Raw genomic sequence first — 144,179 nt, forward strand, 5'->3', positions numbered from 1 at the left:
GCCCTCATCACCACAGTCATCACCACAACTCACGTCATGGCGTCACCCGGCAATGTGAGAGCGAAGGGAGACGTTGCGGGAAAAATTTGGTGTTTACGACAAATTTGTGTGATGTGCATGTTGGCAAAGTGGTTATGTGTACTACGGTGTGTGTGTGTGTGTGTATGTGTGTGTGTGTGTGTGTGTGTGTGTGTGTGTGTGTGTGTGTGTGTGTGTGTGTGTCAGCACTTCACACCCAGCACGCTTCCTCATACTCCATCTCCCACAGTACCTCTGATAAAAATGCCGGTGTGAATGTTTGATACAGGCAGACATGTTGGAAATGAACCCAGGTCTTGTTCATGCTGGACTGTAGCAGGTGACGGGACGACTGTTGTAATATGGTTATATCTCACGTGTTGTATATCATATGTCCACCTCCTTGCATAGGTCTGACAGTCCATTCCCTGAGGTCTAGCAGTATTTATCTAGAATTCTACGTGCTTCATGCCTTCACATATCACCACCTCAGCACTGATACCCATCGTCCATATTTAGTTCATGCTGGGTCGTCTGGCTTAGCACCAGTGCTGAATGAGACAATACAGTAAAGATTAATTGCAGTATTTATGTTGTATTTCAGCGGCTGTAGCTAAAATATTGCACACACATACACACACACACACACACACACACACACACACACACACACACACACACACACACACACACACACACACACACACACACACACACACACACACACACACACAGGGTTCCAGTAAGACGGTCACGATTTGTACTTTATCCCACCTTTTTATTTTCCGATAAAAGAGGCCAGGTGAGAGAAGGGGTACCTGGCCCTGCTGCTGTCCCTGTCTGTTCCTGGCTCTGTCTTCCTCTGTCCCTGCCCCTGTACGTCTGTCCTTGATTCTGTTTGTCCCTGTCCTTGTCGCTGCCTGTCCCCGTCCCCGAGTTTTTTTTTTTTTTCCATTGCTGTTTTTTTTTTTTTTTTTTCCCTGGTTTTGCTTTTTTCCTTCTTCTTGTCGCCTCTATCTTTGCTTGTTCCTTTGAATATTCCTCTCCCTGTCTGTGTCTGTCCCTTCCACTTTCTTTGTCTGTTCCAGTTGCTCTCCTTGTCTGTGTTTGTTCCTCTTTATTTTCTTATCCATATATGTGCTTTTTCTTCTCCCTGTCAGCTTCCGTTCCAGTCCCCGCCCGTGTCTGCGTTTTGGGTTCTCCCTGTCTATTTGCACCTGTCCTTTCTCTGTTTACTTATGTTCTTGTTTGTTATGCCTGTTTCTCTCACTGTGTTCTTGTTTGTTATGCCTGTTTCTCTCACTGTCTGTCCCTGTCTCTACCCATGTTCCTGTTGCTATGATTATTTTCTTTTCATTTCAGATGCACGCTTCTTCCGGTAATCCTCAGAAGAGCCGGTTAAGTCTGTCACCCTAACAAGTTATATGGTAAAGGAAGAAAACGGCTCAGACGCCCAGGTGACTACAAGGTGGGTAAGTACTGATTTTTATGTTTCACTTCATCAGCTTGAAGGGTCTGTCCTAAGCTGTATGATCATTTGGAGTTGATTAAAATATGATATAAAAGGAATTTCCACGTGCTGAAGGGGTTAAAGTATAGTGTTTATCAGTGCTTTAGTTCGGTGCGTGATTAATATATTGCAGCGATGTTTGCCAACTAGTAGTCTACCATTTTTATCTTTCACTCTCCTACAAGGTTCATTGCCACCCTGTCTGACTCTTTCTACCTCTTTCCAGAACATTTTCTTACATTCCCTCCACTTGACACTCAAATTCCTTCCAAATTCCTCATCCACTCTTTCTTTCTCTCACTAATATTTTCACCTCTCTCTTCCTTTCTACATATAACTCTCTGTTCCGTCTCTCAGCTTCTTCCACGCTCCTATTTCACATCCATTCATTATATGCTTTTTTTTTTTTTCTTTTGTACCACGGCCTGTCTCACCTCATCACTCCACCATGCTGTTCCTTGCACCCCTTTCTGTCTTCTCTTCACCCCACACACCACCTCACATGCTGCACATATTTCTTCTGTGAATATCTTGCAAACATCTTCCACGTCCCCCATCTGCTCCAGTTCATATTTACCCAATCGTTCCTCCACTTCTCTCTTATATTCTGCCTTTTTCTCATCCTCTTGTAACCTTACCACTCTCCTCGCATATACTCCTTCCTCCTGTCCGTCCCTTCTTCTATTTCTCCATTTTACTTGGACCTTGATTCTGACCACCACCAAGTAGTGGTCAGAAAGTCCACTCCTCCAACCTCTGTATGCTCTTGCATCCATTACACATCTTCGCATCCTTTCATCCACACACATAATCAATCATTGCCTTCCTTTCATTCAGTTCACCAACTACCCTTCTTATCACTCGCCATGTATACCTGTGGATCATTTTGTGCCTGAAGAGGGTACTGGCAGTCACCAGCCCCCTCCCGGCACAAATGTCCACTAAAGCAGTGCCATTCTCATCTGTCTCAGCAGGCACACCCCACTCACCAACTACTCCATCCACCTTCACATTCCCTACTTTAAGGTAGTACGGTATTATATTTGTTTCAGTTGGTTAAAGTGTTTAATTCTTGTCAGTTATTTTCATGACAAGAGGTCCCCACCCTACCCACCCCATCCAATAAAAAAAAAAAATCGTTAGCAAGACTAAAAGAAGGCGTGATAGTGGAAGGGTATATCCATCCATCCATTGTGAAATACGACAGTAAAGTGATTGATGTGAAAATTTGCGGATATTAACAATGGTAAATGTTGGTGGCACACTGGAGATGGTGTGAAGAAGGATAAAGAAAAAGATAAAAATAGTAATAAAAAGATGACAACAGGGGAGAACGAAAATATTGGACATTGGAAAGGAAATGATGAAAGTAAAGAAATAGCCATGAAAAACGATAAAAATGCTAAAATATGGAATACTGTGGAGGCAGCAAGCTATTTGCTGTTATTATGTCCCCGCAGTTTGTGTATACAGCGGAAAATTTACTGTGGTGGTGTGGTGGGGAGGGAGGGAGAGGAGAAGGAAGAGAGGAGATAAAAAGGAGGAGGAAGGAGGTGAGGAAGAGGGGAGGCGGGAAGTGTTAGGATGGAGAAAGAGAGAGAGAGAGAATTTGAAAGCGAGAGAAGAGAGAAATAGAAGGAAGAGAAATGTAAGGAGGGAAGGAAAAGGAGGAGGAGGAGCTTGGAGGAGAGAAGAGAGAGCGAGAGGAGTGGGGAGGAGGAGGGGGGAGGTTGGGGGAAATTTGTTTACGAGATGAAGATGTAGAGGTAAAGATGATGTGAGGCAGGGACTAGGAGGGGGGGGGAAGGAGGGAAAGTGAAAGAGATTGGAGGGGGAAGGAGAGGGAAAGGGGATGGAGAGGGAAGGAAAGGGAAAGGGGTTGGGAAGGGAAGGAAAGGGAAAGGGGATGGAAGGGGTAAGTAGGGGGGAAAGAAAAGGGAATCGAGGTTGAGAAGGGAAAGGGAAAGTGAGGTGGGATGGATGGGAAAGGAGAGGGGAGGGAAAGGAAAGGGGACGGAGAGGGGAGGGATTGCAAAAAGGGATGGAGCAGGAAGGAAAGAAAGAAGGTATAGGGAATTAACCCGTTCAGTGCGATGACATGCTGTGTATTTCATTGTTGATGGAAAAAAGATGGAAAAGGAAAAATGGAGGTAGGAAGAAGGAAGAGGGCGATGCGGCGACAGTGAGTGAGACGAGAGGGGAGGGGGAGAAGAAAGGGAAAGGACTGGGAAGAATTGGAGGGGAGGGGGAGGGAGAGAAAGAATAAAAGGTGCTGTGAAGCGGAATAATGAAACTGAGTGGGAGGTGAAGAGGATGTGGACCGATCACCCAGGGGAGGGGAGGGGAGGGGAGGCAAAGCAAGGGATGGAAAAAAGGAGAGAGAGAGGGGGGGGGGAAGTTGGGATCATAGGAGAAGCACAGGGAAGAGAGGATGTAAAAAGAGATGTGGTGGATGGAAGGAGAAGAGGGGAATGATAGAGAGAGGAAGATTTTTGAATGGAGGGGAGGGAGATGAGGGGAGAGGAGTAGTAGAGAAACATATGTTGAATGGGTAAAAATGGAGAAGGGAAGGGAAGGGTAAGATACTGGGGTGTTGGGGGAGGGATAGTAAGGGTAGAGAAGGAATGGAGGGTAAAGAAAGTGATAAACATGGAAGGGGAGGGAAAATGAGTGCGACGATATAAAGGAATTAGGAGGGAAAGGGAAGGAAGGGGAAAAAGAATATAAGAGAAGGAAAAGTAGAGGGGACAAGAATGAAGGGGGGGGGTAAATAGAGTAGTGGTGGTGGTGATGATGATGATGATGATGATGATGATGATGAAGGGAAGGATCTGGTATTGAATGGGTTAACTAAGGCTAAATCTAACACTTCACAAACTGTTGCCTAAATTGAGGCAAATGGTGTGAAGACAGCAGGAATAAGCTATAAAACACGGGGTCGTATTGAAGGTGTTGGGGGACGTGTGGTGGTGTCAGGCCAGCATTTTGTCTGCCTTGGTTTTACCTGACATGAAGAAAAGCCTTTGCTGTTAACGCCCTAAAAACCAAAGCTGGTACTGCACAGGGAAAGGGTGTATATGACTTGTTTTTAACTCTCTCTCTCTCTCTCTCTCTCTCTCTCTCTCTCTCTCTCTCTCTCTCTCTCTCTCTCTCTCTCTCACACACACACACACACACACACACACACACACACACACACACACACCAGTATTGTTCTTGTGATCGTTTTCTCCACCCAACGTTCCCATATCCTTTCTCACCTCTCACGCCTTTTTCCCATCTGTGTCTCTTTCATCCTCGTTTTACATATCATCTCTTTCTCCACATTCTTTCGTATTTTTCCCTTCACACACACACACACACACACACACACACACACACACACACACACACACACACACACACACACACACACACACACACACACACACACACACACACACACACACACACACACACCTAGTACAAACGTCTGGCACCTGTGGGGTTAACTCTTTATACAGGAAGGTTTGCCTCATCTGAATAAAAGTGTTTGGTGACCATAATATCAATACATAAGTGACATATCTCGTTTAGGTAAAGGATAAAGCAAATAGTGTATAACCCTTTCCAGTGCAGGGATTTCTCTCGGCTGAATAACATTATCATCTAGTGGAAGCCAAATATCACTTATTTAAATGGGGCATTGCTCAGTAAAGGATTAAAACGCAGCCCAGTTTATCGGCCACTAGTAAACACACAGATATCACCTAGCGTAGTGTTATAAGGTGGCCTTGTACTTGTTTGTGTCCTACCACTCACCCATATATTAACAGTTAATCCCTATACCCCAATGACAGTGTTAGCTTTACTCTTGCTGTCCTGTGTCTGTTTCATCGTGCATAGGGCAGGTGTTTCACACTAGAGGGGTTGGATATAGCCTTTACCCTTTACTCTTGCTGTCCTGTGTCTGTTTCATCGTGCATAGGGCAGGTGTTTCACACTAGAGGGGTTGGATATAGCCTTTACCCTTTACTCTTGCTGTCCTGTGTCTGTTTCATCGTGCATAGGGCAGGTGTTTCACACTAGAGGGTATGGATATAGACTTTACCCTTTACTCTTGCTGTCCTGTGTCTGTTTCATCGTGCATAGGGCAGGTGTTTCACACTAGAGGGGTTGGATATAGCCTTTACCCTTTACTCTTGCTGTCCTGTGTCTGTTTCATCGTGCATAGGGCAGGTGTTTCACACTAGAGGGGTTGGATATAGCCTTTACCCTTTACTCTTGCTGTCCTGTGTCTGTTTCATCGTGCATAGGGCAGGTGTTTCACACTTGATGGTTTGATATAGCCTTTACCCTTTACTCTTGCTGTCCTGTGTCTGTTTCATCGTGCATAGGGCAGGTGTTTCACACTAGAGGGGTTGGATATAGCCTTTACCCTTTACTCTTGCTGTCCTGTGTCTGTTTCATCGTGCATAGGGCAGGTGTTTCACACTAGAGGGGTTGGATATAGCCTTTACCCTTTACTCTTGCTGTCCTGTGTCTGTTTCATCGTGCATAGGGCAGGTGTATCACACTAGAGGGGTTGGATATAGCCTTCACCACCTCTCCTGTACAAGATGGCTCTCCTAGACTGAATAAAACCATCTGGCATCATCACCAGTATTGTACAAAAATACGTCACCGGTCTGAAAGGGTTCAAGAAATATTCCCTGACACAGTTATTAAACCTTATGCAATTAAGGTGACGCTTTGTGTGACTGCCATTTTTATTCCGCTGTAAAAATATCGCTTTGTGAGTGATATAACCACCAACTTGTACCATTGTAATGTGCAACAGACTTTTAATACATATTGCTTTTGAAAGTGAAATATAAAACAGCCTGTCAGTGTACGTGGAACACCTCTCCTTCAAAATACTGCTTCGTAATAGATGTAAAGCACGAGGTGACCCACAAATAAAGGTAAATAGGTAAAAACAACATTATCTGTGTCACAGCTCTTCAAACGAACAGCTGTGGCTCAGTGGTGTGACAGCTGTGGTTTTATTGGGATGCATCACAGGACATACAGTATTGCGCCTAGCTTGACATGTTGATTTGCATGTTATTTATTTTTAATATAAAACACACACACACACACACACACACACACACACACACACACACACACACACACACACACACACACACACACACACACACACCTCTCTCTCTCTCTCTCTCTCGGTTCCGTTGATTTTCATAACAAGGACATTAATATTTCCAGAGTTTAATTTTTCCTTTCATAGCAGCGACAATATTTTTTCCTATGTTCCAGTCCACCAGTCCTGTAGTAAGACAGAGTCACTTGATAGAGTTATTAAGCTCTTTGTGTGTCATGGGAGAGTATAAATTTGGTGCCCTGGAGGATGGGTTTTAAGACTGGAGGAAATGGAGAGAGAGAGAGAGAGAGAGAGAGAGACCAGTAGTGTGCTTTCAAGTATATATATGAGTTAAATTCATGTATAATCAGATAATGCAGTGAAATATAACATTGTTTTCCATTGTCACAGGTCAGTAATAGTGCAGTACCAGGTCAGCGATATTTAAGTACCAAATTCCTTCATTCTAGTAATTAATTTTTTTGCCCACGTAGGGTTGTTTACGAAGTTGTTGAATTTCCTCATGAGGGTGATCCTACGAATGTTTGTATTAGAACCATTCTTAATTTCAACACCACGCACACCGCCAGGGATGTGTGTGTTAGGCCCTGTTTGTGTATCATTCTGTTTGTCTGTCATCAAGGTTAAGATGAAGCTGTTTGGTGGACCTGAGGCAGTGCGATAAAACAAATGGCAGTCTGAGAGGGAACCCAAGCCAAGAAAAATAGGTAGTTATATAAGTGTAATTCCCTGCCCACTAAAAGACAACAGTGAAGCACAGCAGTTGGCCTCGTAGTGTGTGTGTGTGTGTGTGTGTGTGTGTGTGTGTGTGTGTGTGTGTGTGTGTGTGTGTGTGTGTGTTATGGGGGTAATAATTTAGGGACTCTTGGGAAATGTAAATTGTCACGTACTGTTCACTTTATAGCACATTACAGCGTTGTGTATCACGTTGATATAAAAACTGTCCAACCCCCTTTCCTATGCATGTGAATACGGTGTTGCTTCTGCCGTACGAGTTTAATCAGTTTGGGAGACGTTTGGCGAGAGAGAGAGAGAGAGAGAGAGAGAGAGAGAGAGAGGTTAAAGTGGTTTTGAGACAGACTGACAAATAGACAAAATTAGTAAAATATAAACATATTAAACCTAGTAGATGTAAAGCAAGAAGAATATGAAAAATAAACCAGGAAGAGGAGAAAAGAATGAGAGAAACAAGAAAACGCAGAGGGAAGATAATGACAGAACCAGAGGCCTGTCCGAGACATTATGGGATGTGTTAACTTCACAAAAAGGACGTGTTTTAGCTTTATATTTGCCACTCACAGACGATTTTATTTACATTCGGGTAAACATCTTGTAGTAAATGGGTTAATGTACACTATACCGTACCGAATCTCTCTAGTGTTAGATATTTTCTAAGTCGTATGGAGGTGGTAGGAATAAAACAGATGTCATCGTAGTGAAGGCATCAAAAACAAAATTTATTAAACCCTTTTTTTTGTCACGGTAATTCCCCTATACTCTGAACAAAGTTATTAGTAGAGCAGTAGTAAATTGATGGCAAGGTGAAGGAATTATTTTTACACAAAGTGTGGTGGTGTACCCAGCTTAGTTCCCGAAGGAGGTGATCTGGGTGATAGGCGTCCATTACTGTGGCTTTAATTACCTGAGAGAGAGAGAGAGAGAGAGAGAGAGAGAGAGAGAGAGAGAGATGACAGTGTGGTTCTGTCTGTGAAGCCACATGAGGTTTTTGGTAACTTTACTGGGTCGTTTTGTTGCTATTTTCATGATGGGTCGTTAGTACACACACACACACACACACACACACACACACACACACACACACACTTTCTCTCTCTCTCTCATTCATTTCTTTCCTTCTCTCTTCCCACTTTCTTAAACTCTTTTTGTGTCCTCTTCCTTTCTCTCCTCTTACATTTCTCGTGCTTTCCTTTCCTCCTTTTTTTCCCGCATTCCTCTTTTCTTCCCGTCCTGCTTTCCCCCTTCCCTTTCTTTCCTTTGTCCCTTCCTTCTTTCTTCTCTCCTCTTTCTCCCTTATTCTTCCTTCTTTTTCTCTTCCCTTCTCCCTTCCTCCTCCTCCTCCTCTCTTCCTCTCTCTTCTCATTTCTCATGTCCCACTTCTCCCCTCCCCCACACTCTAAGTTGCCACATACTGTCTCTTTCATTACCTGGATGACCTCTCGACCTGAACTGACCTCTTCATCTCACCTCTATCTGCCTTCCTCATCTTTATATCCTCCCAGTTTTATTCTTACCCCTTCTATACTATTCTGTGCTCTTCTCTCCCCTCTCCTCTCCTTCTCTTCCTCTCCTCTCCTTTTCCACGTCTCATCACCTCCCTGACCTGACCTAACCTCTTCTGATAATCAGTGCGAGGTCACGACCACTCTCTCTTTGACCTGACATGTACTGTAAGTGATTGTCGGGTGTGCTGTAGAATTTTTTATTTTATTTTGTTCCATTTTTAATTAGTGTGTACCATTGTTGTGTTTGGAAATTTGAAGCAGAATTTTAGGTGTGTGTGTGTGTGTGTGTGTGTGTGTGTCCAATCCAGGCTTTCCTGCTCAGAGCGTGACACGAATTTAATTTTTCATCTCCATCTGTATTCACGCCGTTATATCTTTTTGTGCAGAACTTTTTTGTACTCAGCGTTTCCTCTCTGTCTGTCTGTCTGTCTCTCTCTCTCTCATTACTCCCCCTTCACGCATTCAATCTTTTCCCCTCATTTGCATGCCACCCTTCATTAACCCTATCCGTAACAGCACCTTAGTTTTATTTCATTCTACCTACGAGCAGACCTTTTTATTTGATGTAATGCAAACTTTCGAGTTTGTGTGTCCCTGGGTATTTTGTCGCCGAGTTTTTATCATATTTATTAATTTTATTATCCAGACATATTTTAATTTGTATTTCATTTTACCGTGTCCTTTTCTTGCTCCACATCCCTTCCCATGGACATTTGCAACCGTTTTCTTTTTTCTCTCTTACTTTTCCATTTTTTTCTTTTCCTTTCTTTTCCTTAGTTCCTTACGTAATGTTTTTTTCTGTCTTTTCATCCATCTTTTCATCATTTCCCAAATACTTTTGCAGCTCGTAAATATTGTATTATATTTTCTTGCTTTTATTATTGTTCTGGTTATATTTCTTTCATTATTACCATTTAAAAAGGTTTCCTTTAAACTTCCTTCACGATTTTCTCTTGTATTTCTCATCATTCGTGTTTTCTTCCCGCTTCCCTTTGTCACGGGGTTTTTATAATAACACAGCAATTTTTAAATAAATGGTTAAATATTATTTAAATTGATAATAATATTCAATAATATTGAAGAGCAGAGACAATGATTGTCTTGCTACATCAAGCAACGATTACTTTACGCTGGCTTAGCACGATTCTCTGAGAACGAGAATTTATAAACTTTCTCAACAGTACACAGCAGAGACTAATTACTCACAATTGCTGAATTACTGTACTGTTAGCCTCTGGAGAAAGTTACATCACCCCTGACAATAAATAACTAATACTAACATCAGGTTCTTGCCGATGCTTAACTCCCAGATGGCACAACGGATATTAAGTTAATACAAGACTGGTCTAAGTACCAGTTATGAAAGCAAACGTTTATGCAAGCTAGGAGCTATATGGAAAATAAGCTTAATTTGGATTAAATGAAACAAGATTTTACTTTACATTGAAGCTCAAGAAATAGAACTGTTAAATTTATTAATCCCAAAAAAATAAATTTAACGTTACATTTCAAATCAATGAGACGCACTCACTCACTCTCACACGAGCTAAATACTTGTCTAAAAAAAAAAACACCTTAATTAAACTCTTATAACTAGAAAATACACAAAAGAAATACTATAGTCGATGAATGCTGCGTATCACCAGATGGGTGGGAAGACTGGACTAACTGTGAAGTGGAGTTTGGGTACTAGCTGACCTCTCACACTGCGGCACAGGACCTTCCTCCGTCACAACAAACACAAGACTGCCTAAGTCGTGGGAATGCGGAGCACTCGGCCGCATTTTTTTAACGGTCAGAGGCAAGCAGAGGCGAACAATAAAAAACAATAGTATCGCTCAGTACAGCACTTAGTGACGTGCATTAAAATCGGTCACTCTTTGAAAACGGTGACGAATGATTTGAAAAGTATACTCCGATAATGGAGGGAGAAACGGTTAGCTGAGCGATACACAGTGAGTTTTCCACTAATAGTTCGTGGTTTCTCACAAAAAGGAAATGTCGCGAATTGATTCGTGACATTACGCCCCTTGAAAATTAAATCTTTCTTCCTTCAGAAGAAAGATTTCAATATACATACATATACATCCTAACTCAGTCACACAAGATTCACACTGTGGTGTGTGTGCTATCCTGCTACAGGAGTATGTCGCAGTCGCCAGTGAGCGAAAAAACCTCGTATTTACGTTAATAGAAACAAGCTTGAGGGAAAAACTCCGTGACGACTGTGAAAATCCTGTACTCAGGTCAAACTGAGCGAAAGTTCGCTACATTTACATTAACAACTAATTGTTATGTAGTGTAGTGTATGTAATACACGGTGTAGGTGTGACAGTTGTAGTGTAACTGTACCTACGTGTAAAATGACACAGTAATACAAATTTATAGTAAAATAATGATGACGAGGCAGAAGAGAAGGCGGCAGCATGCAACAGGAACGGCCAGCTGATCTGCACGGCAATGCTGCACCCACCAGCTACACCTGCGAAAAGAATTAAGGTGGAGCATCAAAACTGTTATTTCTGTCTCTCTCTCTCTCTCTCTCTCTGCCTAGCAATCAGTACTTGTCATTATTAACCAGGAAACGTAATTCTTGAATTCACAAATTGCTTAGAACCCTTATAGCTTACTGGTTAACGCTTTCATTATTAACCAGGAAACGTGCCAGTTCTTGAATTCACAAATTGCTTAGAACGGGCAGTTTACTGGTTAACCTAACATTATTAACCAGGAAACGTGCCAGTTCTTGAATTCACAAATTGCTTAGAACGGGCAGTTTACTGGTTAACCTAACTCTACACTTACGAGTAATACAGGAAGCTGAAAATCGCTACGCAATCTCGGGCAGGTCACGTTTTAACACCCACCGTGGGTGTGAACACTCATGCGGGTAATGTGCATTCTCCGGGAATCCTCAGAGAGGCCCACAGCTCGAGACATTCCACAAGGTAATTCATACACAGCCTCGGACTGTCTCTGCAAGGTTCTCAAACTTCCCCCTTAACTTATGGTATACATGGGTACAAGCCCTGGATATACTGTGTCCTGTAGGGCCAACGAGTGAGACATCTGGTCTACACTTTTAACTGGGAACCAGGCTGGTCCTTGGATTACTCAAATCGCTTAGGATGCCTATTACGGAACCCAACATACAACAGTTGCTAGTTAGTAAGCAGCTAGTAGGTGCGACATCAGGTCTACACCTACATTACCACTATCCTGTCTCTCAACTGACTCAGAGATTACAGGTGTGGTTAGAAACGGCACAGGAAGGGCATGTCCCTGATTAGTGGTGTTACTTTGACACACACTGCAGGAACGGACAAAACTATCTATGTCCCGTCCCATTCCTGGCCAGAAAAAGTCAGCTCGGATACGGCCCTGGGTCTTCCTTTTGCCCATGTGACCTCCTGAGGCTGAACAATGACCCCATTGTAACACTGCTAGGCGGTACTTGGCGGGAACGACAAACTGCAGTCGAACCTCGCCCTCGGGTGTTCGTGACTCACGGTAGAGCCGTCCTTGTTTACGAAGGAACTTGGCTCGACCTCCCCGTGAATACTTTATCACTCGACCCTTTTGTTTGTTCCGCACGGTAGCAAGTGTCGGGTCAGAATGTTGTTCTTGCACAACAAGTTGACTACACATCAGATCTTGCGGCGATTCAATGATCACTGGGGTGACACAGTCTGGAGCCTCAGTCATGGCTCGTGTTACCGCAGTAGCCGAAGTCTGAGTAGCGTCATCGGAGCAACTATCCTTGACTCCATTAATATTGCCTACTATAAAGTCAAATAGAGGCTCTGGCATGACAACTGCAAGTGTCGTACCAGTATAAAATGGAGATGCCACCTGGATACGTGCCTCAGGGAACAATCTCACTGATCCATCAATAAGTCTAACTTGGATCTGTCGACCTGTATACTGCTCAGGCCGAACTAAACTCTGCTTAACAGAGCAACCTGAGGAACCATTGTCTCTCAGGACCTTCACAGGAATGTCTCCCACAAACCCTGGCTGTACAAGGAAGGTACTGTCACCTGTGGGAGGGCCTGTGGAGGAAGCAGCTAGCCACTCATGAGGCTGCTGAATTGATGTGGCAAACATTGTGCCTTGAGGGTTATATGATGGAACATTGGCCATCTGTGGAGGGGGGTTCACTGTCACTGTGGGACTAGTGAACTGTGGGGAAGTACCCACACTGGTAGGGACGTGACCACCAAGCTGCTGCTGAGGAATGAAGGCTGCATTCGCTTCCTGCCTCTTTTGAGCTGGTGGTGGAAAAGTTTGTCCCGAAGGTCGATTGCGTGGCTGATACTGCTGCTGGTTAGGGTACTTGTTGTACCTCTTCCACTCAGGTTTCTGAGTGTTTTGCCCCTGGTCCTTCCACTGCGGTTTTGGACCTTGGCCATTACTCTGAGAACGGCCTTGGTGCTGGGATTCAGTCTGAGACGGCTTCCCAGACTTGGCAGTATCTTTCCTGCTCCAGGTGTTTTGCTTACGAGCTTGATACCCGTATGCAGTAAAGAATGCGTCAGCCTTCTCTACCATTTGGCTGGCATCTTTCACCTGGCAGATCTTAAGCTGTGCTATGAGCTCAGCAGGCCACGACCTCTCTAGCTGTGTACGCAGCATAAGGTCAATTATCCCCTCACGCGTGGAAGGAGTTTCATCTTTCTCCATCCACTCACCTAGGTAAGCAGTAAGACGGTCGAGGAACTGAACAGCTGTCTCCTTGTCTTGGAGACGAGCTCGCATGAACTGAGCTTTGGCGTCGTCTACTGTGAGACCATACGCCTTAATGAGTGCAGCTTTCATCACTTCATACGTGAGATTGTCTCCACGAATTCTGTGGAGAATATCGAGGGCAGGGCCCTCAAACAGGCTAAGAAACTGAAGCCGCTTAGCTGCATCATCGAGCTGGTAAAGCTGAGCCATGTCTTCAAATCGAGCTATGTATGGCTCGATTCGCTCGCCATCTTTGTATGGGGGAAGCTTGATGTGTGGGGTCGCCAATACATGTGCAGGGAGAGCGCTCGTGGAGCTTGAACCAACTGCACCAGATGTGTCTGAAGCCAAGGAATCTCGCTTGAGCTTCAGCACTTCAAGTTCATGTTTCTCGCGTGCTTCACGTTCGGCACGTTCATATTCACGTTGTTCCCGCACGTGTTCTAAGTCGAGTTCGCGCTGTTTTTGCTCGTGTTCACGCTGTTCTCGCTCGTGTTCCAAGTCGAGTTCGCGCTGTTTTTGCTCGTGTTCACGCTGTTCTCGCTCGTATTCGCGCTGTTTTTGCTCGTGTTCACGCTGTTCTCGCTCGTATTCGCGCTGAATTCTACGCTCTTCACGAGCATCTTTCTCACGTTCTTGCTCGTAATTGAACCGTGAGAGTATGTATTCTTTGATTTCAGTTGGGTCCGTAAGGCCCATATCTTTGGCTTCCTGTAAAAATACGGTGGTAGCCATGTCGCTAACTCAATCTAAATAACTAGCGACTCAGTACTGATTGCTGCTTCGCAAACGAATGCTAATAACCACAAGTAAAGAGTACAGATACAAGCTAGTGGTGACCAGTCTTATCCAGTTAACTGGCAAAGAATAAATCAAAAGTGTAAATGACTGGGAAGACTATAAACACAATGGGTACGGCGACTTCCCAGAAGCGAATAAAATCGTCTGGCGTTACCAAAATAAACTAGAGTTAAGTACTCTATGGATTGATAAAGCAAAATTCACTTGCTAAATTAACGGTAAACACCAGTAAGCTTGTGCCTATAAACTTTAATGATAAATACCTAAATATGAATGAGTGAGCACTATCTCGTGAATAGCTTTAGAGCTAGGAGTTAATATCCTGGAATGAGGTCGCCAATTGTCACGGGGTTTTTATAATAACACAGCAATTTTTAAATAAATGGTTAAATATTATTTAAATTGATAATAATATTCAATAATATTGAAGAGCAGAGACAATGATTGTCTTGCTACATCAAGCAACGATTACTTTACGCTGGCTTAGCACGATTCTCTGAGAACGAGAATTTATAAACTTTCTTAACAGTACACAGCAGAGACTAATTACTCACAATTGCTGAATTACTGTACTGTTAGCCTCTGGAGAAAGTTACATCACCCCTGACAATAAATAACTAATACTAACATCAGGTTCTTGCCGATGCTTAACTCCCAGATGGCACAACGGATATTAAGTTAATACAAGACTGGTCTAAGTACCAGTTATGAAAGCAAACGTTTATGCAAGCTAGGAGCTATATGGAAAATAAGCTTAATTTGGATTAAATGAAACAAGATTTTACTTTACATTGAAGCTCAAGAAATAGAACTGTTAAATTTATTAATCCCAAAAAATAAATTTAACGTTACATTTCAAATCAATGAGACGCACTCACTCACTCTCACACGAGCTAAATACTTACGTCTAAAAAAAAAAAAACACCTTAATTAAACTCTTATAACTAGAAAATACACAAAAGAAATACTATAGTCGATGAATGCTGCGTATCACCAGATGGGTGGGAAGACTGGACTAACTGTGAAGTGGAGTTTGGGTACTAGCTGACCTCTCACACTGCGGCACAGGACCTTCCTCCGTCACAACAAACACAAGACTGCCTAAGTCGTGGGAATGCGGAGCACTCGGCCGCATTTTTTTAACGGTCAGAGGCAAGCAGAGGCGAACAATAAAAAACAATAGTATCGCTCAGTACAGCACTTAGTGACGTGCATTAAAATCGGTCACTCTTTGAAAACGGTGACGAATGATTTGAAAAGTATACTCCGATAATGGAGGGAGAAACGGTTAGCTGAGCGATACACAGTGAGTTTTCCACTAATAGTTCGTGGTTTCTCACAAAAAGGAAATGTCGCGAATTGATTCGTGACACCCTTCCTTTTACTTATTTTAATCACTTATCATAAACTTCCTTAATCCTCTTTTAGTACTTCATATGTTTTGTTTTCTGATATTACTGCCCATCTTTTCCCCTCTCCCCTGCTACTTTTTCCATTTAATTTTTCATTTCTAGGCGTTTCTGTCGACATTTTCTTCCATGTATCACTGTTTCGTTGCCTTAATGATGACTTGATGTTTTCCCATTTGCCTCCCTCCACCATTTTGTATTTCCCTTTGATCATTATGTTCCCGTCTCCTTTTCTCTGTTACCACTTCTCTGCAACAGCTTATAATTTTGTGTGTATATTTTCCATTTTCGTAATTTTCTCTTTTACTGCATCTTAGTCGGCCCGCATTTCTCCGTTTGCCAGTACTAATTACCCTTTCTTTACGTCTCCCTCTCCCATTTTTTCTTTTTATTTCTTCTTTCTGCCCGTATGTCTTTGTTTGCGATTACTCATTATTTTTTTCATTGCCTTTTCCACCCCTGCATCACTCTTTCTCCCCACATTCACTCTCCCCTTTCATCATAATTGTCTCACTTAGATGTCTTACGTTTTCTCGTTTCCCGTTCATCACCTATTATGTGTCTCGCTCACTCTCTCACTTTTTTTTTTTTCCCTCCTGTCCTCTGCCATGTCGTCATCCTTCCTTTTATTCCTCTCTGTCCCCATCTTTTATCTTTTTTTCTTATTCTCGTCTATTCTCTGTTCTTCTGTAATATTCTCTCTCCATCGCATCTCATCTTATCCTTTCCGTTCACTTCCTTTCTCTTCCCTTCCCTACCCTTCTTGTATCGTCCCTCCTCTCTGTCTTCTTTGTTCTCCTTTGTTTTTGCCGTTTTCTCTTCTGATCTCATCCCTTTTCTTCCCTTTCCTCTTCTAATCTCTTTTTCTTTTTTTCTCCTTTCTTTTTTCTCTTCTTTCTCCTTTTTTCTCTTCTCTTCATTTCTCCTTTTTTTCTCTTCTTTTCTCTTCTCTCCTTTTTTTCTCTTCTTTTCTCTTCTCTCCTTTCTTCTTTTTCCTCTTCCCTCTCTCCTTTCGTCTTTTCCTCCTGATCTCGTGTCGTCTCCTTTTATTTCCTCTTTCCCTCTCTCTTCTTTCATCATTATGTCAAATACATGCCTTACGTTGCGTCGTTTCCTATTCATCACCAGCTCCCTCACTCTCCCTCTGTTATGTGTCCCACACTCACCATCGTTATGCACCACTTTCTCACTCACTCACTTTCGGACATTCACTTTTTTTATCATAATCCTGTCCATTTCTCTCACCTTCCCTCGTCTTCTGTGTACTTTTGCTCCGTGTCTGTACTTCTCTTGTTTTATCTCACCTCCGTTTTTTTTTTTTTTGCACTCATATCTCCTCATCTTCTCCCCCATGCTCCCACTATTACGGTAGGCCCTATGTGTTCTCCATGCACCTTGTCTGTGGAACATTTTCTCAATTTCTCTCACTCGTTCGCGCTATCTTCTCTCGCACCAACTTTATTTTCGTCTGTCCTCCCATTCTCTTCTGTTACTAACCATACCCTTCCCTTTCCTTCCCTTTCTCTCATTCTCATCTCTTCTCTTCTCTTCTTTCCATTCTCTGTCTGTCTGTCTGTCTGTCTGTCTCTCTCTCTCTCTCTCTCTCTCTCTCTCTCTCTCTCTCTCTCTCTCTCTCTCTCTCTCTCTCTCTCTCTCTCTCTCTCTCTCTCAGGTATTCATGAGATACAAGAGGGACAGATCTGATCACATTACATAAAGATGAAGGTAAGGACGGCCCCAGTGCACCATAGAATACTTATGCCTGAGAGAGAGAGAGAGAGAGAGAGAGAGAGAGAGAGAGAGAGAGAGAGAGACAGACAGACAGACAGAGACAGAGACAATGAGAGTTGCCAGTAATACTTACTATTATTTCTTTGTGTGTGTGTGTGTGTGTGTGTGTGTGTGTGTGTGTGTGTGAGAATGGACAGCCTTTTGCTAGGGCACCTCATAGGATGCTTGCAATACAGAGATAGATAGATAGATAGATGGACAGAAGAACGACAGCCAGATGAATGTACAGTCGTAGATAGACAGACAGACAGACAAATACACCGATACAGAGGCCCAGATAGATAACCAGTATTTTTTTTTTTTTTTTTTTGGGGGGGGGGTTCATCCATACGAAAAATGAACTTAGATTCCCCAGTTAGAAGGACGCCAACCCCTGTCGTCGTGAATAAATTAGGCCTCGTAAAAATAAATTGGTTGTCCCTTCTAATCTGATAACACCCGTAGAAGAAAACGTTCATCAGTTTGTTTTTTTATGGAGTCATTAATCCCATACAGTCGTTAAGGCTGGGAAAAAATAGAGGGGAGCTGAGACATGGTGACGAGAGAGAGAGAGAGAGAGAGAGCAAACATAATCAACTCTGTCAACTCTCATTCCATAATTTCGGCTGCTTTTTAATTACTTCACCACGATGACTTTTTCTAATGTTATTCTTTATACCTCCACACGATTTGAGTCAGTGTAGGGAAGCTGTTTGTACTGGAGGGATTATGTGTACATATCCAAGAAGTAACCTATATTGAATAAAATCGTGAGTTGGCAGCAAGAATAAAATGTAAAAGTACGGGATCGAATTGGAAGGGGTTTGCTTTTAACTTTTGGGACTTCTCTCGTGTATAAAATTGTTAGTCTGAATTAAATTTTTAGGTTTACAAATAGCAGAGATGGGGTTTACTGTCTTCGGTCGGGTCATGTCATATTGACTTTATTCTTGGTATTGCAGACGATTTTATTCAGCGTAGCAGATGCTTCTCGAGCAGTAGTAGTCAGGTACGGCCTTCATTAACTCTGGAGCTGAATGAAATCGCTTGGAGGCATCAAGAGTACTAATGAATCAATATGGGAGAAGGGTTACATCCAGTGACTGGATTGGTCTTGGTGTAAACACAGTGTTACGGTGCTGGCCTGACTAAAATGCCCCAGGCCACCAACCGCTGGGAAAGGCCGTGTTTTAGCACAGTACAATCATTTTTTACTTAATCCTTCAATCCGGTGACTTATTTTGTACACTGTTCTTGTTATCTCCTGACGATTTTACTCACCTCGAGGATGGGAGTGTACAAATGGGCAGGTTCGATAAAGCTCATTAAACTCTCTCTACTGTAGTGTTCCCCCTAAGCTAAATGTAATGGTCTGGGAGATTGCATGTATAAAACAAGAAGCGGTGCCAAGGCACAGCAAACCCGTTCCCGGCAATCATTTTAGTGCTGACGTATAAACACAAGATATCAAGTCAAAGATGTCACATATTAAAATTGGAGTAAATCGATTGAAAACTGATGATTTTATGCCCATTTGAAATTGTAGGCCCGACCCACCTGACATTGACCCCCTACCGCTAAGTGGGGGGTGACCCCCCTGATGTAATTGGGCATGTTATAGGATGCAGATTTGAAAGAAGCACCTATAGGTTTTGGTTTCATGTCAGTATGACGAATTTGAAAGGCTTTATGGTGAAAAAACGTTTTTTAAAACAGTTTTTGGGCCTACAGCCTGGGCCTTGGCCCAGTTTGGCCCAGAATTTAATTAGGTGATGAGAAGATTATAGCCCATCATCCCTGTAATTGTAGTCAAAATTGCACATGTAGTTTTCGCGTAAAGTTAACAGACACAGACAAACAAGCAAACAAACAAATAAGCAAACAAACAAACTGAATGAAAACAATACCCGTCCCCGAGCTCCTGCGGGGCGGGGACGGGTGGTCAAAACATAGGTCACCTGATTGAAGGGTTAATTCTTGCTGCCTTCTAACACTGTCTCTCAGCTGGGAGAAGACGTCTTGGAGTCAGTGGGATAATGAAGGTAACAATTAACTCATCCAGTGAGAAGCCTGTATCCTAAGATGTGCAGAATTGTTAGAAGATAACAGTAAAATGATATTTACAATATGAAGAGGTTAATGTTTTCAGCAGGATGACGTAATTTTTTTTTTTTTTTTTTTTTTCTGCCAGCAAACGATTTTGTTCAACTTAAGGGAGACATTTCGAGTTCCATAAGGAGTTCCTTAACGCCTTCACTACTACGAGAGAGGCAACATTCGCGAGCATGTGCATGTCATTTTTCATAGTTTGCCTTTTTAGTGTGATTACATATATTTGATTGTAACTCTTATGGAAAAAAAAAAAAAAAAAAAAAAAAAAAAAGGCTAGGAGACACGTTCGAGTCAAACTCATTCCATACCGTATAGTAACCCCATCCAGAGCCAAAAAGAAAACATGTCTTTGTTGTCATGGTTGTTTGACATCCATAAAAAGGTATAAATAAATAAATTGTTATTTTGAGAGAGGTGTCTGGAGATACCAAACCTGGGTACATGCATGGCAGTTTTCAGGCCATTCGCCCCTGAACTAAAGGCGTGAGTCCGTGGCAACGAGCGTTGGTAAGCAGAACGAGAACAACAGCAGCAAGTGACAGAAAAAAAAAAAAAAAGGCATTTTCCCTTCGGGAAATGTAAAATGGTCACCATAATAAAGTGTTGCTACCATCAGACAATTTCAGCAGCCACCTTCCTACCTGTCCCAGGTAAAAGCAAAACCCTCCTAAATTCCTTTATAATGTGTGGCCTGATGAACACTTTATCGTGCAGTGACCCCGGGTAATTAATGTAATAAACCAGCGCGTCTCTTGTGGGCCAAAAACTGGGGCACAATATTTTAAAATATTATACTGTCGATTACTTATGTTGGCTGCGTTGGAGTGAGGGTGAGTGTGGTGGTGGTGGTGGTGGTGGTGATGGTAGAGTTAAAAGATCGTGGTGGTCGTGGTAGTGGTGATGATGGAGATGGCGGACGTGTGAATGGTGGCGGTGGTGGTGGTGATGAAGGGGTGGGTGGTGGTGTAGGTGGTGGTAATACTGAAGAAGGGGTGGGTGGTGGTGGTGGTGGCAATAATACTGAAGAAGGGGTGGGTGGTGGTGGTGGTGGCAATATTGATGAATGGGTGGTGGTGATGGTGGTAATATTGATGATGGGGTGGGTGGTGGTGGTGGTGGTGGTGGTAATATTGGTGAAGGGGTGGGTGGTGGATGGTGGCGGTGGTAATATTGGTGAAGGGGTGGGTGGTGGTGGTGGTGATTGTAGTGCTGGAGATAAAGGTGGTTTGGTGGTTGTACTTGTGACGGTGACAGAGATGGTGGACTGTGGTTGCAGGGATGAGTTGTGGGCTGGATCTGTGGACTGTGGATGATAGGTTGTGGTTTATCTATCTATCTGTCTATTGCCAGACGCCATAATCCCTTAAGGGGTGGCCATTTGACTTTGAGTTATTTGTTTTACGGGGAGGGGCACTAACCCTCCACCAACCCACTTGCTGACACGTAGAGAGCACGTATGGTTTGGTTTTATGGTTACCACCCAGCGTTGTCAATGGTTTCTTGGCTTACAGGAAACCATTTGGCTTGTCACGTAATGTAAAGCCACCTGTAAAAGAAAGAAAAGCAATAAGAAGTGACAGGAAAGATAGGAGAAATAGGAAGAGAGGAGGGCAGGCCCAGAAAAAGAATGATACAGGCTAAGGAAGAAGTAGGCAGCACTACATCAATTGAGTGGATGATGGTCGACACCACCTATAGGTTGTGGTGATGAATGTAATGATTAAGGTGGTAAATTTATGGGCTTGTGATAGGATTTTGTTTTTAATGGTGTTGATGATGATGATGTTTGTGTTGGCTGATGGTGATGATGATGATGGGTTGTGGTGGTTGATGGTGGTGGTGATGACATGAAAAGAGTGGATTTTTGTAGTAGTTGTTGTGGTCATGATGGTGGAGATTTGTGGTGGAGATGAATAGAGTGAGATGTACTGGTTCAGGTAATAGACATTGTGGTGGTGGTGGTGGTGATAGGCTGCACCACCGGCTCCCCCTGAGTATGGTGCTTATTCTCAGTTGTGGAGTCCCCGAGTTGCCTGAGGGGAATCTCTTGTTGAGTCAGCTGTGTGCAGATTACATAAGTTTACCCTGAGAGAGAGAGAGAGAGAGAGAGAGAGAGAGAGAGAGAGAGAGAGGAGGGGGTGATGTGATGGTCGTGGTAGTGATACTGGTACGTTAGTTATGGTGGTGTGGTAGTGATACTGGTACGTTAATGGTGGTGTGGTAGTGATACTGGTAGGTTAGTTATGGTGGTGTGGTAGTGATACTGGTACGTTAATGGTGGTGTGGTAGTGATACTGGTACGTTAGTTATGGTGGTGTGGTAGTGATAGTTGCCAAGTTGTGCTGTTGTGGTTACTGTGGTAATTTTGGTGGTATAGTGATGATAAAACTGCACTAAGTTCTAAGAGAACGCTGGAAGATGTATATAACACATGTCTTAATTGTTTTAGTCCTGCAATCACCGGACCATTTAATTCAGTTTTGGTCTGGCCTTTTGTCTCGAGTATTTTAGGGTCTTTCTGGCTTTCTTGTAGGGGGGTCTCTTTCGATATGGTCTTCACCTTGTGCTGGAGACCATACCCTATTTGCTAAGAGTCTTTCATCTTTCTACTTTGTTTATTTCTTCCGATATATTTCATTGGTGCGATGCTTTTATTTCTGGCAATACACCTCCAGCTTGGTACAATGGTCCCTTGTGCAAATACCCCCGGACGCCTTTCTCATATTTTGCACGAAGGCCTTACAAGGGTTTTATGGGGCAAAGGTGAACCATCCATTGCCAGGAGGGTTAGGCACAACCTCCTTTTTGATTGCTAGTGGTTTTTTTTTTTCCTTGTTTATGTAGATCATCGTGCATTCCCTTTTTTTGTGTTTTGTGGAGACCATCCTGCTTTCTCTTGCCAATGTTGGCCTTCATTAACGTCATTCACTAAGCATAATAAACTCATCCGATAACAGGACGACTAAACTGAATATTACATCTTTGAGCTGAAAGGGTTAAAGTTTATCTAGGGAAGGTGGAACATCGGTAAAGTGAGATGGATAATTTTTCCTCAGTTGTGTCGAATTGGTTATTGAATAATATATCGGTTTGTTTATCATCATCGTCATTATTTTAATCATCATTATCTTCTTCATTAAAATAATCATCATAATTTTCATTGTCATCATCGTTCCACCATCCTTCCCTTTCCACCGTCTCTTCCCTTTTCCCTTCACTTCTTCCCCAGTCCCTGTCACTCTCCTTTCCTTCCCCCACACCTCTTTACTTCTTCCTTCACCCTCACCCTCATCATTTTGATCAGTTCACCTCTCTCCCTCCCCTCCTCTCCATTCCTTTGCACTCTTTTCATTCCTCCTGCTCCTCCTCCCCTTCTGCCTTCCCTTCCTCCTCTTCTACCCGTGCCTTCCCCTCTCTTTTCTCCTGTATTTCTCCTTTTCCTCTCTCTATCATTATCTCTCACTCCCATTTCCCTTGTATATGATCTTCTTTCCTCCTTTCGTAATTTCTGTCTTTCTTTTCATCTTCATTGTTTCGCTCCCTTCTTCTTACTTCCTTGTTCTCCCCTCCTTCCCCCTCTCTCAACCCCCTCCCACACCCCCACGGCCACTAAACTATCCACCATGTCGCTTTCACATATTTGATCCCCTCTGTTCCCCTTTATAGCCTCTCTTTTACCTCACTGCCCTCTCCCTCCTCCATTCTCTCCTGTCCCCCTCCCTCCTCCATTCTATCCTGTCCCTATCCCTTTTTCTTCATTCCTCGCCCTTCCCTCCATACGTCTCGATCCTTCTTATTTTTTTTTTCTTTCTCTCCCCTCTCCATATTTCTCCCTGCTCTCTCCTCTCCCGTGATTTTCCCTTCCTCCCACACCTTCTTTACCTCCCTTTCCTTTCTCCCCTCTCCTATTTGTCCCTCCCCCTCCCCTTATTTTTCCATGTTTTTCCCTTCCTTCCCCCTCTCTCTCTCTCTCCCCTCTCTCTTCTTCCCATCTTTCGCTTCCTCGCCTTCCCTTCTTCCTTTCCTCCCACCCTCCCCCATACCCCACCTCCCCACGGTCACTGAACTAACCACTATGTCGCGTTAGCCTAGTTTTGAAGCTTCTCTTTCCCCCTTCCCTGATCCTTTTGTCTCCACATACACTTTTCTCCCACTGTCTCCTCCTTCTTAAGTTGCCTCTTCCAGCCTCTCTCCGTGCCTTCCCTCCTTGTCTCTTCCCTCCCTCCTTTCTCCTCCCCCCTGTCTTACCTGCTTCCTCTCTTCTCCTTGTACGCTTCTTTCTTCCGTTCTTCTTTCCTTCATTTCCCTCTCCATTCCTTGCCATCCATCTCCTTTCTCTTCCTTCGACCTCCCTTCTTGCCAAACACCCTTGTGACCCCTCCCCCCTCCCCCATCCTTTCCCTTCACCCCTCTCCTCTTCTTCCCCTCATGCTCAAGCCTTTTCTTTACTCTCTTCTCTCTCCTCTCTGCCAACTTTTCCCCTCGTCCCGCCACCATTGTCCCTCCTAACCCCCTCAAGACAGTCGTACCGGAGCAGCCCTTCCCTTCCTTGCTCTTAGTCACTTTCCCATTTCTTCTTTTCTCTCCCTTTCTCCCTATCCTCCTGTTTTCTTCCTTTTCTTTACTGTTCTGTTGCTCCCCCCCCCTTTTTTTTTTTACCCCCTGTCTTCTTGTCTGCGTACCCAGTCCCACGCTTCTCCCTCCTCCTCTTCTCCCTCTCTCCTTCTTCCCATCTCTGCCTTCCTCTCCTCTCTAACCGTTTCCTCTCCTGTCTTCTCTCTCTGCCTTCTTTCTCCTTTCTTTCAGTATCCTTGCATCACTCACCATCCCCCCTCTTCTTCCTCTCCCTGTAACTGCCTTCGCTTTACATTTTCCTTTCACACTCTCTCTCTTGGAGGTTTCAATGACCTGGGTTCGATCCCACCCGAGAACAGACATTTAAGAGTGTGTCCTTGTACTGCACCAGGTGTGTCCTAGTACTGCACCAGGTGTGTCCTTGTACTGCACCTGGTGTGTCCTTGTACAGCACCTGGTGTGTCCTTGTACAGCACCTGGTGTGTCCTTGTACTGCACCTGGTGTGTCCTTGTACTGCACCTGGTGTGTCCTTGTACTGCACCTGGTATGCTGTTGTACTGCACCTGGTATGTCCTTGTACTGCACCTGGTATGCCATTGTGCTGCACCTGGAATAGCCTTGTACTGCACCTGGTGTGTCCTTGTACTGCACCTGGAATGGCCTTGTGCTGCACCTGGAATGGCCTTGTGCTGCACCTGGAATGGCCTTGTGCTGCACCTGGAATGGCCTTGTGCTGCACCTGGTATGCCCTTGTACTGCACCTGGTGTGTCCTTGTACTGCACCTGGTGTGTCCTTGTACTGCACCTGGTGTGTCCTTGTACTGCACCTGGAATGGCCTTGTACTGCACCTGGTGTGTCCTTGTACTGCACCTGGTGTGTCCTTGTACTGCACCTGGTGTGTCCTTGTACTGCACCTGGTGTGTCCTTGTACTGCACCTGGAGTGGCCTTGTACTGCACCTGGTGTGGCCTTGTACTGCACCTGGTGTGGCCTTGTACTGCACCTGGTATGTCCTTGTACTGCACCAGGTGTGGCCATTCATATGCTCTCAGGTGTTCGTCCCTGTCCATGTTTTCCTCGATGAAAAGAGCACCTGTCTCACGTTAATTACAAAACACAGGTGATGCCACACCAACTTGCCATGTGTATTCTCTCCAAAAGTCTTGTACAGCTGTGCCCGTGCGTGAAGCACTGCTCATAGACGGGTCACTTCTCCATTGACAAATTGGAGTTCCTCAGCCCTACGGATCAGTTACCCTTCAACACCCGTAAAACACGGCTTGACCTTGTTGTACTACCTCTACCGCCAGATGTCAGGCGTGTGCAAGCCCAACGATACAGTAAATTCATAATACATACATACATACATACTGTCTCTGCCCCATACACTAATTTCGCGACACACTCCCTTCCCCAGCAAAATAACACAATGGTGGAGGATATTAACCTACTTCCTTTCATCATTTTCCACCCCCTTCTCTGGTGATTTTTTTAAATTCCTGACCGTCTCCCCCCCCCTCTCTCTCTCTCTCTCTTATCCTTTCTCCTCATCTTCCCCTCTGTCCTTCCTCTGCCCTTTCACTCTCCATTTCCCTCTCCCTCTCGTTTCTTTCATTCCCCTCATCCCTTCGCTTCACCCCATGTTTCCAACTCACCATTATCCTCCTACTTCCTCCCATTTCTTTCTCCATTTTTATCTTCGCATCACCTCAGTTATGTTTACCTCCCCTCCTCCGTCTCATACTTCTTTCCTCCCTCTCATACCTTCTTGCCCTAACATCCCCCCTCCCCTTATCAGTCTCCGTCTTACCCTTCCCTTGACTCTTCACTTCTTCCCGTCCATTTACCCATACACTTTTCCTCCTTCCCATGATCCCCTCTTTCTCCAGTATCGCCTTTCACTTTCTTTAGACCCATCTTCCAAACCCACTTCCTTTACGCCCACTCTTTTCCTTCATCTTACTCTCCTCCTTTTTTTCACTCCCGTTCTTCCCTTCTCCCCCCCCCCCTTCCTTTCGCTTCCCTCCCATCCCCCTTTTCCCCCTTCCGTTCCCTCCATCTCTGCCCCTCCTTTCAACCCCACTCATTTATACACTCCCCATCTCAGCTGCGGCAGAGCTGAGTGGGTTCATTATGATAAACTTGGCTTGGTCAGCGAAACATGATCCCAACTTATCAAAACTTGTTTCCAGCACCCTGAACTACTGATAACGCTAGGGCCAGAGAGAGAGAGAGGGAGAGAGAGAGAGAGATCTAATTAGTACTGTGCTCAGGTGAGAGAACATGTGAGACAGGTAACACAAGACTCATTAGCTGATGCACAGGAGGCTGGGTGCGGCTAGACAAACTGAAAGCTTCACCCTGAAAATTAAAATCGTATTCTTAGTGGCCTTGAAGATTTAATGGCATTTCTTCCTAAAATTTATTATTGATATTACATGTGAATATCCTCTTTTATGTTATACTACTGATACAAAATAGCTTGTGTTTAAAACATATACCTAACACGTAAGAGAGTAAGGTGTATTACGCAAAAGGAATCGCTGACGGAGATGTTACGAAGCCACATATGCTACATACAATTCATTTGCCACACGTACTTTTGAGACGCACATTTGCGCTTCACGACGATTAGGCTACATGGTTTACTTTTGTTTTTATCTGTATACGGTTTTATTTCTCTCTCTCTCTCTCTCTCTCTCTCTCTCTCTCTCTCTCTCTCTCTCTCTCTCTCTCTCTCTCTCTCTCTCTCTCTCTCTCACACACACACACACACACACACACACACACACACACACACGCACGCACGCACACACACACACACACACACACACACACACACACACACACACACACACACACACACACACACACACACACACACACACACACACACACACACACACACACACACACACACACACACACACACACACACACACACACACACAGACCTCTGAATACATTTCCGAGTCAAAGGCAGTCTATACAGATGTACAGTGGCCGACCAGTGTTATTAATATAGTCTTTTTAGTTTAATTTGGCCTCGGCCCAAAACTACCATGTCTCCATTATGAACAATAAACACATTAAAGCTAGACTAATGCTGGTAACGAGGAAGTGCTATGGAAAATATGGTGAGTAGTAGTTTTGTGTTTTCCGGCCACTGAGTTACATCATAAGCCGCAAAAGGATAATAATCTGGTAAATATAAGGTAATTACTTGCACCAGCCATTTACTACTGTCAGATACACAGACTAACGAGTAATAAATAACGGTGTAAGTAATAAGGGTTTCAGTGTTAATGATGCTTCCATCATTAGTCTCGTTACTGGCTAAATGACCCATTATGTAGCATTACTCAGGAGGCGTGGTGTAGGAGAGAGAGAGAGAGAGACCTATAGCGGGAGGTGCTATAACACCAGCATAATATGTGTAGTACTGAATCGTGGTGGTATCAGAGCAGTGTGGAGGTAAAGCAATATCCAGGTGGCTGACACTAACCCGTAATGAGATCTTAATAACCTGGCACCCAATGCAGTGCCAGTAATAATGTCACTGTGGGAATTTACCAGTTAATTTTTGTAAACCATATTTATAGTATGTAACCCTTTCACGGGCAATGTACCCACTGCGTTTTATTCTTGTTATCGGAATATGATCTTAATACCTGTAATCAGATGACGTGCCTTTAAATGTTGTTTTTGTTACAGTCATATCATTTGTTCAACTTAGGACAGACGTGTAGTAATCTAAGGGTTAATGAAGACTACACCTTCACTCCTCCAGTTCGACAAGTGTCTCCTAAACCGATTAAAGTCGTGTGGGTGTAGCAAGATTTAACTAAAAACTATGTCATTATATTGAAGTGGTTAAGAGCATATTACGCATTCCAGGACACTTGTTGCGTTATATTTTTGCTGATGGAATGTGATGTTTATACCTTTACACCAAGTTCACAGCCACCAATATTGTCACTGTCTTGGAATATACAAGTTTACCTTATTGTTATCTTACGCCGAATATTAATACACTTATTGCATTATAGTATTGCCACCAGGATGGGATGTTCATACTCTTGCACCCCGTTCACACCCGCCAGTATTATCACTGTCGTTATATATATGTAACAGTACTTCAGATGTTGTAAACTGAACACTGCACCACACCTGCTGGTTCCTTGTTAGTTTCGTAGGAAGCGATTTTTTTTTATTATGTTGCAAGACGATTTTATTCAACTTAGTGAAGACTTACAGGGGATTATATTTACATCTATCTAGCTATATATCTATATATCCATCTGTCATTATATTTGTCTATATCTAATCTCCATCTGTCAGTGTCTACAGTATGTTTCCATCTATCTATATGAGAGAGAGAGAGAGAGAGAGAGAGAGAGAGAGAGAGAGAGAGATTAGGTAGGGATTGGTTTGAGAAGGTATTGAGAAGTAAGATTTGTGAAGGAGAATTTCTGCCGCAGATTAATTGAAGAGGATTGCGTTGGAGAAGGTAAATTGATTAATATATGAGAGGAGAGAGAGAGAGAGAGATTGGGTTTAGAAGATATTGGGAGGTAAGATTTGTGAAGGGGAATTTCTGCCGCAGATTAATTGAAGAGGAAAGCGGTGGAGAAGGTTAATTGATTAATACCTGAGAGAGAGAGAGAGAGAGACTGGTAAAATGTTATCACATTATTCCAAGGTGGTTTTAGGAGACGGTAGTACGGTATTATATTTGTTTCAGTTGGTTAAAGTGTTTAATTCTTGTCAGTTATTTTCATGACAAGAGGTCCCCACCCTACCCACCCCATCGAATTAAAAAAAAAATAAATCATTAGCAAGAATAAAAGAAGGCAAGGTAGTGAAAGGGTATGAACCTGATAATTCCGTCCTTTCTCAAGTAAAGGCACCAGTATATAGTCAGGGAGGCGACGTACGAGTATTTCAGGGTGGTTTAAGATTTTACGCCCTACAGGATGTTGGAGAGAGAGAGAGAGAGAGAGAGAAAGGGGGGGGGGACGGATCGAGTGGAAAAAGAAAGTGGTGAGTAGTGAGGGGAGAAAGAGATGTGACAGGGAGGAGGAAAGAGGTAGAGGGGAGGAAATGGGGAGGTTTTTGGAAGGACGACAGAGAAAAAGAGAGTGATCTGGAGGGAATGGATAGGGTAAGAAACTTGGAGAGAGGAGGGAGAGGAGGAGAGATATATAGTCCAGAACAGGAGAGGCAAAAGGAAAAAAAAAATGTGGAAATTACTTGCATCCAGTCACATGAACATTGGAACTGCAAAGGCAATCCAAATTTATTATATCCCTAAGCGTATTGAATCCTAGTTTAATAAAAGAACAAGTAAGATAACATACGAGTATAAGCACAAGCAAACAGCTCTTTCTTTATTCACTTGACCCTTCGAGTAAAATGTATAATAAAAATTAGGAGAAAAATATTCTGGACAATTTTGTAAATGAGAGTTGTGTAATAAACTTGTATGTGAAGGTTGATGCAGGCTTGTATTATCTAGATACTTGTTTGTATCTGTTGGTGTAATTTTGTACTTACCTACCTACCTAACGACCTGCCAACCTTCCTATGTCTGTCGTCGTACCTGCCTACCTGCTACCGATCTTTCCACCTACCTACCTACTTACCTGTCAGTCTACTTACCTGTCAGTCTTTTTCTGTCATTAAAATCTTTGATGTATGAGTCAAAATACGTATTTTCACCATTAAACATCATTATCTTGACTAGAGTAATGTAGGATGTAAGAACTATTAACAACATAACTGGCCACAATTATTCATACACACTATTCAACCCACCGAAACCATACCTCCATCTCACAGACCTAACCCTCTCCACTTTTTTTTTTTTCTTTTTTTTTTTTTATACAATCATTTCGGTGATTTTCGTGGTATAGACAGGTGTGCCAAACCTGTATCATGAGCTTCTTCGTATACATTTCATGTAATCTATTCCATTCCCAGCGTTTCCCTAGCCTCATCATCCCTCCATACCCACAGTCATATACACTCATTTACAATATCCATCCACCTTCTTGGTCTACCACACCTGCTCCCGTCCTTATACTCACCGACACAGACCAGTTTCATTCCTTTCCTCATCCATTCTCACCCTATGACACACACTCTTCTCCCCTATTATCAGCACAATTATTTACTCCTTTTTATTTGACAATCACGCTTACTAAAGTCCTTTCAAGCCTATCTAATTCATCATTCAGTTCTATTAGTCTTTCATTGACACACACACACACACACACACACACACACACACACACACACACACACACACACACACACGGTCTCTCTCTCTCTCTCTCTCTCTCTCTCTCTCTCAGTACATTTCCGAGTCAAAGACGGTCTATACAGATGTACAGTGGCCAACCAGTCTCATTAATATAGTCTTTTTACTTTAACACTGCCACGGCCTAAAACGACCATGTCACCATCTTCAACCACAAATACATTATAACTAGAATATAGTACTAGTCACGAAGAAGTGCTATGGAAAAGATGTTGAGCAGTATTTTTGTGTTTTTCAGCCAGAGCTACATTATAAGCCTAGAATATAATACTAGTCGCGAAGAAGTGCTATGGAAAAGATGTTGAGCAGTATTTTTGTTTTCCAGCCACTGAGCTACATTATAAGCTGCAAAAGAAGAAAAACCTGGTAAATATAAGGTACTTATTTGCACCAGCCATCTACTACTGTCAGATACACAGACTAACGGGTAATAACGAGTAATAAATAACGGTGTAAGTAATAAGGGTGTCAGTGTTAATGATGCTTCCATCATTAGCCTCGTTACTGTCTAAATGACCCATTATGTAGCATTACTCAGGAGTTTCGGTATCGGAGAGAGAGAGAGGGTAGATGATACACCCTCATATGTTTGGGCATCATCATTATTGCACCTGAGGGAGTTGGACAGGTAATGAGAACCATTATTGATCTCAATATCATCCATTTGCATAAACACAGACACACACATATACACCAGCAGTATTAACAGGCTAAGCGTGCCTGTCTAATTACATTAAACCCGGGTTGTATTGGGGTTGGGGTCAGGCTGCACTGGACCCAATATTTATCTTGGCGTATATTGCGGGCAGTGAAATACCCAGCCAGCGTGAAGGAGGATATTGGAGAGTTGTATTGTAATAACTATGAATTAAGTCCTACTCCAATACCATTATATACTCCAAATTGCTCCACCTTTGCCTGTCTGTACCTCTGATAGCGTTTACATTTTTCATCTTCCATGCCATTGCGTGTGTTCACAACATTGCTTAAATACTTGAATATCCACACATTCTCCTTCCCATACGCCTACACGCAACACAAGAAAACACAACACCAACAAAGAGAAGGCAACGAAAATTGGAAACTCGTGAAAACAGATGATTAAAAAACAACAATCATCATTTAACTCGGACGGGAAGGAGGGGGGGGGGGTGGACACAGTCTGTTTTACTAATTTCTAAATCAAGACGGTTTGTTGACGGCTTGTAAATCTGCCAGGGTGTGAAGGCTATAGATCACTAGACAATACACGTCCAGAAACACAAAATACCACGCAGTCACAACGCAACACAAAAGCACAAAGACACCGGGAAAGCAAAAGCATTAAATAAACGCAACATAAATTTAAAAGCACTAGACAAACAAGCTGAACCTGAAGCACAAAGACGAGATAAAACACAAACCTAACACGTAAATTGAAAACACTGGAGATAAAATAATAAAAAGACACAGGGAAACACTGTGGCAGAATGAAACACAGTCTCATCACAACACAAACACAGAGATATTACAACTCAAACACTGGAGATAAAATAATAAGAAGACACAGGGAAACACTGTGGCAGAAAGAAACAGTCTCATCACAACACAAACACAGAGATGTTACAACTCAGCACAAGGGAAACAAAATAAAGAAAAACAGCAACGAAGATGATAAAAATACTGAAGCAGAGAGAAGACAAGAGCCAGGCACAAAACGATACAAGAACCCACACAGAAGTACAGGAATTTAGCATGGATACCAAAAGTGTAAAAGGTATAACACAAACAAACCTACGCATAGCTAAAACACACACACACACACACACACACACACACACACACACACACACACACACACACACACACACACACACACACACACACACACACACACTAGGGCGTACCCGGCTATGCCTGGGTCGTTTGGAACTCTTCGTCTTCCTCCCTTTCCTCCTGCTCCTCCATTATACTGTATATTGTCTCCCTTACCTTCTTTTTTCCCTCGCCTGGTTTAGCTTCTCAACTATGCCTTCCTCTCTTCCCCTCCTCTCCCTGTCCCCTCCTCTCCCTGTCCCCTACCCTTACCTCCTGTTCTCTCCCTTTCCTCTTTTTCCTCCTCCATATTCCCTTTTACCGTCTCCTTTCCTTATCCCTTTCCAACTAACTCTTTTCCTTCACATTTCATCCACCCTTATACCATATTTCTACCTTCTCTTACGCATCCTTTCCTTCACCCTCTCCCTCCTCCAGTCCTTCTCCCTCTACTCTCCCTCTCTCGAACCTCTGTTATCTTCCCGGCTTCCTTTTCTTAATCTTTTTCCTCTTTATTTCCTTCTGTCTTCTCTTTCTGTTTCTTCCTACCCTTCTCTTTCTGCTTATCCATCTCGTATTCCTCCTGCTTCATGTCCTCCTCCCTCTCCCGCTCTTATGTCTTTTCCATTTCCAATTTTTTCTCGTCTTTTCCCCAACCTCCTTTCTCTCTTCCATACCTTCTCCTCCGCTTCCTCCCTCCCCTCCTCTCCTCTCTTACCCTGCCTCACCATCTTTCTTGTTATATCCTTCCATTCACCTACGCTGTCATTTTTACGCTCTCTCTCTCTCTCTCTCTCTCTCTCTCTCTCTCTCTCTCTCTCTCTCCGAGTAATTTAATACTAGGTTCTTGTAACCCTGTGTGAAAGAATGGGAGCGTGTCAGTAAGAATGAGAGAGAGAGAGAGAGAGAAACGCAGTGATCAGGGGGATGAGGTCACTGATTAACCCACTGTCACCACCTGAGTTACCTGATTCTCTCTCTCTCTCTCTCTCTCTCTCTCTCTCTCTCTCTCTCTCACACACACACACACACACACACACACACACACACACACACACACACACACACACACACACACACACACACACACACACACACACACACACACACACACACACTTCATTCCTCCCACCTTTTCAAGTATTTTCTCTTCCATATTTCCCTTTTTTCTTTAATATTCAACATTGGTGTTTCCCTTTTCTTTGTTTTGTCCCTCTTTTTTTTAATGGTGTTTTTAAGCCTTAGTCGTTGTACTACAAGGCTATATTCTCTGTTTCATTGTTGCCACCTCGATACGAATATTTTGAACGTTGGGATGATTTGGTAGTAAAGTGGTGTATCAAGTCAGGCTCGTATGGCTCACCCACAGCTGAATATAATGTTATCTTGTTGGCTGGGATACCGTGCTGGAGCTCTCCTGACCTTGAATGGGTTAGGTTATATGTGATTTAAGTAATAAGTAATTATACATTATTGCATTATTTCTCTCTAACTTTTATTTACCTTGCAATCCACATTCAATTTCTCTCTCTCTCTCTCTCTCTCTCTCTCTCTCTCTCTCTCTCTCTCTCTCTCTCTCTCTCTCTCTCTCTCTCTCTCTCTCATCCACACCTTATCACTTGTACATTGTCATTTTCCCTTCCTTTCTTCCTACTCAGTTTCCCTTCCCACCTTTTTTCCTTTTTCATCCATCTGCCCACCTTTCTTTACCTTCTAACACCATGCCTTCTCCTCCCTTTCCTTTCTCCCTCCATATTTTCCAACTCATCGTTTCACTGTTCCCTGCCTCCTCGTTATTTCCTCTCCTCTTCCCGCTCGTTTTTCCTTCGTCCTTTTCCCATCACTCCTTCCTCTCTCCTTCTGCCCCGCACAGCTGAATAAAATCGTGTGGGATCAGCAGTACCAGAGTTTAGTCATTGCAGTGAAAGTATTATATTGATTGGGGTTTTCCTTCATGTGAGTTGGGAATATTTGTCGTGGATACAATTGTTCATGGGTATGCAGAAAACAGCATAATACTTAATTCCAACGTGGTAGGGAAAGGGCTAAGTGCACAGACAGACATAACAGCATAATACTTAATTCCAACGTGGTAGGGAAAGGGCTACGTGCACAGACAGACATAACAGCATAATACTTAATTCCAACGTGGTAGGGAAAGGGCTACGTGCACAGACAGACAATACGTTAGTGAGGAAAGCTTTCACCCTCACAAATCATCTTATCCGTCACCTCCGCTGACGCTGATAACGTACATTCATCAATCCCCCCATCAGGGTGAATAGATTATATATCAATCATCTATGTGATGTGGGTGTATGAAGGTATAATAAAAACCTTCACCCCACAAATTATCCCATCTTTCATCCCTCCTGACGCCAATAACACAGTCATCAATCCCCTGATCGAAATGAATGAAGTTGGTATCAATCATCTCTGTTATTTGGCTACATAATGGTGTATAAAAGATGCCTGGATCATCCGTCTTGTTCCCCAGGCGTTTGTTTAACCATTCTGTTATCACTGTTTTCGTTTTGGTCTGTATTCTTTTGGTCTTGCGGGATTTTCCAAAACTTCCACATCAGAGTTTCACAACACTTTCATGCTCTTGTTGTTAGCAATGGCCGTAAGTTTAAATAGAGATGATTATGAAGAAAGTGGACGGTTATTGTTTTTGTGGTTAGACACAGGACACCTGATACTCCAGTACCGTGGTGATCAGCGGGGCTTGGTTGTGGATGGTTCAGGATTGTGTTGGTGTTGACCACTGCACAAAGGAGTACAGAGGACAGCAAAAGGGAGCAGACCTAATGGTCCTTTCTGGACTGCTTGTATTAGACAAGACTGACTACGATATCTAATTCTGTGAGACAGACCCTGGGACGTTTGTACTAGACAAGATTGACAGTTATACCTACTTCTGTGAGACAGCTGAAAGACTGTGAGTGGATAAGGGTGCTTTGCCCTGTTTTAGGCCTCCAGTCATCTGGATCTGATGTATATAAAAATGTTTTCAAGCAGATTCAGTGGTAAAAAGACACACCATCAATAACATACAAGAAAATGTTAATCCTGAGGACGTCTCGCTTTACATTTTATTTTGTGTAATAGCCATACGATTTTATTCAGCACTGATAAGTCGTCCCCAGGCTGTTGAGGCTGGAAACAAAGAATTCGTTACTTCATTCTCTTTTATAATGTAGTGTCAATTTCCCCCAGCCCAGTGCTATTTACCTGCAGTATGTCCACATGCCTAATTATTAAAGTTTCATCCCAGGCTCATCACGACGCCAGTGACTCTGTAAAGCACTTTGCCAACGGGACAGTGTGGAAAAAATGAGCCTTTACCTGAATATTAACCTTACACGAATACCATGTGGCTTTTATGACACCACATATATTACAGTACTAAGTTGTGATGGCTTGAAACTCGATGAATCTTAATTATGAAGTAGGAATGAATCTCCTTGGTTACTAGTCAAATTAGCCCTCCTGTGTGGCTACACTTGGGGAGACTAACTGAACTGGAGAAGTTAACACAACCTTCATTTACCCCTTCACTGCAAGAGGTCTCACAAAAACAGAGAAATATCGTCTGGAGGCAGCAAGAATATATCAGTATAATACGTATGAAGGCAGTAGGGAAGATCATTGATAATTATTTACGATATTGGTGTGGGAGTGAAAAAAAAATAATGATGATGGTAGTGACGTAGATACGGAAAAAGTAAAGCAAAAGTGAAAATGATAACAGGATAGCGAAGGTGAAAAATGAAGTGATTTAGTGAAGAGGGAAGAATGTGGAAATAAATAATGAAAATGTGGACCAGATAATGAAATTATGAAATGATGATAATAATAATAATAATAATAATAATAATAATAATAGATTAGAATGAAAAATGAAGTAGTGTTGTAAAGAAAGTGTAAACACACACACACACACACACACACACACACACACACACACACACACACACACACCTAGTATAAACGTCTTGCACCTGTAGGGTTAACTCTTTATATAGGAAGGTTTGCCTCATCTGAATAAAAGTGTTTGGTGACCATAATATCAATATATAAGTGACATATCTCGTTTAGGTAAAGGATAAAGCAAATAGTGTATAACCCTTTCCAGTGCAGGGATTTCTCTCGGCTGAATAACATTATCATCTAGTGGAAGCCAAATATCACTTATTTAAATGGGGCATTGCTCAGTAAAGGATTAAAACGCAGGCCAGTTTATCCGCCACTAGTAAACACACAGATATCACCTAGCGAAGTGTTATAAGGTGGCCTTGTACTTGTTTGTGTCCTACCACTCGCCCATATATTAACAGTTAATCCCTATACCCCAATGACAGTGTTAGCTTTACTCTTGCTGTCCTGTGTCTGTTTCATCGTGCATAGGGCAGGTGTTTCACACTAGAGGGGTTGGATATAGCCTTTACCCTTTACTCATGCTGTCCTGTGTCTGTTTCATCGTGCATAGGGCAGGTGTTTCACACTAGAGGGGTTGGATATAGCCTTTACCCTTTACTCTTGCTGTCCTGTGTCTGTTTCATCGTGCATAGGGCAGGTGTTTCACACTAGACGGGTTGGATATAGCCTTTACCCTTTACTCTTGCTGTCCTGTGTCTGTTTCATCGTGCATAGGGCAGGTGTTTCACACTAGAGGGGTTGGATATAGCCTTTACCCTTTACTCTTGCTGTCCTGTGTCTGTTTCATCGTGCATAGGGCAGGTGTTTCACACTAGAGGGGTTGGATATAGCCTTTACTCTTTACTCTTGCTGTCCTGTGTCTGTTTCATCGTGCATAGGGCAGGTGTTTCACACTAGACGGGTTGGATATAGCCTTTACCCTTTACTCTTGCTGTCCTGTGTCTGTTTCATCGTGCATAGGGCAGGTGTTTCACACTAGACGGGTTGGATATAGCCTTCACCACCTCTCCTGTACAAGATGGCTCTCCTAGACTGAACGAAATAATTTGGTATCAACTGTATTGTACAAATAGACGTCACCGGTCTGAAAGGGTTCAAGAAATATTCCCTGGCATAGTTATTAAACCTTATGTAATTGAGGTGACGCTTTGTGTGACTGCCGTTTTTATTCCGCTCTAAAAATATCGCTTTGTGAGTGATATAACCACTAACATGTACCATTGTAATGTGCAACAGACTTTTAATACATATTGCTTTTGAAAGTGAAATATAAAACAGCCTGTCAGTGTACGTGGAACACCTCTCCTTCAAAATACTGCTTCGTAATAGATGTAAAGCACGAGGTGACCCACAAATAAAGGTAAACAGGTAAAAACAACATATTATCTGTGTCACAGCTCTTCAAACGAACAGCTGTGGCTCAGTGGTGTGACAGCTGTGGTTTTATTGGAATGCATCACAGGACATACAGTATTGCGCCTAGCTTGACATGTTGATTTGCATGTGTTATTTATTTTCTATACACACACACACACACACACACACACACACACACACACACACACACACACACACACACAGTCTCTCTCTCTCTCTCTCTCTCTCTCTCTCTCTCTCTCCCCAGGAGCGATTTAGGAAGGGGGTGAAAAAGAGGAAAGACACCACCAGATTGAACACATGACGGTATACAACCCGTGGATGAAGACTGTCATGCGATTACCGAAAGAGAGAGAGAGAGAGAGAGAGAGAGAGAGAGAGAGAGAGAGAGAGAGACAGACAGACAGACAGACAGACAGAGAGGGTGGGGGAGGTCAGGCCTGTCACTGATATTCCAAGCCCCATATCAAGTCTTCTTTATAACCTCTTGTCCTCCCCTGTTACATATTTTACTCTCAAATTCTCTTTCTTTATCACACATGTTCGGTTTTTACTGCATCCTTATTGCTTAATTTTGAGTTTTATCCTTTTTTATGTCTCACGTATTCACTTTCCACTTAATCGCATTCTCTCTCTCTCTCTCTCTCTCTCTCTCTCTCTCTCTCTCCCCTGACTTCCACTGTTTCTCCTTTCTTTAAAACTTTTTTCATATACTTCACATATTTTTGTTTATCTTATTCTTTTCTCGTATCCCATTGTGCTCATCATTTTTCTTTTTTACACTTTCTTCATTCATTTTCCTTTGCTCTTATTTATTTCATTCTTTTTTCAACATATTCTGTTTATTCCTTTATTATATACTTTATTGTTTGTCGCTGTTACTTCTCTCTCTCTCTCTCTCTCTCTCACACACACACACACACACACACACACACACACACACACACACACACACACACCTCTCTCTCTCTCTCTCTCTCTCTCTCTCTCTCTCTCTCTCTCTCTCTCTCTCTCTCGGTTCCGTTCATTTTCATAACAAGGACATTAATATTTCCAGAGTTTAATTTTTCCTTTCATAGCAGCGACATTATTTTTTCCTATGTTCCAGTCCACCAGTCCTGTAGTAAGACAGAGTCACTTGATAGAGTTATTAAGCTCTTTGTGTGTCATGGGAGAGTATAAATTTTGTGCCCTGGAGGATGGGTTTTAAGACAGGAGGAAATGGAGAGAGAGAGAGAGAGAGAGAGAGAGAGACCAGTAGTGTGCTTTCAAGTATATATATGAGTTAAATTCATGTATAATCAGATAATGCAGTGAAATATAACATTGTTGTCCATTGTCACAGGTCAGTAATAGTGCAGTACCAGGTCAGCGTTATGTAAGTACCAAATTCCTTCATTCTGGTAATTAATTTTTTTGTCCACATAGGCTTGTTTACGAAGTTGTTTAATTTCCTCATGAGGGTGATCCTACGAATGTTTGTATTAGAACCATTCTTAATTTCAACACCACGCACACCGCCAGGGATGTGTGTGTTAGGCCCTGTTTGTGTATCATTGTGTTTGTCTGTCATCAAGGTTAAGATGAAGCTGTTTGGTGGACCTGAGGCAGTGCGATAAAACAAATGGCAGTCTGAGAGGGAACCCAAGCCAAGAAAAATAGGTAGTTATATAAGTGTAATTCCCTGCCCACTAAAAGACAACAGTGAAGCACAGCAGTTGGCCTCGTAGTGTGTGTGTGTGTGTGTGTGTGTGTGTGTGTGTGTGTGTGTGTGTGTGTGTGTGTGTGTGTGTTTTATGGTAGTTATATAAGTGTAATTCCCTGCCCACTAAAAGACAACAGTGAAGCACAGCAGTTGGCCTCGTAGTTTTTTTTTTTTTTTTTTTTAATGGGAGTAATAATTTAGGGACTCTTGGGAGATGTAAATTGTCATGTACTGTTCACTGTATAGCACATTACAGCGTTATGTATCACGTTGATATAAAAACTGTCCAACTCTCCTTCCCACAACGCCTGTAAACACCATTTTGCCTCTGCCAGACGAGTTTAATCAGTTTGTGAGACGTTTCGGAGAGAGAGAGAGAGAGAGAGAGAGAGAGAGAGAGAGAGAGAGAGAGAGAGGAATAAGAAAATGTTTTCTCAAGATCAGGGTATGGGAAAAAAGGCGAAAATGTGGTTTTGAGAGAGAGAGAGAGAGAGAGAGAGAGAGAGAGAGAGAGAGGAATAAGAGGATAAAAATGTTTACTGAAGATCGGGGTATGGGAAAAAAGGCGAAAATGTGATTTTGAGAGAGAGAGAGGGATAAAATGGTTTTGAGACAGACATACAAAGTTAGTATAATATAGTACTGTATAAACATAAATTTTTAAATCTGTTTCAAGTCAAACTAGGAAAATATGACAAATTAACCAGGAAAAGGAGCAAAGAATGAAACAAGGTAACGCAGAGGGTGTTAATGACGGAACCGGTGGCCTGTCCAAGAGAATATGGTATTTGTTAACTTCTTCACTACGAGTAAGTGTTCTTACCTTATATTTGCCGCTCACAGGTGATTTTGTTTTATGTAACTTTAGGTAAATACCATGTAATAAATGGGTTAATGTACACAATACCGTAGTGAATCTCTCCAGTGTTGATTTTTTTTTTAGTCATATGTAAGTGGTAAGAATAAAACAGTTAGATGGCATCGTTCCGAAGGCATGAAAAATAGTATTTATTAAACTTTTTTTTTTTTTGCCACGGTACTTCCCCCATCCTTTAAACCAAGTTATCAAGAGAGCAGTATTAAAATGACGGCATTGTGAAGGAATTATTTTATAGAAAGTGTGGTGGTGTAGCCTGATTAGTTCCCGAAGAAGGTGACCTGGGTGATGGTCTGCCATTACCGTGGCTTTAATTACTTGGGAGAGAGAGAGAGAGAGAGAGAGAGAGAGAGAGAGAGAGAGAAAGATTGTGTCTAACCACATGAGGTCTTCGGTAACATTGCTGGGACGTGTTGTGTTGCTGTTTTCATGATGGGTCGTTAGTACACACACACACACACACACACACACACACACACACACACACATAGTACAAACGTCTTCCACCTGTTGGGTTAACTCTTTATATAGGAAGGTTTGCCTCATCTGAATAAAAGTGTTTTGTGACCATAATATCAATACATAAGTGACATATCTCGTTTACGTAAAGGATAAAGCAAATAGTGTATAACCCTTTCCAGTGCAGGGATTTCTCTCGGCTGAATAACATTATCATCTAGTGGAAGCCAAATATCACTTATTTAAATGGGGCATTGCTCAGTAAAGGATTAAAACGCAGCCCAGTTTATCCGCCACTAGTAAACACACAGATATCACCTAGCGTAGTGTTATAAGGTGGCCTTGTACTTGTTTGTGTCCTACCACTCACCCATATATTAACAGTTAATCCCTATACCCCAATGACAGTGTTAGCTTTACTCTTGCTGTCCTGTGTCTGTTTCATCGTGCATAGGGCAGGTGTTTCACACTAGAGGGGTTGGATATAGCCTTTACCCTTTACTCTTGCTGTCCTGTGTCTGTTTCATCGTGCATAGGGCAGGTGTTTCACACTAGAGGGGTTGGATATAGCCTTTACCCTTTACTCTTGCTGTCCTGTGTCTGTTTCATCGTGCATAGGGCAGGTGTTTCACACTAGAGGGGTTGGATATAGCCTTTACCCTTTACTCTTGCTGTCCTGTGTCTGTTTCATCGTGCATAGGGCAGGTGTTTCACACTAGAGGGGTTGGATATAGCCTTTACCCTTTACTCTTGCTGTCCTGTGTCTGTTTCATCGTGCATAGGGCAGGTGTTTCACACTAGAGGGGTTGGATATAGCCTTTACCCTTTACTCTTGCTGTCCTGTGTCTGTTTCATCGTGCATAGGGCAGGTGTTTCACACTAGAGGGGTTGGATATAGCCTTTACCCTTTACTCTTGCTGTCCTGTGTCTGTTTCATCGTGCATAGGGCAGGTGTTTCACACTAGAGGGGTTGGATATAGCCTTTACCCTTTACTCTTGCTGTCCTGTGTCTGTTTCATCGTGCATAGGGCAGGTGTTTCACACTAGAGGGGTTGGATATAGCCTTTACCCTTTACTCTTGCTGTCCTGTGTCTGTTTCATCGTGCATAGGGCAGGTGTTTCACACTAGAAGGGTTGGATATAGCCTTCACCACCTCTCCTGTACAAGATGGCTCTCCTAGACTGAATAAAACCATCTGGCATCATCAACAGTATTGTACAAAAACACATCACTGGTCTGAAGGGGTTCAAGAAATGTTCCCTGGCACAGTTATTAAACCTTATGCAATTGAGATGACGCTCTGTGTGACTGACATTTTTATTCCGCTCAAAAAATATCGCTTTGTGAGTGATATAACCACCAACATGTACCATTGAAATGTGCAACAGACTTTCAGTAAATATTGTTTTGAAGTGAAATATAAAACTGTCAGTGTACGTGGAAAACCTCTCTCAAAAAATACTGTTTCGTAATAGATGTACTGTATAAAGTATATAGATAGACATGGGATAGACAGATCAGTAGATAAAATGACATGTAGAGTACGTGACAAACGCCGGCGATCCTTTTGTCGAGGCCTGGACCGTCACTGGATGCGGCGTCAGGCAGTAGATAGATAGATATAAACAGCACATTCTGATACAACAGCCCAGACTGACAGCTGTGGCTCAGTGGTGTGACAGCTGTGGTTTTATCGGAATGCAACAAAGGAAATACGATATTGTGTCTAGCTTGGGACGTTAAGTGTTTTGCGTGTGTGTGTGTGTGTGTGTGTGTGTGTGTGTGTGTGTGTGTGTGTCATCGAGGGAACCTCAAAAGGGAGGGAAGATGTGAGAACATACGAAAGAACGTACTGTACTGCTGCACATTGAATATCCTCCCTTGGGCAGGATTGAACTCAGATTAACTGACACAAAAGTAGTCCTGGCAGCCCAGAAACCAGTCTCAATCAGTACACACCAGAAATCAGTATGACATAAAGCCCAGTTATATAATCAGAAGAATACAGTGATTGTACTACCAGACGGCGGGCAAGGAGTGGTAGGGCTGTGTTGGCAGTACTGTCGTTGCTGAGTTATTGCGGCCACAGCCAACACAAAATTATTCCTAAATTGAAAAGGACCGAAACCATCCAAGCCTTAAATCACCTGAATATGTATGAGTGGCCCCGCCTTTCCCTCATACCCTTCCTCTTACCCCGATTTCCTTACCCTGTATCCCCTCCCTTCCTCTGTCTCCTTTTTTCCTTCCCCTCCCTCCCTTCAGATTTTCCCTTCTGTTCCTCCTCATCCTGCCCCTCTTCCCCGCTCTTCACTAGTCACATCTCCACTTCCCCCACCCTTTCCATTCGTCTTCCATTTTATCCTCCTCTTTATTCCTCCCTTCCCTTTCTTTCCCCTTTCCCCTTTCCTCCTCCCACCCATCCCCTCCATTCACACCTATCCCTCTTCGTCCCCTCCTCTCTCTCTTCTCCTCCCGACCTCTCTCTCTTCTCACCTCTCTCTCACAAGCCTAATGCACTTATCCTAATTCTTTTTTGCCCCTCCCCTCTCATCCCTCCCGTTGCCATTCTTCACCCCCTTCGTGGCATCTCCTCCCCTTTTATACCCTCTTCCTCTTTCTTCCTTCTCCTCATTTCGTTCTTCTCCCTTTCTTTTCTCACTGTGCCTCCCGCTCCCCTTCTCCCTCCTTCTCTCCTCGTCTGCTTACCCTCTCAGCAACTGTCTCCCTCCCTTTTCCCCTCTGTCCACCCTACCCCTCATTCTCCTCCCAATCAACTCATTTTTAGCAACTCGTCCCGCTTTATTTCGCTTTCTTTTCACTCAAGATTCGTCCTCTAATTTTCTCAGTTTAATTCTTTAGCTACGTAGGGTCTCTCCGTTAAACAGAATCTAAAATATAACTCGTTAGTAATTGTGTGGTAGTTGTTGTAGCCCCAGGCTTATCTCGACGTGAACATAATGCACTGCAGCCTGAAGTGGCCCTTATCATGCACCTCACCATCCTCCTTTTGGGGGATAGGGAAGGAGTTGAAGGACGTTGGTATAACCGAATAGCAGAACGACCGGTTATATCGGTGCCACGGCGTGAAGGCGTCCCTCACCTGCAACTGTTATTTCAGTAAATGGTTTAGCAGAGTTGCCTTTAACACTTTGACTGCTGCAATTTCCCTCTGCTGAACAACACCGTCTGGTGATGCCTTAATGACATGGTTTAATTATAGTGCCAGTTGTAATGACTGGCCTAATGACAGTGTTAAGTGCCAACACTTCCCTCAGCTGAACAAAACCGTCTGGTGGTAGTCAGAGTAAATCAGAAAAATCGTCGACATACTGAAAGAGCATAGTGTTGCACAGAATTCTTTTCTTGCATCTCTTCCTCATCCTTGGATGTACTCACCTTGGATTCACTTATTTAGACATTCATTTGCAGCTTGAATTTACCTACCTTGAATTTACTTACCATGACTTTACAAACCTTGAATTAACTTACCTTGAATTTGCTAACCTTGCATTCACCTACCTTGAATTTACTTATCGTGAATTCATTTACTTTGCTACTTTAATTCACTTATAAGTAACAACATAAAATTAGATATTTACAGCCTGTATTTACCTGCCTTGCTGGTGTAAGTCACTCACCTGTAATGAGAATTATTTGAGTTTGTGCCCACTCACCAACCTGAGTGGAGGGAACACTGAAGGAAAACTGGAGGTATGAAGGAAAGTCTAAAGAAAGAGATTTGAGCACTGGAAGAAACTTGAGAGAAAAGATTGTAGGTTTGGAGGTAAAATAATTGGTATGGAGGAGAGGTTTTAGGAAAAGATCTGTGCACAGGAAGAAATGAAGAAAATATTGTAGGTTTGGTACATTAGAGGTGTTAAGGAAAGACTGGCGGAAGATATTTCAGTATTAGAGGACATTCTGGAGGGAAAGGTGCAGGTTTAGAGGTAAAGTTAGAGGTATGGAGAAACGACTAATGGAAGAGATTTTGGTATTGAAGGAAAGACTGGTGGGAAGATTGGAGGCTTGAGGGAAGGGAAGAAAAAGGGAAGGAGATTTTTGAGGTTTGAAGGGAAGTTGGAGACATGGATGGATGGAGGGAGAAGAATTTAGGAAAAGTTGGAGGAAAAACGTGGGAACGTAGGGGAGGAGAAGGAGCAGGAGTATAAAGTTAGAGAGAGAGAGAGTACAAACAAACACACCCGTTTCCAGACATGCTTCACAACCATCAATTATAGTAACCTACAAGACTTCTAAACGGTTCCATGAAAACAACACACACATTGCCAGCTTGATGTCTTCTCTGTTTGTCCCCCCCCCCTCTCTCTCTGTCTTTGTCTCTCTCTCTCTGTCTCTCTCTGTCTCTCTCTCTGTCTCTCTCTCTCTCTCTCTCTCTCTCTTTCTCTCTCAACAATTGGCACTGTTTTACGAGTCTCATGGTGCAAGACCTGACACTTGAGCTGAGAGTACCAGCGAGTTGGCAGGCCCAGTCCAGTGCCAGATAGATAAATAGATAGATAGGTAAATATATATATAGAGAGAGAGAGAGAGAGAGAGAGAGAGAGAGAGAGAGAGAGAGAGAGAGAGAGAGAACCATGTTGACAGACAAACGGATTACACACATATTGCAATCCGTGGGAGGAGACTTGATCTTACTGGAAACATAAAAACTTTAGTCCTAATCAGATGTTTAGAACAGTGTTGTCAGAGGATTCAGGGAAGAGGAGCGAGGAAGTAGGAAAAGGTAAGGCAAGAGAGCGGTACAGCCAGGAACAAAAATTGGTCCACTATTCCGCTGCATCTGTTTCACACTATGGCATGTCCGTCACTGTTTCCTTGACGCATGTGTCAAAAAAATCATCTATGGCCAGAGAAACATACAAAGCCTCTTACAACTAAGGATTGTTAGCCATCAGAGGAAAGTGACAAGTGGAAGCGATGAAATATTAGGCCAGCTCTTGTATCCTTGGGCACAGTATTGTACTAAGTCTTTCGCACTTTAGGAAGATCGTGGCAAGTATGAGAACTTTTAGGCAACCTTATTTGTACTCAACTGGTAAGAAAGTTGTGTTGTTCCAAAGACCACACAGATATTACGGTCCCAAGGAGGTGGTACTGCCTCAGTATTTTATTCATTTATTTATGTTTATTTATTTATTTTACTTATTATTTTTAGGCTAGTTCTGAAGATAAACTTGACAGTCCGTAACCTGAGGTCTGGCCGTATTCTTTCGTGGCATAAACCTTCACATGTCACCTTTTGGACCAAAACCCGACCGTCTATAGTGAATGCATGCCAGGGCTGTTTCGTTAAGGACTGGTGTGATGGCAGTAGCGGGGGTGTTTGTATGACATATCGGTGGATTGTGTAAGATCAGTACAGTTGGCAGTAATGCCATTCATATAGTTATATCCTTCCATGGTTCATCCTGGAATGGAACTCTTGTAGTCTTGTTCGTTCTGACAGCATACGTCTTCTCCAGCCTCTTGATTGAACAGAGTGAGAGAGAGAGAGAGAGAGAGAGAGAGAGAGAGAGGGGGGGAGGGTTGGCGGGGCATGAGTAATAGTCGTTGTGGTGATAGTGTTATTGATAGTAAGGGAGGTGATAGTCACAGGGTCTCCACCACAATGGTAAACAAACGTAGATGAAAAGCATTCACAAAGCACAGCGACCTCGTGTGCAGACTTTGACCTTTAAATTAGATTGACCTGCACCCAAATGGAATCAGTCCTTGCCATCCCCACACATAATGTATCCGTCAAGTTTGATCCGGATCGCATCAGGCATTCATGAGATATCGCCGCGCCGTGATGTTTGACCCAGACCCTGAAGTTTGACTTGCACCTTTGATGGATCTGTACCAAAAAGGAATCAGTCGTTTACAGACCCACACAAAATAATTGTTTTTAATGTTATTTACATCGTATCAGGCATTATTGATAAATATTGTTAACATAGACGTAGACTCGTTCGCAATAGCTACTTAAACGGCTTCACAAATTAACTTTCTTCCTTAATAGCTGTCTCACTTCAACTCTCGCCATTGAGGAGGTTTGAGGGTTAAATAGACACAAACAAAAGACTGGACCCTCTTCACTCATCCTTCCCTCCTCTGGCCTGCCTTCCTGTGGCCTCAATGGGTGGGGGTAAGAGAGGGGAAATGGCCCGTTTCTACCCTTGATTTATGTGGTGAGGGGAGGGTGATGGATGGTGAAAGAATGGACGTGGAAGACGAGGGGAAAACGAGGTTTGGGAGGATTAAGGAGAGAGAGAGAGGGAGAGAGAGAGTTAGTTAGTATTTCCAAATACCATGTATATTAGGAATATACACACCTATACATACACAGATATTCGTGTATACAAATTACCACCTCAGTATGTATATTCAGAAGTGTACACTGATGTATGAGAAGAGTGATTGCTATGTAAATTTTATGTACGTTTACTATGCATACTGTTAGTGTGTGTGTGTGTGTGTGTGTGTGTGTGTGTGTGTGTGTGTGTGTGTGTGTTTCTCGCTCGTTTGGGCTGATTGGTTGTGACTCTAAAGCATAACCCTTCTGTCTGTCTCTGTCTGAAGACAGTCTCCTCCTCCTCACTCATTACCACCGTACTCTTTCCTCTTCTTACCCCCCCCCCCACCATCATCTCACGAATCTCTCTGTATACCTCTCAATTTTCCCCTCGTCTCTTTGTTGTCTTCCTTGTCTTTTTTTTTTCTAAATTGTCTTCTCATCTTCCACAACACTTAACTTCTCCCCCTTTTCTCGTTCTTCCACCCTACCCTGTCGTTTACTCCACCACCACCAAAATCATAATCACCTTCTTCTTCTCTCTCATTATTCACCATTGTTCTCCTGCATACCCTTCTCTCTTCTCTCTCCTCCCATCGTATTCTGTCTTGTCTCTCCCACTCATTCTTCTCATTGTGTGTCGGTTTTCCTCTCCTCCCGCTCATTCTTCCCTCATTTCGTCTGGATTTTCCCTTCCTCCTCGTCATTGTTCTCTCCTTTCCTCCCGTTTTTCCCTCCCTCCCACTCGTTTTCTCTCCACTCGCCCCTTCACTTCCCCTGTATGCAGCCTTTCTCACCCGTAGTGTCATATTACTCAGTGGCAAAGAAGCCTGTTCTCCCGTTATTTTTTTACTCCTCCAGGGACGTTGTTGTTTTTTGCCGGCATTTTGTTTGTTTGTTTGTCTATTAGCAGGATTACTCAAAAAGTTATGAATATATTTTGATAAAATTTTGTGGAAGGGTGGGCCATGGACCAAGAAAGAATTGATAACATTTGGGGTGGATCTGGATTCGGATACGGATCCTGTATCTACGGATCTGGATGCGGATCCTTTTTAATGGGAATGGCATTGGCGGAGGTATGCGCTCTCTGAGTGCCTTCTAGTCTTGCATATTTTGCATGGTTTTATTTTTCGTACGGTACATTCATATTCTCTCTCGCTCTGGTATAATTTTAGTAGCGCGCGCGCACACACACACACACACACACACACACACACACACACACACACACACACACACACACACACACACACACACATGAATACATGCTAACAGATGACTCCACCTTGCTTAATCTGAGAGAGAGAGAGAGAGAGAGAGAGAGAGAGAGAGAGAGAGAGAGAGAGAGAGATTCGAAAAATTTAGGTAAGAAAATCGAGGTCCTTGAAGAGAAATTCCACACGTCTGCGGACCCGCCTCTGCCTGTCTGCTTGTGTCGACAGTTGTCAGATGTCTTAACTGAGGGAGCCAACCGATCCCATCCTGCCTTATCCTCCCTCACCCTGGCTTATCGCTGACTCAATGTGTCTTATCACTGCCTCAATCTGCCTCATGCCTAATCCTTCCTGCCTCTGCCTGGCTTATCCCTACCTCACCCTGCTTCATCCCTACCTCACCCTGCTTCATCCCTATTTTACCCTGCCTCGCCTCACCTCACCTGTCTCATCTTGCCTGAACATCATAGGTTGCCTTTTTTTTTTCATCTTCCCAGTTTAATCCCTTTAATACTTTTCGCTTTTCCTTTCTCCTCTCTCCTTTTTTCTCGTCAGTCTTCTCCTTTGGTCACCTCTTTTCTTTTCCCAGTTCCTCTTTCCATCTCACCTAACCATCGCCTTTCTCTCTTCTCAGTTCGGGTTTCCTTCTCCTCCCATTTGCTCCCCCCCCCCTCCCACCATTCCCTCTGAATCCTATCCCTCGAAACACTAACAAACCTTATTGACTCGATTATCCTCTCTCCTCCTCTCCTATCCTTTCCTTTCCTTTCCTTTCCTTACCACTCCTTCTCTCTTCTCTTCTTGGTTCTTTAGTTCTCTTCTCTTAAATGTTCTTCTCTTCCCTTTTTCGTCCTTGCCTTCCTTACTTTCCTTTCTGACCCCCTCTGCTCTCTGCCTATTACTCTTCCCCTCTTTCCTCATCCTTCCACTCTCCTTTTCTCTTTTTCCCTCTCCTTTTCTCTCTTCCCTCCCCCTTCCATTTCTTCTGAACTATGTCCCTTCAAGGACTTGACCATTTCTATCGACTGTTGATTTTTCTGTATCATATTATTCCCTTCATTTTCTCTGTTTCTTGCACACACACACACACACACACACACACACACACACACACACACACACACACACACACACACACACACACACACACACACACACAGTCTCTCTCTCTCTCTCTCTCTCTCTCTCAGTATTGCGTTGTCCAAGGAATCCCTTGTAAAAGTAAAGAAGGAAGGAGACGGGAAGGATGGTGTCCCAAGAGGTGCTGAAGAAAAGAGAAGAAATAAATCTATAAATACAAAGAGAATTTGGAAAGGGAATAAAAAATCATAAAAAAGGGAACTGAAAGAAAGGACTAGTAGAAGAGAATGAAAAATAAGAACTAAGGAAAGATTGTAGAAAAACAGAATCATCAGAAAATTCTTAAGAAGCCCGTGTAAGAGAGGAGAAGTAGGACAAAAAATTGGTGGCGCAAGTTCTGATGAAGAGAGAATTTTAAAACACCGATAAAAATGGGGATAGGGAAAAATCGATAAATAGGAAACTGAAGAGAATAAAAACAAAGTGGACGTCAGGAAAACAAATTGGAAGATAGGCATGAGGAGGAGGGACCTGAAAAAGAAAATGAAAAGATAAGAAAGGCAGAACGAAACAGATTCGGAAAAAACTAAGAATTGAAAATGCATTAACAGGAATGGATTATACATAATTGAATCAGTGAAAGGGAGTAAACAAAAAGAATAAATCATGAGGATCGAATAATGAAAACCGAAGAAACGAATACAAAAGAAGAAAAAAAGAAGCGAGAGATTACGAAACAAACTGAAGTGCTTAGGGTCTAGATGTGGGGTGAGATGGTGTGACAGGATGAAAAATGCCAGCGCCAGAAGGTAGAAGTAGACGTAGTATGATGTAAAGGGCAGAGCAGGTGTGTTGAAGTGGTCTGGCCATATGGAGGGAATGGTGATGTCAGATTGATAAAGATGTACAGATTACAAGTAGAGGCAGAGGAAGGGTCAGACCAAGGAGACGGTGGAAGGATGGTGGGAGAGATTTTGTATCATAGGGGTGTGACCATCCAGGAGACTGAGAGGCGTGTATGGAACAAAGGAAATTGGAGTAAAGTGCTATAGTATAAAGGAAGTACAAAGAAAGGCAGAACGACCTATTTGTTATATCAGAACTGTTTATGGGGTGGGATATAACTAAGGTGTCTGTTCTGTCAGTCAAAGATAAGGACAGCAAAGCAGGATGGCTCCCCTCCACCCACCAATCCCTCCAGCTGAAGATGGTTGGAAAAAGTGAGAGGAAACAAGCAAAAAGGACGGGAGGGTCAAATGAACCAATAAACATTAAAAGAAGACAGTGCATAAAGAATAAAAAGCTTGAGGTTAAGACAGTAAATAAATAGGATAAAGCAAGAGAACAAGCAAGAGGAAGGTCCAATGAGGAGAGGGAGGGGGAGGGGGTTGGGATGGCATCTGGTGGACACAACAGATGGTGAATATTGGCCTGCTATTGAAAGAGAAAGCGAGAGAGAGAGAGAGAAGGGGGGGGGGGAGACTGTAGCGGTATGGACCCTTATGTTTCAATGGCAGGCTGTTAGAGTGGCACAGTATGGCACTTCGTTATGACACTCCATTCTGGCAGTATATGGCCCCCTTATATGGCAGTTTATCCCCTTCAACCCGTGGACGTGCTTTGTATTATATTCTCGCCACCCATTGGCTATTTTATTTGTCCCTTGAGTCCTGTGACATATTTCCATATTTGCCAAAAGGCAAATGTTTTACATATTCACTGCTTGGTGTTTGTATAAATAAAACATACTGGTAGGGTGTAGGAAGATGTTATAGAGTGTAGGATGGTGTTCTGGCAGGGTGTAGCAGAATGTGGTGACTGGGTGATGATGGGGCAGGATGTACAGTAGATTGTATGTGTGTAAAATGAACTAGAGGATGTAGGACTCCATATGAAACATACTGACAGGGTGTAGGAAGATATGATAGAGTGCAGTAGGGTGTAAGAGGATGCTGACAGGGTGATGATCGGGCAGGGTGTAGGGTGTGGTGTGTTCCGCTGTATTGTTCACTTCTGATTCTGTTTCAAGGAGGAGGAAACCCACAGGAAGGAGAGGTCCTGTAGACTGGGATGGATGGTCATCAGTGTTTCATTATTTTTTCTTGCCGTTCCTCCTCCTTTCCTCCCTTCATTTATTCATTCCTGCTTTTAATATTTCATTCCTTCCTGTGACCCAACTCCCTTTTTAATCCTCGTCACTCTTTTGGTTATCTTTATCCTTTTCTTTATTCCTTTTTCTTCCTTCGTTCCTTCTCTTTTCACTTCGCTTTCCTCCCATCCTATTTTTCTTTTACCTTTCCTCTTTTTCCTTCGTTCTCTTCTGACTTCATCTTCTCTCCCTTTCCTTCTTTCTTTCCGTCATTCATATTTTTCTTACTTTCTTTTGTCTTACACACACACACACACACACACACACACACACACACACACACACACACACACACACACACACACACACACACACACACACACACACACACACACACACACACACACACACACACACACACGTCATGGTATGCATAACTGTGCATCTGTGAATTAAATGGAAAAAAGTTGATCCATGAAGGTTTGATGGCAGTGTGCGGAACACACACAGGCCTGGGCAGTGGGGTAGTGATATTGGGGAGAGAGAGAGAGAGAGAGGGAGAGAAAGAGATTTTGTGAAGGTGAAACATGTTTACAGATAATTTGGGAGGCTGAAGGATATTTCTGGTGGCTGAAGTAAGTTTTTGAAGATTGTGTATAAAATATGGTGTGGTAACATTTTGTACTCTCGTGTGATGGCAGGCAATAAATCTGGCAAACGGGTATTTTTAGGGATTAATGCTAAATCCGTATGGTGTGGAAAAAATAGTGTGGGAAGTATTGAAAAATTTCGTGAGACAACAGTAGATTCTCTCTCTCTCTCTCTCTCTCTCTCAGATGCAGTAGCGTCGGCAATTGCAGTAACGTCGGCAGTTGTAGTAGAGGGAAGGTAACGATAGGATTTTTGTGTCTGTGTATATCTGTTTGCTTGTCAGTTCGGGCACTAAATTTTGCAAGCTTTCATGTAGAAACTTTACTTTTTGCAGGATGACAGAAATTGACAGTAAGTTAATTCACATCCGTAGGTCATGGGTCACCAATGGGGCGAATACAGTTTGTGAAGTGAGGGGTGTAGGTATATGGCCCTACCCACCTCCCCTCCCTCTATCTGTGTGTGTGTGTGTGTGTGTGCGTGTGTGTGTGCGTGTGTGTGTGTGTGTGTGTGTGTGTGTGTGTAAGGAACACATACAGCGGGGTGTGTAAGCATTAGTAATCATCAAAGTAGCCAGACAAATAACCACAAGTTTAGGGCAGAGACAAAGCGAGGTATAGACTTAGTAACATGGAGTAGAGTCAGCTGGTGTGGAGGGACAGGGCAGTGAAAAAGGCAGCTGGCAATGAGAGAGAGAGAGAGAGAGAGAGAGAGAGAGAGAGAGAGAGGGTGACAGGAGAAATGCTTGTCAGAAATGAAAGAAGGATGACTTCATTAATTTTGTTGCCCCCATTACTTTCCCTTTCCTCCAAGCTCTCTCTCTCTCTCTCTCTCTCTCTCTCTCTCTCTCTCTCTCTCTCTCTCTCTCTCTCTCTCTCTCTCTCTCTCATATTTGTACTCGTACCTTCCTTCTTTCAGCCACCTCCTCTCTCATTTTTAACCACCCTCGTTTCTCCCTCCATCCCTCTTTCCTTCTTTCCTTTATTGTTTTATCTGTTGCAAGTCGCTTATCTCCATTTATCTCCCTCGATTTATCTGTTTATTTTCCTCATATCCAGGAGTTTTGTGTCTTATATTTGTTTCAGTTTTTTCTTCTTCATGCTACTTTGAATCCCCATACCGCCTTTCATACACCATCCTTTCTTCCTTCCTTCTTCTTTCATTCCTTCCTTCCGTCTCGTTATAATTTTCCTTAGTATTCATTTTTCTCCCACTTGACTTCGTACCAGTTTTTCTTTTGTTATTTTTTTCCTTTCTTGTTCACAGTTATCCTGTCTTCCTGCTCCTCCCTGTCAGTCTCCTCCCCACCGTTTTTCAAGCACCCTCCTTCCTTCCTCTGTCGCTTCCTCTTTCACTCATATTTCCTCCATGTCCTTTATCTTATTTTGTTTTTAGTTTTAAGGTTGTTGTGTTGTTAATATTGATTCTGTTTACTTCTTGATCCTCCTATAACATCCTTTCTCTCATCATTTTGCCTCTTGACCAGCTCTCTTCTACAGTTTTTATTTTTTCTTCTTGTTTTCGTCCTCTTTCCCCTTTTCTATATGATTCTCGTCTCGTTTATCCTCCTTCCTCCGTACTATTTCTCTTCTTTTTTTATCCTCCCACCATTTCTCTTCTCTTTTTCAGCAGTATTGTCAGTTTTTCCATTCTTACCCACATTTATCTTCCTCCTGCTCCTCCTTTCAATCTCCTTCCCCTGCCTCCGCCTCCCTCACCCATCATCCCTCTTGCTCCACCCTGCCTTTTCACGGCCTACATATATTTCAAACCAGACTTTAGTATATTTGTATTTATCTTGATATTACGGGTCTGTGAGAGAGGGAGGGAGGAAGAGGGAGGGAGGTGGGGAGCTAACTCAGAAAAGGATACGAAGCGAAACGAGACAGTAAAATAACACTGGAAAAGTAAAAAGCAGAAAAATTAAAGGAAACACACACACACACACACACACACACACACACACACACACACACACACACACACACACACACAGTAGCAGGAGTCTTGCTGCCTGGTGGTCTAGTGGTACAGCTGTTGGGTCGTTCTCTACTCTTAATTGTTCTGTACTACAATATCTGCAGCAAATATCAATGCGTGTATCAACCCACCTATAATGGAATGTTAGAGGTGGTCCATGGGCGTAGGTTGGTGTTCTACTCCTGAATTATCTGTACTACGGTGTTTGTAGTGAATATCCATCCATCTATAGTGCAATGGTATCTATAGTAAATATCAATGCGTGTGTCCATCCATCTATAGTGCAATGGTATCTATAGTAAATATCAATGCGTGTGTCCATCCATCTATAATGCAATGGTATCTATAGTAAATATCAATGCGTGTGTCCATCCATCTATAGTGCAATGGTATCTATAGTAAATATCAATGCGTGTGTCCATCCGTCTATAGTGCAATGGTATCTATAGTAAATATCAATGCGTGTGTCCATCCATCTATAGTGCAATGGTATCTATAGTAAATATCAATGCGTGTGTCCATCCATCTATAGTGCAATGGTATCTATAGTAAATATCAATGCGTGTGTCCATCCATCTATAATGTAATCGTATTCTACCCTCTCAAGATGGTAGAGTCCCGGTGATGGGCTACTCACTCTTAGATATTTAAGGGCAGTGACTAGACTGTTTTTATAATCTATCGTGACCTAAAATTGTCATATCTCCATCTTGAGTACTGAATCATGACAATAGATTAACGCTAGAATATGGTGCTAGTCACGAAGAAGTGTTAAGGAAAGGATGCAGAGCCGTAGCATGACATATGCCCTGATGCTGGTAATTTCCTTCCTTGCTCTACTTTTTCTCAGGCCCAATTCTCTCTCTAGTTAAAGACAGTGAGTGAGTGTGCTGAGAGAGTGAGATATCTTATTGGGTAACGAAAATACTGTAGGTCTCTCTCTCTCTCTCTCTCTCTCTCTCTCTCTCTCTCTCTCTCTCTCTCTCTCTCTCTCTCTCTCTCTCTCTCTCTCTCTCTCTCTCTCAGGCCTAGAGTTGTGTGTGTAATACGTGTGTTTCTGAGTGCCAAACTAATGCAATCTAAGGGTTGTGTGGGAGTGCCAGGATTGTGTGTGTGTGTGTGTGTGTGTGTGTGTGTGTGTGTGTGTGTGTGTGTGTGTGTGTGTGTGTGTGTGTGTGAAAGAAGAGGACCTTTGAGCAAACACAATACTTCACCGATGAAGTGAGGCAGTGAATCGTGGGTAGCCAGTTCCATTGCATTTATTCGCTACCGCTCAATCGAGCACAAAACTTCGTCTACACATACACTGTGTTTGCTTCACAGTTTTGGCATGTCAGTCACTCCATTCCCTGACACATCATTTTGACACGAATACTTGATGGGCAGCGGAGCATACCAGTCCTCTCACAGCTCAGTAATATTAGCCAGCACAAGAGCTTGACAAGCGTAAGAGTGAAATAGTTGGCACACTCCTGACAGTACCGGTACGTATTATTCTGAGTCCATATAGCTACTGTCAGGAAATTATTTTGAGTTCTTATTACACCCGCATTCGTGATGCTTGCCATCAAAATGCCTCTAAACAGCTTTTTCTGCTTCGTTTTCTAAATTGCTAGCTCTAAACTGCCGCTAACTATCATTAGGGTGCCTAGCTTGTCTCTAAACCACCTATATTTCTCTCTCTCACACACACACACACACACACACACACACACACACACACACACACACTCAGTTAGGTGGTATAATCCGAGGCATAAGTTAGGGTGGTATTCACGTAACTTTGTGTCTGATGCAACGGCCTGCATACTGAATACCCACTGTTTGGTTGGAGAGAGAGAGAGAGAGAGAGAGAGAGAGAGTAGGGAAATATCAGGGCACTGAAGTTCGTCTTGACTGTAACTTCTTAGAGATGAGGGGAAGAGGAGAGAGAGATGGAAAGAAAGCGAAGGGAAAGGGAGGGGAGGGGGGAGCTAGGTGAGGGGGTAGATACGAAGGGGAAATGGGAGAGGGACGGAAGAATGGTAAGAAAGTGAGAGTGAACAGAAAGGAAGAGGAGTTGAAAGAAAGTGAACAGAGGAACGGAAAGGATGGGAATGGGAGAGGAAAGGAGAAGATGTATGGAAAAGAAAAGGAATAGGAGTAGTAAGTGGATGGAGAGGAGAGGGGACGTGAAGGGACGAGAGGAGCAGAAAGGAAGGGGAGGGGGAGGATGAGAAACAGGGAGGAGTGATCAGAGAGCAGAAGAGGGAAGGTGGAGAGAAGGGAGAGTGATGAGAGAGAGAGAGAGAGAGAGAGAGAGAGAGAGAGAGAGAGAGAGAGAGAGAGAGGAGGGTGGAGGTGAAAGAAAGTGGGGAAAAAGGAGGAGGCTAAAGAGAGACGGAGGATAGAAGAAAGGAAGAGGAGGAGTATCTGAAGGAAGGGGGAAAGAGGCGGAGGAAAGACGCAGAGGAATTTTCAGTGGTAATGAAAGACTCGGGCCAAGTTTTTGGTAACCTCAATTGCGCTGGCCTGAAACTTACAGCAGTTTGCACGATTGTCCTGACACACCGATATTTAATTCTGTTGACTCTGGCAGTATTTATGCTGCCCTCGCAAGTGTTTATTCTACCCAGGCGTAGCCCCTCGCGGTGAAGGTGGCTGTGTGTGTCTGTCTATCTTCCGATCTTTTTTGCTGCATTAGAAGTATAGAGACCTGGTGCTGAGCTAATTTGCACTAATGTAGGGTGGAAGTGACCAGCCTCACTTTCCCCCTGCCTGAGTGGCATCATGTGGGCAGTAAACCCCAACCAGTCTTCGGATGTTAACCCTTACGGGGCCAATTCGGTTCGAACACCTAGAGCATTAGACCACCAGGCGTCACTTGGTTATTGTATTTGCCTCCCAGTGTAGTGCATGGCTTCCTGAGTTACAGGAAACCATTTCGCCTGTCACTCAGTGTAGAGTTACCTGAAGCCAGCACTACATCGCGTGAGATGATGGTTGCCCCCACAGATGGTTACACTGCCGTAAACAAATTCAGTTTTGAAATGACGGGAAAATTTTTATAACTGTACAAACACAAGTTTATTGCAGGTCTTTTCATGTGACTCAAGTGTTTCATGTAATAATTGGAGTTATTCTAATACCAACGTTTTTGAGTACAGTGTACAGTGTACTTTGTAGAAATGGGAAAAGAACCGAGTCTCCTCCCATCCCAGGTGTTCTCTTGATTTGTACTTTTTACATCCCTTGTTTCTCTTTTTTCACCCATCCATGTTAAGTCATTTTAGAATAACTTTTCTTATTAGAGTATATTATGTTTGTAAAGTTGTACGATGTATATTTTGTATGAATGTGCTGATTGTATGTATGTATGTATGTATGTGTATGTTTATGTATATGTTTGTATGTATGTATGTTGTGCTTACCGTTGCATCTCATATGTTTTTGTCTGTGTTTTCCGATGCGTTGAGTAATTCGTTTATCATCTTGTATTGACGTTCCATGCATAGCCCCCCCCCTCCCTCCCACCCTCTCTCTCTCTCTCTCTCTCTCTCTCTCTCTCTCTCTCACTCTCACTCTCCAGACGCCTCAATTAATAGCCACAGAGACAAAAGCGGCGGCATTCTGATAAAATGAGAGAGAGAGAGAGAGAGAGAGAATATTCCCATCCTCCCCACCTATAAATTATCCATTAAGCCACGGGCCACCTGAATAACTAACCCACTACCAATAGTTACAAAGCGCCAACACTCACATAACACTGCACTCTTTTCTTTCTTGCTTTTTTCCATTCCTTGTTCTTTTACCATACTCTCTTTCTCCTGATTCTGCCTTTCTTGCTCTTTTCTGCCTTGCTGTTTTCTTGCTCATGTCTTGACCTTGCTTTTATTTCATCCTTTGCTCTTTCCTCTTTCTCTACGTAAGACACCAGCCACACTTTTTTCTTCGTTCTTCCCTTCTTTTCTTCTTCTTTTCATTTTCATTCTTCTTTTCACATTTTCCTTCCCGATTTCTCTCTGTGTCCCTGTTCCTGTTGCTTTATTTATTTCACTTTATCACACACACACACACACACACACACACACACACACACACACACACACACACACACATTTATATATATATATATATTATATATTTTTTGTCATGTTTTTTTCCATGGTTGTCTCATAATGTTTTTCATCCTTCTCCGTTCTCACCCTCACCTCCATGCCCACCCCAACTGTGATCCATCCCTCGCTCTCATTTCCCTTCTCTGCACTACACTCCTTCACCTCACAGTTACCTTCCTCATTACACGACCCCTCACTCTCATTTCCCCTCACTTAGTCCCCTTTCACCGCATCTCGTACCTCCATCTCCCCTCACTATTATCAGTTCCCCTTATCTCACCCACCCTTCCAGTGTCTTATTTCCTATCTCATATCTGCCCCCCCCCCTTCCCCTCCCACCTCTAACTTAATATTTTTTCTGCTTTTTTCTGCTATTCTTTCTGACTTCTACTACACGTGTTTTCCCCACAAACCCTCACCACCTACCAACAACCTCACCTTTACCTTATATTCACCTACACTCATTTTCATTCATTACCCATCACTCTCATCTTTACCCTCACCTCTACCCTTCAGTACCATCCTCACCCTCATCCCAGATCTTCACCCTCACTCTCACCCTCACCCTCATCCCAGATCTTCACTCTCACTCTCGTCCCAGACCTTCACCCTTACCCTCATCCTCATCCTCATCCTCATCCTCACCCTCTCCCACTCCCATTCCCTCACCCTCACCCTCCCCTCACCCTCCCCTCACTCTCACCCTCTCCTCACTCTCACCCTCTCCCTCACTCGCACTTTCCCCTCACCCGCACCTGCCCCCTCACCCCCACCCCCACCCCCACCCCCACCCTACCACAACCAAGACACAAGACCATTTATGTCACCCTACCACAACCAAGACACAAGACCTTTTATGTCACCCTACCACAACCAAGACACAAGACCTTTTATGTCACCCTACCACAACCAAGACACAAGACCTTTTATGTCACCCTACCACAACCAAGACACAAGACCTTTTATGTCACCCTACCACAACCAAGACACAAGACCTTTTATGTCACACTACCACAACCAAGACACAAGACCTTTTATGTCACCCTGCCACACCCAAGACACAAGACCTTTTATGTCACCCTGCCACACCCAAGACACAAGACCTTTTATGTCACCCTACCACAACCAAGACACAAGACCTTTTATGTCACCCTACTACAACCAAGACACAAGACCTTTTATGTCACCCTACCACAACCAAGACACAAGACCTTTTATGTCACCCTACCACAACCAAGACACAAGACCTTTTATGTCACCCTACCACAACCAAGACACAAGACCTTTCATGTTGGACCGTCTTTGTAACCCTTTTACCTTCCCCTGGCAAAGAACACAACAACAAAAGAAGGAAGGATCGGAAATAAACAGTGTAGTGTTGTGTGAACCTCTGGTCTCTGTTTTTGTTGGTGTGTTTGTGTGCTGTTTAAGGTGTGTGTGAGGTAGGTTCGTTTATTTTATTGTGTGTGTGTGTGTGTGTGTGTGTGTGTGTTAAGGCTATGTGTTTCTGTATGTATGTGTTATACAGTATCCATGTTTGCCAACATAACTAACCATTTTCTTTTAATGTATTTCAGAGACATGCTGAGCTGTACATTTGGTACATGAACTCAGCATAGTGAAGGTAGTGAAGGAAACGAGAGATTTTTACACCCTGACTTCTGGCTGAGGAAACAGGTAAGGGAAAATTAATTGCGTTGATGGAGTGAGTAAAATGGTTATGGTATTAACAGTGTAGTATTAAGGAGATTTCATTTTCTGTTAAGTTAAAGACGTATGTGAACGCCGGAATGTTAAAACAAAATTAAGTAGGGAAAGGAAGGATGTGTGCGTCAGAATAACACATTAATTTGAGGTGAAGTATAATTAGGTGAAGGAAAGAGTGGACGCACTGTGTATTAAGACTTACAAAAGGTTTCCGTCGTGTGATGGAAGTATTTGTGCACAGCGTACTCATCTCGTGATATGAATCTAGGGTTGGAACCCAGGCCGTGGCGGACATATAAGGTGGGTGTTGGTAGTACAGTATGTCCTTTCATACGAGTGTGTCTGCATGTGTTGGCACTCCTTTGGTTCTACCGTTGACATATTCACACTGGCACACATAAACATAATCCACACACACACACACACACACACACACACACACACATGTATGTATGCGGGGAGAGAGAGAGAGAGAGAGAGAGAGAGAGAGAGAGAGAGAGAGAGAGAGAGAGAGTCTGCTTGGCCTACGGGAGTATGGTTCCTGGTGGTTCTCTGTCCACTACTAAATATTTCAAGACTGTTAAAAGCTGCCCACCTGACCTATACCCCTCTGTTGGTTTAACTTCGTTGCTAGATATACTGTAGATGGACAGATAGATGGATGCATTAGATAGATATATAGTTGGAGGGATGGTTGGATGGGTAAATTGATATGGAGGGAGGTAGGTGGATGGTTGGGTAGGATGGACGTTTTATTGAGTATTTGGTTGATACAACGGAAATGGTAAATGGTAATGGCAAATAAATAAAAAATCGGTAACTGTCAGTGCCGTATACCCCCCATGGAGGTGTAGGGTGGCGAGGCTAGGCCAGCGTACTGCAGTACATGTAAGGGTGGATGACCAGCCTTTGATGGCATTACCAGATATAACCTGCAGTCACGTGTTACGGCTGGACCCTATGGAAGGTGATGCCTGGCACTGGGTCGTTATAACCACTATACCACCAGGCGGCCAGTACTGTACATTGGCCTATTATACCACATGCCTTTTACAACCCAGCCAACACCACCACTAACACCACTGTACCACCAGGCGGCCAGTACTGTACATTGGCCTATTATACCACATGCCTTTTACAACCCAGCCAACGCCACCACTAACACCACTATACCACCAGGCGGCCAGTACTGTACATTGGCATATTATACCACATGCCTTTTACAACCCAGCCAACGCCACCACTAACACCACTATACCACCAGGCGGCCAGTACTGTACATTGGCCTATTATACCACATGCCTTTTACAACCCAGCCAACGCCACCACTAACACCACTATACCACCAGGCGGCCAGTACTGTACATTGGCATATTATACCACATGCCTTTTACAACCCAGCCAACGCCACCACTAACACCACTATACCACCAGGCGGCCAGTACTGTACATTGGCATATTATACCACATGCCTTTTACATCCCAGCCAACGCCACCACTAACACTGCCGTCTTAGCCCTTTAGGCAAGAGTAAAGCCAGCCCTGATGCAAACATTTGTTATATTTCTCAGGCGTTTCGGATCGTCATTTCTCCATCATCAGAATAAGAATTTCCTCTCCTCTTCACATGTCTTCCACCTGCTTTGTACTGACCACCAACTTTGGATCGTGAGTGTGTATTCCCATTGCAAAAATTGAAAGTAAGAAACTTTTCATCACTACGAATGTAGTAGTATATTATAGTAATTTATATTTATAGATACCAGGAGCCTTCTTTTAATGCTCTTAAGCTAAGATTATGTTTAACATTGTTTTGATAAACGTTTGTCGTCACGCACACAGCAACCAGACACTTCGCAATAAAAGTAGGGGGAGTAATAAAGTAACATTAAGAAAAACAAAGCAATTTATGATGATAGTGAACTGTAACAGAGACCAGTTTATCGTCAAATTTGGTTCGGATCATTGAAAACTATGACCCTTGAACATCGCATTTCAGCAATATCTCTTACTTAGACAAGGCTGTGATCACTTTATAATTAGCGGTTAACTGGTGTGTTAATTGATTGTGTGTGTTGGAGGCAACATCATGTCGTCGTCGTCAAAACCAATCATTATCTGGGCAAATAACTCAGCGAATATAAAATTTAATCAGTTACCTGAAGGCTTAATTAAGGAACTAATTGACTTTGTTGACGAGGAAAAAATGTAGAAAATTTAATTTGTTGGAGCGTACTTTGTTGGTTCAGTGGAATTCGAAATCGTATTTATTTTAGCGTATTCACTGACTGCTGCAGAGCTGAGTGGAGGAAAAAAATATTCACATAAAAATCCGATTCATTATAATATGCTTATTAGCAACGATTCTGCTGGTTTAGGAAAAAATCATAGGAAAATATTTAGTGTTTTTTCCCAGTCACAGGCTTGCCTTCGTTGGTGGAGAGAGAGAGAGAGAGAGAGAGAGAGAGAGAGAGAGAGAGAGATTGTGTGACTGTTGTGGAGGGAGAGAATGGAGACAGAGGATAAGATTGAGGGATGCGGTGGAGAAGTACTTAAATTATGAGGATACTGTGAGGTGAAGGCAGGGAAGTCTATTAGTGCAGGACAAGGTGACATGGAGGCAAATTATTTAAACATTATCCACGCCTGGATTATGACATGTAGTTACAGGAAATTGATAGATTATTTTTAGTGGATTGATTACTCCTTCAGTGCTGAATGTAGGGAAAAAAACGATACCTAAATATCTGCACAAGATTTGGTTCAGCATACACACTGACTCCGACTCAGTCATACCAGGACTTCAGATCTGAGTGTCAACGCTGACCTGGAAATTATGAAATTAATACTCAGCATTGCCATGGCCTGTGTATGGTGTGGTGAGTGATGCATGATATGTAATTGTGTCTTTGTGCATTGGTAAAGGTGAATGACGAGAGAGCAAAAACTAACGTGGGATAAGTTTCCTATTATAAAAAGAGTATATTGAAGAACAGTTATAGAGAAGGTATGTCAGTATGTGTGGTGGGTGTAGAAGTGATAGGGATGTGTGGATCACTTATATTTAGTTAGACAGGTAGGGAGAAAGTATGTCAGAAGGATGTGTGTGTGTGTGTGTGTGTGTGTGTGTGTGTGTGTGTGTGTCAAATGCTCTAACACTTGTCTCTCGTTTCCCTCCGGTAACCTTAACCTTATCCTTTCTTTCTCTTTCCTTCACTCTCCTAATTTTCCTCTCTTCTCATTCCTATCTCCACTTAAAATTTTCCTTTCTTCTCATTGCTCTCTCCACTTCTCAGCTCCTTTTCACATATTCTCAACTGTCCTATCATGCCTTTTCTTAACTTTTCTCCTGCTCTTCTCCGTATTCCTTCGCCTCCTTTCATCACATCGTCCGTCTTCTATGCTTAGTAAGTTCCCCTGTTATCTTTTCTCTTGTTTTTTTTTTTTCTCCACTGTTCTATGCCTCCTCTCCTCTCCTCTTCATTATATAATCTCTTGCTTCTTGTCCGCGTTCTTTCACCATATTATGCTCCCTCTCTCTTAGTCTGTTCTCTCATACTGTCAACATCTTTTAGAATATTAACTCCAGTGTTCCCCTCTTTTATAATCTATTCCCCCCCCTCCCAACTTGTTTCTCATATTTCTCCCCTATTAGTCCAGGAGACGGGTGGATTTTGTAGCTGAACCTTGCTTTAGGGTATATACAAGGTTTTTTGGTTGTTTATTGCTCTCCAACATGTCCTGAACAAGAATCCGACGGATGCCACTCTGGCACCCTTGGGCAAAATTTTTATAGGGGCAAATAAGTACCCCCTCCTTTATAAGCGATTTGGTCAGCCGTTGTAATATTCCGACACTGCTCCCAGTTTCATCTTCTTGAAATTAAGTCACTGAAGATGTCAAGGTCTTATATCTTGTCTTTGTATGTCTAAATGTATATTGTAGTGCTTTAGTTTTCTTGCAGTATTCCAATCGCAACTGTCTATAGCTTTTTGAAATTTGCAAGAACAGTTAATATGACAAATTTAGACTGATAAATAACACATTAATAATGGAATGTATTTCTTCTTGCTTCTCTGTCTATGGATACAATGTTCAAGGATGAAGATAGCATCAGTGTGAAAGGGAAGGAGTCAAAGAAAAGGCATAAGGAGGAAGGATCACAAAGGGTTGAGCTCGATGCAATGGACAGACGGAAAATACGGACTGAACTACAGAAATGCTTCCAACCTCTGAAATCCTCAAATGAAAAGCTTGTGAACATTGACAGTGGGTGCACTGCAGACAGCAAGGTCAATGTCCAGAATGCTGTTGCAATTGGGCAAAATATGGCTGCCAGGTTTCTAGGCAAATTAGCTGGAGGTTTCTATGAACCAGTGAAAAAAAGAGGTGGTCACTATGGAGACAGTGAAGAAAGGAGTCAGAGTCGGAGGCAAGACAGTGTATGACACAGAAAGGTTGTATGCAAGAATGCTCGTGACAAGTGCTCACAGGGGCCTTGACTTAAAGGATGTCCTCATTTATGAACTGGCACCCATCCCATTCAGTCTATTCGATTAATATGGTGATATGAGAAAAGGCAACAAATCCTCTCTTGTCAGCCATCTTGCAGTATTGAAGCATTCAACCATTCAGCCCGAGGTTGAAATCATTGATGGTAATGCAATGCTGTACCACGTCTCCTGGCCAAAGAATGCAACAATGGAACAGCTGGCAGTTAACTTCAGCAAATCATTATCTCGAAGTCATGAGGTGTACGTTATCTTTGACCGGTATCAGGAGAGATCCATTAAGTCCCATGAACGTGAGAGACGTGCATCTGGAGCTTTGCCCCTTGACATCAAAATGACAATGACCACTCCTTTGCCAGCTAGGAATGTGCTCATGAAGAATGTCAACAACAAAAAGCAACTCATTGGCCTTCTTAGTTCAGCACATGATGATGATGATGATGATGTGAATGTGAAGATGATTGGTCAGGAGGATGAAGAATTTGGACATGAAGAAGCCGATATCAACATCATCAGCTACACTCTTCTTTTGGCAAGAGAGGAAAGCAGGGAACACATTCAGGTACTGAGTGAGGACACAGATGTGTTTGTGCTGTTGGTGTACTTTTGTTGGAAACACCACCTCTCCCAGAAGGTCACAATGAGGAAATTTGATGGAACAGTTATCGATATAACTGCTACAGCTAGAAAGCTTGGAAATAAAAGCTTGCAGCTTTTGCCCATGCATGTGATTACCGGGTGTGACACAGTCTCATACCCCTTTGGGAAAGGCAAAGTATCTGCCATTAATGTCATGATGAAGCATGACAACCTTGATCTTACTCCTGTGGGTCAACCAAACACTTTTGAAGAAGTCTTGATGGAGACTGATCGTCGTCTGTTTTGTCTCTTGTATGGTGCCAAGATCTGCACAACCATGGCTGAAGTTCGCCACATGCTCTTCACCACAAAGAGAGAAAAATGCTCCATGCTCCGCTCTCTTCCGCCAACAGACGAGGCACTCACTCACCACATGAAGCGAGCTCACCTTCAGGCAATGTTGTGGAAAGCTGCTGATGAGCAGCAACCCCCAGATGTGAATGCAGAAGACTAAGGGTGGCATAACAGAGATGGGGTCCCCTATCCAGTAACAATGTATAGGCCTGCAGCACCTTCAGACATGATGAAAGTTATCGCATGTGGATGCACAAGCAGCACATCATGTAGTCGTAAGTAGTGCAGCTGTAAGAGTGCAAAGATGTCTTGCACCACATTCTGCAGCTGCCAAACAGAGGACAAGTGCAACAATGAACATACAGTTAAGCAGATGTTCGATGATCCTCTTGAATCAGATAGTGAGGATGATCTGGATGAATAGATCTCTGTTTTGAGCTATGGATGTAAATGTTTGAAGCTTACATATTGTGGTGAAGTGTAGAGAGCTTTATTTTAAATATTTTGGTGAAGGGTAGTCTAGAGAACTTACTGACGAATGTTAGTCACTGCTGGCATCATACATTTTGTTGCTGTTATATGCTATTTTTATACCTTTTGGTAGCTTTTTGCCCATGCTATGTCCATGTGTTGTCATGATGAATGTGTATGATGTTAAATAAAGCTCATAGACGTTATTATAATAGCAGTGACAGCTTGTACATAGTATTTAAAGCAGGTATCCTCTTGATCTTCTGCACAGTACCACAGTGATAAATATGGTCCGGCCGCCATTTTGAATTTCTGTTAATAAAAACAAATGCCCAAGGGTGCCAGAGTGGCATCCGTCAGATTCTTCATTAGGACACCCAGAAGGACTAGAAACAGCAAAAAAACTTGTATATACCCTACTGCAAGGTTCACCTCACTGTCTCCTGGACTATATGCACTTCTTTCGTGTTCGTTGTCTTATTCTGCCTTGTCTTTCTTTCCACGCCTCATTTATCATGTTCTTTCCATTTTCTCCTTTATCCTCCCAACTATTTCTCCTTCACCCTCCATCACTTTCTCGTTCGCTTTCTTCCCCTCTCAGTCTCCCTCCTTCCTCTTTCTTATTCTTCTCTCTCTCAACACCTTGGTCCAAGTGTTACGACCCACACATTTTCCTCCTTTCCTTACTTTCTATGCCCTCCGTCGCCCTCTTTTCTTTTCCTATTTTCTTTCTGTATTAAATACTTCACCCTCCCATTACATGTTCTTATTCGTATTGTCTCTCTTCCTTTCTGTCCTTTTCTTCTGTTATTCTTTTACGCCAAATTGCCTGTATATTTCACCCGTGTCTGTTAGTTTCTCTCAGCTGAATAAAATTGTCTGGTGTCAGCCTGAACAAAACACCTTGTCGTGCTGGTGGCAGTGAAAATGTTAAACTTCCTCCTGTATCTTTTACTTGCTAATTTTGTGTTAACAGCTGTTTCGATTAATTGCCCTTCATATACTTTTTCTTTCACATTCTTTTTGTTTGTAAATCTGAAGTTCATCCCCTTTCTATGTCTAATTTTATTCCTCTTTCAGCATCTCCTGATCATTTTTTTGCGTAAAATAAGTTTTCCTGCTTTGTGTGTGTGTGTGTGTGTGTGTGTGTGTGTGTGTGTGTGTGAAGATAATGACAATCTTTAGATAGATAGGTAGCTATAGAAACAGATATATAAAACTTTTCTCGGGACTCCCACCCTTCCAACCATTGTCATCATCACTTAAATTACTAGACGTACTGTATTTGCTGACTCTTACAGCCAGCACCATTCATATGCTGATGAAGGGGGGGGGAAAAGAGGAGGAGGAAGAAGAGAGGGAGAGGAGGAGGAGGAAGAGGAGGAAAAAGAAGAGGAGGAGGAGGAGGGGGAGCGGGGGGAGAGAGGTTGAGAAGGAAAAGGGGGATAAGGTGAAGGGGGATAGGGGAGGGGGATGATAATGAGGAGGAGGAGGAGGTATATATAGGGTCATAAATATTTACTGCTCATAGCATGAGACAAATGAATATAGTGAAAAAAGACAGATACAGACCAACAGGGACAAGAGTATATATACAGACAGGTAAATAAAGCTGGATACAGCACAGTGAGTGATAGATACAACGATAGACATAATCAGGTAACTATAGAGGTAGATAGATATATATATACAGACAGGTAAATACAGATGGATACAGCACAGTGAGTGATAGATACAACGATAGACATAAGCAGGTAACTATAGAGGTAGATAGATATATATATATATATATATATATATATATATATATATATATATATATATATATGTATATATATATACAGGTAAGTAAAGATGGATACAGCACAGTGAGTGATAGATACAACGATGGACATAAGCAGGTAACTGTAGAGATAGATAGATAAAGAGTAGATACAGACAGGCGGATAAAGATACAGGTAGATGAACACAGTGCATTGCTGGCTTTTGACTTGTTGTGATTTATCTGGCAAAGCTCCTGAATAGTGCCTTTTTGCTGAGAGAGAGAGAGAGAGAGAGAGAGAGACTTAGGAAAGGAATTAATTTATTTCCAATGTTTGTGTGTGTGTGTGTGTGCTACGAAGGGTGCTATGACATCAAGGGTACGGGTTAAAATGAATCGCTGAGGAAGAGGTGCTACGAAGGGTGCTATGACATCAAGGGTATGGGTTAAAATGAATCGCTGAGGAAGAGGTGCTACGAAGGGTGCTATGACATCAAGGGTAGGGGTCAACCTCCGTAATAAATGTATCCGATGCAAAGGTAATGTGTGATATTGACTGGATATGACGTGTGTGATGTGATGTAAGGACAGGACCGTAGCATGACCCGGCCCTCATAGCGGTATATTGGTGGACTGCCTGGATTGTGCTGCAGAGAGAGAGAGAGAGAGAGAGAGAGAGTACATTATCCGAATTTCTCACCCAGTCTTCCCCTGTTCTGCTTCGTACCCTCCATGATGTCGATTTCCCTTCCCCATTCATCATTTTCTAGGCAGGGCACAACGATATGTACACACACACACACACACACACACACACACACACACACACACACACACACACACACACACACACACACACACACACACACACACACACACACACACACATTTCCTCAGCTAACTGGCAAGTGAAGAAACCGTAATTGTTTCGTGTGTGTGTGTGTGTGTGTGTGTGTGTGTGTACATATCGTTGTGCCCTGCCTCCCCCATTAACACAGCAATATGTGTATGCAGTAATGGGTGCAAGAAGTAATGGTTTGTTCCTCTCCCCTTGACCATCCATTCTGTGTCCCTCTGTTGGCTGAGACAGCCAGGATGACGGAAGGGGAGGGAAGGGCAGAGACGGGAGGGGAGACAGCGACGATGAAGAAAGGAAGGGAAGGAAGATGAAGGGAAAGAAGGGCAGGGAAGTTCCATGCATACCAACCAGATGACCTCCCTCTCTCCTTCCTTCTTTCTTTCTTACTTTTTCTCCCTTTCTTTTCTCATCCCGGTCTTCAGGTCAGTCAGACGCCGTCAGTTCCCTGGCCATCCCGCTCTTTCCCTTTCCATAACTTCCCTCCTCTTTCCTCCAAAATCTGGCGCACCAAAAACATAATGCCGCGAAGACTGAGAGTGAAAATATTATGACGAAAACCATTATGAAAGACAGTAATCAGTAAGTCAGAACAAAGAAAATTATACTTCAAAATTTGTCTCCTCTCTACAGTATTGTCATTCTCTTTTTCCTGCACTGCTTCCTTTTAATTCTATTTTTATTCTATCTTCACTGTGATTTTGTTCATTCTTCTTATTCATTTTCTTTGCACTGGTTTTCATCATCTGTCCTTCCCCCTCTCTGCATTCCCTTTCATTCCCTTCTCGCTTTACTCACGTCTCTCCCATTCTCGTCCTGTACACGTGTATTTTTTTCATTTCTCTTCCCCTCCCTCACATATTCCTCTTGGTTGTCGTTCCAGTTTCATTATCTGTATGTCCTTTTATTTCTCTCTTCTCTGTACTGTTCTTCTTTCATTCTCCTTTTCTTCTCTCAACATTCCTTAGTCTCATTATAGCGTCCTTATGTCTCTTTTTATTTTATTCCTTTTTCTTTTACTATAATCTCTTGTCTTTCTCATGCCTATTCTTCTTATCACACTACTTTCCTTTTCTATACTCTTTTCTTTTCTTGGGTCTTTCTTTCTTCTCACACTGTTTATTGCGTTTTTCTTTCTCCTACTCCGCTCCCTCCTTCCCTCACATCCTCCATTCATTCTCTCTACTCACCCATCTTTCCTCTTTTCTTTGTTATTTTCTCCCCTCCAATCCTTCCCTTCATTAATTCTTTCTCTGCCCGTCTTACCTACATTCCTCCTTTTCCTCCCTCCCTTCATCTATCCGTACATTCTCTCTCTCTCTCTCTCTCTCTCTCTCTCTCTCTCTCTCTCTCTCTCTCTCTCTCTCTCTCTCTCTCTCTCTCTCTCTCTCACACACACACACACACACACACACACACACACACACACACACACACACACACACACACACACACACACACACACACGTAGGAATATATGTTGATAAAGGTGGGCACATGGCTGCCTTGGAACATTTGTGTTTCCCAGGAAAAACTAGGCATATGTATGCAGGTCACGTCCATCCTGGGAAAGGTGGAAGTTACCTCAGAATTATTCACCCTTTGGATCATGTGGAGAGAGAGAGAGAGAGAGAGAGAGTGCGGGGAGGGGAGGAAGAGCCAGTGTATGTATTCAGCCAACTTACCCATCCCTTCCATCACAAGCTTCTCCTTGCCAACAATTCCCTCCCAGTCCTTACCATCCCTTAGTATGTCGTATCCTTGTATGGCCAACTCTTCCTCGGTGACATATATTGCATATTACAGCCTATTACCGTACTCCCTTGTATGTAACTTACTGTATCGCTATTACCAAGTCGTCCACCAACCTCTATATCACTAATGATATTTTCTTTATTAGCTAAAACCAAATCTAGTATATTATTACTTCTGGTGGGCTCCCTGATATACTGATAAAGGAAATTATCCTGTACTACCGCTAGAAAAGTTATATAGAACTTGAACACTCAGCAACCTACGCAGACTTACATCTTCCCACTTACAACACACACATTCCATAGCGTACACATACCTGCAGTCATGTACGCGTAGAAACTGCACACGTACTGTAGCGTACACACGGTCATCTTTTACATAACAGGGCAGCACAAATTGGTATTACAGTCCGAACTTATGTAATATTAGGATTTACAAGTTTTTACGTCTCTCAGGCTGAATGCGTTAGGCTGTCTGAAAGTTTGGAGTGAGTATGGTGATGTGGTGGTTGAATGTTGTGTGTGTGGTTGTGTGGTGTTTACGGTGTATATGTTGATGGTGTGTGTGTGTGTGTGTGTGTGTGTGTGTGTGTGTGTGTGTGTGTGTGTGTGTGTGGTTTGTACGGTTGTGTGGTAGTGTGGTATGTACGGTGTATGTGTTGATGGTTGTGGTGGTGTGGTTGTTGTGTGTGGTTGTGTGGTGTGTACGGTGTATGTATTGATGGTTGTGGTGGTGTGGTGGTTGTGTGTAGTTGTGTGGTATGTACGGTGTATGTGTTGATGGTTGTGGTGGTATGGTTGTTGTGTGTGGTTGTGTGGTGTGTACGGTGTGTATGTTAATTGTTGAGGTGATGGTGTTGTGTGTGTAGTGAGTGTTGTTGTTGTGTTTGGTGATTGTGGTGGTGGATGGTTGTGGTGGTGGTTATGATGGTGAAAATGGAATGATGTGGAGATGGTTGGTTGTAGGTAATGTGGTACTGTGTGGTGGTGTGTTGTGATGGTTGTGGTAGTAGTGGTGATGGTGAATAGTAATGATGAATGCCAGTAATTATAATGGCCAGAGTGGTGTATTAATAACAAAGCTACCTAGGATCAAGCCTTCCCCTTCCTTTTTGCTGTATTGTTAAATGAAATGTATAACGTATGATAACGTATCTCCTCTATGGTGACATCATTTTTATCGTATCTTCTTGCTGTTTTTACACAATTCTTCGTAGTTGAGTTTGGGCTTAAGGTGAAATAAATAGTACTCTACGTCTTACTGAAGGACTTAGTGTGTTGTAGATGGGACTGGAACACCGTTATGCCTAGATTACCCAGTGAGGTGTGTTTACAATTGAGGTACTTAGTAGAGTAGAAAATTGTGTTCATCGATGTGTGTGTGTGTGTGTGTGTGTGTGTGTGTGTGTGTGTCGTGTTATTAGGAATTAGGCTTAAATGGTTGCGTGATCGTGTGAATGGAAGTGAATGGTATGGTATGGTAAAAATGATTTTTAATGTGGTGATTATGATGATGATGATTTGTCCTATTCATACCATCATTCACTTCCACCCACACATGCACAGCCCCTTCTCCTTCTGCATTTCCCTACGATTTGTCCAGTCCCTCCCCTTCCTCCGTTATATCCCCCTCTCCCCCCCTTCCTGTCCCTTCCTCTCCCCCTCTTACACACACACACACACACACACACACACACACACACACACACACACACACACACACACACACACACACACACACACACACACACACACACACACACACACACACACACACACACACACGTTCTTCCTCATCTGACCCCTCCACACAGTTCCCACCTCGTCCTACCCCCTACCCCATCTCGCGTCTCTCCCCCTCCACCACAACCGTCGTCTTCCCCTGTGTGAGGAAATTCACTTGCTCTTTCTCTTTTCTCTTCCTCCCTTCCTCCCTCCATAACCGCACTTGCATCCTGTCTGTGCCGAAATTACCTGTAAAATATTATCGTTTGTGTGGTGTGTGAGCCAAGCCTGCAGTAAAGGTGTCACCCGATATTGTGCCCTGCCTGCTTTGTGGTCAGTCTCCCTTTACCCCTCTCAGTCCCCTCCACCCTCCTCACTTCACTGCCCCCCACCCCACACAGACTCCACTGCCCCCCACCCCACACAGACTCCACTGCCCCACACCCTTCTCACTTCACTGCCCCCCGCCCCACACAGACTCCACTGCCCCACACCCTCCTCACTTCACTGCCCCCCAGCCACCACAGACTCCACTGCCCCGCACCCTCCTCACTTCACTACCCCCCACCCACCCTAGACTTACTGCCCTACACCCTCCTCACTTCACTGCCCCCCACCCACCACAGACTTCACTGCCCTACACCCTCCTCACTTCACTACACCACACCCACCACAGACTTCACTGCCCTACACCCTCCTCACTTCACTGCCCCCCACCTCTCACACACTTCACTTTAGCTACCCTTCCCCTTCCATGCCATCTCTAATCTCCGTCTCTTCTGTCTTGCACCCTCGTACTTTACTCTTTTCCACTTTTTTCCCCTCAGTACGCTTATCACAGATCTTACTTTCGCACTCTCACTCTATTTCCTTCTTGTCTTCTTCATTTATAACCTGATCTCAATCCTTCCTCTCTATTCATACTCGCCCGATACTTCGCTATCTGTCTTCTTCCTCTCTCCTCTCATCCCTTCCTTCACACCTACACCCCTGTTTCTCACTCGCTTATTCTCCTTCACTCAGCCGTTCACTCTCACTTTCACTTCCCATGTTGTCTCTTTAGCTTTCTTCCACTCTCTTCTCCTCCCTCCTGTTACTGTCGTTACCCTTTTCTAACTATTTTCTTTCCTTTCGTCTCTCTCTCTCTCTCTCTCTCTCTCTCTCTCTCTCTCTCTCTCTCTCTCTCTCTCTCTCTCTCTCACACACACACACACACACACACACACACACACACACACACACACACACACACACACACACACACACACACACACACACACACACACACACACACACACACACACACACACACACACACACACACACACACACACACACACACACACACACACGAGGGACATACCTGATCACATTACATAAAGGTGAAGGTAAGGACGGCCCCAGTGCACCATAGAATGCTTAAGCCTGAGAGAGAGAACGAGCTCCCTTGTTACTTATGATTTTGTGTGTGTGTGTGTGTGTGTGTGTGTGTGTGTAGTCTGGAAATGTCACTGTAATTATTTATTAAGGAAACCATTTTTATTTTAGTGGTAGGGTTGATGCTGTGTGTATTTGTGGTAATTGTGTTGTGCTGATGGTGGTGGTCGTAGGGGTTGTGGTGCTGATGATGTTGTGGTGCTGATGGTGCTGATGATGTTGTGGTGCTGATGGTGGTGGTCGTAGGGGTGGTGGCCGTAGGGGTTGTGGTGCTGATGGTGGTGGTCGTAGGGGTGGTGGCCGTAGGGGTTGTGGTGCTGATGGTGTTGTGGTGCTGATGGTGTTGGTCGTAGGGGTGGTCGTTGTTGTGGTGGAGTCCAGGATGTTTGTGGATTTTGTGGTGGTGTTGTGGTGGGAAGGTTCTTGCTGTCTGGGTGTGTGGTAATTGTGTGGTGATGGTGGCTTTGATGTTTTTGTTAATGTTGGGCTTTGGTTTGTGGAAGTTGGTTGTTGTTGCTGTTGCCGTGGTGGTGGTGGTGGTGGATGACATACCACATGGTCTTATGATAAGAATGATAAATATAGGTGACTACAGGGGCGTACCTAGAGATCTGGGGGCCCGGGGGGCTAGGTTCTTTGCGGGGCCTCCCTCCCGGAGGGGGGCTCCACAAAGAACCCAGCCCCCCTCATTCTCAAAACTTATCTAATATCTCAGCCGGGATTGTCGGGATGATAAATATATATATTTTTAAATATTAATTTTAAAAAAAGCTTGTAAATTTTTAGGCTTTTGGGGGCCCCCCTCAATTGGGGGCCCGGGGGGCAGTTTCAGACAGCCCCCCCCCCCGCCTCCCCTCAGGTACACCACTGGGTGACTATATGTGTAGGATATGCTGGATATACTGTAGAATGGAAGGTAGTTTGGTCAGGATAAGGATTAGCATTGTAATGTGGGTAAGGATAAAAATGGAGGCAAACGATTAGACAGATTACAAAATAGAGGCATTGTAGACAGTTAAATAGTTTGCTTTAATTTTGATCTATTAGGAACAGTGTGGGAGTGATCATAGGTAGGTAATTATAACTACAAAGGTAACAATAGGTCGTTATGGCAGTGTTGATAGCCGAGAGAGAGAGAGAGAGAGAGAGAGATGGGGACAGTATGGTGACAGGTAAGAGACAGTCTAGTGGTGGAAGCAGTTTGTAGATTGTTTAGAGATAGTCGAGGCACCTTGCAGGTAGAGGCAGTGTAGAGTTGGATTCAGTTTAGCAACACTGTGGAGTCAGTTTAGAGACAGAATAAGTGGTTCAGAGGCGATATGATGGCTGGCATCTCGAGTGCCGGTGTAATTAAAACAGTTATAAAGGGTGAAAGACTGACGAAGAGAGTGTATATGAGTGAGGTGGAGGGGGAAAGAGGGAGGGGGAGGCCGAGGATGAGATGGAGGGATGGGGTGGAGAGGTATATGAGAGAGGGGGGTGTGAGTTGGGAGCATGGCAGTGAAATGGCGGGGGACAGGGCGACTTGGAGGCGATTTTGTTTGTTGCCACCCCAAACGGGATTGAGGCGTCTGGCAATAGATAGATAGATAATAATTCTACAACAGTATCCATATGAATAAACAAAAATAAAAGTACATTTATGAGCAAAAGTCTGCCTAATATTTCACCTCTTATTCCATGTTCTGCTCGCTAATATTCTTGAAGTGAGAGAGGACTGGTAGGTTCACTGCCCACAGATTATTCTTTTCAGTATGATGTATCAAGGAATGAAGTGATGGACTAACGCTAATTGTGAAGGAAACAGTGGAAGTGTTGGCGAACTTTTGTCCTCGATTGTACAGTATTGAGTTAACTTTACGGATCTGGCAACCCACGTTTCACTGTCTGCATCTTGACTATCACTCCACGACGTATTATTTCACACTATGCTTGCTACAAACACAAGATTTTATTAGTGTAAGGCAGTATGTTATTAGTAGAGGAGAGGGATTAATGAAGCTGTATCCGGCTTATCCAGTTATCCAATAAAAAAAAGTCTTCCTAAGCCTCAGGATTATTTTCTTACGGAGTTACGAATGTGATGATAAGGAAAGGATGGAGAGAGAGAGAGAGAGAGAGAGAGAGAGAGAGAGAGAGAGAGAGAGAGAGAATGTATTATAGAAAAATGGTCACCAGATTCGTCGAAATCAGTGACAAAAACTGAAGGACTAATTGATCGGGATATGAGGGAAAAGGGATATTGGAGTCTCTCTCTCTCTCTCTCTCTCTCTCTCTCTCTCTCTCTCTCTCTCTCTCTCTCTCACACACACACACACACACACACACACACACACACACACACACACACACACACACGAGCACGTGCGTCCAATAAAGTTTATGATTCCGCTTTGCTTTTGCGAACGAAGGTTTAAAAAGGGAAAAGTTGAACACAGATGAGAGTGAATAACAGGTGATTAAAAGAGATGAGTGGAAGGAAGGTAGGTGAAGAAAAGGATGATAGGTGGATGAAAGTGAGGTAGACGAGTTGGTCTGAGGCCGGCCCGTGATGTCTTGCTGGAGGTCCTACATATAAAACCCGTGCTGGAGTTGTTATTACGGTGGGTGTGTGAAGTGTGCACCAACCAAGTGGTAATTACGTTGGGTGTGTGAAGTGTGCACCAACCAAGTGGTAATTACGGTGGGTGTGTGAAGTGTGCACCAACCAAGTGGTAATTACGGTGTGTGTGTGAAGTGTGCACCAACCAAGTGGTAATTACGGTGGGTGTGTGAAGTGTGCACCAACCAAGTGGTAATTACGGTGGGTGTGTGAAGTGTGCACCAACCAAGTGGTAATTACGGTGGGTGTGTGAAGTGTGCACCAACCAAGTGGTAATTACGGTGGGTGTGTGAAGTGTGCACCAACCAAGTGGTAATTACGGTGGGTGTGTGAAGTGTGCACCAACCAAGTGGTAATTACGGTGGGTGTGTGAAGTGTGCACCAACCAAGTGGTAATTACGGTGGGTGTGTGAAGTGTGCACCAACCAAGTGGTAATTACGGTGTGTGTGTGAAGTGTGCACCAACCAAGTGGTAATTACGGTGGGTGTGTCAAGTGTGCACCAACCAAGTGGCATTGGTTCAGTAGGGCGGCAGACGGCAATGGGTGTGGACACACACCGCGCCGCTCTCCCTGACACCACTGAACCAAATTTATAGCCACTTCCAAGGCTTCATAGCAGCTGTTAGCCTTTAATTTTACGTATTCCACTTAGCATTGAGTCATATGATATATGTTTTTTATGTCGACTTAGTATGATTCAGCAGTAAAGAGAGGACTGAAGTGAGCTGCTAAGTGCTTCATACCGCCCATTTCGTTGCGATGTATTTGCTTATTAAATCCTATTACATCTTAGCAATCTGTGCTATTTGTATCGTTTTAATATTGACATAGTTGTGTAAGTAAAACAAGAGTATATTTCAATGTGCAGAATAATTTGCACAAACAAAAGTGTTGGGAAGCCTTCAAAGCCACTTAGAGCTGTTTATCTGGTCACTTGGGGTATTCGTAACACCTTTTCCTCAGCTGTTTATATTCACATTTTCTTTATCCTCATGTACGTTACTGAAGCAAACTGGCAGTCCTGGAAATATTTAACGTGTAATACGCATAATAAATCGCTAAGAAAAAGTTGCTACCAAGTGTCCTGTGCCCTTACTCCTACCCAACCTCAACCTTCCAGGGGGTTTACACCCCCCCCCAACCCCACCACATGACACACATTCCCTTCCTTCCTTAATGCCTTCCATATTGCCTTCTTTCCATCCTTCTTCCTTCCCTCATTCTTCCTTCTTTCTGTCCTTACTTTCTTCTTTTCCGACCTTCTTTCCTTCATCTCTTGTCCATTTTCCTTTCTGACTTCATTTCCTCCAGTCTTTCCTTCCTTCCTGCCTTCCTTCCTTCGCTCCTTACCTTCCTTCCTGTCTCCTCCTCCTCTCTCCACACCTCCAAACTGTCACCTTCCACTAGTCCTCAGGGGACGAGAGAGAGAGAGAGAGACAGACAGACAGACAGACAGACAGAGAGAATATTTCATTAATGTTCAAGCTGATTTTGAACTGGGAACTTTAATAACTAATTTGTAACTACATTATCCTGTCACTACCACAACTACCACTACCACAATTACTGTTACCATCACTACCACAACTACTGTTACTATCACTGCCACAACTACTGCTACCACAACTATAATTATCACACCATTTTGTATCACCATCACCACAGTTGCTGTGACGTCACTATCACTACTACCAACACCACCACAGCTACCACTACCACCAGTACTGTCCCTACCAAAACTACTACTACTACATCAACTGCCATCAGTTCCAAAAGTACAACTACCATCACCGTTACTACTCCTGCTACCACCATTACGATATCACCACCATTATCATCACTGCCACAACCACCATCACTTCCTCAATCTTCACCACTACCACAGCTACCAACATTACCACAACCACCACCATTACCACCACTACCACCATTACCACAACTACCACCACCACCACCACCACCACCACCATCATCATCATCACCACCACCACAATCATCATCACCACAACGTAAATGCAGTCAGCCCCATCATTACGCATACATCATATAATTTTCATTCCTAGCACCCCCAGACGATGTTGTTCCTCTTAGGACTGACTTTATGAACTTAGGAATAAACGGTCGTAATGTAAGTGATTTTGGGCCTTTCGTAACCCCTCATCTTCAGCGAGATCTTCCTCACATTACACCTTAATATCCTCTTGTATGTTACTGATGCAAGCATTGTCGATATTGAAGCGATATAAACAGTGTACGGGAATGTGTTACGGGGCAGTGGATAAAATAAATCGCTAAGGGATAGGTGTTCTGGTGCCTCCTGTGTCACCTGGAACAGTGAGGTAAAGAATGATGGAGTGTGATATGAATACGTAATAATTACATTAGTATGGATAAATATTGGATACCGCTGCCTCTAATTGAATTGGGGTTGTGTTAATTGAAAGAGAATATTCCATCTCTCTCTCTCTCTCTCTCTCTCTCTCTCTCTCTCTCTCTCTCTCTCTCTCTCTCTCTCTCTCTCTCTCTCTCTCACCTTACACCTAGTATTTTCGCTCCTCCAGTTTATTCAATGACCCATAATTTTCCGCCTGGCTTGGAAATTCTCAACGCTTCTTCTGCTAAAAATACTCAGCCCGGCTTCTTGTATATTTTTATCTGTATATATTTGCTTCCCCTCCTGCTGACATTTTATTTCGCCATATTACACGGTGTCCCGGGAAATGGGTGGGAAATTTTAAGAGGCTGTTCTTGAGGTATTATCGAGTAATAAATGCTATATCAACAGTGGTCAGAATGTCACCCGTTACCGAGCTGCAATTACTGAGCACCTTGTGGGGGAATTAGGAAGCAGACCATTTGCACCCATAAGGCCATCAGTAATTGTAGGTGTGTAACAGGTGAGTGTCGGACCGGGTTGATGTTGCATCCATTACTCAGAAGCAACCCATGAGTATATCTGGTATAGTATCTTGCACATTTCTCAGAATCCCTCGTTTATTTTTTATTTTATTTTTTTATTTTTTTCATCTGTCTGGGATGTATTTGGGAATGTTGTCGGAACCGTGTATGAATTTTACCTGTATGTTTATCCATCTGTTTGTACGCCAGGTGTATGAGTACAGAGACTGATGATGATGTTTTGTGCTGGGGGAAAACTCTGAACTAAACCATGGCCCACGCCTTTATCGGGAAACTTATACCTGACTTAACAGGGTGTATTATATTACAACAAACTGACCTCTTTTCACCCTGTGTTGTGTTTCGGTTATCTCAACACGAGTTCGAAGGTCAGTTTGGTATGATTGAATGCTTTCTCCTGCCAAACTGCAACTATCCACATCACAGTTTATGGACAAACCCAAAAACTCCCGCCACCGAAAGGAAAGATAAAAAGTATTTGTTCCTACAGAGTGAAGCGGATTGGATTTTCCATCCAACATGTCTGCACTCCATCTTAGTCAGTCAGAATCACTGGGTATAATTCATGCAGGATGTTACCTCAGCCAAGTAAAGATCTTGCATACTTGTTCATGCGTCCCTTGAAGGCGTTCCTGGATTAATAGCATGCAGTACCATCACCTCTTAGATGCTTTTTGTTTCTGATTTGATTTAACTTCTTGTAGTCACGGGGTTTGCTACACACACACACACACACACACACACACACACACACACACACACACACACACACACTCTCTCTCTCTCTCTCTACTCGAGAAATTTATGGAAAAACGAATTTGTGGACGTTAATATAATTCGGAGTTCGCTTTCTCTGGGAATAAGCTCGTCTTCACATTTTTCAGATTCTCTCTCTCTCTCTCTCTCTCTCTCTCTCTCTCTCTCTCTCTCTCTCTCCCCTCCCCTTAACTTCCTTGTATATTTTTCCTCCCTTATATCGTCTCTTATGTTCTTCCTCCTCGTCCTCCTCATTTTCATATTTCCTTCTTCGCTTTCCACTTCTTCCTCCTCTCCTCCTCTTGCTCTCCACATTCTTGAAAGTTTCTCCTAAGATCATACAGTTGGCAGCCAGGGAAAGAATGTACACCACATGGGTTTAGGGGGAGGGGTGGATGTGGAGAGAGAGAGAGAGAGAGAGGAACAAATGATTAGAAGGAAAAGAAAAGATGTTTGGGTGGGATGTTGAAGGAGTATTTCGTCAGTGCAAAAACCAATGATATGGAAGCCTCATGGCGTGTAAACATTGTCTCTTGCAGAGGGAGTGGAAGCAGGTCTGGACACACATTGTTTGAAGTATATACTCCAGATCTTAGACGGAATGCAAATCAGTGTGAGGATAATTGTTCCACGAATGTCCTGTTGTATACACAAAAGACTGTGTACTGGGGAAATGTTCCTTTGTGTGTGTGTGTGTGTGTGTGTGTGTGTGTGTGTGTGTGTGTGTGTGTGTGTTGAACACACACAAGATTTACAGTGTGTAACATAATGCCTCAAGTACTAATAATCATTGCTTTCTATTTGGAAGAGATAAATATAATTTTCATCAACACGTCCGCTGACACAAGTGTTTCCTAAGTTGAACAAAAGCGTCTGGCGGCAACAAAAATACAGTAAAAACATGTCATTGTATTAAATAGAGTTAAATGAATTTTCCCATTGAAGAATGGAAGTTTCATTAATAAGAAAGCGTCTGATTGAAGGAGTTAAGACTAAGTTTTATCCATACAGAATGAGAGAAAATTAAGCAGGCGAGCAAAACATTAATAAGTCCGGTAAAAATGATTATAAAGGTGTCAGGGAGTCTGCTAGGCCTACGGGAATATGGTTGCCAATGGCTGGCCGTCCCCTGCTTAATAATTCAGACTGTTAAAAGCTGCCCACCTGACCTGTAGGCCGCTCCTTCCTAAACTTTGTGGATGGTTGGATGGATAGATAAATAGAGAGAGAGAGAGAGAGAATTGTAGATGGATGGGCTTGTTGATGGTTAAACACACACACACACACACACACACACACACACACACACACAGTAAATAAGGAAGTATTGGTCAAAAAGAGTGAAGTAACGTTGCCATTTCCCCTTGTCCCGGCGTCTTATGTGTCGAAGGGTTTTAGTGTTTTCTCATTTTTGTATTTTTCATATGTTTTTTCTTTCTGGTCTTACTTTAGCTCTCCTGTATCCCGATATTAGTGTCTCTCTCTCTCTCTCTCTCTCTCTCTCTCTCTCTCTCTCTCTCTCTCTCTTACACACACACACACACACACACACACACACACACACACACATATTCCAATCACAACCCCATCGTTTTCAATTTCCTGTCTTTTCCTTCCCATTTGACCAGTTGCCTTGTAAACATCGACCGCTTCTTGGGCTATTCTGGAGTCAGTGGTCAAAGGTCAGAGGTCATAGTCAGTGGCTGAGAGAGAGAGAGAGAGAGAGAGAGAGAGAGAGAGAGAGAGAGGCGGGTAGTAAACAAGGAAATAAGCTAACAGTCAGGAGTCAGTAAAGTGTCAGTGGTGGATTAAGGAAATACCCGAGCATGGAGATATAATTCAAGGGTGGAACTGTAGGGTAAGAAGTAGTAAAAATACGATAATAAGAAATACTGCTGAGGTGAAACGTAAGTAGTTACAGTGAGGAGTATGTAGGCTTAATAAGTTAGGAAAAATACTATGTGTAATAATATTTGTTTATTGTCTCGTGCTTGAACCATGTATCACCCTAACACCGATCATGTTCAGGTGAGGGTAAGTGACCGGAAGCGTCAAAGTGTTAATCCCCATATTAAATCTCAGTATTTTGTAGTGAAATACATCTTGCAGTGGACTACACTTGAACTGATACACAATACTAAAACTTTTAGTATTCCTTTATGAATTGGACTCTGGTTACACATCAGGCAGTCCGTATCTGTCCTTCATGTATTTCTCCGTCCAACACCGCCCCTTTTCATTGATACAAGCTCCACAGTTTACTCCTGCTGCCTACACACGACTTAGATTATTCAGTATAGGAGCGGCCTCTAGTCGTTACACGTAACTCAGTGTTAGTACGTTTTTGTATCAGTGTTAGTACGTTTTTGTGTGAGTGTTGATGTATGTGTCAGTGTTAGTACGTTTTTGTGTGAGTGTTGATGTATGTGTCAGTGTTAGTACGTTTTTGTGTGAGTGTTGATGTATGTGTTAGTACGTTTTTGTGTGAGTGTTGATGTATGTGTCAGTGTTAGTACGTTTTTGTGTGAGTGTTGATGTATGTGTCAGTGTTAGTACGTTTTTGTGTGTGTGTTGATGTATGTGTCAGTGTTAGTACGTTTTTGTGTGAGTGTTGATGTATGTGTCAGTGTTAGTACGTTTTTGTGTGAGTGTTGATGTATGTGTCAGTGTTGGTACGTTTTTGTGTGAGTGTTGATGTATGTGTCAGTGTCAGTACGTTTTTGTGTGAGTGTTGATGTATGTGTTAGTACGTTTTTGTGTGAGTGTTGATGTATGTGTCAGTGTTAGTACGTTTTTGTGTGTGTGTTGATGTATGTGTCAGTGTCAGTACGTTTTTGTGTGAGTGTTGATGTATGTGTCAGTGTTGGTACGTTTTTGTGTGAGTGTTGATGTATGTGTCAGTGTTGGTACGTTTTTGTGTGAGTGTTGATGTATGTGTCAGTGTTGGTACGTTTTTGTGTGAGTGTTGATGTATGTGTCAGTGTTGGTACGTTTTTGTGTGTGTGTTGATGTATGTGTTAGTGTTAGTACGTTTTTGTGTGAGTGTTGATGTATGTGTCAGTGTTAGTACGTTTTTGTGTGAGTGTTGATGTATGTGTCAGTGTTGGTACGTTTTTGTGTGTGTGTTGATGTATGTGTCAGTGTTAGTACGTTTTTGTGTGTGTGTTGATGTATGTGTCAGTGTTAGTACGTTTTTGTGTGAGTGTTGATGTATGTGTCAGTGTTAGTACGTTTTTGTGTGAGTGTTGATGTATGTGTCAGTGTTGGTACGTTTTTGTGTGTGTGTTGATGTATGTGTCAGTGTTAGTACGTTTTTGTGTGAGTGTTGATGTATGTGTCAGTGTTAGTACGTTTTTGTGTGAGTGTTGATGTATGTGTCAGTGTCAGTACGTTTTTGTGTGATTGTTGATGTATGTGTCAGTACGTTTTTGTGTGAGTGTTGATGTATGTGTCAGTGTTAGTACGTTTTTGTGTGAGTGTTGATGTATGTGTCAGTGTTGGTACGTTTTTGTGTGAGTGTTGATGTATGTGTCAGTGTCAGTACGTTTTTGTGTGAGTGTTGATGTATGTGTCAGTGTTAGTACGTTTTTGTGTGAGTGTTGATGTATGTGTCAGTGTTTACAAAGTAGCTCATGAAGGCCTGATTCAGTTTGGGTCAGAATTGGTGCATGTGTTGTGTGTTGGTCAGGGAAGAAGTAATGTCATTTTGGTGCAGAGTAATCAGAGGGCAAGGTCGCGGGGTAAGGTTAAGCCGTAGGAGCAGCGTTGCTATGCTGTCTGAACATTGTTTTGTATTTGTGTGTGTGTGTGTGTGCGTGCGTGTGTGCTTGCGTGTGTGCGCGCGCGCTCGTCATTACCAAGTAGACATTTGCAGTAGGACGGTAAATGGAGTGACAGTTAATATACGTAAAAACTTGATTGACAGGTACGATAATACATGTAGATATTCTGCGTATCCAAATCTGAGCATACATAAACCTGACACTCCTTTCCCTAGGACAGTGTTTCTTAAAGTGTGGTCCGCGGACCCCCAGGGGTCTGTGGAATGTTCCAAGGGGTCCGCAGGCTAATATGAGTATCAGATAAAACATAATGAATAATGTTATGACAGTTAGGTGAAGTAAAATTTGAACAGTTATGTTCAAGTTAAGCAATCAGTAATTAATAACATTTTTAGTATATTATAATCTACAAACACCTTTAAACTCAAGAGGTAGGGTAGGAGGGAAATCTGCTCATAAGTAAGGGTCCGCCACATGATTACTTTTAATTAAAGGGGTTCGCTGCACGAGAAAGTTTATGAACCACTGCCCTAGGACCTAGCAGCCTTCATTATGACACACACACACACAATATATATATATATATATATATATATATATATATATATATATATATATATTATCACGTCGGCACTAATACCCACCATGCATCTTGAATGCATGTTTGGGTTGTAAGTTAATCCATTATTTTTGTGTGTCCAACTCAAAGCATGTCTAGAAAATCTGGCTCTTAACAGAAAGTTCTCCACCACGGTTGTCAACATCATCATCATCATAATCATCATCATCATCATCATCGTTATCATCATCATCATCAAGGGGCTGGGTACGTAAATGACACCAAAATGAAGGTTCAGGCCAAATGAGTGTATAAAGCATAATTATAAATCCCATTAATACCCCTGACATTCTCATTACGTCCTGACCCCAATGATAATGACAATGTTTAAGAATTTATCACTGCCATGGTTATGTTAATGTGCTTATACTGGGGCTGGGTCATTGAGGATATGATTCTCTCTCTCTCTCTCTCTCTCTCTCTCACTATCAGGATGCCCCCGTTTTCATCTTTTAACTGGGGCGTCTGCAGTGGAGAGAGAGAGAGAGAGAGAGAGAGAGAGAGACTAAAAAAAAGCTGGTAGAGAAATATCGGTGTTCTGAAGTTCTTGACTGTAACTTCTCTGAGTTGATGGGAAGGAGGGAGAGAGATTGGTGGGAAACGAAGAGAAATGGAAGGGAGGGGAGGAGAGAGAAAAGAGGAGGGAGAAAGACGAAGGGGTATGGTGAAATGGAGGGGAGGATGGGAAGAAGGGAAGGGTGAAAGGAAGGAAGGAGGGAAGGATAGAACGGGGAAATGATAGTAAGGGAAGAGGAGAGGAGAGTTTGCAAATGGGAAATGAAAAGAATAAGAGAAGAGGGAAAAAAGGGGAGGATGTATGGACAAGGCGGACACATCGAGCCATAAATAGAAGGAAAGGAAAGGGAGAAATGAAGAGAAGAGAAGAGAAATAAAAGGGGAGGAAGGGTGGAAAAAAGGTGTGTGTGTTGAGGGTAGGAGAGGAAATCTGGAGAGGAGAGTGATAGGAGATGGAGGGTAGGAGGAGAGTGGGAGAGAGAACGGACAGTGGGAAAATAGAGGGATGGTGAAGAGAAGGAAACAGAGAGAGGAGAAGGGAGGAGGAGGAGGAGAAGTAACTGGAGAAAAGGGAGGGGAACCAGAAGGGGGGAGGAGGCAGAAATGAGGCGGAGGATGAGACACAGGAATTTACTCTGGTAATGAAAGGCTCTGGGCCACATTTTTGGTAACCTCAGTTGCAGTGGCTTGAAACTTTAAAGCAGTTTGCACGATTGTCCAGACACACCGATATTTAATTCTGTTGACTCTGGCAGTATTTATGATCCTGGCCTCACGTGTTTATTATGCTCAGGTGAAGTCCCTGGAGGTGAAGGTGGCTCACTTTTCTGTCTGTCTGCTGATTTTTTTTTTTTCAGCATCAGGAGTGTAGGGACCCGGTGTTAAGCTACTTAGTACTGACGTTTAAGGTGAGTGACCAGCCTCACTAGCCGCAGAGTGGCATCATGTGAGCATAAACTGCAACCAGTCCTCGGATGTAAACCCTTACTGGGTGGATTCGGTTGGAACGCCATAAAGCACTAGACTGTCAGGCGTCATTCGGTTGTGTGGTTACCTCCTGACCTAGTAGATGATTTCCTGAGTTACAGGATTGGCCTGTCCCTCAGTGTAGAGTTGCCTTAAGACTGCACGGCATCGAGTGAATCGATGGAAGACTCTCTCTCTCTCTCTCTCTCTCTCTCTCTCTCTCTCTCTCTCTCTCTCTCTCTCTCTCTCTCTCTCTCTCTCTCTCTCTCATGACTATCAAGCTCACCGTTCATCTCTTTTAACTCCTTTAAAGTGAAAGGCAGAGGGCGACCACAAACAAGTAAAATAAAACACGTGTAGCAGTGCTTCAAATTAGCGAGAAACAAAAGATTAATGGAGTGAGTAAGGAGGTGAGACCAAAAAGGTAAGGATAGAGGGTGGCCACAGAGGGTAGGTGATCCGTCAACGTCACTGGGCACAGAAGGACCCTCACATGGGGGTGGGTGGGGGGCTGGGTGGATGATCTGATGCTGGTGAAGAAGGTGGTGGTGGCCAGGGGGGTGAGAGGATTGAAGGGAGTAGAGGAAGTAGACGAGTGTTTAGGGGAGAATATGGGAACAGGAGATATGGTGGAAAATTAGTGTGTAAAGCCATACAAAAGGTGAATGAGTTTGAAAGTGTGAGGCAACCCACTCACCTCGTGTGGCTGTAGTCATGTGTCTAGACTCTACAGTATATATCGGTCTCTCTATCTACACACACACACACACACGCACACGCACATACGCACGCACATATACACGTTTCTTCTTCCTATCTGTTACCTTTAGCATTAGGGCTGTTTTTCTCGGCTTGTTTTCCCACCGATTATGACCTCCAGTCTTAAACAGTGTGTTCATCCATATCGAAGTGAACGCGTCAAATGTTTTAGTTCTTTGTTCACAATTCGTTTGAAAGGTGAAAGTTTTCCCTCTGATGGATTTGGGGGGAGTGGAGATCTTGAGTACTTTTGGAATTCAAATGAAGCTGTAATATTAGGAGTTGTATAGTTTTGGGGGCAGGGATTTGGTGAGGAGTTACCTGGGCATTTAGAACAATATAAGTAATAGAAATTTGCAAGTGCCTGAGAGAAAGTGGGGGTCCGATAGTTGCATTTTGATTCATAAAATCGTCAGAGTTGGCCACAATACATTACCTGAACTCATCTTTCGTAGTGAAAGGATTGTAGATAGAGATTTAAACCCTGTGGCTGCGTATATGTTGTTTGTGCTGAGTAGAGTCGTTTGTAGTTAGTGGGAGTAAAGAATCCAAGTTCGAACATTGCAATGAAAGTGTTAACCCATTCAGTCCTATGACGTGTATTTTATTTTAATCGTGCCATCTTCAGACGATGTTCCTCAGTTTTAGGTGAGACTCTTGAACTGGATGGGTTAAAAATAGCCTCCATTAACCCCTTAGCAGCGAGGAGGCTCTCCTTACTAAATTAAGTAGTGTGCAGTTAACTTGAATATTATGGCAAAGACGTCCTCGGGCTTGTGATGTATTTTTATATATTATGTGATGTATTTTATATATTTTATATGTGTTTGAATGGATGAGTAAATGGAGAGTGAGTCGTCCTGTCTCGGCTACCTCCCTTTCCTTGGGGGAAGCAGCCTAGGAATATAGATAGATAGATAGATCTCCAAGCGATTTGATTCAGCTTAAGAGAGAGATTCTAACTGGAGAAGTTACATACATCAGTCCCTAATCCCTTCACGAACAGAGGTCTCTCCAAAGTTAATAAAACCGTGTAGAGGCAGCAGTAATAGAATCACCTAAAAAAAAAAAAAAAAAAAAAAGTTGGTAATGATGCGAGGTGACTATATTGGTGTGGTGTGGGGTTGGGGACGGCCGTGGGTTAATGTGCTTTGGTTGGAATCCAAATGACGGGCAATTTCCAGTGATGTAATGGGCCAGGGACGTAGTGTGGCGTCATGTGGCTTAAATGATCACAACTGTGGTAGTCAAGCCTGGGGCCATCCTGAACATGAAAGGCTGGGCTGCTGTACCGTTTTACTGCCGTCACACGATTTTATTCATCCACGGGGTGACCTCACGGTGTGGGTTTAAGTTGTAAACTTTAGAGAAAGATAACTGGTAAAGTGCAGTAGGCAAAGTAAATCTTTAAGAAGGAAGTGTTAGAGAGCATCTTTAGCACACAAGCATACAGGTCAAACGTGTAGTGAAAAGTAAGCCAGGGCGTCAAAAATAAATTTGCCCGATGACTGACAAACAGAAACACAATGCAAAGGAAATAACAAGGGAGTGATAATAGAAAAGAGAGGAAGACAAGAAAAGAGTACCAGTAGGTGGGAAGGAGAGTGTGAAACAAAGCAGAGAGAGGAAGCAGAAAGTGTTGGAGGAAAGAAACTGATAAAGAGACAAAAAATCGTGGAGAGAAGACCACTCTGGAGGAAGTTTTAAGAGGATGAGGTTGAAGGAGGGGGAAGGAAGAAGTGGAGACTGACGAAGAACAAAAAGGAAGAGATGGTGGCAGAAAAAGAAGGGAGAGGAGGAGGAGGAGAAGGAGGAGGAGGAGGAGGAAGATAATCATTCCAACAATGTAAAAATTTACCAAAAGCTGTTGTGAGGAAGATGAATGTGTTGCTTTCATAATGGTGGTGTAAAAAAGCGATTTTTGCACAAGAAATGAGAGCAGAATGAAAATATCTGAGTTGGTTAGGAATATGGTGATAAGAAGAGAATGAAAACGTCTTGAGTTGGTTAGGAATATGATGATTAATACTGAGTTTTTAAGAAGAGGAGGAAGGTGGTAGTGTTTGTGTTACTGAGTTATACACCATTAATAGATATGCTGTATATGCAAAAATAGTTGCTGATGTTTTAGCATACAAGTAATTTGGGAGTAAACAAAAATCGCCCGTTTAATTGTAAGTAGAGCAAATTTAGTGCATTTGTGAAAAGAGATATTGTTACTTCATTATAACTGAGAACAGCATTCAGTGAAAAATGGCCATTTAATTGTATATTTGCAAGAGTGGGAAGTATATCCAGAAATCTTTCAAATTTATTTCTGAGGGAAGCAAATAAAGTCTCGTGTTTTGAAAAAGGTGGAGAGCAACAGGATTACAGGAGAGAAGTGGGAAGAGACAGATGAGGAGGAGGAGGGAAGGAGGAGGAGTGGAAAGAGGAAGAGGAGGAGGAGTAGAAAGAGGAAAAAGAGGAGTAGAAAGAGGAAAAAGAGAAGTGACAAGAGGAAAAGGGAGGAGAGGAAAGAGGAAAAGGAGTGGAAAGAGGAAAAGGAGGAAGAGTGGAAAGAGGAAAACGAGGAGGAGGAGGAGGAGGAGTGGGAGGGGTAGGAGGAAGAGGAAGAGGAGGAAAAAGGAGAGGAGGACGAGTAATAGGAGCTGGGGGGAGAGGGCTTGAGGAGGAGAAAGAGGATAAGGACAGGGGGGTAGAGGAGAGGGATGATGCTGCTGAGGAGGAGGTATGTATAGGGACATAAATACTTACTGAGCGTAGCATGAGACGAATATAGTGAGAAAGACAGATAAAGACCTACAGGGACAAGGGTAAACGTGCAGACAGGTAAATAAAGATGGATACAGTACAGAGACAAGTACAACGATAGACATAAGCAGGAAACCATATATATACATAAGCAAATAACTATATATCGATGTAGATATAGATGCAGGCAGTAACAGATAAAGATACAGGTAGGTAAACAGAGAGCATTGCTGGCTTTTGACGTTCTGTATGGCAAAGGTCCTTAATAGTACTTTGTTGCTGAGAGAGAGAGAGAGAGAGAGAGAGAGAGAGAGAGAGAGAGAGAGAGAGAGAGAGAGAGAGAGAGAGACCTAGGAAAGGAATTAATTTATTTAATGTTTCTGTGTGTGAGAGAGACCTAGGAAAGGAATTAATTTATTTATTGTTCTATGTGTGTGTGTGTGTGTGTGTGTGTGTGTGTGTGTGTGTGTGTGTGTGTGTGTGTTCGTTTCCATATCTGTCAGTGTTTTTTAGTTGTCTGTGTATTTGTGTGTTTGTTTTTGTACCTGAGTGTTGACATTTATCTTTGTTTGTGTCCATGTTTGGCGTTTTAATCATGTTTGTCTGCCTGTTTAAGATTGAATCCTACAAAATTTGGACAAAGGTAATTCCTTTCATGTTTCTTAGGTTACACACACACACACACACACACACACACACACACACACACACACACACACACACACACACACACACACACACACACACACACACACACACAAAGAGAAAGAGTTTGTGTGTTTGTTTGTTCTTGCTCACCAGACATGCAGTAAACAGTGTAAGTGCAGTTTGATGGCAGCAGTTTATCCACATGAGTCACTGTCTAGGGAGGGTGAAGGAGAGGAAGGGGAGGAAAGGAAAGGGAATGGGAGGAACCAGGAAGGAAGAAGCTGAAAGAAATGAGAATAGGTGGGAAGGGGAGGGGATGGAAATGAAGGGGAGGGGAGGGGAAGAAATAGAGGGTAAAAACAGGGGAGGTAAGGAGGGAAAAAAAGTTGAAGTGGGGGAAACATGAAGGGAAGAGGCATGATGGGAAGGGAAGGGAAGGGAAGGAAAGAGAGAGGAAAGGAAGGGAAGGGAAGAAGAATCTGAAGCAGAGAGAAGGGAGAGGAAAATAAAATGAATGAGAAGGGAAAGAGAAGAGGGAGAGGGAGAGCACGGTAGGTGAAGGGAAGGGAAAGATGGAAATGAAAGTAAAGCGAAGAGCGGAATATTTCTGAGGAGAGGAAGGGAAAGAGGGCGGTCAAGGGGAAAAGCCCAAAGGGAAAGGAAGGAACATGAAAGGAATGGGATGTTAAAGTATGTGAAGGGGAGGGAAAGAAGGTTAATATGAGGGGAAGGAGAGGGGAAGGAGGCAAAGGGGTCGGGAAGGGAGGAGAAGAATATGAAGAGGAAGGAGGTGAAGGAGAAACTGGTGCAGGATGGTGGGAAATGAATGTGTTTTGGACGGAGATGAGGGTAAGAGCATCGGCATTACGCTGAAATTTTCTTCCATCAGTGCACCACACAAGGCAACATTCACCTCCATGTGAACCATTCAGGTTTACCATATCATTAGTATGCACTCACGTTAAGAACTAATCCATACCAGCTTTGGCGAAAGCTTTGCCATTGCACCTGACATCTTAAAGGCTTTCGATCAAGTCTGGCTTTCCAAACTGTTTTCCTGCGGTTTCTATCCATCTATCTGTGCCTTTATCTCTAGCTTCCTTTCTGGTCTTTCTATAGCCGCTGTTGTAGACGGCCATCGTTCTTCTCCTAGATGTTTTTTTTTTTTTTTTTTTTTTTTTTTTTTTTTAAATAATGTGTCCGACTCTGGGGATAGGCTTCACAGCCTGCATTCAAGGCCCAGTAGTCCTCCTACATACCAAGCACCTTTACATGTCACCACTTCGGCGCTAACACCCACCGTCCATATTGAATACATGCTAGGGCTGTCTCATACAGGACTGGTGTATTAGTATTAGCGGGGGTATTTTTACGACATGTCGGAGGGTCTTCAGGTAGATCAGGAAAGTCTGCTTTTATGAAATTCAAATCCTTAAACTGTTCCCTGCCCCAGCCGGGATTTGAACCTGGGTCCGGTAGGACTGCAGGCCACCACTCTACCGATTGAGCCACCGTTAACAGTGGTGTTCCTCAGGGCTCTGTCCTATCACCATCTCTTTGTTCATCAGTGACCTTCTGAGCTGTACATCCAATCCTATCCACTCATACACTGATGATTCCACCCTTCACCTTTCCATTCGCTTTCCACAGTGTCCATCTCAGCAGTTACTTCAACAAACAAAGGATGAGGCTGTGGCACACCTAATGTCTGACTTGGCTCATATCTCTGATATGGGTAAAGGTAATCTTGTTTTTAATGCATCAGAAATTCATTTTTTTTTTTTTTTTAATGCAAGGAAGAAGGAACCAAAGGCTAAGCCCGCAAAACAGTTCCTTCCAAGAAAAAAAAAAAAATACAAAAGAGAGCCAAATTCAAGATCCGTTCATTTCGAGCTGCCTGGACACACTGTGTTTGAAAGACTGGAGATATAGGAAGTTTGAAATACAGACAGAGGGAGATAGTTCCAGAGTTGACCTGTTGCATAAATGAAGGACTGGGAGTAATGGTTAACTCTTGCATTAGAGAGTTGGACAGAAAAGGGATGAGAATTTTTTGCTAGACGGGTGGTACGCACCCGTCGTAGAGGTGGAGGGATGCAAGCAGGCAGTTCAGAGTAGCAGTGACCGTTAAAGTAGCGATAGAAAAGGGATAAAGATGCAACAGTGCGGGGAAGAGACAGAGGTTGAAGGGGGCCAGTAAGAGGAGGAGAGTTAATGAGACGAAAAGCCTTTGATTCCATCCTATTGAGAAGTGTTGTATGTGGGGAGCCTCCCCATACATGAGAGTTGTACTCTACACCATACACGGGCGAATAAAACCCCTGTATGAAGTCAACAACTGTGCAGGGGTAAAGAAGGAACGGAGTCGGCTTAACAAAGCTCTCAGAAGCAGATTTTACAAGAGATGCAATATGATCTTTCCAAGATAAGTCCCGACTGAGTGAAATCCCAGGCATGTTCAAGGATGATACAGGATTGAGCTGGATATTATTAAACATTAGTGGGTACTCCTGTGGAAGATTTTGACGAGTTGATAGGTGTAAAAACTGAGTCTTTGATGCATTAAAAACAAGATTATTTTTACCACAGTCAGAGCTATGAGCCAAGTCAGACATTATGTGTGCCATAGCATCATCCGTTGTCTGTTGAAGTAACTGCTGAGATTGACGTTGCGGAAACTGAATGGAAAGGTGAAGGGTGGAATCATCAGCGTATGATTGGATTAGATGTACAGCTTAGAAGATCATCGATGAATAAAAGAGAGTTGGTAATAGGACAGAGCCCCGAGGAACACCACTGTTGATAGATCTAGGAGAAGAACAATGGCCGTCTAAAACAGCAGCCGCCTCTTACAGTTAAACCTCTGAGCAAGAATTACTAGACCTTCGTTAGACGATTTTATTAATATCAGTGGCCTTAAAAGGAATCATTGTACAGAAAAAGAGGGAGACTTGCAAGACGTCTGCTATACTTATGCTCGCTATTAACAGACGATTTTATTCAGCCTTGGGGAGATTTTACAAACTGTTAGGTTGGATATAGCTTTCAACAACCCCTTCACTGCGAGGGTTCCTCCAAAGGTGAATAAAATAGCTTGCCGTCAGCCGAAATGCCCAGTATTGACGGTAGCGTCTGTGTAGTGTGTGTGCCGAGGTAATTCCCTCTGCCTTTCCATATATCACTGACTCTCCCTAGCCCTAGGATTGGAGGGAGAAGGGGTGAGGCAAGGCGACGTTAGGTAGAGAGGAGATAGGAGAGTAGATGAGGAGTGGGAAGGGAGGGAGGTGAATGAAATGGAATGAGAGCGGAAGAGGAAAGAATGAATGACATAGGAAGGGGAATTGGGAAGGGAAGGATATGATGGGAATGGTTTAGGAAGAGGAAATAGACAGAATGGAAAGAGATATGTGTGGCGGGGAGAGTAAGATGAGGGAATGGGAGGGATTAAGATAGAAGGGAAGGGGATGGGAAGGAAGGAGAGGGAATGGAGGGGGAAGAGATAGGTGGGGGGAGGAAAGGTGGGGTGGGAAGGAAGCGGATGGGAGAGAAGAGGGAAGGAAGGAGGGAAGGTAAGGAAGAGGAAGGTAAATGAGAGTAGGAAGTGACAAGGAAGGGAAGGTGGTACACGGCTAGGGTCAGGGGTCAGGATGAGTCAATTAAGACCACCATCCGTTTGGAAATAATTCAGTGGTCACCCTTAACGCCACACCAGTGGATAGGGCAAAGTAATTTAGACCTTACGATTTAGGGATGAAATTGTGTGAGAGAGAGAGAGAGAGAGAGAGAGAGAGAGAGAGAATTATATACGTATTCCTTTTACTACCTTAACACGCACTCTCTCTCTCTCTCTCTCTCTCTCTCTCTCTCAACAGATGCAGGTCGCCCCAGGTCACACTGTTGACGTTAATACGCCATCCCTTGATCTCACAAACTCTGCCTTCAGGTACAGTACCACTAAACAGAAAACGTGATTCGCAGTTCTGTCAGGGTGAACTAATGTAAAGTGAAACCTCGAGGAAATGTGTTTTAGTCTTCGTGGTATTGTAACAGAAGATAGTATTTTAATGAAGAGTGTCCTGATAGTGAAGGGATCAGTGAAGGGGGTATCTAGCCTAGCCTGTTCATAAACTTAATCTTGTGCATAATTATCATCCTGATAGTCTAGGAGTCAGTAAAGGCAGTATTCAGATCTTCCTAGACATAATGTATGGAATCTCTTAGGTATCGCATGAGGGCGTATTTTCGGCATTCGCTGCCTTTAGTTTCCTTGTCTGTTACCCAGGGGTTAGGGTAAATTTTTAGCACCAATTAAAAAAAAAGAGGACGTATCATTCTGAAGTTCTGACTGTAGATAGCAGAAGTCAAGACAGTTCGATTCAGGCCGGTTGGAGCAGATTCTAGCCAGTCCCAGACAGTTAAAATTATTACATTGAAATTAAAGAAATAGACCTGAAAGGCCAACATAACTTGAATTTATCCTGTTTGAGTGAATCAGAGCGAATTCTAACCATGTTAAACACCTGCTTTGTTGATAAATAATGATGACTAAAAAGGCTTTAGATTCAATCATTCATTAAGCTCAGTACTTTGCCAACAGCACCGATTCCCACGTTCTGACCTTCAGGGTGGAAGACTTATTCATGTGTATTTATTCCTTCTGTCATTAGTTGATATTATTCAGGTTAGGAGAACCGCTAACGTTAGTAGTGAAGGTTTAATGAAGACTTTATATCTAACTCCTGTAGTATTGAAGATTTAATGAAGGCTTTATATCTAACTTTTCAGTATTTAAGGTTTAATGAAGACTTTATATCTAACTCCTGTAGTATTGAAGATTTAATGAAGGCTTTATATCTAACTTTCTCTAGTATTGAAGTTTAATGAATACTTCTCGTCTTACTCATCCGGTTCGAAAAATGTACTGAAATGAATAAAGTGGCCTGGACGTTGTGACAGTCATACAGAAACTTGTCATCAAATTTCAGCGGTTCATGAATGTTTTATGCAACGCCAGCAGTTGGCCAAGTATTGTGAGCTGAACGAAATCATGTGAGGAAAACAGGAACATAAGCGGAAAGGAAACAGTGGACAGAAAGCCATGAATGTCATACGCTGGCAGGGTAACGTAAAGTAAAATTGTCAACTTTCACCTCCAGTTTCATAGAACGAAAATAACTTTGTTCTTTTGTGAGCCTGGCAAAGGGAAAAACTTTAATCTGTTGGAAGTTTGGGTAGCTGTCAGAAAGCCAACATGGATATTGAAAGGAAAAGGGGGAACTTTGTTTTGTTAATATTTTTGGAAAGTTATTGAAGTGACTGTGTTGAGACTTTTTTTTTTCCAGCTGTAAATACAGTGACGTCCTTGTTATTTTTCATTCTTATTACCACCCGATTTTATTAATGTATGGAAGGATCTGTAGTAGCGAAGAGGTTAGGGAAGGATATATGTAACCTGTCTAGCTGGAGAACATTCTCAACGTTTATCTGTGGGAAAGTTAGAAGTCTGTCAGCCAGCGTGGATAGTGAAAGGCAAAACAGCCGATTCCTTTTTCTTAACACCTTTTTCTCGGCAACGTCTTGTAGTTCTGTTCTTTTTCTCTAACAGTATAATTCACTTAGGATAGACTTTTCGTTGTTCAGGGGATAGATGTAGCCTTCATAAACCCCTAGTAGCCAGACATCATTCCATAGTTGAATAAATCGTCTGGTGATCAGGGAGCAAAATATCTACGTATTTAGAATGGAGGCAGTATATATCCTTGGAAAGAGGTTACGGGAGAGAGAATTTGCATTTATATGTTTGGCAGTTTTATTTTTAATGTCTACAGTACGGTAACTTTTTTTTTCCTTGTTGCCTCCAAACTATATTGGAATGCTTATAAGAGGTCCTCAGTGATGGAAAATATTCTATGACTGTGCAGTAATTATTATTATTATTATTATTATTATCACACACACACACACACACACACACACACACACACACACACACACACACACACACACACACACACACACACACACACACACACACACACACACACACACACACACACACACACACACACACACACACACACACACACACACAAAGGCAGACTAACTCTGAAGTGGCACGCACACACATGCATACACGTACAATATGGGAGGCTGGGTTACGAGAGGCCTACATCACACCCACGCACATAAGGAAGCATATTTACGAAATACACACATGCACATAAATAAGACTAAATATGCAGCCAAGTATATACGTAAACATGTTTATTGCAAACCAGGTACACACACACACACACACACACACACACACACACACACACAGGAAAGCACACTTGCGCGCGCGAGCACCGCAACGTTGGATCTGTTTGTTGAGAGAGAGAGAGAGAGAGAGAGAGAGAGAGAGAGAATGATGACAAGAGAAATGTTTGTCAGAAATGAACTGAAAGAAGGATGACAATAGGAGTAGGAGGAGGACGAGGAGATTTTGAGCTGTGACATGGAGAAATCGGCGCAGAGGAAGAATTTTACGATTTCTGCAAAGGCACATAAATTCCGATCCAAAGTGTTTATTAGTGTTTGCATAGTTATATGTATTTTAGTTGCCGGCTTGCATACGCCTTCTCTCTGGCTTTTTAAACTAACTCTTGCACATGAGGGTGAGGACGAAAAGTGTGAGAGGTAAAGAGACGGGGAGAGAGATACAAAGGGAGAGAGATGGCACAGAAAATTGAGAAAAAAAGTGAGGGGGGGTTAGAGAAAAATAAAGTTAATCTGATGGACAGAGATAACGGAAAAGAAATGAACACCGAGAAGTGGGAAAAACTGAGCAAGTGAGAGAGAATTATTGAAGTTGAGAGACTGAGGGACAGGCCTAACAAGGGAGAGTACCGACACGGGAAGGTAGGAAGGGTGTGAGGAAAAGTGCGAAAATTAAAGAAGAACAGCATGAGAGAGAGTGTGTGTGTGTGTGTGTGTGTGTGTGTGTGTGTGTGTGTGTTGAAGCCTCCTCTTTTCGTATTATCCTTTTAGAAACAAAGTTAATCTATTTTGGAGTTAGTTCGGCGTGAGGGAATGTTAAAAAGGACTTTAGATCACGACTTTCACCTTTTACCTGAAGATGTAAAATGGACGTTAATAGATGGATCCTTCCTGATCTTGCAACCTTCAGCCAGGTTACGGCACATAATCTGTTATTACTACATACTGTTCTTGCTACCGTATTTAGATCATTTTATATGCCTTGAGAAAGTTTTTTTTCTTTGAAGGTGAAAGGTTAGATTTATATCCTTCATTAGTCTCTTGAGTATGAGGTGTTTGCAATGCTGAATATACAGTAATAGACAGGAGGCAGCAAGACTACGTTATTATAGTAATATACAGTAATAGACAGGAGGCAGCAAGACTACGGTATTACAGTAATATACAGTAATAGACAGGAGGCAGTAAGACTACGGTATTACAGTAATATACAGTAATAGAGAGGAGGCAGTAAGACAACGGTATTACAGTAATATACAGTAATAGACAGGAGGCAGCAAGACTACGGTATTACAGTAATATACAGTAATAGACAGGAGGCAGTAAGACAACGGTATTACAGTAATATACAGTAATAGAGAGGAGGCAGCAAGACTACGGCATTATAATGAAGGAATTAAGTTTTCGGTGCTACACAGGTTGCAAATCTAAATTTAGATATTGTAATAATTTCCCTATAGTTATACCTTGGCAGAATTTTGACTTTGGCCCTTTAGCATCTGGCCAAAATCAAAACAGGTAACTGAGTATGGAATTGAGATTGAGCTTGGGATTTAATATTGAAGTGTGATTATATTGTGATTATTCCTTGGATTAGTACAGTAATTCATTAGGTCGGGTTGGAATCAGTTCTTTGGGTTGAGTTGGGAATTAGGTCATTAGCTTAGTTTTGGGATCAGTTCATTAGTATGAGTTTGGCATAAATTAGCTGTGTTGGATTTGGAGAAAGTAATGGGAGGATTTGACTTGTTTCTTACCTATATTAGCTTCCGTTCAGACATGGAGTCTTAGGAATTTAGGGTATGCAGTTTATAAGTTTTTATTATGAGGTTTGTCTTCCATATAGTTCCGGCACAAATTAGTATTTGTGTGGGTATATAATATTGGGGTTGAGTTTCAGCCAGTCATAGTTTGTGGTGGTGGGATTACAACCATTGCCAGTTCGGCGTAGTGCTGACTGTTGAAATTGACTTGGTTTAGTTCGGAGATGGCAGGCCTGTGCCACGAGCGTGTGATAACGACGTGTTTCAGGATAGCTTTAGATTCGCTTAGGTTGGAGCTATATGATTCACATATTTTTTGGTGTCCTTTTAACTTTGCTGATGGGTGGGGGAGATATTACAGCGAAATTGGTAATTTCCAGTAGAAATCACTATCAGAATTGCTCAAAAAAAAAAAAAAAAAAAAAAAAAAAATCAGTAGTGGAAGTAAAATTTGCTTTCGTTTTCAGGCGTGTGCTTGTGTCCAGGAAGAACTACGATGGCAGTGTTGGTGTTGACTGGGGATCACCGCGCTACCATGAACGTCTCGCCTCTTCCAACAAGGTAAAGAACACTTTTGACCTAAATAACATGCAACATTTTGCTCCAGTGGAGTTTACTGTGGTGAAGATATATTACCACTGATATGTCAAAATTAATTCCACAAGTAGTTACCAAACCCTTTCATGGGTCAGATCTGTCTTTAAATAATGTTTTTCAGATAAATCCAGACGACTTTATTCAGCTGAATGATACACAGGATCCATAGGTTGATACCGCAAAGGTTAGAGTAATATGTCTTTCTAAGGATTTTAGTGGGGGGTGTTTGTGGCATGAGTACATTGTTCAGTGTGATGTCAGAGGTGTATCTGTGCTCATAATTACTGTTGTTGATAAGTGTGGTGGTGGTTTTGGCTGGAGCAGTCGTTAGTGTGTAATGTCCACGGCCAATGCCTGAAGTGTGGTGAGGTAGTCTTGTTGTAGGCTGTGTCTGTGATGTGGTTTGTAATTGGTAAGGCTAATGTCCTCTGCATATAGAACAATGTTTGTGGGTGGTTGGGGTGTGGCAGTATAATGCATGGATAGGTTGAAAAGTGTGGGTGAAAGGCAAAAGCCCAGTGGAACTCTGTGAGGGAAGTTTTGATCATGATAAACTGATGATGGTGATGATAACTAGTTTTTCTCTTTGCAGGTAAATTAATTAAACACTCCGCGGGAGCAACCCTTCGCTTCGCTGGAGCATCTGTTGTTCAAGCTCGCCGGTGGTGAGTGTTGAATTGGTTCGTTGGTAGGGCGTTAGGAATGTTAGGTCATTAATACGCTGCCACGAACGCCAATAACCCTTTCCCTAGTTTCTCCCCACGGGATAATAGGTGTGTGATGCTGGGCTCCTGCTGTTGTTGATCCGGGCTTAACTGACCATCAGGCTGAAGTTGTCCTTTACCTGCAGTCCACAGAAAGTCCGCTGCAATCCACCAGTTTGGTTATAGAGAGGAAGTCTGCTGCAGTCCACCAGTTTGGTTATAGAGAGGAAGTCTGCTGCAGTCCACCAGTTTGGTTATAGAGAGGAAGTCTGCTGCAGTCCACCAGTTTGGGGATAGAGAGGAAGTCTGCTGCAGTCCACCAGTTTGGTTGTAGGGAGGAAGTCTGCTGCAGTCCACCAGTTTGGTTATAGAGAGGAAGTCTGCTGTAGTCCACCAGTTTGGGGATAGAGAGGTAGTCTGCTGCAGTCCACCAGTTTAGGGATAGAGAGGAAGTCTGCTGCAGTCCACCAGTTTGGTTATAGAGAGGAAGTCTGCTGCAGTCCACCAGTTTGGTTATAGAGAGGAAGTCTGCTGCAGTCCACCAGTTTGGTTATAGAGAGGAAGTCTGCTGCAGTCCACCAGTTTGGGGAAAGAGAGGAAGTTGAGGAAGGTTTTGTAAGCAGGCAAAGGAGTTGTCAGTGCCATCACGTGAAGGAATCCCACTCCAGCACCTTGGTCCCTCCTAGGCTGTCACTGGTGGAAGCAGGTGATGGCTGGCCGGCCACAAGACTGGAGGTGTTGGTGAGTGTGAATAGGGGGAGGGTGAGATGGTGCACATGTAGATAGTATTACACACACACACACACACACACACACACACACACACAATCCTAAACTGACGCATGTAGGTCTTGTGTCTGTTTGTACGCCTGTCTGTAATGCGAACTTTGTTGGGAGCATCACGCAGAAACGGAGAGAGATATCAAGGAACGTTACAAGCAAACCTTGTTAACCCCTTAACCGCGGGTATTGTTTTGGTCTGACTGTCCTCTCCCGCGGGGGTTTCAGCCAAATGTAAACAAACCTTTAAACCTTAATAACTCTGCACAGAATAAAGCTAGAGAAAAAAATAAGGTACCATTAGAAAGTACAAACCTTCAGCTTTCCATTGATGTAGGTTTCATGACTTCGTTGACTTTCACAGGACAGGGAGAGCCGTTAGAAGTGAGGGGTGTGAAATAACTATTTTACGCCCCACACACCAGTACCAAATGCCAACCACTCTCTCATAATAGTAATATAAACATATATGAACACTGTACATACGATAAACACCCACTCTGTGTTCACTGAGGTAGGTAAAAGGCACTTCCCTGCGGCTGCGCCCGCTCTTCACTGCGGCTGCGCCTCACTTCACTGCGGCGGCACCCGCTCACTGACGTTTCCTGCGATCTTTTCATTCTTTCTAACTTCTAATATTATTTTACATATAATATGGGCAATGTACATTATATTTACAATGCACTTATTACTATATTGCGTCACTGGCGCATCACAGAATTACATAAGTGCCGCAGAATTCCACAAGTGCCGCAGATTCTCTTATTACAATATCACTTATTATACTGGCCAATATTTCCTTTATTTTCTAGGCAAAATATCCCTTATTACTACATTATCCATTATACAATTATTGGCAAAGCACGTCACTGTCGTATCACTATATATCACTGTCACTTTCAGTATTTACTCAGAGAGTGGTACTCGGCAAAGCACGGAGTTACACATAGAAGCGACTTGGCATTCAAGGCACTGGTGTGTGCTCATTTTTCTCGTCGTAGGCCTTCGTGTGGTGGTTGAACATACTCTGCAGCGGCCCTGTGACAATCTGCCGCCTGCTTTAGGAGGCAATTTCACAAGCTGGTGCCGGCTCATGTAATTGCGGCACTCAAGACGGTCAGGTTGTGTGTCAGAGTGTCGCCTCGGGATCAATGCCGTCACCTGACCAAATCGTTCAAGTAGCTGCTGAACGACAGTCTTGGAAAACTGTCTCAGTGATGGTTGCCTTATGCCCCCGACTTGTGTCTTGTAAAGAATGAAGGCATTGAGCATGCACATATCGAGCATGTGCAGGCAAGCCTTCCTGTACCATCGGGTGTTTCTCCTGAGACAGTCTATTTCGCCAATCATCATATCAGACTTATCAACGAGTCTCATATTTACATTATAATCAATGACGGCATCAGGCTTCATGATTGGCTCTCCGTCCTGTAGCTGACCTTCCCAGTTCTCTTCATTTCCCCCTTGTGGATGGTGCTGATCATATTGACAACCTTCTTGTCATGCCACCTGATCGCAAGAAGCTTTTCTGACTTCTTCAGGTGAACATCTCCCCTGGATGATGATGATGCTTCGGGGAAACTAGGCCACTCTTTCCTATAGCTCCGTACAGTGCCAACAGTGCCAATGCCGTGTTCAGCAAGGTATTTGGAGAGTTTCGGTGCTGTGTAATAATTGTCTGTGTACAGCACATGATTACCACCAAAATACCTCTCCATCAGCACTTTTACAACGGAGCCAGAGAAGCCAAGGGGTCTTTCCTGTTCACATCCATTGTGCTAGCCGAGTAAATGACAAAATCCATTATATACCCCGTCTCACAGTCACACAGCACAAAGAACTTTATCCCAAAGCGGTGGCGTTTGCTGGGGATGTACTGCCTGAATTTGAGACGTCCTCTGAACAATACCAGGGACTCGTCTATGACGACTTTCTGCATAGGCCTGAAAAATCGCATAAATCGATCCCTAATCTTGTTGAGGAAATCCCTCACTTTCCACAAAGGGTCAGTTTGGGACGGGTTGTCATTATCAGCGAAGTGCAGGTATCCAAGCAGCTGTCGGAACCGATCCCGTGACATATACTTCCCGAATATGGGGATAGTAGTTATGTCATCCACGAGCCAGTACTCCTCCAACTCATGTCTCTTTATATGGGGCATCAAAAACATGAGTGCAAAAAACATACAGCTCTCTGATCCCGACAGGCAACCACGACACTTGCTTTGGCGAGCCAATAGGTCCCAGCCCTTGTGCTGCACACTGAGTTGCATACCTATTGGTCTCATCGCTGACATGCTGCACAATTTCATCATCAAGGAAGGCCAGGAAGTAATCAACAAACTCATCACCTGCGTTGCATGGGAAGGCAGGCTGTATTCCAGCATTTGTCATATCAAACGGTGGATTGTGTGGCTGGAAATCTCCACCGTCAGTCCAGACAAATGCATCAACTTGCCCTGTGCGTGGTTCAGTGGCAGGGGCAGGTTGCATTTCACTCGTTTCCCCGTGAGAAGGAGCTGATGTAGAGGCAATGGGTGAGGCAGGAGGTGAGGCAGGAGGCAAGCGGGAGGTGGGTGAGGCAGGAGGCAACGGGGAGGGGGTGAGTGCGGGGGCGGTGAGTGGGGGGTGGCGCGGGTGAGGGAACTGAGCGGGGGGCAGGCGGGGCGTTTCTGACCTGGTGCGTGGTGAAACTTGACCCTTTCTACCCCGCTTATCACCTCGCTTATCGCCTCGCTTATCGCCCAGCTTTGCCCTCCAACTGCCACGCATCCCCTTTGTTCTAGGCCTGCCTGCACGGCCTGCACGGCCTGCCTTCCCTCGCTTTGCAGGCTTTGGTAATTCGTACTCCTCAGATGATGTAGACTGAGGAGAGGGCACGACAGATGATGATGATGATGATGTGAGGGCAATTGGGCTAGGGGAACGGGAAATTGATGGGAAATGCGTACTAGGGCCTGGTGTGGGAGACGTGAGCCTGCGCTTCACTCCCTTCCCACGTGCAATACCAGATTTGCCCATAGGAGCCTTTCCTTTCCCAGAGTAAGTTGGGGGTGGTGGGGGGGAATCAACACGATCACTTTCATCACTGTCACTATCAATGGAAAATGGTTCACCACCAATCACTGCCAAATCATCACTGCTTGCTGTGAGTGTGTCACTTTCACTGCCACAATCAAGAGTAGTACTTACTGTTTTGTCCAGCTCAGTTCTAATTTCAGGAGTGCTCAACCCCTTCTGCCTCGCCGTCGGCAGTTCCTTTACCGGTGTAGAGGTAGAGGGAACACTAGCACTAAACATTGTAGAGGAGGAAGCGAGCGACGATGAGTCGGGACGGAGCGCCATTATCACGCACAGAGCTGGACAGATACTGACTGACGCGGGTCAGGGCAGGGGTGGGGGGGGGCCCCTCGGGGTTGGAGGAGGGAGGTGTGGGATGGCTGGCGTGAAAGAACTCGACAGCTACTCTTGCGTGAGAATATTTGCGCGCCGGGAAAACGCGCGGTGTTCAAAATATTCACGATCATTCCAGAATGCCACCCGCGGTTTGGTCCAGTTTTGTCGCCGTCATTCTGGAATGACACCCGCGGTTAAGGGGTTAAGGACCTTTTGAAGCGTGTCTTCACCCGTTAACTGCGCATGGTGGTTTTTTGGAGGTGTCCATGGTGCGCAGACATAAGGGTAAAAATGAAATTTCCCAAAAGCCAAACTTTGTCTTAGGAATTGAGAGAACACATGCCGAAGTATATAGTAACGAAATATTAGCTCAATACCTTGGTAAAGCCATGGATGCACATCGAAGTGTCTGATACCCTATTGGAATGTATGGTTTTCGTTTTCTTTTTTGGTTTCGGTTTCGGTTTTGAAGGCTCAAACATGCTTGCATGGGTCGGCCTTGGTCACCATGGCACTATATTCGAAATTCACCTGCGCAGCCAGGGCTGAACTGAGCAGTCGCACTCGGAACAGCCCAGGCTGTATACAGCAGTTAACGGGTTAAGCAGATAAAGGTCTACAGTGTTACAGTACTCTGTACAGCGAGTCTCAAAATAGGCTACAATTCGACAGGTTTTGTAGGAGATTTTAACGCGAAGTAAAGAGTGATTCTCTCTCTCTCTCTCTCTCTCTCTCTCTCTCTCTCTCTCTGTTCCCCACCGTTATGCAGGTACAGTCACTAATGGCCTGGCAGTAAATGGTTATTCATCATAATTCACCCATAAGTCGCTCAGTAGTTATAGCTCCGTCACGGTTGACAGCTGAATTTAGGTTGATAGAGTAGTTTATTTTTGCTAGATACCAGGCCTAGAATAACCTCCTGAAGCTAGTACGTCAAGTCCCGGGAGATTATATATATATATATATATATATATATATATATATATTCAGTATATAATGCGACAGTTGAGTATAATCATCTGGAAATGGGAGGATTAAAATGAAAGACCAGTGCTCTGGCTTAAGTTATTAATCAGCAGTACGATGACTTTTTACTTGGTTTATTGAAGAATTGATGCGGGAGTAACCAGTCGCTCTTCCCTGAGTGGTATTAGGTGTGCACTAAATCCCAGCCACCCCTCTGTACTGTACCCACCCCTCCTGTTGGATCACCTTAACCCACTACACCACCAGGCGTTTGTAAAGAGAGAGAGAGAGAGAGAGAGAGAATTTCTTTCCTCTTCCCCCCCCCCTCCTATTTATCCATTAAGCTACCGACCAGTCGTTTAACTCGCCCATCACCAATATTTACAAAACACCAACACCTACATCATACTGACCTCTATTCTTTACTGCTCTTTACATTGCTTAGTCTTTTGTTCCTTGCTGTTTTGTTTCCTGCTGTTTTTTCCCCGACTTTTTTTTTTTTTTTTTTTTTCCAGCTTTTTTCTTCCTTGTTCTATTGTTTCTCGCTCTTTTGTTCCCTGCATTATTGTTCCCTGCTCTTTTATTTCCTGCTCTTTTGTTCCCTGTCCTTTAGTTCCTTGCCGTTTTCTGTCCTTTTCTCATGCTGTTTTGTTTCTTTGCTCTTTTCCCTCTTTCCGCATAATATTGTAACCCACAGTCAGTCATAGCTTTCGATGCTGGCTCTTGTTCATTTGCGCTTTTTTATTTTTTCCCTTCCCGCTTTCTTTCTCTTTTTCAGCATTTCTTGCTTTCAATTACGCATCTTCTCGTTTCGTTTTTCTTACGTGTCGTCATCCTTTTCTTCCGTCATCTTTGTGTCATCACCCTTTTCTTCCATCTTCTTTGTGTCATCATCGTTTTCTTCCATCTTCTTTGTGGCGTCATCCTTTTCTTCCATCTTTGTGTCATCACCCTTTTCTTCCATCTTCGTGTCATCTCTCTTTTCTTGCATCTTCTTTGTCATCACCTTGTGTTTCCTTCTCCGTTCTAACCTTTACTTCCCCTTGCCCACCTCCCAGGTTTGACCACTGTCGCTCTCATTTCCCCCCTCTCAACTACAGTAAATACCCTCACTTCCTCTCACTTTCCTTTGTATTCGCTCCCCCACCTTCATTTCCCCTCACTTACCTCCCCTTTCGTCACATTCCTCACCCCCGCACCCCTGACTTTTATCAGTTTCCCTCATCCCATCCACTCTTCTCATGTTTTATTTCCTATCTCATTTTTGCATCTGACAGAGGAGCTAGTTGGAGAAGAACAAGGGGGATTTAGGAAGGGAAAAGGGTGTGTAGATCAGATATTTGTCCTAAGATGTTTAATGGAGAAGTATCTAGAGAAGGGAAGGAAAGTGTATGCTGCCTTCATGGACTTGGAGAAAGCTTATGACAGAATAGATAGGCAAGGTATGTGGAAGGTACGGTATTAAGAATATATGGAGTGGAGGGGAAATTGTTGAGTGCTGTGAAGAGTATGCACGAGGGAGCTAGGGCTACGGTGCGAGTGGATGGTGAGCTGAGTGAGTTCTTTGATCTCAATGTGGGACTGAAACAGGGGTGTGTGATGTCTCCATGGCTGTTTAATATATATATGGATGGGGTTGTAAAGGAGGTGCAAGGTAGGGCAGTGGATGTGGGGGTGGCCCTAATGAATGAGGGTGAGATTTGGAAGCTTCCGGTGTTGCTGTTTGCTGATGATACAGTATTGTTGAGTGAAGATGAATGGGAGTTGCAAGGTTTGGTGAATGAATTTGGGACAGTGTGTAGGAGGAGGAAGCTGAAAGTTAATGTAAACAAAAGTAAAGTTATGGTGTTTGAGAGGAATGAAGTCACAGAGTGTGCAGTGAGGTTGGATGGTGAGGATATGGAGAATGTGAGTGCATTCAAGTACTTGGGTAGTGTGATGAGTAAGGATGGAACTTTGGGGGATGAAGTACGTGAAAGGGTACAGCAGGGAAGAAAGGTTGTTGGTACACTGAAAGCAGTGATGAGAAGTAGGGAGGTGAGTATGGAAGTTAAGAAGTCACTGCATGATGGTATTGTGATCCCTACCCTGACGTATGGAAGCGAGGCGTGGACCTTGCAAGAGGGGAACAAGTCAAGAGTGAGAGCAGTGGAAATGAGTTACTTGAGAGGAGCATGTGGAGTGACGTGGAGGGACAGGTTGACGAATGAAGAAGTGAAGGAACGTTGTGGGGTAGATGTGGATGTGGTTGAAAAGATTAGGAGAAATACACTGAGGTGGTTTGGACATGTGGAGAGAATGGAGAATGAAAGACTGACTAAGAGGGTGTATGTAGGTGAAGTGGAGGGAGGGAGAGGGAGGGGTAGACCGAGGATGAGGTGGAGGGATGGAGTTGAGAGGTATATGAGGGAGGGGGGGTGAGTTGGGGGGAGGGGAGTCAAATGGTGGGTGACAGAGTGACTTGGAGGCGTTTTGTCTGCGGCCACCCTTTGCGGGATTAGGGCGTCGGGGTATAGATAGTGTTACGGAACAGAGAAAGATAACGTACACTTTAAGTGAGAATACGAAGAGTCACTACTGTCCCGTAAAGTTCCAGGTTCAAAACAAAAGAGTTAGGTAAAATTACAAGTTAAAGTTTAATGCTTAAATTAACAACAAAACATTCAGGACTCATAAGGATAATGTAATGGCAAATAAACAGGTTAAATATATGGTTAACTGCAATAGCCTCTATTAACACGAAATTAGCAAGAGTAAATTTATCTAAGTCAGCCCTGATAAAATGAGATACCAGATAATACTCAATAAATGCCAGATAAATTATTAAAGATACAAACTATTATCAAAAATGACTGACACAAAGAATCCTACATGAATTACAAAAACCTCACCAGGCCCACAAATAAAACCCATGCCACACAGTACAAGAAAAAATGCAACAACAGTTATACTCAAATTACACACAGCTGCTAGATGGTTGGAGACTTCTTGAGCACTCACAATAATAATATCTGTACAGGGGAGGACAGAGATGTGAACAAAATGAGGAGCAGATCTAAGTGGCAATGATGCAGAGACTGAGCTCATTATATAGGGGCCAGCAGAGCCTGATACAACTTGTAATAAGGACGCGCAAATGAAGCGATGGGGACAAACGGTCGACAATCCCGCACTGAATAACAGAAAGGACGACTTACTCTACTATAACGGTAGAAGGGGGGGACTGAGGCAGAACACGCTCGTGATCAAACATGCAGCATACTGTGCGTTAAAATGACACAAAAGATGATGAAATCATAGGCTATGTAACACCTCCCCACAAAGAAAAAGAAATTTACAAAGGAAATTTCTTATTACTCTAAAACAATCTGTCTAAAGTCTAGATAAGCAATCTGCAATAACATTTTCTTTCCCCTTGACATGTTGTATGTCTAATGAATACTCCTGAAGAAGTAGACTCCATCTTGTCAATCTCTGATTTTTATCTTTAAACTTACTAAGGAATTTCAGTGGGTTATGATCGGTATAAATGACTATGGGGTCAAAACCAGAACACAAATAAAATGAAAAATGCTGTAAACCCAAAATCAAGGCCAAAAGCTCTTTCTCAATAGTTGAGTAGTTCTTTTGAGGTGGAGTGAACTTCTTACTGTAATAAGATACAGGATGTTCAATACCCTGATCATCCTCTTGCAGCAAAACAGCCCCAGCTCCTGTATCACTTGCATCAACAGCCATCTTAAAAGGCTTAGCAAAATTTGGAGTAGCGAGCACTGGCTGACTTAATAGAATAGCTTTAAGTTTGTTGAAAGAGGATTCACAGTTATCGGTCCAGACAAATTCAACTCCCTTTTTTCAGTAGGTCTGTAAGTGGTGATACAAGAATAGAAAAGTTAAGAACAAATCTCCTGTAATAACCTACCATTCCCAAAAATCTTTGTAGCTCTTTCCTACTTTTAGGTCTGGGAAGATCACTTATAACCTGAACCTTAGCTCCTGGTGGTGCAACATGTCCATCACCAATTACATACCCAAGGTACTGAACTTCAGCTTGACCAAACTTACACTTTGATAAATTAGCTACAAGATTAGCATGAACTAAACGGTCAAGAAATTTACTGACATGGCATAGGTGATCTTTCCAGTTGTCACTGAAGATTAATACATCATCAATATAAACAACACACCCTGCCAAACCCTCTGTTACAACATTCATGAGCTTCTGAAATGTGGCTGGTGCATTCTTCATACCATACGGCATTACTGAACATGCAAAAGCCTTTCCTAATGTTACAAAACATGAGATCTCCCTAGCACGTTCAGTCATAGGTACTTGCCAGTATCCCTTTAACATATCAAACTTACTTATGTACCTAGCCTTTCCGATCTTGTCTATGCAATCTTCCACACGAGGGAGAGGGTAAGTGTCTGTTTTAGTTATCTGATTAACACGTCTGTAGTCGATGCAAAACCTCTGTGACCCACCTGGCTTAGGGACTAGAGTGACAGGAGAACTCCACTCGCTCTGACAGGGCTCAATCATCTTGTGGTCCAACAGGTAGCCAAGCTCCTTCTGGATGAGAGGAACTTTCACTGGGTTCACACGGTAAGGAGGCAATTTAATTGGCTTTGCGTCTTCAACATCGACATCATGCATCAACACAGTGGTTCTTCCTGGAGTAGCACGGAACACTTGCGGGTACTCCTGCAGTAATGCCGAAAACTCCTGCCTTTCCTTGGGTGGTAAATGAGAAAGCTTAGTCTGGAGATCATTCATGATATCAGGATTCTTCCCCAAACTATCACTCAGGCTCATACTGCATGGGAGAGCTTCACTTGCAGACTCGGGTGGAACAGCTACAGTGCAGACTGGATTATTTTCGTCCCGCCTGTGATATAACTTTAGCATGTTGATGTGACATAGTTGCTTGCTCTTTCTACGATCTGGTGTGGCGATGACATAGTTGACATCACTGAGTTTCTTCTCCACGAAATAAGGACCACTAAACTTGGCTTGAAGAGGTTGCCCATGAACTGGTAGCAGAATCAAAACCTGATCTCCTGGCTGAAAGTGGCGTAACCTGGACATCTTATCATACCAAGTCTTCATCTTCTCCTGAGCAGCTCCTAAATTCTCTCTCGCCAGCTGTAAAGCAGTGGACAGCCGCTCTTTGAACTTCATCACATACTCCAGCAGGTTGACGTCATCTTCCTCCGACAGCCAGCATTCCTTGAGTAGCTTAAGGGGTCCTCTTACTTCATGGCCAAACAGTAGTTCAAAAGGTGAGAAGCCCAGTGATTCATTTGGAGATTCTCTTGCAGCAAACACAACGAATGGAAGACCTTTATCCCAGTCTTTCTGATGTTCCAAACAGTATTTCTTGAGCATCGATTTGAGTGTTTGATGATATCTCTCCAACGCTCCTTGGGTCTGGGGATGGTAAGCTGAAGACGTGATCTGGGTGATGCCCAACTCTTTCAGAGACTGTTTGAAAACGTTTGACATGAAATTACTTCCCCGGTCTGACTGTACCTCCTTAGGCAGACCAAACTTTGTGAAGAACCCCAGCATTTCCTTAACCACGTTCTTTGCTGAGATGTTTCTAAGTGGAATGGCTTCAGGATAACGAGTAGCCATATCAATCAGGGTCAACACATAAGAAAATCCTGAAGAAGTCTTAGGAAGAGGGCCCACAATATCCACCAACACACGGGTGAAAGGCGCCTCAAAAGGAGGAATGGGAACTAGAGGTGCAACCTTTTCGGTCTGATTACACTTCCCCACAACTTGACAGGTGTGACAAGACTTACAATACCAGGAAACATCCCTGAAGATACCTGGCCAGTAGAAGTGTTTCAAAATGCGTGCCACAGTCTTCCTCACTCCAAGGTGTCCTGCCAAACTGGAATCATGAGCCACTCTAATGATATCCTGCCTACAAACACGAGGGATGACAACTTGATGTACAACCTCCCATTCACAGTCGGCTGATGCTGTTGGGGGTCTCCACTTCCTCATAAGTACTCCTGACTTTACATAATAACAAGTAGAAGCACCAGCTGACTCTTCCTCACTGCAAGCAGAGTTAGCTAGACCTTTCAACTCAGGGTCAGCAACCTGCAACTCAACCAACTCTTGACGAGACAAATTATCAACACTACGGGGTACTGCCTCATCTGGTGAGTGGTCCAAATTAGCAAGAAAAGTGTCAGCTAGGATAACATCATCATCATCATTATCCTCTAAATCACCAGTAACTTTAGACTTAGCCCTAGTGACAGCACATGCAGGGAACACATCAGGGACATCACAATCCTGGGACGCAGCCACTGGCTCACTAGACAACTGAGGAGCTGGACACACTTGACTTCCACCAATATCATTTCCAAGTAAGAAAGTTACACCTGACATTGGGAGTGTCTCAACCAACCCGACCATAACGGAACCATTAACAAAACCAGACTCTAAATTCACTCTGCACAGAGGAACAGAGAAGTAATTATTCCCTACACCTTGTAAGATTACAGTTTCATCAGAGGAATCAACATTAGAGCCTAGAACACTGGTCAGCACAAGGGATTGGCAAGCACCTGTATCACGATATATTTTAACTGATTTCCTGTCATTACTGTCCAGAGGACTGACAAAACCATCAGACAGTAATTAGCACATGAACTCTTGAGAGTGTCACCCACGTTACTGCTCAAAAGAGGAGCTCCATCATGAGAATTTAAGTTACCCCTCAAAGCAGGTTCAGTTAACTCAGTTAAAGAATTCTGGGAACTCTCAAGAGTGGACACTAGACCAATTGACTGAATATTTAAAGACTCCTTTTTGTTCACATCACGCTGTCTCCTAAAACATCTCTCCGTAGTATGACCAAGCTTACTACAATAAGTACATTTACTTTTCTGAAATCTAGAGGTGAAGCTGGTATTTACTTCCTGAGAAACATCATCCTTATTCTCTTTCCTGTTACCTGTACTCTGAGTAGAGGCAACGTACTTACTCCCAGCTTTCCCTTTTTCTCTAGAATATCTCTTGTGAGTGAGAACATACTCATCAGCTAAAACTGCAGCATCAGACAAATTATCTATTCTTTTCTCATCAAGATATAGGCTTACATCTTTACTAATACACCTTTTGAAATCCTCCAGCAAAATCATCTGCTTAAATTTACCAAAATCAGAATCCACATTCTTAGAATTTAACCACTGCTCTAACAGATCTTCTTTGATTTTTGCATACTCAACATGGGATTGCTTATCTTGCTTGTAAGTTGTCCTAAATTTTACTCTATAGGCTTCAGGAACAAGCTCATAGGCCTTAAGAATCAAGCTCTTAACTACATCATAATTATCAGATTGATCCTGAGGCAAAGATGCATAAGTCACTTGAGCTTTACCGGTGAGAACAGTTTGAAGGAGTACTGGCCAATACTCCTTAGGCCAATTAAAACCTGTAGCTACCCTCTCAAACAACTGAAAATACTTCGTTAAATCAGATTCATTAAAAGGAGGGACAAGTTTAACATTTTTAGCCACATCAAAATCATCAGAGCTAGATGATCCAGTTCCACTTTGTTTCATGCGATACTCATGGTCTGCTTGAATTCTAGCAATTTCAACTTGTGCCTCAGCCTCCTTAGCTTTTGCCTGAAATTCAGCCTCCTTAGCCTGTGCTTGAAATTCAGCTTCCTTCACACGAGCCTCCTGCAGGGCTAGCTGTAACTTAGCTAATTCAATCTGCGTTTGCTCATTTCGAGGAGTTACATTAAACAAGCTTTTATTAATCATGCCAACAATTTGATCTTTAGAATGATGAGAGTGAACTGCAATTCCCAATTGTTGAGCAACAAGCTTAAGTTCATTCTTTGTTCTGTTTTCTATATCCAACACTGTTTGCACATTTGACAAAAAATCTTTGGCTTCATCAAGTGTAGAAATAGTAGCCATCATGAATATATCACAGTCACAAAATATCAAACAATATCCTTATGATAATATCCTGAATATCCTGATATGAGGTCGCCAAATTTATGTTACGGAACAGAGAAAGATAACGTACACTTTAAGTGAGAATACGAAGAGTCACTACTGTCCCGTAAAGTTCCAGGTTCAAAACAAAAGAGTTAGGTAAAATTACAAGTTAAAGTTTAATGCTTAAATTAACAACAAAACATTCAGGACTCATAAGGATAATGTAATGGCAAATAAACAGGTTAAATATATGGTTAACTGCAATAGCCTCTATTAACACGAAATTAGCAAGAGTAAATTTATCTAAGTCAGCCCTGATAAAATGAGATACCAGATAATACTCAATAAATGCCAGATAAATTATTAAAGATACAAACTATTATCAAAAATGACTGACACAAAGAATCCTACATGAATTACAAAAACCTCACCAGGCCCACAAATAAAACCCATGCCACACAGTACAAGAAAAAATGCAACAACAGTTATACTCAAATTACACACAGCTGCTAGATGGTTGGAGACTTCTTGAGCACTCACAATAATAATATCTGTACAGGGGAGGACAGAGATGTGAACAAAATGAGGAGCAGATCTAAGTGGCAATGATGCAGAGACTGAGCTCATTATATAGGGGCCAGCAGAGCCTGATACAACTTGTAATAAGGACGCGCAAATGAAGCGATGGGGACAAACGGTCGACAATCCCGCACTGAATAACAGAAAGGACGACTTACTCTACTATAACGGTAGAAGGGGGGGACTGAGGCAGAACACGCTCGTGATCAAACATGCAGCATACTGTGCGTTAAAATGACACAAAAGATGATGAAATCATAGGCTATGTAACAATAGATAGATAGATAGATAGATTTTTGTCACCCTCCCCCATCCCATATCCCATTTTTTTTTTTTTTTTTTTTTTTTTGCTCCTCATTCTCATTTCTACATTTACTTCTCACCGTAACCTCACATTCACCCCCACTTATCTCCATTTATCACCCGTCACTTGCTTCTCTACCCTTAGCCTCACCCTCACCTTCACCCCACCCTCACCTTCATCCCCACCCTCACCCCCACCCTCATCTTCACCCTCACCCTCACTAACTTCCACTCTCACCCTCATCCTCTCCAACCCTCACCCTCACCCTCACCTTCACCCCACCACAACCAAGACACAAGACTTTTTGTGTCAGACCGTCTTTGTAACCCTCCCTGGCAAAGAACACAACAAAAAAAGGAGGAAGGAGCACAAATAAACAATGTAGTATTGTGTGGTACCTCTGGCCTCTTTGTTTTTGTTGGTGTGTTTGGTGCTGTTTAAGGTGTGTGTGTGTGAGGTAGGTTCGTTTGTGTGTGTGTGTGTGTGTGTGTGTGTGTGTGTGTGTGTGTGTTTTGGCTTTGTGCTTGTGTATATGTGTGTTACATAGTGTGCGTGTTTGCAAACATACCTAACCATTTTTTATGTATTTCAGAGACTTACTGAGCTATACAGCTTGTACGTGAGCTCATCATAGTGAAGGAAACAAGAGAAATTAAAACCCTGACTTGTCAAGTGGGGTTGGTTGAGGATTAGTGCCCCTCCCTGTAAAACAATTAACTCTAAGCCCTTGGCCACCCCGTTTGGGATACATGGCGTCTGGCAATGAATGATTGATGAAACTTCTGGCTGAGGGAAATAGATAAGAGAAAATTAATTGTGTTGATGGAGTGAGTGAAGTGGTTGAGCTGTTGACAGTGTAGTATTAAGGAGATTTCATTTTCTGTTAAGTGAAAGATGGATGTGAACGTAGGAATATTAAAACAAAATTAAGTGGGGAAGAGAAGGATGTGTGCGTCAGAATATCATATTAATTTAAGGTGAACTATAATTAGGTGAAGGAAAGAGTGGACGCACTGTGTATTTAGACTTAGGATAGGTTTCATTTGAGTGATGCAAGTATTTGTTCACAGCGGATTCATCTCGTGATATGAATCTTGGGGTGGAACCCAGGCCGTGGCGGACATTAAAGTGGGTGCTGGTTGTACAATATCTTTCGTATGAGTATGTCTGCATGTGTTGGCACTCCCTTGGTTCTACCGTTGACATACACACACCCTGACACACACATAAACATAGTCAGTACAACACACACACACACACACACACACACACACACACACACACACACACACACACACACGTACGTCTACCGTTCGACAGTTTCATCAACTATTTTCCTACCCGTCCCAGGTAAAAGCAAAAATATTACACACACACACACACACACACACACACACACACACACACACACAGTCTACCGTTCGACAGTTTCATCAGCCATTTTCCTACCCGTCCCAGGTAAAAGCAAAAATATCAGGCACTCTTAATTTCCTTTTTAATGTGTGGTTCTGGTGGCCATTTTTATCGTGAAGTGACACCGGGTAATTATTGTAATAAACCAGTGCGTCTCTTGTGGGTCAAAAACTGGGCCACACTATTTATATATATGCCGTTGATTAATTGTGTTGGCTGCGTTGGAGTGAAGGTGAGGGAGTGTGGTAGTGGTGGTGGAACTGAAAGATTGTGGTAGTTGTAGTAGCGGTGATGATGGAGATGCTTGTGGCACTGGTGGTTGTGATGGTGGTAATGGTGGTGGTGATGAAGGGTTGGTAGTAGGGCTGGAGATAGATGTGGGTTGGTAATTCTTAATTCCACTTCATCCTTTTCCTTCCTTCTCCAAAACTTCTCTCCACCCTTCCTCCTCCCTTTCTCCCCTGCCCTCTCCCTCTATCCCATTCCTTCTGTCCCTCCAATATTCTCAATTCCTCTACACTGTTTTCCTTCCTCCTCCTGCTCTTCCCCCCTCCCCTTCTGCCCTCTCTCCCACTTCTTTCCCCCCTGCCTTCCCCCTCCCTCCTTATCCCATATCTCTCCTCTTTCTCATTATCTCTTCCTCTCATTTCCATTGTGTAGTTTCTTTTTTCCACTATTCATAATTTCTCCATTCTTCTTTCCTTCATCATTTTTCCTCCCATTCTCTCCCATGTTCTCCCTTCCTCCCCCTCACACCCGTATGACCGTATGACATCTCAACGTTTTTTTTCACTGCCGACGCCTCGCCGATGTCGGCGATCATACAAGGTTTATACGCCGGGTAATCGCCGACGTCGCCGAGGCGTCGCCTTGTTGTCAACGACTAATCTGCTAAATTTTACAAAATCGTGGAGGGCCACGACAAATTTCCACCTCGTGCGACGTATCGGCGACATGCCACGAATGGACAAGATTTTGATCACGAATACCCACGATTAGGGATTTTTGACACATCGTGACTTTATCTTCCCCACTTTCGCCGAAGTGGGAGAGGGCCTATACGCGGTTTATACGCCGGGTAATCGCCGACGTCGCCGAGGCGTCGCCTTGTTGTTTACGACTAATTTGCGAAATTTTACAAAACCGTGGAGGGCCACGACGTTTTCATGCAGCATGAAAACGTCGTGGTCCCCCACGACAAATTTCCACCTCCTGCGACGTATCGGCGCCATGCCACGAATGGACAAGATTTTGATCACGAATACCCACGATTAGGGATTTTCGACACATCGTGACTTTATCTTCCACACTTTCGCCGAAGTGGGAGAGGGCCTTAAGACAAGAGATGTCTGGGCCTCTTTATCGCTCCGATTCCGCGACCCTCACAGCGAGGTACAGTTGGGTGTGGATCTGCTGGTGAAGTTTGTGTGTGTGTGTGTGTGTGTGTGTGTGTGTGTGTGTGCATGCATGTAAGTATGTGTGTATTCTAAGTATGTTCTCTCCATTTATCTGTGTATGTCAGTCAGTCCGTCTGTCTGTCTGTCTATCCATCTATCTATCTGTCTGTCTATGTCTGCCTTCCGTGTCATTGCCCACTTTCTCCCCTTCATCCACGCGTCATCAAACTTCCTCTCTTGCTTTATCTGCGTCGGCGGTGTCCTTCTCCCTCTGTCGTTTTGTCGCTTGCTCCTTTGCCTTTCTTTTCTTTCCATCCCTTTCCTCGCCAGTGTTTTTTCTTACTTTATGCTCATATACTCTTGTTGATTTCATTTTTCTTTTTTTTAAGCTTCATTTCTCTCTCTCTCTCTCTCTCTCTCTCTCTCTCTCTCTCTCTCTCCCCCTCTCCCTCCCTCCCTCCCTCCCTCCCTCCCCTTAACTTCCTTGTATATTTTTCTTCCCTTATATCGGCTCCATGTTCTTCCTCCTCGTCCTTTTCTTTTTTATACTTCCATCTTCGCTTTCCACTTCTTCCTCCTCTCCTCCTCTTGCTCTCCACATTCTTGAAAGTTTCTCCTAAGATCATACAGTAGACAGCCAGGGAAAGAATGCACACCACTTGGGGTGATGGGGAGGAGTGGATGTGGGGAGAGAGAGAGAGAGAGAGAGAGAGAGAATTGTAGATCGATGGGCCACTTGATGTGTACACACACACACACACACACACACACACACATCGTACATATAAAAAATTAAGTATTGATGAGAGTGACGAAACGTTTCCATTTCCTTTTTCCCGCTCTTGTATGTGTCGACGTTTTACTTGTTATTCCACATCTTTACTCTTTTTCCTGTTATATTACTTTGACATTCGCTTTTCTGTTTTCCGGTGTGATTTCTCTCTCTCTCTCTCTCTCTCTCTCTCTCTCTCTCTCTCTCTCTCTCTCTCTCTCTCTCTCTCTCTCTCTCTCTCTCACCTTGTTTTGTATACATTCCTTTATTGTTTATTTATTCACCACCATCTTTACCGTATTTTTTCCGTTCCTTCCTTTTATCTTCTCTTCCCCTCCGTCCCATCAGCTGTCTGCCACTTGTGTCCCTCCTGTCTCCACTCCCTCTCCTGTCCCTGCCTCTCTTCCTCTCCCCTCTCTCATATTCAGTTCTCTCCATCTTAACACCTTCAAAATGTTACTCCCACGCATTTCCCGTCTCTCAGTAATGTCTGTTCCTTCCTTCATTCTCTTCTTCACTTCTTATTTTCTTTCACATTTGATAGCTCGTTCTTTTATATAAACTTTGACCTCTTGAATATTATCGTGTGTGTGTGTGTGTGTGTGTGTGTGTGTGTGTGTGTTGCCTGTATATAAGTATGCAGTAATCAAATAATGCAGTCTAATATAATCTTGTGTTCCATTCTCACAGGTAAGTAATTGTTCAGTACCAGGTCATTGTTATGTAAGTACCAATTTCACCCATGTGGTAATTATAATATTTACCCCACATAGATCTGTTTACAAAGTTCAGCTGAATTTCTCCGTAAGTCTGGTCCAGCTACTGTTTGTGTAGTGCCATTCTTAATTTCACCCCCTCACGCAGCTGGAGGGGTTTGTGTATCTGGTTGGGTTTGTCTGTCTTTCTGTTGCTCAGGAGATAGATAGATAGATAGATAGAAAGATAGATATTGATAGGTGGAGGGATGAGTCAGTACAGTAGCGGCGATGAGTGATACTGGTAAGTAATTGTCAGGCGTGGAATATTTTAAACACAGTGTATGATGGTGGTGGTGTACGCTGTTAATATTATGTTACTTGTTGATGATATATATTACGAAAGAGAGAGAGAGAGAGAGAGAGAGAGAGAGAGAGAGAGAGCAAAAAGCGCCAAAGATATGCGAAAAAAACAAAGTTTTGTCTTAAAAAGTTGTGATGGGCGGTAAAGGGTTAAGATGCACGGATCAGCCTCCATGAAAAAGGGTTTCTCTCTCTCTCTCTCTCTCTCTCTCTCTCTCTCTCTCTCTCTCCATTAATCTTACTGTGTTTATATTTTCCATTTTGTTTTATATCTTTTGGACAATACCAGTATGTTCATTCAAACTTTGGCTCCATTTTTTTTTTTTTTTCTGCCATTCCTCCTCCTGCTCCTCCTCCTCTTGCTCTTCCTCCTGCTCCTGCTCCTCCTGCTCCTCGTCCTCCCCCTCCTCTTCTTTTTTTTACCACCGCCTCCTCCTCTTCTTTGTTCTTCGTGTGCCTCCTCCTCTTCCCTTTCCCTTCTTCAACCTCATCCTCTTAAAACTTCCTCCAGAGTGGTCTTCTCTCCACGATTTCTTCCCTCGCTCTTCATTTTCTTTCCTCCACAACTCTTTGCCTCCTCTGTCTGCCTTTACGTCATCATCTCCATCCTTCCCACATATTCTTTACTGGTGCCCGTTTCTTTTTATTTTTCTTCCTCTTTCTCTCTTTTCCTCTCTTTTCTCTGTTTTCTTTCCCCCCTCTCTTCAGTTCACACATTATTGCAGCTCCCTGGTAGTGAAAGGATTAACACACATACTGTACTCCTGTGCTCACTCAGCTAAAGGAAATCGTGTGGGGCTTCACGGGTCGCCGCTGTGGCACTAATACCCACCGTCAGTACTGAATCCATGCTGGGGTTGTCTCACTCAGGACTGGTGTGCTGGTATTAGCGTTGGAGGGGGGGGGGGTATCACATGTCGATGGGTTTGGGGGAAACAGTAAATATTATATAATGAAATTCACATTATATCAGTTGTTTCCTGTCCCAGCCTGGAATAAAATTTGCGTCCTTTTGCGACAGTATATGACTTTTTTAATCACTTGAATGCATACAGAGAGAGAGAGAGAGAGAGAGAGAGAGAGAGAGAGAGAGAGAGAGAGAGAGAATTGATGATCTAGGTAGATACGTAAAGGATTGAGAGAGGGGGGGGGCGAGGCGAGAGAGGGTAATATTAGTGGTGGTGGAAATAGCGTTGATGGTAGCACCACACATCCATATACTCATCATTAAAGCCCTATAAAATATCTGCTTCACATCACAAGCCAAACGATCCACACAAAACAGCTTTCTGATAGCTGAGGGACAGACACCATTGCGTTGACTGACACGTTAAAATAGGGATGCAGTTCTTGTCATGTGTATCTGCACACTTAGTTCATCCATTTATCTCAGGTCCTTGGCATTTCTTTTGATGGTTCAGTTTCCCTACTCCACTTAACGCCTTCAGTCCGGGCACGTAGTTTTGGTTTAGTCTTGCTACTGTATGATGACACTTTAGAAGTCGGGTTCTGAAGGGATTATGTAGCTGTATCTAACACCTCCAAGTCAAAAACCACCAAAGTAAGTAAAATTATCCAGAGAGAGTAAGAATATATTAAGAAATGTCTGGATGGAAAAGCTTATTCACACACTTCCAGTACATACACAAACCAAAGCATGTTTTTGTTTCTCTTCCGTTTTAATTTTTTTTTGTCACTTTCAACGCCCTCGATATAGTAAATTATTTTGCTGCTCCAGAAATTTCACTCGAGTAAAGAAAGTGATGATGAATGGAGCCAGGGATTCCAGGGCCTAACAGAAACAAACACAGGTCTTTAAATAGGGAGATGAATACAAGCAGGGTGGAGCAAACATGCACATAAGCAAGTACAAACAGATGCACATACAGTCACAGAAACGTAGGATATAATGAGTACACACACACACACACACACACGTGTGTGTTCATGGAGAGAGAGGGGGGGGGAGGTGATGGGCACAAGCAGGGTTGAGAAGACAGCTGCCTACGCCCCTCTTCCCTCTAACAAGTCCCTCAGGGTTATAGGACAGGGGACGGGGGGGGGGGGAGAGAGGGAGAGTTGGAGGTGAAAGATGTAGGGATGGGAGGGGAGAATGGATGGGAGGAAGGAGAGATAGGTAGATAGAAAGAATGGGGGGAGGATAGAGAGGGTAGCAGTTGAGGGATGGAAGTGATGAGGAGGGGTTATGATGGAGGAAGTTGTGATGTTACGTGGAGAGAAGAACAGGGCACTAAGGATTGGAGGTAAGGGAGAGAGAGAGAGAGAAGAGGTTGTTGAGAGACAAAGAGGAAGACTTGGCTTCAGTGAGGCTGGAGAGGGGTGGGAGGTGAGAAGGGAGGGAGGGAGGAGGACAGGAATGGAGACAGTGAGGGTGAGAGGAGAGAATGACAGATGAGTGTAACGAGAGAGAGAGAGAGAGAGAGAGAGAGAGAGAGAGAGAGAGAGAATAAGCCGTCTTGGAACAAAAAACAAAAACAATATAATTAAAATCACACACACACACACACACACACACACACACACACACACACACACACACACACACACACACACACACACACGGAATATAATTACTGCATATTAGTGATGTTTCTGAAGGAGAGAAAGCTGGATTTTTTTAAGTTCCGTTTTGCACTGGTGTCCAGTGAATGTTGGTAGAGTGTGTGAGAGTGTCTGGTGTCTCGTTACTACCTTGCTGGGTATACGTCTGGCGCTGACGTGACCAGGGTACTGAGAGAGAGAGAGAGAGAGAGTGAGAAAGAGAGAGAGAGAGAGAGAGTGAGAAAGAGAGAGAGAGAGAGAGAGAGAGAGAGTGAGAAAGAGAGAGAGAGAGAGAGAGAGAGAGAGAGAGAGCATAAAACACAAAACCGATATTTATGGGACAAATTTAGTCGTCTGGCCAAACCCTTTCCTTGTAATGAGAGAGAGAGAGAGAGAGAGAGACAGACAGACAGACAGACAGACAGACAGACTGACAGACAGAGAGGGGGGGAGGGAGAGAGAGTAGGTAGGCGAGAAATTTTTCAGACTAAGTAATAATGTGTAATACACAGGGATGGGCCAATCCATTGTGCCAACACAGGACACAAACAAGTGGTGACGTGTGTTGTTTACGTTGGCACCCGGGCCGGGTTGGCAGTGAATATATCGTGTTGTTGGTTGAGAGAGAGAGAGAGAGAGAGAGAGAGACGGAGACGGAGGAGGAAGAGTGAAGCTGAGAGAGACTAATGAAGGCAGCACAAAATGAAGCAGGGTTAAGTGGAGGGGAAGGGAAGAGACAAGCAGATAAATGACAGTCAAAATGTTGGAGTCAGGCACAGGATATTAGGGAAGGGGTCTTTCCTAAGCTGATTACACTCGTATGGTGTTAACTAGAATAAAACACTAACACTGGTATGGTGTTAACTAGAATAAAACACTAACACTGGTATGGTGTTAACTAGAATAAAACACTAACACTGGTATGGTGTTAACTAGAATAAAACACCAACACTGGTATGGTGTTAACTAGAATAAAACACTAACACTGGTATGGTGTTAACTAGAATAAAACACTAACACTGGTATGGTGTTAACTAGAATAAAACACTAACACTCCATTACATAGGGTGCTGATGTGTAGATAAACATATTAGGATACCGGTATTTAAAGTAACCAGTAACTGATTACCTCAGGTGAATGAATGTACATACTGAATGAAATATAGGTGAGTGAACAGGCGAGAGAAATTTACTGGTATATAAACAAACAAGGTGCGGACTACGAGTATTTGAGGCGAACACTGCTAAGAGCGTGAAACTCTCTCTCTCTCTCTCTCTCTCTCTCTCTCTCTCTCTCTCTCTCTCTCTCTCTCTCTCTCTCACACACACACACACACACACACACACACACACACACACACACACACACACACACACACACACACACACACACACACACACACACCTTTACCTTCACCGTCTTATCGTAGAAGATTTCGTTTGTCCATTTCAAATCTCTTAGTTTTATGTGTATCACACCACAAGTTATAACACGTGTATTTACAAATTCCAGAAAGACCTAAATAATTTATATGTCACGTGTGTGTGTGTGTGTGTGTGTGTGTGTGTGTGTGTGTGTGTGTGTGTGTGAGCCCAAATCACATAAAAAGACATTATACCATCACCCAATTTAGATGTCATTAGACTCGGGACAAACTTGTATCGCAGAACACGCAGCCACGAACCACCATCTGCTACATATTATACGTATATCTGTAATAAATACTAGTGGCTAATATTGCTGAGCTGAGGGAGGCTTGGTATGCATCTCTGCCCGTAGATTAATATGTCAGCGAGGAAAGTGGGATATGCCGTAAGTGTTAAGTAGACACAGTGGAATAGTAGACCTATTTATTCTCCCAAACTCTGTCTTTTACCCAAGAAGTTGTATGGGTTAAGTACAGAATGTAGGAAAGTAACGCAAGTCATTTGTCCAGGAAGTTGGCTACAAGAGATCCATACTTGGCCAACTATACTCTCACAACTTAACACTCTCATAATCCTACCCTACTTTTTTCTTTTTCTAACAGTTGTATCGCCAGTCTCTCTCTCTCTCTCTCTCTCTCTCTCTCTCTTACAACTTACCACATTCGTATACGTACCCTACTTTTTTTCTTTTTCTCTCTTGTATCGCCAGTCTCTCTCTCTCTCTCTCTCTCTCTCTCTCTCTCTCTCTTGTGTCCTGCTCCTACGTACCACCTCGTATTTTTTCCCTACCTCCCTACTTCCTGCCCATCTCTCCCTCCCTCCTGTCTAGGCAAACTGATATCTGAAAATCGAACCCAACTTGTGCCGTGATTATATGGACGAAGAGAGGGAGGGGGTGGGGATAAATAAGTGGGAGGGAAAGAAGGAAGAATAGGGAGAGGATGGCTGAGAGGAAAGAAAGGGGGAGTCAGGGATGGGGGGAAGCAATGTAGGAGGAAAAAGAAAAATGGAAGGGAAGGGAGGGAAACGGAAAGGGAGGAAGGAGAGGAGGAGAAAGAAACATGTATACAGAAGAGGGATATTGAACGTGAAGATGAAAAGAAAATGAACGAGAAATAAGGGAGCGAAGCAGACAGAAAGGGTAGGAAGGGAGAAAAAATGAAGGAGGGAGAAGAGAAAGATATTAAAGGAAAAACAGGAAGGACGAGGAATGGGGCACAAAGGAGGGAGGGAAGGAGAAAAAAGAAAAGGGATATAGAGAGGGGAAAGAGTGGAGTGAAGAAAGAGAAATATGTAAGAAAGGGAAAGAGATAGATTTACCATTCTTCACATATTTTCTACATTTTTCTCCCTTTCCACTTACTCTTTTTCCCTTCCATATTCATTTCTTCTCGTCTATCTTCATCTTATTCCCCATGTTCCCTTCCCTTTCTTTTTATCTTTTTTTTTTTCTCTCTCTACTTTAAATCCAGCCTCTGTCATTTCCTTCATTTTCTTCTTCTTTCTTTCCATCATTACTCCCTCTGTTTTTCTTCTTTCCCTTCTTTCCCATCAGTTTTGTTTATTTCTGTTCTTTCCCAAATACCCTTTTCCTCTCTTCAGTCTTCCCTGTTTCTTAGATTCTTTTCCTTTGCCTCCCTTGTCTTTTCATGTCTGTCTCATATTCCACTCTTTTCTCCTGTTTTTCCTTCATCTTTGTCGTCTTCCCTTAATTTCCATCTCTTCTTTCCTTTTGTCACTTTCGAGACTGTTATTTTTTCCTTTGTTTTTCTCTTCCCTGCGCAAGTCCAATCTGTCTTGAGGTTTGTTATGATAGCTCGTGGGAGACATAACCCTAAAACAACAACCATCGGTCTCCCCCCACTCCCCCCCCCCTCTCTCTCTCTCTCTCTCTCTCTCTCTCTCTGCGCTGGTTCTTCCTGTTGGGGAGAGAGAGAGAGAGAGAGAGAGAGACAGACAGAGAGCCAGCTGCGAGAGGAAGGTGAATTATATATATACTACGTGGGACGTACAGAGTAGAACGTGTGAAATATTGAGGGAGAAGATGGGTTGCATGAGAGAGAGAGAGAGAGAGAATGGGGGGGAGGGGGTTCGAAGGAAAGGATGAAGGATTCGCTAAGATGAAAATAATTTTCAAAGTTTTGGCCGATATTTAAGGGTAAAGAAAAGGAGCTTGATTGAATAATTAAAGAAGTGAGATAGGACCAATACTCAGAGAGAGAGAGAGAGAGAGAGAGAGAGAGAGAGGGGGGGGTCAGATTCACAGACCACACATATTTGCAATCCACAGTAGCAGAGCTGATCTTTTCGCAAAGAGAGAGAACTTAAGCCCTGATTAGATATTGGGAATAGTGAGAAGCAATCTTGCAGAAATTTTCGAGAGGTAAGTAGGAATAATTACTTTATGTGGTCACAAACGCTGACTGCAGGAGAATGCAACTTCCTTCCCATTCAGTGGCTCAGGTGTCATATATAATAGTGTACACCAAGACAGTTTAAACCCTTCTTAAGCCCTGCCCCTCTTATTACTCTGTGGTTTACCCCCATCACGTAATTTCTTGCCTGTTATACATCACAATGCAAACCATGTTACATTACCGGGCAGACTATATATCACTATATTGGCAAGTCTTTTTGCCACCAAGTGACAATATAAACAACTCCCTCCCAGTTTTACCTAAACCCCATTGACCCCGTAACCTAACCCTAGTCAGCGTAACGTAACCATCATTTCCGCATATACTTAATATCTGTTTTAACTGAAACTGTAACACTGCAAATGCTGTTCAGTGCAGGATAAGAGCAAACGCGTTACCCAGCATTAATTTTTCCTCATGCTGGCCAAGTATAAATTGAGAAGGGGTGTCTTAACTGAGTGATGTGTGTGAAGGGAAGATTGTAATGGCTGTGTGTGTGTGTGTGTGTGTGTGTGTGTGTGTGTGTGTGTGTGTGTGTGTGTGTGTAAACTAACATGGTATAAAAAGACAACTACCGTTAACGAGTTTGGTTTTGTACCCTTGACTCTAGGCACACGTAGGTCGAGAGAAGGACACGCAGCCACCGAGCCACCAGTACATATTGTATATATTTGTGATGCCTAATGACATAAGTGTTCAGTCTGAGACCAAAGTTGGCCTAATATTTTACCCTTCATGGCATCTTCCTTTCTTGGCTAATATTGCTAAGTAAAAATAGGTTTAGTATGTTTGTGTGGCCGTAGATAGTTGTCTTTGATGTCATCTGTCAGCGGGGAAGTGACGGATATGTATGAAGTAAACACAGTGCAATACCACACCTTATTGTATACCCAACTGAACGTCTTTTACCCCAAAAGTTGTGTGGTATAAGTACCTTTATAAGTGCACGGTGTAGGAAAGTAACTTGAATCATTTGCCAAGTTGTATGGTATAAGTACCTTTATAAGTGCACAGCGTAGGAAAGTAACTTATTTGTCCAGGAAGTTGTTACATCATAGCCATACTTGGCCAACTGTACTCTCACAACTTACCACACTCTTACGCGTACCCTACTTTTTACTGTCCTAATAACTGTATCACCGAAGTTTCTCTCTCTCTCTCTCTCTCTCTCTCTCTCTCTCTCTCTCTCTCTCTCTCTCTCTCTCTCTCTCTCCCTCTCTCTCTCTCTCTCTCCTCCCCCTGCTTTTTTCCCTTCCTTTTTTTTTCTTTCCGCCTCCTCACTACTACTCCTTTTCTCCCTGGTTTGGGCAGAATGATATGTGAAAATCGAGCCCAACTTGTGCCCTGATTACATGGACGGAGGCAGGGAGGGAAGGAGGCATGAGTGAGTGAGAGACGGAGGGAAGAGGGGGAGGGAAGGAGACGTAAGAAGTGAGAGACAGGGAGGGAATGAGGGGGAGGGAAGGAGACATAAGAAGTGAGAGACAGGGAGAGAAGGAGGGGGAGGAAAGGAGGCATATGAAGAGAGACAGGGAGAGAAGGAGGGGAAGGGAAGGAGGCATAAGTGAGTAAGAGACGGAGGGAAATTAAGAAAGAGAATGGAGGAAGGAGAATATGGAGTTAGGGGAGGGAGGGAGGGAATATGAAGGATTTTACCTTCTTTATACTGTATATTTTTACCATTTTCTACTTCTCCATTCACGTGTTCTTTTTCCCTTCCATTTACTTATGTTTCTTCTTTTATAAATTTCTCTTTTTTTCTCTCCCACTTGTTTTCATCATTTGTAATTCTTGCTCTTTCTCAATTTTTCCCCTTCAGCAATATTTTTCTCTTTCAGTCTTAGTGTTTCTCACTTGCTTTTCTTCCACAATTTCCAATATTTTCACCATTTCACTTATTTGTGTTCTGTTCTTCGTTGTCGCAGAAAAGATATCTTTATTCTCTCTCTCTCTCTCTCTCTCTCTCTCTCTCTCTCTCTCTCTCTCTCTCTCTCTCTCTCTCTCTCTCTCTCTCTCTCATTGTTATTCACGCTCTCCTGACTGCAAAACTCATTCTCTTATCTCCCTCTTTCTCTCGTATTTTCCTCTTGTTTATTCCTCAGTCTGCCATTCCTTCCTTCGCTTGAAAGCTAAATTCACCAGTAAATTTCCTCTATCTCCTTCTGTTTCCCATTTATTGCTTGGCTTCTCTAAGTTCTGTGTGTGTGTGTGTGTGTGTGTGTGTGTGTGTGTGTGTGTGTGTGTGTGTGTGTAAATTTTTGAGACAGGTAGACAGTGTTGTTGGTCATTATTTTTGAACAGAATGTATCTGTGTCTGTCTGTGTTAAAAACTCAAATATCAGAAAGTATTGATTGTCGAAGGAAAAGTTATTAATAAATGTTGTTTGGAGTCACAATTTGGGGTTACAAGTCACCCAGCCAGAACTGGAAGTCACCCAGGATGTATACAAAAATAGTCATGTTTTCATCTAACAGTATTATTAAGGACCGAACACACTGGCACCCAAACATACCGTCACTAAGAGGATACGATGCTCAGGGGTCCATGCAACGTTCAGACTCGACCTACCCGGTGCTTCGTTTTATCTCGTCGATTACCTGTTTCAGGCTAGTGTGGCTTCACCCTAACACTTTACCTGGCTCACAGATGACGGGTTACTTTACATATGTTTGGTATATTCTTATTACCAGACTGTCGTATTTAGTACCTTGTATTGAAAGGCAAGTGAAGGCTATATCCCACTCACTGGGTTTAAAAAGTCACCCAATCTACCACGCCACCACCACAGTGCCACACCTTCAACACCTCAAATATGTTAAGTGTCACCTTCTCCTCCACCACACCACCACACTACCATCACACTACCACACCCTCCATGACCTTAAGTAGCGCATGTACGAAATTACCTCCCTCCACCACACCAAAACCACATTACCACACCGCCTCTCTCCACCACACCACCACACACTAAGCCGTGTATCTAGTGTGGCATCACTGGAATACGACTTAATATTTCCTGGCTTGGGTGAGATACCATGCAAATACAGCCAAGGGAAAAACATATTACCGTGTCTTACCAGGGCAAACCCGAATTTATTGTGGTTTTACTCTCTCTCTCTCTCTCTCTCAGGATCAAGTGTGTGTGTGTGTGTGTGTGTGTGTGTGTGTGTGTGTGTGTGTGTGTGTGTGTGTGTTTTACCTCTCATGTAAGGCATTAGATATAGTCACCATTAGCGTCTTCAATACCTGTACATCTTAGTATCTCTTACTAATATCACACCTTTAATTAATCTGAAAAATCAGAATATTAGATAAATGTGTAGATATAGGCAGAAAGGCAGATAGGCACAGATAAACAGGCAGATATAGACATATAAAAACATAGAGATACCGTTAAAGTTTATTCTGCCTAAATCGATAGTAATGCATGAATTAGGAAGAACAACAACGTATAAGAGCTTAACAAGAAGTGATATGCAGAAGAATTCGCGTAAGGGAATGTGTTAAGTGCGCCCCTAAAGTCACACAGCTGGCAAGGGGTCAACGCTCTGGCAGGCCGAGAGCAAAACCATAGTGTAATTGATGATTAGAGTGGCTGGAAGGGTTTTATACGGAACTTATTAGTTATCATTATTATTATTTACTATCGTTGTTTTTGTTGTTGGAGATTAGGGTGGGTGGCAGCCCAGTAATTAGTGTTGTGTGATAAGTGATGTCTTGCCCCCGGGGTCGTCTTGCCCCCGAGGTCTTCTCTTCTCCGGGGTCGTCTTGCCCCCGGGGTCTTCTCCTCCCAGTGTGAGTCTTGATTCCGTGGAAGTCCTGCCCCAGGGGTCTTCTTGCCCCCGAGGTCTTCTCGTTCTCGGGGGGCCGTCTTGCCCAACGTTCGTCTTGTCCCAAGGTCTCGTCGCTCCCGGTTTTCTCGTTCTCGGGGTCGTCTTGCGCCTGCGTTCTTCTTGCACCAGGTTCGTACCCCGGGGACAAGACGAACCTGGTGCAAGAAGAACGCAGGCGCAAGACGACCCCGAGAACGAGAAAACCGGGAGCGACGAGACCATGGGACAAGACGAACGTTGGGCAAGACGGCCCCCCGAGAACGAGAAGACCTCGGGGGCAAGAAGACCCCAGGGAAAGGAAGACCACGGAAGCAAGACTACCCCGGGGAAGAGAAGACCCCGGGGGCAAGACGACCCCGGAGAAGAGAAGACCTCGGGGGCAAGACGACCCCGGGGGCAAGACATCACTTATCACACAACACTAATTACTGGGCTGCCACCCACCCTAATCTCCAACAACAAAAACAACGATAGTAAATAATAATAATGATAACTAATAAGTTCCGTATAAAACCCTTCCAGCCACTCTAATCATCAATTACACTATGGTTTTGCTCTCGGCCTGCCAGAGCGTTGACCCCTTGCCAGCTGTGTGACTTTAGGGGCGCACTTAACACATTCCCTTACGCGAATTCTTCTGCATATCACTTCTTGTTAAGCTCTTATACGTTGTTGTTCTTCCTAATTCATGCATTACTATCGATTTAGGCAGAATAAACTTTAACGGTATCTCTATGTTTTTATATGTCTATATCTGCCTGTTTATCTGTGCCTATCTGCCTTTCTGCCTATATCTACACATTTATCTAATATTCTGATTTTTCAGATTAATTAAAGGTGTGATATTAGTAAGAGATACTAAGATGTACAGGTATTGAAGACGCTAATGGTGACTATATCTAATGCCTTACATGAGAGGTAAAACACACACACACACACACACACACACACACACACACACACTTGATCCTGAGAGAGAGAGAGAGAGAGAGAGAGAGAGAGAGAGAGAGAGAGAGTAAAACCACAATAAATTCGGGTTTGCCCTGGTAAGACACGGTAATATGTTTTTCCCTTGGCTGTATTTGCATGGTATCTCACCCAAGCCAGGAAATATTAAGTCATATTCCAGTGATGCCACACTAGATACACGGCTTAGTGTGTGGTGGTGTGGTGGAGAGAGGCGGTGTGGTAATGTGGTTTTGGTGTGGTGGAGGGAGGTGGTGTGGTGGTGGTGGTGGAGGGAGGTAATTTTGTACTTGCGGTACTTAAGGTCTTGGAGGGGTGGTAGTGTGATGGTAGTGTGGTGGTGTGGTGGAGGAGGAGGTGACACTGAACATATTTGAGGTGTTGAAGGTGTGGCACTGTGGTGGTGGCGTGGTAGATTGGGTTATTCACTAGTTGTAGTAGATAAAGCTGGAATAGTATGAAGCTGAAATACCGTTCTTGATAAAGTAGCTGAAATTATGCCATTGTTGGTAGAGGTGAATAAAGGTGAAATATTGTACCTAAAGTAGATTGTATTATATCATTGCAGGTAGATGCAGGTGAGATGAAGCTGTGAAATATATGTCAGCTTAAACTGATGCAAGTAGATTAAAAATTCATTGGTTAGGTGGTGCACATGTCCTGCCTTTGATAAGCCAGGTTCATGTGGTTGGCGCTGGTCTGGGGTTTGGGTAATTGGCCTTCATGTGTTGGTGAGAATGGAAGATAAAATACTTGTTACTGGAATATGTAGTGTTGGTTAACGTGGTCTGTGCCTCTTATTTACAAGTAATTGTTTATCTGTTGCAGGACGCCTTGCCTGATCTCATCATCAACTCCTCGCCATTCCATTTCACCACTCCAAGCCACCCTAACACCATCCCAAGCCAGCCAAGGTGAGTAACTGTACGGTAGTCACACGCAAGTGTCTATTGTGTATCCCAAAGTATATTGTAATATGGGTACAGTATAGTGATTTGGTTTTCACTTGACGGAACTCTCTCTCCAACCCACCCTCACATTCATACCAGTTAGGCTAAAGGGAGTAATTTTACGCCGTTCAGGCACCAGTGTGTACAGTATCAAAGTACATATTGATAAGGGCACAGTGTACAGGCACCAGTGTGTACATATTGATAAGGGCACAGTGTACAGGCACCAGTGTGTACAGTATCAAAGTACATATTGATAAGGGCACAGTATACAGGCACCAGTGTGTACAGTATCAAAGTACATATTGATAAGGGCACAGTATACAGGCACCAGTGTGTACAGTATCAAAGTACATTTTGATAAGGGCACAGTGTACAGGCACCAGTGTGTACAGTATCAAATTATATATATATATATATATATATATATATATATATATATATATATATATATATATATATATATAACAGAACAGAGGAAGGAAAAACAAATGAATAAAAAAAAAAAAATCCATTCACTAGATTACTGGTGTCCTCTGCTCATAAAATATCTGTAACAGTTAGACTTGAACAGCTGTGGGTTGAAGTTTGGAGGGAAACAACTCTGGGGAAGCGAGTTCCAGAGAGATGCAGTTCGGGGAATGAAAGAATTCTGATAGGCAGAAGTTCTGCAGTATGACTGTGTGACATTCCAGTCATGAGCGCTGCCAGCTGCCCGTGTAGCACGAGGGAAGGCATGGAGAGGTGACATCATAGATGCAACTTCGTCTGAGCATTTGCTGTAGAAATATCTGTAAAATAACGCAAGGGAGGCAACATTCCTTCTTACTTGTAGGGGAGGTAGTTTATTAGTAATAGCAGGGTTATTAATAATCCTAACAGCTTTGTTCTGAATTTTGTCTAGTTTTAATGTAACCTCTCCACATCCGCTCCACAAGGGTGAGCAGTATTCAAGCTGAGAGCGCACATGACTCTTATAAATTATAACTAACTGCTCGTCAGTGAAGAAGTTACGGACTCTGTTCAATAATCCAAGTTTCTTTGAGGCGGTTTTAGCAAGTGATCTAACATGAGAGGTCCAGCTGAGGGCATTGTTAAGCGAAACGCCAAGAATTTCAATACTTTTGGAAATGGTGATATTTGATAAGGGCACAGTATACAGGCACCAGTGTGTACAATATTAAAGTACATATTGATAAGGGCACAGTATACAGGCACCAGTGTGTACAGTATCAAAGTACATATTGATAAGGGCACAGTGTACAGGCACCAGTGTGTACAGTATCAAAGTACATATTGATAAGGGCACAGTATACAGGCACCAGTGTGTACAGTATCAAAGTACATATTGATAAGGGCACAGTATACAGGAGTGGGTTTGTGTTCACCTGACGGAACTGGGTAACGTCCACAACTCGAATACTGAATGATAGTTGCATGAAATTCGATGAGCCTTAGTTACACGGTAGGATTGAGTCTCCTTGGTTACTATAGTGTGTTTGTTTTCACCTGACGGATCTGGGCCACTGCCACAACCTTAAAGCCACTTCGGCCTTGTAAAGAATCTCAGGAGTTGCGATATAGCAACAAGTGAGTGGTGGAGAGAGAGAGAGAATTGTGTATTTTGTGTGGGAGAGAGATTGTGTACGGTATATCGTGTGCGTGTGGAAGTGGGAAGAAGAGAGAGAGGGGAAGGAAATACCTATGGAGAGACAGAGAGAGGGAGAGGGAAGGAAGAAAAGTGTGTGGAGTTGAAGCCAGGGAGGGGTGAAGGAAAGTGTGGTGTTGAAGCCAGGGAGGGGTGAAGGAAAGTGTGTGGAGTTGAAGCCAGGGAGGGGTGAAGGAAAGTGTGGAGTTGAAGCCAGGGAGGGGTGAAGGAAAGTGTGGAGTTGAAGCCAGGGAGGGGTGAAGGAAAGTGTGTGGTGTTGAAGCCAGGGAGGGGTGAAGGAAAGTGTGGAGTTGAAGCCAGGGAGGGGTGAAGGGAAGTACGAGGAATAAGAGAACAGCAGTGCAACCAGGAGAGGTAGAGAAGGTGAGAGAAGAGGGGTGTGAGGAGGAGGATGGTAGTAGTGGTGGTGGTGAAAAGAGGCTAGGTAGGATGTGAAAAAGAATGTGTAAATGAAGAAAAGAAAATGCGATGATGATGATGATATACTCTAAAACCTCAGATAAAGCAAAATCCGTGATAGCACTGAAAAATTTAGGTACAATACATTACTATTTTTTTCTTCCATCGTAATGCATGAGATAGACTAATGATATGAAGGCAGGTTGGTTAATGTAATGTCAGTCAGTCGAGTCAGGTGTCTGGCAGGTGTCAGACGTGCAGGGTTTGGCAGTTTGGGAATCTGTGTGCATTATATCAGCGTGTGTGTGTGTGTGTGTGTGTGTGTGTGTAATTGTAGATGTGTATTCATCTTCCAGTATTTGTTTATTGTATTTCGTTTTTCATACATTTTCTTTGTTTTATGATTCATTCGTTTATATTATCACATTCTATTCCCGTTTTTTTTTTTTCGTGTTTATTATCGTATATTGTATTTTGATACTTTTTGTTTCCGTTGTTATTTTGGTGTTTTTATTAATCTGCTGTATCACGTGTTTTCGTTGTTGCGTTTTTGAATTGTCAGGAAATTTGTAGGGGAAGGGGTGGGAGTATTTTTGTGCCAGCACATTATTATTTTTCCACCATTGCTTCCAACACTCACTGCCATATACACTTCTCGTCTTTACATTTGGACACACTGGATGAAATTTTGAAAGCCGTTTGATAATTCAGCATTTCTATTTTCCTGTTCCTGAAGCTTTCCCACCCCAGGATTTTGTGATGATGATGATGATGATGATTGATGATAATGATGATGATGATGATGATGATGATGATATTCCCCGGTAACGTCTCACTTATATGCATTCTTTCATTTATTATTAATGCAATATAAAGAGCTAATTATTTGCTTAAGGATGAGAAAATTAACAGCAACAGCGGTCGTTGTGAAACCATTTAGTTATTACCTGGATGAAGATACTTTGCGGGCACTTTTTTAATGGCAGCAGAGGAGGAGTGAGTGAGTGAGTGAGAGAGAGAGAGAGAGAGAGAGAGAGAGAGAGAGAGAGAGAACGAATGAATGAATGATTATATGCTTGCTGGGAAGTGAGCATAGGTTATAGAGTGAGAAAAAGATGGAGAAGATAGGATGTGGAAGTTATGTTTTATTAGAGAATAAATATGTTGCGAAAATTCGTTGACCCTTACAGTAATTGTGTGTGTGTATGTGTGTGTGTGTGTGTGTGTGTGTGTGTGTGTGTGTGTGTGTGTGTGTGTGTGTGTGTGTGTGTGTGCGTGCGCGCGCGCGCGTCTGCCGGAAGGAAGGATGATAACATTTACCGTTGCATTATGCAGTGCGTAAATAATTGATTCTCACCTGTATTACGTCAGGCAGGTGACAGCCCAGTTCGGCTTTACCCTCATACAGTATTTATCCGTACCTCACCTCACCAGTGTGCCTCACGTGGTTGGCTGGAGACAGGAACATGAAAACTATATGCTTCTCACCTTAACTTGGCCCAGATTTTTATCCTTTTGCGGCGTGTTTCACAAAGCTCAGAGACAGAAAAACAATGCTATGGCTCTAAAGCATTTACATAGCATTTCGTATGACTTAACATCATATTCTCTTGTTAATCTGTTTTTGCAGTTCGGCATAAATGATGGAAAATTAACAGTTCTAGGTCAAGTTAAAGTGGAAAGAGTATAGAGAGGATGGTCAGAGAGTACACCGACGACGCACCTGAACTTTGACCTTGACCCGTGATAATAGCTACGTCTTCGGTGCCGATAATTATTGTAAACGTGACGGAACTGATGGGCATAATTCCATAAGGCTGAGAGTGTGTCAAGTACAATCAAAGGCAGCCAACTCTGCACTCCCACACCACACCAAACTTTACCTATATAATTATAAGCCATGATGGCCAGGCGGAGGCAGTGCAGCCTGATTACAATATCTTTGTCTTCCTTAACAATCTCTCTCTCTCTCTCTCTCTCTCTCTCTCTCTCTCTCTCTCGTCAGCATTTCCCATCACTTATCTCCAACTGTGTATTTTGTCATAACTGTCTCGTCACCGAACTGTCTTTCATATAATTTTTTTTTTTCCATTTCTTCAGCAACAGTGTCGTCAGCATATCTCCCACTCAGCCACTTGCCGTCAACGCTTCCTTGTCTCTATATCAGCAGCTGAATTCCTCGTTGTCAACCATTTTTCATCAACAACTTTTACACATTTTTTCCCTCGTCAGTAATAGTTTCGTCAGGAAATTCGCATTCTTTTCGTCAGCAACTTCACTTTGTTTGCCTTAGTCAGGAACCGTTTCATTCAGCACCAGGTGTTCAGAAGGCAAGAAGCAGGTGAAGCAGTCTGGCTGTTGTGGGACGTTCCAGCGTTCACTTAGGCCGAACACAAATAATGTCTGGTTTGGAATCTCTCCCTGGCACTTTCGTCAGCAGCCTTCCGTCAGCAGTTGTCGTTCAGTTGTCAGCAACTATCTCCATTGAATCTCTTCAGGGATATTTTCTTCCTGCATCAGCACTTTTATTCTTATCAACAATACTTACCTTCATCAGTCAGCTGTATCTTGTCAGCAGCATTCCGTCAGCACTTATTTTTGACTGATCATCAGCTGTATTTGTCACTTTTTCCTGTCAGCAACAGTTTACTGTAATCAGCCAACTCTCTCTCCCGTTATCAGTTATCTTTAACTTCTCTCGTCACTGGCTGTTCACAAGGCAAAGTGTGGGAAGTGAAGCAGGGTCAGTATAGTGGTTGGTTCTGGCCCTCGCTTTGACTAAATTAAAACAGGGTTGCGGAGAATGGATGTGTGGACGCAACAGGTGACTTATTGAGGTGGGTTTGCGGTGGTGGGGGATGGGATGGGTGGAGGGTTGAGGGAGTGGGGTTTGAAGGAGGGGGAGGGAGAAAGTGGTGGGATGGTGGGGAGGAGGGGATAGAGGCGTGTATGGAAGCCAGAGATGAGAGTGGTGAGGTAGGGAAATGTGATTGTTTGAGACAGGAATAGTGAATTGATATGGAATAAGGAAATATGCTAGGGAAAGTGGTGGGAGGGGTTCTAAGTTTGGGTGTTTGGGTGGGAGAGAGGGAAGAGGGCAGACATACGAGTGAGTTTGAGACGGTGATAGGGGGATGGAGAGTGTGTGTGTGTGTGTGTGTGTGTGTGTGTGTGTGTGTGTGTGTGTGTGTGTGTTTGTGTGTGTGTGTGTGTGTGTGTGTGTGTGTGTGTGTGTGTGTGTGTGGAGAGAGAGAGAGAGAGTAGGTAGGAGGCGTAGGGAAGTGAGATAGTTTGAGACAGGGAAGAAGGAAAGGAAGAGAACGGCAAGGGGGAAGGGCTGCTTGTAGAACAGTAAATGTTCGGGTCAGGAGAACAGACAGAATACGCTGATGATGTCGAGTTGTAGACCGATGCGAAAGTGTGGGAAAGGGGAGACAGGGAAAGACGGTACAGAATAGGGAAAGACGGTACAGGATTGGGGAAGGCGGTACAGAATAGGGGAAGACAGTATAGAATAGGGGAAGGCGGTACAGAATAGGGAAAGACGGTATAGAATAGGGGAAGACGGTACAGAAAAGGGAAGGACGGTACCGAATCGGGGAGGGCGGTACAGAACAGGGGAAGACGGTACAGAATAGAAGACTGTACAGAATAGGGAAAGGCAGTACAAAATAGGGAAAGGCGGTACAGAATCGGGGAAGACGGTACAGAATAGAAGGCGATACAGAATAGGGGAAGACGGTACAGAATAAGGGAAGACGGTACAGAGTAGGGAAGGACAGTACAGAATAGGCAAAGACGGTACAGACTAGGAAGACGGTACAGAATAGGAAGACTACAGAATAGGGAAAGGTGGTAAAGAATAGAGAAAGACGGTACAGAATAGGGGAAGACGGTACAGAATAGGCAAAGACGGTACAGAATAGGCAAAGACGGTACAGAATAGGGGAAGACGGTACAGAATAAGGGAAGTTATATTTACAAACGCCACACCGAGGAGAATCAGATTAAGAAGTTCGTGTAATCTTATCTCTTTTTGACTCGTAATAAAAAATGAAAAATAAACAGCAACAGCAACAGTCCGAGCAGCCGTGATAAAAGAATTAACATTTGTCTCAGTGGGAAACAACTATTATTTTTGTGGGGAAAATAATTATGTTTTACGTCGTTTTCTTTTTATTTTTGTTTATTTTTGTTTTCGCAGTTTTTACGTCTCTCTCTCTCTCTCTCTCTCTCTCTCTCTCTCTCTCTCTCTCTCTCTCTCTCTCTCTCTCTCTCTCTCTCTCTCTCTCTCTCTCTCTCCTCTCCCTTTCGCCATTCCTCCCTCCCTCCTTCCTTCTCTCTTCCCTCCCCCTCTCACTCTTCAAGTCCCTCGGTGCTGATGGAATTATGGAAAATAAAACCTGTATAAAGGCAGCAAGTGTTTGTTGCTGTTTTGAAGTACTGCCGTTGGAGCCTAACTTTTCTTCTCTGTTGTTTTTCTTATTTTTCTTTGTTCCCTTCGCTAATTACCTTCCATTGTTTCTCTCTCTACCTTCCCCCCCTCCCACCCCCTCTCTCTCTCTCTCTCTCTCTCTCTCTCTCTCTCTCTCTCTCCCTCACGTTTTCATTTCGAAGTTGTCAGTGTGCTTGGTTCAGGTTTTGGAGTATTTTGTGTTTTTCAGCTTTCCTTCTACTGTTGTGTCTCATTGTTTTCTGTTTTGTCCGTCGTAGTTTCCGTTCTTTCGTTAATTTTCGTCTTGTTTTTCCATTTTTTTTCCTTTCATGTTATTCAATTTTTATTTGTTCATAGTTGTGTTGTGCTTGTTGTAGCCTTGATAACAGGGATGAATATGGAGTGTACAGAGATTGTGTTATATTTGTATTAACTTTGTTACAACTTTTTGTTTCCAGTCGTGTATACTCGCATACTGTACAGTATGTCTGTCCATCGATCTATCAGTACCTGTCTATCCATCTATATCTGTCTATCTATCTGTCTCTAATATATATATATATATATATATATATATATATATATATATATATATATATATATATATATATATATATATAATTAAAACATCTTTCCAGCAAGCTGCCCACCAGTTTGACTATGTATGATCGGTAGTGTACAGAAAGTGTCTTATATAATTATACAGGGTGGTCCATATATTGCGCCCTTCCATCTTGTGTGTTGCGTGGACGGCTTATTTTGCCGGTGTGAGGAGCGAAGACATTTTGGCTGCTTCGTTTAATTACTAATTAAGTATACAGTGTAAAGCCATAAAAATCGGGCGATAAAAAGAATGAAGAGGGTGATGATAAAGAAGGAAATGATGCCGGATTGATATTGATAACGCTGCCCCTACAACACACCAGTATTGGCAGGTGTAATATTTTAACCAACCTGTATGTCCGATAATGTTTAATGGAATGTGAATATTTTCTCAGTACTCATAAGCCCTCGTGATGCCTTCTGAAATGCCGTGAAAACGTAAACTGTTTTACTATTCAACACTTTCATGCTTTTCATCCATCCATCCATCATCCAATCCTACATTGCCCCATTAGGGGCGTAGGAGCCCGGCGCTAGGCAGCTGGTCCCGACATTGAAGATGAGAGTGACCAGCCTCACTCATCCCTGAGTGGCATTACATGAGTAGTCAACCCAAATCACCCCTTGGATATAAACCTTCACCGGCTCAGTCCGACTGGAGCACAATAATTACCCACTAAACCACCTGGCGCCAAAATTTGGTTATATGGTTACCACCCAGCGCAGTAAATGGTTTCCTGGTGTACAGGAAACCATTTGGTTTATCACTTAGTGTACAGTAGAGTCACCCACAGGCAGAAGGAAGAGGAAACAGGAAGGAAAGACAGAAGAGGGAGTGTAAATTAGACAGAAGGACAAGGAACGAATGAAGGAAAGAAAGACTGAAGAGGATGGACGGAAAGATGGATGGAGGAGAGGAAAGGGCAGACACCCGAGATCAGCACTACATCGAGTGAGTGGATGGTGAGCGCCCCCCACCTACCACTTTTATGTGTAAAACTATGTTGAAAGTCAACCTCATTTCCTGCAGCTGATATAACATGTGTCCCCGTCGCTCGCCTCCCTATTTCCTTTTGCTTTTCTTCCATTCTCTCTTTCGTCTTTTTTGGCATTCCTTTACCTGTGCTCTAGCCCGTCTACCTTAACTTGAAGGAGATTTTATTCGTTTTTCCATATATTTCGCGTAGATAAATGACGCAGTAGGGCTCTACATCCTTTGCATAGCACTTCGTCGTGATTGGCACCATACTGTATTCTAGTGTTACTGGTATAGCTCAGTGGCAGAATAAGCAATACTACGGCTTTACATCCTTCCCATAGCAATTTATCCTGAGTAGCACCAAGTCTGTTGTTAATTACTTGTTACACTTCCGCGTTTAGATGGAGAGATTGGCATTTTTAGGTCGACCAAGTGAAAGGAGTATTTTCCATTCTACTTTCTTATTACTAAAATCTTCAGTTTACCAGAGTCTTCAGCCCCCCCCCCCTCCGTTTTCTTGTATATTGGATAAAGACAGACGATTTTATTTGCCATAGGAGAGGTGTCCTGTACCTGAAGGAGCTAATGTGAATAGTATTGTGCTGAAGTAGCAGAACCATTTGAACGGAGAGAGAGAGAGAGAGAGAGAGAGAGAGAGGGGGGGGGGATTAAATTCTAAGGGCGTGACTGGAAACATGCATCATAAGCAGCTGGGTCATTAATTAAGGCAAATACAGCTTGTTGGTGAGAGAACAGCCCTGCCTTGTGAGCCAGCCATAAAACACGCATTAGGCAGGATTTGAATAAGAGAGAGAGAGAGAGAGAGAGAGAGAGAGAGAGAAATGTGATGAGGAAGGTCTTATGGCGCAGTGAGTTTGAAAAATTGGGGGGAAAAAATCATTTTTATTGTTATCTAAAATTGTGAGCATTGATGTGTATCTTTTTAACGTGACAGTAACCATCCCGCACGTGAATGTGAAGCAGCTGTGAAGAGGAGCAAAGCCAGTTATATTTGTATGGTGCCTGTGATGTTGAAGCAGGAGGTGTAAGACTTACTTTGTGTGTATAACTGTGATGAGTTGCACTGGGTATTATAATTGATAGATCTTATATTAGACTCGTGGCGGTAATGTAAGTGGCATAGGAGACTTGTAGCTCCTCAGCCTTGGCTGTTTATTTTGCATACTACACACTAGTGTCTGCTTCTATTTTACTTAAGAAATCGTTCGGTAGTACCATAAAGATATACAGTGCTGTCATAAAATTCTGATGAAGGGAGTTATTTTAGTGGAGCATGTGGAGTTACATGGAGAGACAGACTGACAAATGAGGAAGTGAAAGAGCGCTGTGGTGTGGATGTGGATGTGATAGAAAGCGTTAGGAGAAATACACTGAGGTGGTTTGGCCACGTAGAGAGGATGGAGAACGAGAGACTAACGAGGAGTATGTATGCTAGTAAGGTGGAGGGGGGGAGAGGGAGGGGGAGGCCGAGGATGAGATGGAGGGACGGAGTGGGAGAGGTATATGAGAGAGAGGGGTGTGAGCTGGGAGCATGGCAGTGAAGTGGGATTGGACAGGGCGACATGGAGGCGATTTATTTGTGGCCACCCGCTACGGGATTGAGACGTTTGGCAATAGATAGATAGATAGATCACGCAAAATGTGAAGTACTTTCTTAACTGAGTAAAATATCTTGGTGACATTAATAAATAATGTATAAAATAGGACCTAAGGTGAATACAGTTACATTATCTAGAAAAAAATACAAAGTACATAGTCCTGCACAATGGGCTAACACAAACTTAATCCCATTTTCCATCTACCTAATATTGATGGGTGTCTGTGTTAAACCTGTGCCTTCCTCCAGTTGCCAGGAAATAAGATGTATTATTCACAGACACGTCCAGGGAGATGTTGGCCAGCGAGTGATGTCGTGTATGGAGATGGCCTGATTATGTATGAGGCAGGCGTGTTTGGAGGGGCACCAGGAGATTGGAGAAAAGCAGAGAGTGGAGATATAGGGATGGGGTATGTAGTGATGATGATGGTGATGAGTATGTATCAGGCAGAGCTGTTGGAAAGGGAGGGAAAGTTAGATGAAGGTTAAAGGAATTTTGAAGGTGGAGGTCATGGGTTCCGTATGAAGGAATTATAGAGGATATGGGTAAATAGGAAGGAAACGAGCACATAGAATTTATTTTAGCTTTTTATTATCGCCCGCCCGTAGCAAGGCGGAGCAATAATGTTTTTGCCCGCGTCTGTGTGTGTGTGGGTGTGGGTGTGTGTGTGTGTGTGTGTGTGTGTGTGTGTGTGTGTGTGTGTGTGTGTGTGTGTGTGTGTGTGTACACCTGTTCCCATTATTGCTGTTTATCAAGTGATGACAGTCTTGTCTAATTATGGGATATTCGATGTTCAGGGGTTGTATTTATAAACAAGAGCAATCCGAGATTGCAAACCTCCGCCAAGTTTTTTTTTTTTTTTTTTTTCCGAGGAAGAAGGAACCAAAGGCCATGGCCCGCAGTAACAGTTCCCTCCAAGAGAAAAACAAAATACAATAGAGAGCCAAATTCAAGATCCGATCATTTTGAGTTGCCTGGACACACTGCGTTTGAAAGACTGGAGATCATAGGCAGCAGGAAATACAGATAGAGGGAGACAGTTCCAGAGATGTTAACCCGTAATTTTTGTGCCAGCATTGTCGGCATTATTTATCGAGTTAGAAGCAAAAATGTTGAAATTGTCACTATCCTGCAATGATAAAGAATCCTTTAAAAAATTCCTGGATCTGGATGATGATCCGGATCACCACCAAACTCTAATGGAATGTTCCTTGGGCCATACCCTACCCCTCCAAAAAATTTCAATAAAATCCGTCCATAACTTTTTGAGCAATCCTGCTAACAGACAAACAAACCAACGCTATCAAAAACATAGCCTTCTTGTCCGATTTACTAATAATAATAATTTATAATAATAATAATAATGATAATTAATAAAATGGTCTCCGGAAACCTTCTCAGCGCGAGACAAATCACTATAAAGTTATTGCAAAGGAAAGACGATTTTATTCAGCTTGGGAGTGGCCTGTTGTTTTGGAAAGATCAAAAGAATTCATTGGGTACACTGGCTGTTAACCCTTCACTGCTGACCAGGACGATTGATTAATTCATTAAGTTGCCTGGTGATTAGCCCAACGCTATTATTTCTGTGCTCTGATAATAATAATAATAATAATTAATAATAATAATAATAATTAATAATAATAATAATAATAATAACTAATAATAATGATAACAATAACAGCAACAACAACAACAACAATTATAGTAATGCCTATCCACTGCAGCAGTGTCAGAAAGGCTGATAACCAATGTTTACCAAATCACGTTCTTCCCCTAGAAAACGGTACACAACAGTCAAATTCACATCCAGGTCCCCAAGTGTACACTATTCCAGGGTGAACAGGGACATAGGGAGAACAAACTTGTCCAAGAGTCTGACCGTGCCGGGAATCGAACTTGGGTTTTTGCAGTTGTGGGCTACATGTGCTAACCAGTACTCCCCGGCTCAAACAGACAGGTCTGACTACTGCCATGCTCGGCTGGTGCGTTGCTGCTGGATACAACTGTCAATAGTTTAGACAAAAATGGTTAGTTTATAAGGAAGTCTGAGCCGATGTACCTCACAGAACCGGCACAGGAGTTGGTGTGAGGGGAACACTTTTAGTCTGATCCCTCACAGTGGACCTGCCTAGTGTGGTTGCACCTGACTAGTATAGCTCCACTGATCACTGGGATGCACAAGCTTCTTCACCACGCCAAGGTAGTGTTCCATCGAAGAAGACCCCCCTCCCCCCCGAAAAATAAATAGAAATGAATAATTAATACAAAAGTTCGTGATGAAATAATAAATCATGACCCTGATCAGAAAATAATACTAGATTTCAATGAAGATGCAATAAAAAAAAGAATAAAAAGTTCCAGTGAATAATAGTCCTTACTAAAAATAAAACCCAGTTAAATCTTGCAAAATATCATAAAGTAACCACACAAGTACTAAACAATACGTAAAAATGTGAAAAAATCACCCCAAACCAACCACCACCACTCAGGTGACGGCAGGAGGATCTGTGAATCTTCGCCTTTGCCCCTTCATAGAACGTTTGCCCCCCTTGCCCCGGCTGGAACCATTCCTTTTACCCTTACCACGACCCGGGGCGGGGCAGGGTGGGGACACGTTAAGCGGGCTAACTCCTACCAACTGGCCCTTCTCATATTCCTCATCTTCAGAGTCATAATCCTTTATATTTATCTTCTCTCCCCTGGCCTTCATATACTGCCATTCCATCAGGCGCTCAATGGCTGCCTGGCGAATCTCCTTCTTGGCCACCTTCTCTCTCCTTTTCACATCCTTTGCATTCTCATCGTTCAGCCCGCATTCGTTATCGGCCATCTTTTTGGCTTTAACTTTTTCTTGTTCCTTTTCTTGTTTTGCTCTCGCCTTTTCTTTGTTCTTCTCCTTTTCCTACCGTTTTTTCTCCAGTGCGGCCTTTTCCCTCCATCTCTTCTTCCTCGCCTTTCTCCCGACCCTTTCTGCCGTCCGGAGACATCAGTATATTAATATCGATAGAATAAAAAGATGTGGTAATATGCTCAATTAACGACAAATTAATAATACTGTTGCTTTTGTCGCAAGAAGACGTACCACTTAGGGAATACTCGTAATAAATGTTTGTACGGGGCCTGGTTTCAACTCCCGGGTAAATTTCTAGTAAGCCTGGAACCGCTCGGCTCCCATCGTTTTCCATGCTATTAGCGAGGGTAGTGCATGGAGAGAGCGCGGGAGTATTAACTGGTTTTAGTCACTTTAGTCATTAGAAAGACAGTGCTGGCCTTTTAGTGTTGCTAGTTAGGGTAGGGTAGTTACGGCGGTAGTTAGGAAGGGAAAGCGGGACATTTGACTGTCTGGTGAGGGTATTGTAAGGATAAATATTAGGAAGGGAATGCGGGAATTGTTTTTTGCTGTAGTTTAGTTATGGCAGGTGTGAGGACTAGAATGTTTATATTTACAATGAAGTTAATGTAGGTTTGATATTAGAAAGAATTTAAGGGATTTTTAATTGCCTTGTCTGTAATGACAACGATGAGGAAGGGATTGCCGAAACTGTTTCCTATGGGGAGTTGAGTAGCTATGGTAGTGGTGAGGAAAGGGGTGTGGGGGTATTCAGAGTTGTTTTTAAGGGCATTGTAGCTGTGATAATGGTTAGGAAGCGATTGCCAGAGCTGTCTTAGTGAGGGTAGTTAACCTATGACAGTGACTGAGAAGAGGTAGCGGAATTACACGTATGTTTAATGAGGAAAATGTAATAACAGAGGTGAAGCAGAGTGCAGGAGTGTTAATTGTTTAGAGTTAGGCTTGTGTAGTTATAATGTCAGCTGGGGAGTGAGTGAAGGCTGGGTCAGAAGATGCAGGGAGAGCGATGACTTGGTGCGATGTGTTAACCCCCAGGCAGCCATGACGTAGATTTCTCTTTAATCTCCCCTACGACACACCAGTTTATTCAACTGTGTTGGGTAGGCATTTCCAGCTAAAAAGGTTACATAGAACCTCATTTAATATCTTCACTTCTGGAGTCGAAGCTATTCGGTAAATAAAATCGCTTGGTGGAGGCAAGAATAAACATCAGAATACGCCCTCGTACACTTAGCTGTGTTGGACGATTGTACGAGGGTGGGGGATAAGGAAAACTGACGGAAAGAGGAGGAGGAGAAAGGAGAACGAAGGAAAGGAGAAAGGAAGGATGGGTGTGTTAGGAAATTTGGAAGGAATGGACCAAGAAAGAGAGATGAGAAGGGTAATCTGGGAATTACTGCGTCGGAGGAAGTGTGGGGGAGAGGAGAGGTGTTTGTTGTTTTACGGACAAGTGCAAGGGGTAGGGGAAAGGGAGGGGGGGGGGAATTAGGGAAGTGTGGAGTGCTTGGAGGGAAGATGAGGGTTGGTAGGAAGAACAGAGTAGGAGAGAAAAGGAGGAAACGGCCAAGAGTAGGGAGTAAGAGGGGAAAGAGGTGGTATTAGAAATCATGGAAGGGATGAAGGAGAAAGGGGCTGAAGGTAGGCATAAGAAAAGGCCAGAGGAAGGTTGATATTAATGCCTATCGACTGCACGATGGCCAATAAGGCAGCCAGTCAATTTCTGCCAACACCCAGTCGTCCTCTAGAATACCAGGCTTTAGAATACGAGACTTTATAAAGGTGCCAGGCTGTACTGATGGACAAACAGGGCTGTTGTTGTT

Source organism: Coenobita brevimanus, chromosome 115, assembly GCF_032717465.1.
Source record: "Coenobita brevimanus isolate Jiangsu-jjx chromosome 115, ASM3271746v2, whole genome shotgun sequence".
NCBI lineage: Eukaryota > Metazoa > Arthropoda > Malacostraca > Decapoda > Coenobitidae > Coenobita > Coenobita brevimanus.